Source organism: Mesocricetus auratus, unplaced genomic scaffold, assembly GCF_017639785.1.
Source record: "Mesocricetus auratus isolate SY011 unplaced genomic scaffold, BCM_Maur_2.0 Super-Scaffold_100045, whole genome shotgun sequence".
Taxonomy (NCBI): domain Eukaryota; kingdom Metazoa; phylum Chordata; class Mammalia; order Rodentia; family Cricetidae; genus Mesocricetus; species Mesocricetus auratus.
Genome location: NW_024429222.1, coordinates 819,083 through 953,425, shown reverse-complemented (window position 1 = coordinate 953,425; position 134,343 = coordinate 819,083). Strand labels below are relative to the sequence as shown.

The window sequence follows — 134,343 nt, the reverse complement described above, 5'->3', positions numbered from 1 at the left end:
TTCCTAGATGTTGCCGGAACCCTCAACACCTCCACCCAGGTTGAGCTGGGAGGGCATCCAGGCCAGATGGATCAGCATCTCTGGGGTTAGCTGGGGACATGTTAGTGATTTGTCATTTTCACTGTAACAAACAGTGTAATTCCAGGGTCTCTAAGATATCAAGCTTATTACAGGATAGTCAAAGACTGTAGATTTTTATGTTATCCTCAACCTGGAGCTCAGAAGGTCCCTACAGAAGTAGTCACTGAAAATTAGTCACACAGCACAACGGGAAGCCCATGGCGCCATTCCTCCATCGCCTTCACCACCCTGCCCTCGTCCCACGCCCATGACTCTAGCGCCTCTAACGTCTTCCTCTTCGCAGCAAGAAATCAGTATCCCAAACACGTGGGAGGCCATGCCTCTGAGAGTTCCTTTCCTAGAACATGTCTCTTTTCAGACACCTTAATGAACTGACCCAGCCACGTCCTCCCTCCCTCTCCTTTCTACATGACCTCTGAGCCTGGGGAAACATCTCTGACCCCCAATGATTTGTGAAGAGTCATCCAGTGGGTTTTTCTTGTCTGGGTTCTAAAGGACCATCTGTCTAGAGGGACGCGCTGGTGATGGGGGTGGGGGATCATTTCACAAGCCAGCCTGCCCTCTGCTGACCAGAGTTGAAAACTACAGTTAGTTCATCTGGGAAGCCCTTCACCCCAAACACCACCACCTTGAAGCCCAGGAACACAGCTCCCCCGAGTCTTTTCTGACACCATCTTTCCACCCTTGTTCTCCTTAGCCATGGGGCCAACACCCGCCATAAGGTCCCCCCCAAGACCACTGTTTCTTGGAGCCTTCCCCCAGCTTCCATCAATCAGGTTGGTTGGCAGTACACAGCATCTCGTCACAGTCTTGGGGTGGGGTGGGTGTGCCCTATCTGACCAGGAGGTAAGTGCTTCTAGGATTCAAGCCCCTTAGGAAGAATGTTCAGATGGTTTTCTGAGAAGCCAGAAAAGCTGTGTGGTGGCTGAGAGCTGAATCACCCCCAGCCCACCATGGACTCAGTCTTAAATGACTTTAGGGTCTCAGCTCTTAATGGGGATGTTGGGCAGCTACACCAATACTAGCTTGTGGGGGGAGACCACTGAGGAAGAGCCCCTCCCTCACAGCATCCTCCTTGAACATTTATCAGATCAGTTTCCTAGCCGCTGCGGCCCTGCAGGACTGCTGGGATGATTGTCTCCCAGTGGCAGCTACCCATCAGGGATCTGTGCGCTTCTGGATGAACAGTGATGCATCTTTACCAAGAAGTCATCTCTGGACAGAGAAGAAACACAAAGATGGAAAGGTAGAGCCATTGTCCTCAGCGGGTCCCCAATTCATGGTCAGCCCTGCAGCTTCCCTGTCCCTTCTCTCCATCCCTGTCATACTGGGGCTCCTCTTTCTCCCTTAAATTTTTTTGTAGATTTACTTATCATTTATTTGTGTGTATAAGTATTTTGTTATCTTGTGCACAGTATGTGTCTGGTACCCACTGAGATCAGAAGACGGCCCTGAATCCTCTAGAACTGGAATAAGGGGTGCTGTGAACCACCATGTGGACACTGGGACTCGAACCCCAGTCTTCTGCAAAAGCAGTAGACTGCTCTTAACTGCTGACCCGTCTCTCTGGCTCCTCCTCTTCCTCTCTTGTTTAACCTCTTCCAGAAAATTGCCCAGTGATCTCCATTGTCGCGTCTGCTGCACGGCCTGTGTCCGAGAACGTGCGGAGGGTGTCGGGGATTGACAACACAGAGACTTGTTCAACGATGTAAAGAAAACTTTAAACAGGCTCCAAAAAGGTTCAAGAAAACTTCCTAAGAAAGGCTCCCACCAGAGAAGCTTCTGCTCTCTCCTCTCCCCTGCCTGGTTCTGCCCTGACACCAAAAAACTGATCTGGGCGTGGCAGAAGAGGCGGTTAGTCTTTGGACAAGGTCGAGGGTGGTTTCTGTGGGCAGGCCTTTTCCAGGAACTTATTGCCCCCGGGCATTGTATTGTTTTTAGTAAACATGTTTAGTAAACATTGTCTTACAGCTGCCTACTCCCAGGCAGAAGGGGAAGTGGGTCTGGTGTTCCCACACTCCATGAATCCAGCAGAGCCATCTTCCTCCTTCGGGCCCTTCATTCCCCAAACCAAAGTGGTATAAGGGACAGCATTGCCCCATCTTCTAACTATAGAAGGGACAAGGACACCACACAGGGGCAGCCCCATTGCAGCCTGATAGCTGCCCCTTCTTCCTGTGACTGTAGGCCCCCACTCCCACCCTGTAACTGCATTCCAGCTGGGACAGCGCCCTCTGACCTGTGACTTCCCCTCTTCCCCTTTCAGTTTCCCAAAGTCAGTTTCCTGATGCCATTCCTGCTGGTTCTTTTTGTTTGTTTGTTTGTTTTGTTTTGTTTTTGTTTTTTGAGACAGGGTTTCTCTGTGGCTTTGGAGGCTGTCCTGGAACTAGCTCTTGTAGACCAGGCTGGCCTCGAACTCACAGAGATCCGCCTGCCTCTGCCTCCCAAGTGCTGGGATTAAAGGCGTGTGCCACCAACGCCCGGCTCCTGCTGGTTCTAATTTAACCATTAACATTACCCATGAACTGGAACTCAGCCCCTTACAAACAATTCTCTTCCCTAACCCCAGCCTGAAGGAGAAGTTCAGTCTTCTGCCTTCTCTGGTGAGTGTACTTCTCAGGTTTACTCTGAAATAAAAACTGTCCCAGCTGCTACAGTGGCATACACCTAAAATCCCAGTGCTCCAGAGTCTGAGGCAGGAGGATGGCTACAAAGCAAGACTTTCTTGTAAAGTAAGTAGATAGATAAATAGATAGATAGATAGAAGATAGATGGATGGATGGATGGATGGATGGATAGATAGATAGATAGATAGATAGATAGATAGATAGATAGATAGATAGATAGATAGAAGGATTGGACAAATACCACAATCCCAGAGCCCACCCTGGATTGTAGGCAATTTACAAGTATGGTCTCTGATAAAGTGGGCTTGGTTATTTCATGCTGCTGAGGTGGAGACTGGAATTTTAGGAGGTTGCAGAGCTATCACATAGCCTGAAAATGCACAGGCTTCACTTGAGATTTTCCTTTTATTTGTTTATTATTTTTACTTTTTGTCACGCTGGAATTGAATCCAGCGGCACTTACATGTCTTATTGCTCGCACATGGCTTCCTGGGTTTTGACCTGGAGCGGCATTGCGTTCTGCCCAGTGTGTTTGGTTTGTTTTCTTTTGCTTTGGTGCTGAAGATGGAATTAGAGGCAAGGGCTCTGCCATTAAGCCACACTCACAAAACTTAGGAAAGAGACCGCCTTCCGCCTGAGCCAATGGCGAGGCAACATGACTTCTCTTGGTGCGATGATCTCTTGATACTGTTTCCTGTGGCTTCCATTCATTATGATTATGGCGACTTTGCACTGGACAGGACTCTAATGACCATTGGAAAGTCTTTTGCTGAAAAACATTTGAAACATGAGCTGTGTGAGACAATCAGTGCCATCGCCGTTCTGAAATATGTTTACATCTAGAAACAGTCTGGGCTGTCACTTTTGATTACATGGATTATCTATCTGGGCATTCAAGGCCTGGATATCTGTTCTCCTGCTCCAGTATCCGGAGGATGAGCAGTGGCGGCATGCCTGCTCCGGATTAGGAATCAGCCATCAACCCTTGGCCTTTTCACAGGCTCAGTTCACAAATGGGCAAGCCATTTACAAGTTCTGCCTCAGTGTCCCTCTCCTCCTGGGCCTGAAGAGAACAGGACAACTGGGGCTGTCATCCGGCCACTACTACATATCAGCTGCTTTAGCTGGCAATTATGCCATATCTGATACTTAATGTTAAATTATCACTAGTGACTTAAAAGAACCTTGAAATTGCCTGGTGTGTTGATGCACTCAGGAGGGAGTCAGAGGTAGTCATATCTCTGTGAGTTCAAGGCCAACCTAGTATATATAGTGAGTTCCGAGCCAACCAGAGCTATCCAATGAGACCCTGACTAAAAAAAAAAAAAAAAAACAAAACAGCCATGAGATTATCAAAATTGAAAAATAGTTAAGAATAATGTCTGGGGCTGGTGAGATGGCTCAGTGGCTCAGTGGGTAAAGGCCCTCACTGCGTGTAAGAAATATCAGGCATGAGTCTTTTCTGTCAACTACTGTAAGCTGGTGTCTACGGCAGGAATCCAGATCTTCTCATCTCTCCCAACTTGTAGTCTTTTCTGAAGGCTGGTCAATCAGACAAGACTGTGAGGTCTGACCCAGCCCATGAGAAAAAGGCATAGCTACCACCTGAGTTAGAAAAAAACCAAGTGTGTGCAAATTCCTGCTTCTGTGTGTTCGCTCTCCTGAGCACACCCTCAGGTCAAGGGGAAAGCTTGCCTTGTTCAGACACCTCAGCTGGGGTGGCGCTCTCTTTCTTTGCAACCCTGGTGACTTGAATTGATCCTCAGAACTCATGAAGAGGTGGAAGGAAAGAACCAATTCACATCATAGCCATCATAGCATGTGCCCCAGGATCACACACACACACACACACACACATACATACACATACTCATACACACATACACACGAGACACACACACATACACAATACATACACATACTCATACACACATACACACACATACACTCACACACACATACACACATACATACACATACTCATACACACATACACACATACACACACAGACATACACACAGGCACACACACATACACAATACATACACATACTCATACATACATACACTCACACACACAGACACACACATACACACATACATACACATACTCATACACACACACATACACACAGGCACACACACATACACAATACATACACATACTCATACACACATACACTCACACACACACACAGACACACACACACAGACACTGATGATGGCGACAATGATAAATATATGAGAAAGAAGCTCTCACACTGTACTTTTGCTGTGTGCAAATAGCTGGATTAGAAAGAAAATAATTGACAGGTCAGATGTTTACATTTCCAAAATAACAAATACAACACAGTCTTCCAGTTTTAATGTAGCTGAGCTGTTCCAGAATAACGTAGGCATAGGCTTGGATTCAGCCTAGAGCCTGTGAGACTGGTTCATGCATGTACATTCTTTATAAGCACAAGGAAGCAGAAAGAGGCAGGCATGGCTGTACATACCTGTAATCTTAGCACTTGAGAGGTGGAACCAGGAGAATCAGAAGTTTAAGGTCATCCTAAACTAAAAGCAAGCTCAAGGCTATATGTGATGCTGTCTCAAAGAGAGAGGGAGGGAGGGAAGGAGAGAGGAAGGGAGGGACGGAGGGAGGGAGGGACCGAGGGACGGAGGATGTGAATATGCATAGCTAACCAAGGACCCAAGGCTGACCCAGGCACTCTGCAGTGACTCATGATCTCTCCATAGTCTCCAGGACTCCCTAGGGGATTTCTGTCTCTAAAATCAAGACGTCATCTGATTCTATTGACCTTCATTTTAATGATAGAAAGAAAAATAGGGAAGCAATTACTGGGTTAAATAAGGAAGCAAGGGCTGCTTAGGCCTGACAGGTCCAATTCACTTATCTTTTTCCTTAGAAATTCAGTTTGACTTTAATGATGAAAAAAAATTTACTGGCTTTCAAACACACCTTGCAATGCTAATAGAATCAGACACCTTTGTTTAAATGGACAGTGACATATGCAGGAACACACAGGTTAGCCACTCACTATTTCTAGCTATTTTTCTAGCTCCTAGTAAATTGACTCTGTGAAACCCCCAGCACGTTCATTGTCTTCATAGGGAGATCATTGTTTTTATATCCAAATAAAACAGAGAATCTTATTTGCATTGAGAAAACTCGTACACTAGAAACTGGAGATAAGAACTAAAATCTAGGCCACCTATAACTGGCCTGGCAAGGATAGAGATATTGTAGACACTGTGTCTCTCCTATTGCCATCAGACTGTAAATGAGGCACCCCAGGGAGTTAGACCTTCCCTCATGCTGGGAAAAGGAAAAGAGGCAGCCTGGTGCCAGCCACAGAGGAGATTGTCTCCTGGGATTAGTTCAGATAGTAGCCTCGCCTCATCAGACGATGGCAGGTGGGACCACACCTTGACGACATTGCTTGCTCGTGTGTAGCTTTGACCTTCTTCATAAACGTACACCCGGATCTGGAATGTCCATAGCCATTTATGCTGGGCATCCTAACTTGCATCTTTCCCAGCTGAGATAGCACAGGTCTCTTGGCGTTATGCTTTTGTCTATACTTGGGTTTCTGCCTCTCCAAGCCTGGAAAGGCCTGCTTGTATCTTTTTTTTAAGATTTATTTATTTATCACGTATACAGTGCATGCCAGAAGAGGGCACCAGATCCCATTACAGATGGTTGTAAGCCACCATGTGGTTGCTGGGAATTGAACTCAGGTCCTTTGGAAGAACAGTTAGTGTTCTTAACCCCTGAACCTCTTGTGTCTTTAACAGCTAGTAGATAAAAAAAAGTCCATATTATCTCCTTCCAGTTGCACATACACACCAACTGGTTCTTTTTATTGTGATTTTATAAAATACTAGTTTTTTATTTGAGTCAGTTTCACCAAATAGCTGAAGCTAAACAAAGATAGCAAAAAAAATCACAGTTTTTATATGACCCAGTTTTAAAACCATTTGGGAGCCTGGTGTTGTCACCTTAGTCTAAAAATGGATACAGTGATACAAACACTGGGATAGCATGTGGTTACCTTACCAAGATGGGAAAGTCATATGGCATGATTCCTGCGTCTCCTGTAGTCTTCTCTACATGTTGTCAAAGCTAAACCTGGGACATGCTAAGCAAACTTGGTTTGTTTAATGTAGAACAGTATTCAAAATTAGGCATATAAAATTGTTTTCAAAAATGAACACTTGAATAAAGTGGGCAAATTACAATAGACTTGCCTAGCAGCAAGTCCACAGGCTTAAGTTGTCCTCTTGCATGGAGCACAATAAAAGGTTGTGTGCTGGCCTCGTTATAGGACAAGGATGCATGGGATATAAGACATGCCAAAAGTCTGCTGGCGTGTCTCATTTCCCACACACCCACACAGCATTTCATGGTTCAACTACCTCTCTCTTCCTCCATGGGCTCAGATTTTATTACAACAGCTTGGTCTCAGTACAAACCAATGGGGAGGAAGAGGGTGAACTTGATTTCCAAATTTTCATAAATCATAACAACAGCTACTGCCACAAACAAATGCTCTCCAAATCTCCCTTATCTAAACTAGCTCTGCTCTACACTTCCAAGTCTCTTACCTTTTGGGCTCTACTTCCTGCTCTTAAAAATCTTCAATCTCAGCCGGGCGTTGGTGGCACACGCCTTTAATCCCAGCACTCGGGAGGCAGAGGCAGGCGGATCTCTGTGAGTTCGAGGCCAGCCTGGTCTACAGAGTGAGTTCCAGGACAGCCTCCAAAGCCACAGAGAAACCTTGTCTCGAAAAACCAAAAAAAAAAAAATCTTCAATCTCTATGATTTCTTTGCTCTGCTCTCAAAAGAAAAATTTAAGAATATGTTGTAAACTCTTAGGATTTATAAAAGTTGCTCATTGGGTATGGTTTAAAATCTATAATCTGTAATAAAATCTGTCTTTAAACTTGTAACAAAAGGCTTATAATTGAAAATCTATACTTGTGTGTGTGTGTGTTTCACTGAATTAAACAGGAAGTACAGACCAATTGACACTAGAGGAGTTTCAATTCAAAAATTGTTCTTTTTAAGGCTAAGCCTAACAGGGATAGAATGCAAAGCCTTTGTCATATAAAAACTACTGTAAGTTGTTAAAGGTGATTCAGACATGCAAGTCAATAGTCAGTCACCTTATAAATGCTCAAATTCTTCGGTGTGTCCAGAACTATACTTGTAGTCATGCTAAGTACTAATATATTAATTACGGAACAAGCCTTATTTAGCCTCCTGTGTATGTTTTCAAAGTTAAGCTTAAAGCAAGTAACTAAATCAGTCATGTTTAATAGATAGGTGGTCCTCAGACTCTTCAGAGATCTGCTGAATATGGCATTTAAAGTATTTAATTTTAAAAAAAGCTTTTAGTGATAAGAGAGACAAGCCAACTCCTGGTAGCACCCCTATCTCTTCCAAAAAAGATGATGGACATAGAAGAACTCCATCAGGGTTGCTTTAAATGTGGCAAAGCTGGCCACTGGGTGAAAAACTGCCCTTCACATCACCTGCTACCAGGACCCTGCTCAAACTGTGGACAAGCAGGATACTGGGGAGGTGATTGCCCTGCTTTGCCTAGACAGGGTAGTCCAGTCCCCCTCAAGTTCCTCCTCCGCAGGAAAGTCTGTTGGGTCTTCTGAGCCTGGTGGCCAAACACTGATGCTACTTTGGGACCTCTGCCCAAAAAGACCACAGAAGAGCCTAGGGTGATTGTCCAAGTAGCTTGTAAGTCTCGTCATTTTTAATGGATTGGGAAGCTATGTGGTCTGGACTTCCTGTTTACTCCAGTGAAATGTATACTTTTAGGTCTCTGATGGTTGATGACAACTAGGCTAGTGATAGCCTTGCAGGTTTAACAGCAGAAACCAAGGATTCAGCTGCCTTCTCAGTTCTTTTCAATTTCCTAGAGCTATTGCTAGATCTAGACACAGTTTACCATGGTACTGAACACCAAAAAAGAGATAAATTCACAGAACAGATTTCAAAGTAAGTTTTTGCTATTTCTTTATTGAAAGGAACTTGCTTTACAATGACTTCCCTCAATGATCAGCGGCCTGTGTCTTGTGGTGAATGAGTGGATAGAAAATGTGTGAAGTGTATGTAAGGAGTGAGGATATGAAGCTTAAGTAGTGAAAAGAAAGTGACTTAATGTATATGAAAAAGAAGAATGTTTCAGATCTCTTTCCCTCACCATGCTATTGCAATACTAAGACTTCAAAAGTGCTGGGCAGTGGTGGCGCACGCCTTTAATCCCAGCACTCGGGAGGCAGAGGCAGGCGGATCTCTGTGAGTTCGAGGCCAGCCTGGTCAACAGAGTGATTTCCAGAATGGGTTCCAAAGCTGCAGAAAAACCTTCTCTTGGGAAAAAAAAGAAAGAAAGAAAAAGACTTCAGAGTCCTAACATTAATCAATGGAGTTCCGATAAACTATTAATCTAATTCCGGTAAGCACTGACTACTATTATCATAGTTACAAGCTCAAGATTTCAAATTTCCTTCCATTGCCTTCTAAATATAGTCTTTTTTTTTTTTTTTTTTTTCGAGACAGGGTTTCTCTGTGGCTTTGGAGGCTGTCCTGGAACTCACTTTGTAGACCAGGCTGGCCTCGAACTCACAGAGATCCGCCTGCCTCTGCCTCCCGAGTGCTGGGATTAAAGGCGTGCACCACCAACGCCCGGCCTAAATATAGTCTTAAAAATGCTTCTCATTGTGCTAAAAATGTCTGTCTAATTCATATACACCCAGTCTTCTGGATGGAAGAAAGAGGCCCCACTTTCACGGCCTATATTCACACTGGAAATCAAGATAAGTGAGCTTTTGCTCTTCTGCTGGGTGGGAGGTTTTGTCCTCCCTGAGTTCATCTTGAAGAGTGTTCATGCTTTTAATCCAGTCTTCCCGAGCTCCTGCTGTGACACAAAGGTGTGAGTCTTTTCTACACCACAGTTTCAGTACAGATGACAGTGAGAACACTAACATATCTAAAACATATCTCTTTTTATAAACTTAAAAAATGTTTTTATAAACTTAAAAAAGGTGTGAGCCAGGCGATGGTGGCTCACACCTTTAATCCTGCACTTTTACTCTGTGAGTTCAAGGCCTGCCTGAGATACAGAGCGTTCCAGGACAGCCAGGGCTACACAGAGAAACCCTGTCTTGAAAAACCAAAACCAAAAACAAACAAAAATATTCTTATAAGCTTCAGGAAATCGTCTTGAATCTGCCTCTTATGGGTCAAATGCACACAAGACAAGCACTCCTGTCAATCAGCAGCCCAAGTTTCCCCACCTAGTGCCTTTCTCTGGGCCCGAGAATCCCCTCCCTCAACTACCAGGACCATGGGCCTAAAAGTTTCCAATGTACACCTACAGAAAAATTTCCACCTAAACTCCTTAAATTTATCTTCTGCCCATAATATACTGTCCCAGCATCCTGCCAGGCCCAGATGTTCCCTCAAAAATCTGCATCCTGGGCAGCTGCAACACAGCTAGTCCCAGATGGTCCAGCCTCACGAACTGCCTCAACTATGCCTGTACTTCCCTAGCCGCAGATGGTCCCACAGATCCGGGCAGTGAGTGAAGCAGCCTGCTTTTCCAGGCCTCGGCCAGCATCCCCGTTGTCTTAGGTCCCCAAAGATGTCACAGCATTCCTGCATCGCCATCGTCCCTTCCTACCTCCTCACCTTTTATAGTAAACAAAAGGGAGGAATGCTGGAGACCAGGCTTTCCACCAGCATGCACTCAGGGAAGCAATGCCTCGAGAAAGGGGGTCGCTACCTGGAGGTCGAGAACCACCGCACTAACGGAACCTGGAATGTTAGGCACACAGGGTTGCTCCTTCAAGAGAAAGAATGGAAAATCTGTCTTCTGCCCAAAAGGCTGAAGGGATGTGCTTTCTAGCCTGGTGACCTTTGCGGAACCCGTATGACCGGGGCTTCCCAGCACCAGCCCTTCTCGTAAGCTTGTTTTTCTCAGTCAATCTATAGAACTATCTTTATGGAAGGCGTCGTGTGTACTTTAGAGTTTCTGTCTAGTTGCATCTGATCTAGCTTCCTTTGCCCCTCGAAGCGATTTAGGTGTGCTCTGTTATGCTTGAGGGACTGAGACAGTCATCACAAAAGTCATTATCACCACATCGTGCGGTGCTTGAATATGCTAAAACAAAGGATTGGGGGCCAGACTCCCAGAGTTTGAACTAACACAGGCTATTGAGTTGTGCTGTACCTAAGTGTCTCCTTGCTTCCTGTAGTTCTTCACTTTGCTGCCGTTTCCAGAGACCCGTGGAAGCTGTGGCTTTGAGACTATAATCTAGTGTCTACCCAGACATAGCATACAGGCTTTGGCAATGGTGCTTGTGGATGTTTTCTGAGAAATTCCAAAGACCAATATTTGTTAAAGCTCATTTAATGTGGTTATCTTGCTTTACAAATAGTGCCTCTAAACAACCAATGTATTTTTAAATAGAATAGTGTTAAGAAATATACTTATTGTCAGTATGTGGTAACCTGGAGATCTATCCATTACAAAAGGCATAAAGAGTTGGTGTCTTAGCAATTTTATTGCTGCAACTGTTATAATTTAAGAAAAGCAGTGCTCAAGAGAAAGACACCTTGTGACAGGATTTAAGCAGAGGGTTTTCTTCCCCCCCCCCCCTTTTTCCAATGTTTTTAATTAAATTAGAAACACAAATGCTTCACATGTCAGTCCCAACTCCCTCTCCCACCCCTCCTCCCTTGTCCCTCCACCAACCCCCAGTCCCCCACCCAGTCCCGGCATCATTCTCCAGGGAGGGTGAGGCCCTCCTAGGGGGGGAATCTCTAAAGTCTGTCATTTCATCCTGGGCAGGTCCTGGGCCCAACCCCATGTGTCCAGGCTGAGAGAGCATCCCTTTATTTGGAATGGGCTTCCAAAGCTCATTCATAAACTATGGTAAATACTGATCTACTACCCAAGGCCCCAGAGATTTCTGTGGCCTCCTCACTGAGACTACATTCATGGAGTCTGAATCAGTCCCCTGTTGGCCTCTCAACCATCAGTCTGGGATTCAAGAGCTCCCCCTTGTCCGGTCAGCTGTCTTTGTGGGTTTCACCATCATGGTCTTAACCCCTTTGCTCATCATTCCTCCGTCTCTGCCACTAAGTTCCAGGAGTTCAGCTCAGTGTTTAGCTGTGGGCATCTGTCTCTGCTTTCATCAGTCACTGGATGAAGGTTCTAGGATGGCATATAAGGTAGTCATCAACCCTACCATCAAGGAGGGACATTTAATGTAGTCTCTCCACTATTGCTTAGTTTGCCAGTTGGTGTTATCCTTGTAGATCTCTGGAGATCTCACTAGTGTCAGCTCTCTCCTCAAGCCTATAATGACTCAATCATCCTGCTCTCCTCTATTCTTACATCAACTCAACCTTCTTGCTCCCCCATACCTTCTTCTACACTCCTCTTATCCCCCTCTCTTTTTCCTGGCTCCCTCTCCCCTCCCCCCATGTTCCCAATTTGCTCAGGAGATCTTGCCTCATTCCACTTCTCTGGGGTATTGTCACAGCTACACAAAACCAACTAAGACAATTCTCTGTATAAACCATTGCTCAGGTACTGAAAGTTTCAGTGGGCAAGCTCTGATTTCAGTTCTTCACCTACACTGTTCCTAAGCATTTTAATGTTTGTAATGTGACGCTAACTGTAGACAGACATGTAAGAGAACACAATGCATCCAGTTGAGGGTAAAACACATGGTTCTTGCCTTTCCCTTTTAAGTTATTGCCATGGATGCAGAAAAACCAAGAGCCATGATATTATAGGGTAGATTGGAAGGAATTAGGTCACTGGAAGATTGTAGGAAGAATGTAAATTCTTCAGATGACACCCCATATTTCAAGAAGACAGAAGCAGCAAGAGTAAGTTCTGGTCATGGAAATTCAAGCAAAAAACCCAGATAGAACATGAAAAAAGGAAAGAGGACACAGTGACCAGCTACCAAGCTACACAGCCATGGAGTAAGAAGAAAAGATACACAGAAATGGAGGAAGGTAAAAACCCAGAGGCAAAAGGTAGATGGGATGATTGAAGTCAAGAAAAAAAGCTGATTGGAGATGAGATAAGAGAGATGAGATAAGACCAGCCATTCATATGAATAAGTCTACTTGTGGTTATTTGGGAACTGGGTGACAGGCTTCCCAAAGAGTAAAACAAAGAAACAAACAAACAAAAATCCACCTACATTTGAGCTCTTTATAAACCCAATCATAAGGTGCCTTAGGCAGTCAAGGAAGGACAGAGATACATCTTCAAAGTGTACGATCACATATCTGGAAATCAGGGACAGAGACAGAGACCATATGGAATGCTGTTACCAGCTTGGTCCCAATGGCTTATTCAGATTCCTTTGTTTCACCTATTGTAATGATTCCTTTAATTTTGTCTTATTTTCCCTACACAACTTAATTGGGTGAAAGCTGTACAATTAAATGGCATGTACCTACACTGCCTTTTATAAAAGATTATTTTATGCTAATGGGTTTAGTAGAAATATATTACATTTTACCATGGTATCTTCCCTAAAGTTTCTTCCAGCTACCCTTATAAAACTCCTCCAATAAAAAGTGTCAAACTCCTCCATGCTCTTTTTCTTTGATTGATTGATACATATGTGTATTCATATGTGTATTCACAAAAACATAATTACAAAGATCTGGGTCCATTTTTATTATTTGTGTACAGTAATTTCAAGTTTGGCCACACATCAGGAGAAAACCGATAAGTGGATTACCCAGCAGGAGAGGCTAATTGTGCTTTTCCCCATAATCATTACCTAACTATAGTTCCTGGTGAAAGTGACCCCATGACAATTTCCCTCTTACACATTAACATGTTCATGGACATTGCCATTGTTCTGGTCTTCGTTGTGTAGCTGTTTCTGACAGATGTTCACAACAAAATTCATGTCAGTCTAACTTTTACAATATCTTCCCCCATTCTTTCATGAAGTTCCCTTGGCAGTGTTCCCTGTGCATAGAAGCAGCAGCTGTGAGTGTGATGTGTCCATTGAGATCCACACCACATGACTTGTGGATCTCTGTGTTCAGTTGTGGTTCTATGTGGTAGTCTACATTTGGTGTAAAGAAAACCTATTTAGGAGAGATTGAAGGCACACAAATACAGGAAAGTTGGCGGTCATAAAAACCACAAATCACTTATATTCTTTATTCCATATTTCATTATTAAATTCATAATTTACTTTCAATGACAATAAAATATCAGTCTCATAAATTCCCCCAATTATGCCATGTTATTTCTATCCTGTCCTTGTGCACATGGCAAGAAGTGATCTCGTGACATTAGAGTTTGTCCTCATCGGCCCCTGAAATATGGCTGCTACCCAGCTACAGGAGCCTGCAACTCAAGGAGAAACCCCTTGGAGGGACACCTGGTCGCCTGACCTCTAAGCACATGACCCTGGCCGTCAGGACCCCAGCCAATGACAGCCAGCCACAGCTATACGGACAGGTAGCACCACTCCCAGGCATTCCGCTGGCCTCTGTCAAGGCCGGGGCTTTTATCTCCCTTTCTCCAGGAAGGTCTGTCTCCACGTAGCCTCTCCCACGTAGCCGTTCCCCTAGGCCCAGTACATGCATGCAGAGTGGACGTCATATCCACGATTCAGACAATGAAACACAAACAAGAGCAATTTATTCAAACCAATCCTCGGACTAAACTAACACAACATTGATCAGAGTCAAAAGGCTGCTAGCCAGGGCAGGGTGAGTCTGGCTGTGGGGCAGGCAAGGCTGCTGGGTTGCAATCGGGGAGTCGTTCTGTGGGGAAACACCAGAAGCTGTGCCGTCTGCAGGGCAGAAACATGCAGACGACCAGAGGAGGAGGAAGGGGTGGCCGGGCCGTTCCCTGGGGAGGCAGACCACTGCGGCCCAAGCAAGATGTTGAATGTGGTACCGCGTCTGCCCTCACGGCCAACAGCGACAGCTTCAGTGGGTGGCGATGAGCCCGCTGCTGCTGCCACATGTGGCTCCAGCTGCACACGGGTCACAGAACCTTGTGTCGGTTGTGTGCTCTCCGGCTCCAGTGCACAGGCTGCTTCTGGCTCCAGAGTAGCCGTCGCCATTGCTGGTCAACACACTTGGAGCACTGGATCTGCGGAGGCGCTGCTGCTCTGGTCTAAGATTGCACACAGGTGTGTTGCTCAAGCCGGCGTCTCTAGGAGGGGACGTGGTCGTGGACCTACAGGAGGAGATGACGTGCCTAGAATGAGCCATTCCCGACAGAGAGGAGACCATGTCTGCCCGGTGTCCCAGACAGAATCTATCCTCAGAAAGGACATGTGCCCGGCTTAGAATCCATCGGTAGCTCCTGCACAGAGGAAGCTCTCAGAGGATCCCCACAGCACTCCAGGTCCTGAACCCTGCTCCCAGGCTCTCAAGCACCTACCCCGAGGCTTCCTCATCGCTGGCCCCTGAATCGCTGGCCACTTGTGACAGCAAGTATTCCTGGATATACTGGACAAGGACCAGAAGGTCAGAGGAGGGCATGTTCACGCTCAAGTAATCCTTCACCCGCTTCAGAATGGGCAGGTGTTCGATCCTGCAAAACTCCTCAGGGAACTTGTTGATCCAGTAGTCCAGGAGGGAATAGATGGTGCTGGCAGAGAGGGACAGACAGCACAGTCGGTGGCCTGCTCTTTCCTTTGCCAGCCCTCCGAGGGAGGGCTCTGCGGGTGTGAGACCCACCGCAAGGTGGAAGAGATCCTGCCCTTGCGAGGTCTGTGTGAGCTGGGAGCTCCAACCAACTCCATCTCGGGCTCTGATGCAGCACAGCTGACCCAGCCCGCACACCAAGGACTGAGACGAGGGTAGAGTCTCCCAGGGGCACTGGAGGCCCTAGGCTTCCCCATATCCCCACTTTCGAGGACCCTGCCCGGAAGGTTCTCCTCAGCCTCCAGGCAAGGCTTAGACCTCCATATGGTAGTAGACCCGAAGATGCTGAGACCCAAGCATCGGCCATCCCTTGCCTTTAGAACCCAATTGAGCCGGCTCTGGAGAGCCTAGGCGGCACTTGTCTCGTTCCAGAGCCCACTTACTACTTTACTCGTTCATCCTCTTCAGAGTCGGGCCGGAAGGAAGTGTATCTAGAGGAGACCAGGAAGGGTGATGTCACCAGGAGAGCCACCGAAAAAGACACCTGGGGGGGGGGGGCTGCGCATTCCTGCAGAGGAATCAAACTCCAGAGCCTAGAAGTTCTGTCTGCTCTGAGAATAACTAGCTCCCCTGCATACGAGGAGCTGCTTCTCATATGTTTGTGCAGTGGGTGGGTGATCACAAACATCTCTATCCAGACACCTCAGCGGACACAGGGTGCCTCCCTCACATTACCGTCCACGGCTCTCCACTCTGGACACAGCAGCGCTCTTTGCTACTCCAAAATGGAGTCTAGCCCCCTTCACAATGGGAGAAGTGCTTTGACCAAGGCCTCAGGTAAAACTGGGCCAAGGGTACAGAGCTTCCTCAGGGTTCAGAGGACACCCACACTGGTTAGGTTCTCAGCTGCGGACAGGCCAGTCCCTAGGGCAAAGCCTGGAGGAAGCATTTTCTGACTGCATGCTGTTGGGTCCTGAGGAGACCCAGGACAATCAGTAGGCACTGAGAAAGGCAGAGCGATTCCCACAGCCAACAAGAGGATCTGAGGCCTCTGAGCTCGGAGGTGGGCACTCACCGCTTGAACAGCAGGTCCAGCACATGCTGAGTGGTGAGAAACTTTTGGTGTATGCAGTAGAAGAGAAACACAAAGAAGGAGTCTCCACCCTGCAGGGACGTCACCAGGAGGGCCGACATCTGTTCCAGGGGCCCGAAATGGGGCATTCTAGGGGACTCGTTCAGCTCCTCAGGGGCAGACTCCACCCCGACCTGAGGAGAGAGCAAGGTGGATGGTTCAGACAGGCACAGGACTGCTACCTTCTGATTGGTTGTCATCGTTCCAGCTGTTCCTGAACCTCCTCACTGCCAAAGACCCAGAATGAACCTGGGTGAAACTCTGAGATCAGACAGTGCTCACCTGGTCCGTGTCGCCCTGGACCTGGATCGCCTGGCTGCCATGGCTGCCATGGCTGCTCTGGCTTCCCTGGCTGCCCTGGTTTCCCTGGATTCCCAGGCTACCCTGGCTGCCCTGGCTTCCCTGGTTTCCCTGGATTCCCAGGCTACCCTGGCTGCCCTGGCTGCCCTGGCTCAAGTTTCTTTCTTTCCGGCCAAATGGCCAGAGGACTTGGAGCCAAGAGCGTGCCCGTTGTCTCCAGGCACCACTACGGCCTCCACCATGGCCTCCACTTTCATCTTTATTGAGGTCTGAGCCTCTTTCTCGAGTATTCCCGAGACAGGACGAAAACATTGTGCTTTCTCTACTGTCTCAAGACAAGTGAGCCTGCCAAACTGTCTCTCAGCAGTTGGCTAGCTGGTTGCAGGGTTCTGCATTGTTGAGTCATCACTAAGGAAGTGAGGTCACACCTGGGGTCTCCTCACATGGGGCTTATCTTAGAGTCCCCCAGGGCCCCTCCCTCCTCCCAGCTGCTCTAATCGACACCCTTACACACGTGCTCCCCGTTCCACAGCTCCCAGGGATGTCTGGGAACAGGCAGCACCTCAGCTTTGCCATCTGAGTCCCTAGTGCTGACCAGCATCTGTTACCCTAATCCTCAACTCACCCCTAATTGCCCTAGCACATCATAACCCTAGCCATGTCCTTGAGTCCTTGCTACTGTGCGTGTGTTTTGTGTTAAATATGAGCACCAATCATCTCTGTGTGTTGGGACTTCACAGGGAACGACACGTTGGCGCTTTTTTCTGTTTAAATCTGTACCACATTTTTTTAATTGGAGTATTTGGTACTTTGATGTCTAGCTTCTTGAGATTTTTATATATTTTGGAAACCAGCTCTCTGTCATGTGTGTAGTTGGTGAAGATCTTTTCCCATTCTCTAAGACATTTTTTGTTATTGATGTTGTCCTTAGCCTTACATAAGCTTTTCAGTTTCCAGGGGTTGCATTAATTAACTGTCGATCTCAGTGATTGTGTTGCTGGTGCTATATTCAGGATGTAGTCTTCTGTGCCAATGTGATCAAGGCTACTTCACACTTTCTCTTTCATCAGGTTCAATGAAATGGATTCATGTTGGGGTCTTTCATCCACTTGGAGTTGTTTTTGTGCATGGTGGTAGACATGGATCTATTTACAATTGTCTACATGGCACGATCCAGCAATGCCAGCACTTTTTGTTGAAGATCCTTCCTTTGTTCCATTGTGTATTTTTTGGTTCTTTGTCAAAAATCAGGTGTTCATATACAATACGTAACATAAAAAACAAAAACAATTAGACTTCTAGAAAGGGGTTGGGTATAGTGCTACATACCTTTAATCCTAGTGCTCAGGGAGGTAGAGGCAGGTGGATCTCTGTGAGTTTGAGGCCAGCCAGGTCTATAGAGCTAGGGCTACACAGAGAAAACCTGCCCACCCCCCCAAAAAAGAAGACAAAAAAGAAGATAGAAGGTGAGAGGTGGGGGTGGGTTGGATAAAATTTAAAGAACAATCATTTTAAAATCTCCCAACCACAAAAAAAAAGCCGAAGCCTAGATGGAGTCACTGTGGAATTTAAGCAGTCAATTAAAGATGAACTACCACCAATCCTTAACAGATTATTCCATGTCTATTCCATAGAGGAATAAAACTCCCAAATTATTTTTACACACCTAGCATTACCCTGATACCAACACCATATAAAGACACAATAAAAAAAATAGACCAAGCTCCCTGATAAACATAAGTGCAAAAATTCTCAATAAAATACTTGCAAATCAAATTCAAAAATACATTTAAAAAAATCAGTCAACCTGACCAAGTTGTCTTTATCCCAGTGAAGCAGGGATTATTCAACATATGCAAATCAAGGACAAGAACCAAAGGATCTTTTCAATGGCTATGGAAATGGCCGTGACAGCTTCTAATGTCCTTGCATAGTAAGCCCCTCTCCAAGAGACTAGGAATAGAGGGGGCATATCAACATAATAAGGGCAGCATATGAGAAACCTACACCTAACATCTTGTAAAGGGAGAAAAACTAAATGCATTTCCACTAAAATCAGGAACAAGTCAACATCATCTCCCTTCTTCACCCCCATTAAATACAGTGCTTAATGACGTAGCCAGCACAGTAAGTCAAGAGAAGGAAAAAAGGGTACACACAGAAAGAAAGAAGTCCAAGTGTCCTAATGGCAGGTTATATGGTTATATTATACATTAGAGACCCTAAAGACTTCAAAGAAAACTCTTAGGCTTGATAAACACTTTCAGCAAACTAGCAGGGTACTTCATTAAAAAAAATAGCTTTTCTATATGACAAGCATACTAAGAGAACACTCAGGGAAGCAATTCTATTCACCATAGCTTCAAAACAAAGAAACAAACAAAAGAACAACAAACCAACCCGCCCGAGACATGTCCCCTTGGAGCAAAGCTAGGCCAAGGAAGTGAAATTTCTCTTAAATATAAACTTAAAACATCAAAGAGGAAATTGAGGAAGGCACTAGGAGATGGAAAGATGTATACTCATGGGTTAGAAGAATTAATATCCTTAAAATAGCAGCCAGGCAGTGGTGGCAAACACCTTTAATCCCAGCACTCAGGAGGCAGAGACAGGCAGGTCTCTGTGAGTTCAAGAGCTAGTTCCAGGACAGCCTCCAAAGCCACAGAGAAACCCTGTCTGGAATAACCAAAAAGAAAAAAGAAAAAGATAAACAAAAAGAAGGAGGAGGAGGAGGAGGAAAGAAAGAAAGGAGAAAAGAAAGGAAGAGGGAAAGAAAGAAAGAAAGAAAGAAAGAAAGAAAGAAAGAAAGAAAGAAAGAAAGAAAGAAAGAAAGAAGCTTTCCTACCAAAAGCAATCTACAGATTTGATGTAATTACCATCAAACTTCCAACACCAGTCACAGAACTAGAAAAAAAATCATAAAATACATATGAAAGTACAAGACCTCAGATAGTCAAAGCAGTAAGAAAAACTCTTGAAAACTGTGTGTTCATTTATTTGTTGATTGGGTCATTTGATTTCTGGTTTAGCTTTTTAGTTCTCTGTATGCTTTAGATCTTTTTAATATAGTTTCTTCCATTCTGTCAGCTAGTCCAAATGATTTCCACATCTCAAACATGTAGACAAAGATTAAATCTAAAGGCCAATAGCAAATCAGGCTGCTTCTGTGAAATGAAATGCTGAACCCTGCTGTCACATTACCAAGCAACATTCAGCGAATGACTCAGCTGGGTCTTCAGAGTGACAGGCATTTCAAGGGTAACTTCTTTACAAATTGGTACCAAAAGCACAAGCCAAACCATGGTGTAGAACACACAGAGTTGCCAGGAACTCCCTAAATCATAAAACTGAAAAACTACAACACTTCCTCGAAAGTATGACTGGGTCAAAACAAAAACTCCTTTCCTTCAGCAATTAATCCATATGGGTTTATATGCAACCAACTTTAATAGTTGAGAATGTAGGGAAAGCTACCAGTGGGAAGTTTCCCTGTGATCCAACTGTAGGAAACAACTTTTGCTCCTGGTTGACATCACCAAAACTGTGTCAGGTCATGGGTGACTTTCTTTCCTTCTCTCTCTCTCTCTCTCTCTCTCTCTCTCTCTCTCTCTCTCTCTCTCTCTCTCTCTCTCTCTCTCTCTCTCTCTCTCTTTTTCTCTCTTTCTTCCTTTCTTTCTTTTTCTTTCTTTAAGGTTTATTAACACAAGATTATTCTGCAGTCTAGGCTCCCCTCAAACTTTTAGCAATCCTGCTTCAGCCTCCTGTGTGTGGGATTCCATATATTAGCCGTCACATATGGTTTTCCTGTATTCCTAGAGATGTGAAGAAACAAAAATTGGTATAGAAAAATTAACTTGTTGTCTGTCCAAACCAGGGAAGGTTTCCTACAGTCTGTCCACCTCTCTTATAGTAGGGTACCAATATCACAGAAAAGATAGAACGGGGCTGGAGAAATGGCTCAGCTCCTAAGATCACTGGCTGTTCTTCCAGAGGCCCTGGGTTTGATTCCCAGTGCTCACACTGCAGCTCACCACCTTCCGTAACTACAGTAGTTCCAGGGACCCACACTCTCCTCAGGTATCAGGCATGGAACTTCAGTAGTTCCAGGGACCCACACTCTCCTCAGGTATCAGGCATGGAACTTCAGTAGTTTCAGGGACCCACACTCTCCTCAGGTATCAGGCATGGAACTTCAGTAGTTTCAGGGACACACACTCTCCTCAGATGTCAGGCATGCATGTGGTGCTTAGACTTAACATAGACAAAATCTGTATTTTTGCCCATATACATAAATCTGTATTTTTAAAAAAATTACAAATAAAAAAGGAAGAAGGAATGAAGCAAAAGCCAGGAAATAGGCATACACTAATTTATGATAAGTCTGTCAGAACTGGGAGAAATCTTTTCATGGCAGGCAAAATTCCTGGGAGAAAATAAAATTTTGAGAGACTCTGCTGTTTTAATGTAACTGGAATGGCACAAATGAGTGTATTCTGGAGACACCTGTGCCCCTCACTTTGACTACTAGACTACTGAAACTGCAGAGCCCAAGAAACTGGGATTCCCCCCAGGAATCGAGTGGTGAAAGAAATAAAAGGATGAGGCCTGGGTTCAGCCGGAGGGAGACTTGTCTCCAGGAAAGAGATTTTGCTCAGTTCTTCTATCTTGCCAGACCATCTTATGAGATGAGAGAGGAGCCCAGGCAGTGATAGGTCAGTGGCAGGCTGGACCACTTCTTGACCTGGATTGCTTAGATGGGCGTATCTTCGGCCCTCTCTATCTTGTTTGTTTGTTTTTGTTTTTTGAGACAGGGTTTCTCTGTTTAGCCCTGGCTATCTTAAAACTCGCTCTGTAGCCCATGCTGGCCTCAAATTTGTGATCCTCCTGCCTCTGTCTCCTTCAGTAAATCCTACCAATATCCACCACCACAACTAGCCTTTGGACCTCATTTAATTTTAATCTCACCTCGAGACCCTGAAGATGGAGTTGAGGGGATCATTGGATCTCTGTCTCTCTTCCCAAAGTGGCCATGTGGAGAGAAGCCTCTTTGGTCTGATTTTTCCTGCTGGTTTGGCTCACTTTTTGCTAATAACTGATTTCTCAATAGTGGGTGAACAAACTTGGCTTCTTGGGATACAGTATAACACCAAGTATGGTAACAATAGCATCCATGTTTCAATATAGTAAGTAAACAAGACACCAGAAGAAAAATTGAAAAGAACCTATCTATAATAACAACTTGGGGGCTGATGAGACAGGGGGGTTGATGTGGATTTGAGTCACTCTGGACTACAAAGTAAGAGGCTGCTTCAAACAAAATGTAGTGGTAGGAACAATGGGCATAATAATGAGGTGCACCAGACAAGAACTGGCACGGAAACCCTAACACAGAACAGACTGTGGGCAGAAACAGGAGGCAAATTCACGGGGGCGGGATGTACCTCCACTGGGGAACGGGAGTCCCTTTGTATAAGTTGGAAGGATTACCCAGGCTTGCCTCCTTGGCCACTTCTCAGGGCTCTCATCTAACTGAGTTCAGATAGCAGATCACTATTTCATATGATATAAGGGTACTTGTCCTCCCTGTGATTGGCCATTTACGGTCACATTACTAAGATTAGGATAACAGTATACACTTCAAAAAATCAACTTCAGTCATGTGTCCTTGGGAAATAAATAGCCAATTAAAACAGCTCTTGAATCCCAGACTGATGGCTGGGAATCCAGCATGGGACTGATCAAGCCCCCCTGAATGTGGGTGTCAGTGAGGAGGCCTAGGGAATCTATTGGGCCTTGGGTAGTAGATCAGTATTTATCCCAGGTATACAAATGACTTTGGGACCCCATCCAACAATGAGAGATGCACTCTCACCCTGGACTCTTGGGGGAGGGTCTAGGCCCTGCCCTGGATGAAATGACAGACTATGGACACCCCCATGGAGGGCCTTATGCTCCCTAGGGAAATGAGGGGATATTGGAGGGGTTGGTGGGAGGGTGTGGGAGGAAGGGAGGAAAAGGGAGAGGGACCTGGAATTGATATGTGAAGCAACCTTGTTTCTAATTTAAATTTAAAATTAAAATAAAACAGTCAAATTATTAGTAAAAGGCAGAAAATATGGTCACATTGGGAAGAGATACAAAAAGGTCCAGTGACCCCTGAGAATAAAGGTGAAATAGAAGGCCAGGGCAGGTATGCTCCTGCACATTAATGACTCATCATTGTCTGGGCTTTACTCTTATTCTATAAGGGGATGGGACTGTGTGAAATCTCTTTTCCAGGACACAAGTTTCCTCCCTGACTGGTGCCTGAAATTTCCATTTTCTTTGGGGTCCATTGTTTCAATAGTCTGATAGTTAGGTTGAGAGGCACAAGTGTCTTTTTAGACTATCTTCATTTCTACCAGGGGCCATTAGGAGTTAAGCTCCACTTGTTTATAAGAGCTAACACTGTGTAAATTCCAAGTTGTAAAGGACTGTCTGCCAGAGAGTGGGATTTTTTTTTTTCTTGAGACAAGCTCTCACTATGTAGACCTGGCTGGCATGGAAATAGCTATGTCTATATAGATCAAGCTGGAGACAAAACAATAGATAGACACTGTCTGCCTTTTGAGTATTGTGATTAAATGCATATATAACCATGTCTAGAGTTGTGATGCTCTCAATAAAAATACCCCCATGGGCCAATAGGGAGTGGCACTATTAGGAGGTGTGGCCTTGTTGGAGTAGCTGTGATTTTGTTGGAAGAAGTGTGTCACTGGGAAGGGCTTTGAGATCTCAGATGCTCAAGTCATGGCCAGTGTGATGTTCTCTTCCATGCTACCTGAGGATCCAGATGTAGAATGCTCAGCTACCTTTCCAGAACCATGTCCACCTATACACCACCATGTTTCCTGCCATGATGATACTGGACTAAACCTCTAAACTGTGAGCCAGCCCCAGTTAAATGTTTTCCTTAATAAGAATTGCCATAGTGGGGCTGGAGAGATGGCTCAGAGCTTAAGAGTACTGGCTGTTTTTCTAGAGGACCTGGGTTCAATTCCCAGCAACCACATGGCAGCTCACAAATGTCTGTAAATATCATTGGAGGGAACCTGACACTCTCACATAGACATTCATGCATGAAAAACACCAATGCACATAAATAAAAATAGATTTAAAAAAAGAGTTGCCATAGTATGGCAGTTTGAAAGAAAATGCCCCCTTAGGGAGTGGCCTTGTTGAAGGCCACTTTTTGGGGAAAGTTTGTCACTACTGGGGTGGATTTTGAGGTGTCCTTTGCTCAAGCTACACTCAGTATAGCACACAGTTGCTTCTGCTGCCCAGAGATCAAGATGTAGAACTCCTTCTCCAGCACCATGCCTGCCTGCGTGCCACTTGTGATGATGATACTGGACTAGACATCTGAAACTGTAAGCCAGCCCCAATTAAATGTTTTCCTTTGTAAGAGTTGCCCTGGTCATAGTGTCTCTTCACAACAATAGAAACCCTAAGACAGAAGTTGGTATACCAGGGACTGGGGTACTATTGTGGTAGGTTTGACTATGCTTTTGTTTAGAGGACTGTGGACTTTGGATTAAAAAAGCAGTTGAACATTTTCTTTTTTCTTTTTTCTTTTTTTTTTTTTTTTTGGTTTTTCGAGACTGGGTTTCTCTGTGGCTTTGGAGGCTGTCCTGGAACTCACTTGGTAGTCCAGGCTGGTCTCAAACTCACAGAGATCTGCCTGCCTCTGCCTCCCACGTGTTGGGATTAAAGGCATGCACCACCAATGCCCGGCTCGCAGTTGAACATTTTCAATGGAGCATAATGGGCCATGCTAGTGGGAGCATGGAAGACAGTGGTGCTGAGGATGATTTGAACTGTGGGAACCTGGCTCAAAAGGTTTCAGAGGAGAAAACTATTAGTATGTGGTCTAGAGAATATTCTTGTGATATTTCGGTGAAGAATGTGGCTGCTTTCTGCCCTTGTCCAAAAAATCTGCCTGAGGCTAGATTGAGGAATTATGGATTGAGGACATTTCAAAACAATCTTGCATTGACTATGTTGTATGGCTATTAATGTTCACTTTTACACAGATCTATAATGAAAAGGAACAACTTGAGCAAAAATACAAAATGTACAGAAAGGGGGTACTAGGAAATAAAATGGAGCTAAGTCCTGTGGTCCTGTGTTTAAGGATACAAACAGTTTAAAGAAAATCTTGATAAGAAGAATAAAGGGAGTATTAACCTCAGGACAAGATCCCATGCAGATGAGCTTCAAACTGGTGAAAAGGAATTAAAGAAAAGCTTAGAGCTGGGTGAAGTGCACACCTTTAATCGCAGCACCCCAGAGACAGAGGCAGGCAGATCTCTGAGTTTGAGATCTACCTGGACTATAAATTGAGTTTCAGGACAGTGAAGGAAACCATCAAAAACAGAAAGCTGGTGAAGATGTAATTAAATGAGGGGGCCATTTCTGCCTTCATGCCACCTAACATGATACAAACTTCAGAACTTGGAAGGTTTGGCCATGTGGTCCTTACTTTAGAGCCAAGGACAGAAGAAAGGGATTATGGAACCCCCCCCAGGCTAAGGGAAGTCACCAAGGACAGACTTGTGTCAGGGATGTCTCAGAATAGAGGCCTAGAGAGGCTATTATGTGAAGCTATAAAGATAAAGCTGGGATTGCCTTGGAGATACAAAATGTTGGAGATACTGGAGCAGTAATGCCTGTCAAGGAATGTTGCTAACAGGAGTGGAACCAACCTGAGAGAAAGAAGTGTGTTGTGGTCAACGAAGATGAAAGGAGTTGGAGACCTGAAGAGGGCTCTGATATCAGACATGGAGATTCAGAATTGGGAGTTTGCCCAGCTGGTTTTCAGTCTTGCTCTGGTCCAGTATTTTCTCATTATATTCCCTTTTGGAATGGTAATGTATACTCTGTGCCATTATATGTTGGAAGTATGTTATCTGATTTTTCATTTTGATTTTACAGAGGATTACAGTTAAACAATTTCTATAAGTCTCAGATGAGACTTGGGACATTTAAATAAGTTTGAGACTGTTGTAGACTGTGAAGACTTTTGAAGTTGGACTAAATATATTTTCCATTATGATATGGCTACAAGCCTATGGAGGTCAGGGAGTAGAAGGTGGTAGTTTGAATAAAAATGGCCCCCATAGGCCAATAGGGAGTAGCACTATTAGGAGCACTATTAGGCCTTGTTGAAAGAAGTGTATTGCTGGGGATGGGCTTTGAGGTTTCAGAAGCTCAAGTCAGGCCTAGTGTCACTCTCTTCCTGCTACCTGGGGATTCAGATATAGAACTCTAATCTACTTCTGCCTGCATGCCACCTTGCATGCCATCATGACAATAATGGACTAAACCTCTGAAACTATAAGCCAGCCCCAATTAAGTGTTTTCCTTTATAAGAATTGCTGTGATCATGGTATCTTTTCACAGCAATAGAAACCCTTAACTGAGACAAGCCTCAAATTTTATTTTTGGCTTTTTTGTCTCTACAAAACACATATACACACAAAGGAAAAGAAGAACTATTTGACTACAAAAAATTTTTAATATAGAAAAAGGCTCGCCGGGTGTTGGTGGCACACGCCTTTAATCCCAGCACTCGGGAGGCAGAGGCAGGCAGATCTCTGTGAGTTTGAGACCAGCCTGGTCTACAGAGCGAGTTCCAGGACAGCCTCCAAAGCCACAGAGAAACCCTGTCTCGAAAAACCAAAAAAAAAAAAAAAAAAAAAAGAAAAAAGAAAAAAGAAAAAGGCTCAGTGGTCAAGCACTTGTCTAGCATGCATAATACCCTTAATTTGCTCCCGTATCACATACACACACACAAAAATAAATAAATAAATAAATAAAATGAAGCAAGATGAAAAGGACATCCGCAATAAACTAAGAAAAGGAAGCAATGCATGGCAATTATTCTTTAATTGTATGTAAATATTTAAGATCTTTAGAAACAAGGGCTGGTAAGTTGCTTACCTAGCATGTATGTGGCACTGGGTCCAATCTCCATTACTGGGTTGTGGATAATACGTATATTCATTGTAGGGTAAAAAGGCCAAGCAAAGAAACCCAGAGCCAGTGAAAGAAACACTTTACCCCAGAACCCAGAACCTAAGAAACACACCCTGACTCTGAAACCTGAGCCAAAGAAACACACTTTGGCCTAGAACAATAGCCAGTGAAAGAAAACACCCTGGCCTTGAAAAGAGAGCCAAAAGGCTAAAAAAGAGCCAGTGAAAGAAATGCAGTTTGGCCCTGACACCAGAGCCCACTCTGCCCCTGACCATCCCTGAGCAGAAAAATCTTCTCCCTGGGAAAACTCTACCCCTTATTATAAGCCCCTCTGCCTGTTTAGTTGTTGGCCGTCCTTTTCCACCCTGGCAGAGGCAGCCACTCTCCTGGACTCCTCCTTCCCAAATAAACCTCTTTCTTGAAAGGGTTTTGGGTGGAGACCTTCTTTCACTAGCACAGAGCAGAACCTTAGCTGAGACTTCCCTTGGGGGGGCGAGCAGAGAAGCAACAGCTTGTCCCAGAGCCAGAGGAGATTTCTACATCTCTGCACTGGTGTCCCCTTTATCAGAGTGAAGGAGAAGAAGCATCTTCTGAAGAAGCTGAGAAGAAACAGATAACCTGTGCTGGGAAGCCCCTCTTTAACGGGGGGTGGGGGGGGTGGGGGGGGGGCAGGGCAGAGCTCAGCTATAATGGATCTCTCTCAGAGATGAGTAGGATTGCTCTATCCTGCAGGGAGACCATCCCCCACTGCACACCAGCTTCAGGTATAGCCTGACTTCCTGACAAGTCAGGATACCTATCTCTCCAGAGCTGATCATCCACAGCTTCAGGTATTGCCTGACTTCCGGACAAGTCGGGATATCTTTCCCTCCAGAGCTGTAACCCTTGCATTCATTGCTTTACCAAGTGTAGTGGCAAAGGCCTGTAATCCCACAATCTAGGAAACCAAGGCAGAAAGGAGTTCCAGACCATCTTGGGTTACAAGAAACAAAACATCTGTAAGAAAAGACTAATAGCTGAAGATGAGGGCTGACCACCCAGCAACTGGAGGCAGAGTCAGGAGGGCCACTGGAGATTGGAGGTCAGCCTGATCTATATAGAGTTCCAGGCAAGCAGGAACCCAATTGGGGGGGGGGAGGGATGGAAGAGAGAGAGACCAATTAAAACTATTAAATGTTATTTACAGTTATTGAGTTCATAAATTTTTAAAAACTATTCGTGTTACCAATGGTTCCTATGAATATGAATGATGGCTAGTGGTGGCATAAATCCAACTGAAGGATGCTATAGAACAATCCTTTTCTACACTATGAATATGTATTACTCTCATTGGTTAATAAAAAGCTGGCAGGTCTGTAGCTTGGCAGGAAGTTGGGCGGGAAAGCCAAACTCAGAATGATGAGAAGGAGGGTAGAATCAGAGGAGATGCCAGCCAACCACCCAGTAAGCAGGATGTGTAAAAAAAAAAAAAAAAAAAGGTAATAAGTCATGAGCCACATGGCAAAGCATAAATAGAAATATGGGTTAATGTCTATTTATGCTCATATATTTTCAAGATTCGCCCCCAGTTGGTGAATTGTTTGGAAAGATTAGGAAGTGTGGCCTTATTATAGTGTGTTCTTGATGGAAGAGGTAGCCTCTGAGGGTAGGCTCTGAAGTTTCAAAAACCCACACGAGGCCTAAGTCTGTGGTGATACATTATTTATGATTTAATAAAGAGTGCCTGAAGTATTAGAATATACACAAAGCCAGCCACACTAGTTAGCTATAAAAGCTAGGCAGTGGCACATACATTTATTTATTTATTTTTTTTGGTTTTTCGAGACAGGGTTTCTCTGTGGCTTTGGAGGTTGTCCTGGAACTCGCTCGGTAGACCAGGCTGGTCTCGAACTCACAGTGATCCGCCTGCCTCTGCCTCCCGAGTGCTGGGATTAAAGGCGTGCGCCACCAACGCCCGGCTGGTGGCACATACATTTAATCCCAGCACTCTGGAGACAGAGGTAGATGGATCCCTCTGTGGGTCCAAGGCCACCCAGATCTACACAAGAGTGAATCAGTCTTTTTTGTTGTTGTTGTTGTTGTTTTGGTTTGGTTTTTTTCGAAACAGGGTTTCTCTGTATTGTTTTGGAGCCTGTCCTGGAACTCGCTTGGTAGACCAGGCTTGGTCTCGAACTCACAGAGATCCACCTGCCTCTGCCTCCCGAGTGCTGGGATTAAAATCATGCGCCACCACCGCCCGGCTGAGTGAATCAGTCTTAAAGAGAATTAGAGCTCATGCCTTTAATCCCAGCCCTAGAGAGGAATATAAAAGACAGTAGCCCAGTGTCTCAGGCTACATTCTGAGATTTAGTCTCCTGCCACATTGAGGACAGGCAGCTATCTGAGGCTTGGAGGACCATTCGTGGAGACAGGATCAACCCTTTCAGTCTGAGGTAGAGGTGAGAGCTAGTGGCTAGCTGCTTTGTTTCTTTGATCTTTAGCTTGAAGTTCAAACCCTCTGGGTTTTAATTTTTTATATGAGTCTCTCTGTCTCGCTCTGCTTGCTGCCTATGAATCAGGATGTAGCTCTCAGCAACTTCTCCAGCAACATTCCTGCCTTTGTGCCAGGCTCCCTGACATAATGGACTAACCTCTAAAACTGTAAGTAAGCCCCCAATTAAATACTTGTGTGAGAGTTGCTTAGGTCATGGTCTCTCTTCATAGCATAGAACAGTGGCCAAGACAACCCTACACTCATGCACAGACAGACAACACTACACTCATGCACAGACAGACAACCCTACACTCATCACAGACAGACAACACTACACTCATGCACAGACAGACAACACTACACTCATGCACAGACAGACAACACTACACTCATGCACAGACAACCCTACACTCATCACAGACAGACAACCCTACACTCATCACAGACAGACAACCCTACACTCATCACAGACAGACAACCCTACACTCATGCACAGACAGACAACCCTACACTCATGCACAGACAGACAACCCTACACTCATGCACAGACAGACAACCCTACACTCATGCACAGACAGACAACACTACACTCATGCACAGACAGACAACACTACACTCATGCACAGACAGACAACCCTACACTCATGCACAGACAGACAACACTACACTCATGCACAGACAGACAACCCTACACTCATGCACAGACAGACAACCCTACACTCATGCACAGACAACCCTACACTCATCACAGACAGACAACACTACACTCATGCACAGACAGACAACACTACACTCATGCACAGACAGACAACACTACACTCATGCACAGACAGACAACCCTACACTCATGCACAGACAGACAACACTACACTCATGCACAGACAGACAACCCTACACTCATGCACAGACAGACAACCCTACACTCATGCACAGACAACCCTACACTCATCACAGACAGACAACACTACACTCATGCACAGACAGACAACACTACACTCATGCACAGACAACACTACACTCATGCACAGACAGACAACACTACACTCATGCACAGACAGACAACACTACACTCATGCACAGACAGACAACCCTACACTCATGCACAGACAGACAACCCTACACTCATGCACAGACAGACGACACTAGGTGGACTCGGTGAATGTTCAAAAAGAGCACAAAGAAGTTGGAGGGAAAGTAATAGAAAGATACAGAAGGAATTGGAGTGGAAGGAATAAAGGGAGGGTGACATGGATAATGCTCTTGTTCACTGTAAAGGTTTGTCACTCATATTGGGTTGATAAAACACTGATTGGCCAGTAGCCAGGCAGGAAGTATAGGCAGGGCTACCAGGCAGGGAGAATTCTAGGAGAGAAAAGTCAGAGACGGGGTCGACAGCCAGACTCAGAGGAAACAAGATGAGAATGACTTAACTGAGAAAAGGTACCAAGTCACATGGCTAAACATAGATAAGAATTATGGGTTAAAACCGGGCAGTGGTGGTGCATGCCTTTAGTCCCAGAACTTGGGAGGCAGAGGAATGTGGATCTCTGTGAGTTCAAGGCCAGCATGGTCTACAGAGTGAGTTACAAGACAACCTCCAAAGCAATACAGAGAAACCCTGTCAGAAAAGAAGAAGAAGAAGAAGGGGAGGAGGAGGAGGAGGAGGAGGAGGAGGAGGAGGAGGAGGAGGAGGAGTTAACTTAAGTTGTAAGAACTTAAGAGCTAAAGCATTTTCTCCGGTGGGCTCTGTTTGCTAGAGGTAAACAGAGGCTTGGCTTCTTTAAGAGAGGCTTCCTGACTTCACTGAGTGGCTCTCTTAAGAGGCCCTGCTACCAAACAATTAAATGGTGTTTATGAGCAGACAGCAGCATGCTTCTTGGTGGTGACATGGACCTAGAAGTTCCAAAGAGTTGTGGCAATAAACATGGCTCCCACCAGTACCTCTGCCATGAAGCTTGACTCTCAGGAAGCCAGGGAATGGGATGGAGCCAGTGGCTGCTTGAATCCTAGCCATGCTGCTTTGCTGAGTAATGACTCATGTGGTCATAAAAAGATAGAGATGTGGGTTTCACCCACCCAGTTTTGACCCCTTTGCTCATCGTTGCTCTCTGCAACTGGTTTCCAGGAATTCAGTTCAGTGTTTAGTTTTGGGTGTCTGCCTCTGCTTCCTTCAGTCACTGGATGAAGGTACTAGGATGGCATACAAGGAAATCGTCAATCACATTATTGGGGAAGGGCTTTTAAGGTAGCCTCTCCACTATTGGTTAGATTGTGAGTTGGTGTCATCCTTGTAGGTCTTTGGACTGACCTGAACAAGGAAGAGCTCATGGACCCCAGACTAATAGCTGAGAGGCCAGCATGGGACTGATCCAGACCTCCTGAATGTGGGTGTCAGTGAGGAGGCCTCGGCATTCTTTGGGGCCTCAGGCAATAAGATCCGCATTTTCGATCTCTGTGAGTTCGAGGCCAGCCTGGTCTACAGAGCGAGTTCCAGGACAGCCTCCAAAGCCACAGAGAAACCCTGTCTCGAAAAACCAAAAAAAAAAAAAAAAAAAAAAAAAAGAGATCCGCATTTTTCCTTGGCATCCAGATGGACTTTGGGAGCCTATTCCATGTAGAGGGATACTGTCTCAGCCTGGACACATGGGGAAGGGCCTAGGCCCTGCCCAGGATGATGTGACAGACTTTGGGGGTCCCCGGAGAGTGGAGTCAGGATTGGATGGGGGGTTGGGTAGGGATTGAAGTGGGTAGGGGAGGAGGGGAGGGAGAGGGAGCTGGGATTGTCATGTGAAGCAAGCTTGTTTTTAATTTAAATTTTAAAAAAAGATAGATATGTATTGTAAAGACTGATTCAGAGGGGAAAAAAACTAAACAGTTTATGGTATGTTTAAAAATATACATGGGCTGGGCGGTGGTGGCAGACGCCTTTAATCCCAGCACTCGGGAGGCCGAGGCAGGCAGATCTCTGTGAGTTCGAGGCCGGGCTGGACTGACAGCCTTCAAAACAATAAAGAGAAACCCTGTCTCATAAAACCAAAAAAAAGAAGAAAAAAAAAGAAAAAATATATATACATGGGCTTGGGGGAGAAAATAAAAAGATAAAGCCCTTAAAAATACAGTAGCTGGGCGCTCAGGAAGAGAAGCAGATGGATCTCTATGAGTTCAAGGTCAGCCTGGTGGTCTACAGAGTGAGTGCTAGGACAGCCAAAGACACACAAAACCCGTCTCAAAGTGCAAAATAGACAAATAACAAGAAAAATAAAATAGACCAATTTTTAAGAAGCCTCAGAAAGATGAGAAATACACAGAGAGTCTGGATTCTGTATATTATTGTATTGTCTTTCAATTGTTTGACTCCTGAGGAAGGAGCAACAGCTGCTAAAAGACATTTGATTATAAATGCTGCTGGATTAATGCAACCCATTTTTTGAAAAGACCTTGACTTCAAAATTTAAGTAAAAAATATGTCACTTTGGAAAAGAGGTTTTGTTTTTGTTTCCACAGGATATGACAGGCTGTGGATTCTATTTTGGTTAAGAAAAATAAGGTTTCATTGAGGAAGAGCCCCTGAAAAATCCCCAGATGATCCAATGATTCAAAGCACTTCTGTTGCAGTTTCTTCTAAGTTCTGCACCCAGAACAGGTTCAAGGCTGCTGCCTCACAGACTACTCCCAGTCAGGACTTGACCATAATCCTAAATTTTCTTTGGGTCCCAATAAGATTATCAGTGCTCCCAATCAGCAGGAACCTAGAAAACTACACCCACATTCCCCAAAACTGGATGATGGGTGTTTGTCTTTGTTTAGCATATTGGCTACAAGTTGTTATGGATAATTGTCAAGAAAAAAACCAAACAAAGGAGATTAGATTGAGGGTTTCTTGATTTGAAAAGAAAAAAGGGGGAAATGATGTGGGATAATGCTCTTGTTCACTGTAAAGATTTGCCACTCGTATTGGTTTAATAAAATACTGATTGTCCAGAAGCCAAGGCAGGAAGTATAGGTGGGGCTGCCAGAGTAGGAGAATTCTGGGAAAAGGAAAGGCAGAGATGGAGTTACCAGCCAAACACAGTGGAAGCAAGATGAGAATGCTTCACTGAGAAAAGGTACCAAGCCACGTGGCTAAACATAGATAAGAATTGTGAATCAATTTAAGTTGTAAGAGCTTGTTAGTAGTAAGACTGAGCAATCGGCCAAATAGTTTATAATTAATATAAACCTGCATGTGTTTATTTGGGACTAAAGAGCTATGGAACTGGGCAAGACAGAAACTTCTGTCTACAGGAGGGGCATTGATCAAAACACATCTTATGCATGTATGAAATTTTCAAACAATAAAAAGTATTTTAAAAAGAGTGAGGGGGCATCCGTTGTTTGCATGAGAACGGTGCCATTGGTTCATCTACACAAATGAGGTAGAGAGTGAGCTGACAATAGTGTGGGTCTTGAGGTAAGTTGATCCCTAGTCTTCTGAGAAATTGCCATACTGATTTCCACAGTGGCTGTACAAGTTTGCACTTCGACCAGCAATGAAGGAGTGTTCCCCTTTCTCCACATCCTCTCCAACTTAAGCTATCATTGGTGTTTTTTTTTTTTATTTTAGCCATTCTGATCGGTGTAAGATGGAATCTCAGAGTGGTTTTGATTTGTATTTCCCTGATGTCTAAGGATGTTGGGCATTTCCTTAACTGTCTTTCTGCCATTTGAGATTGTTCTGTTGAGAATTCTTTTTTTTTTTTGAGAATTCTTTATTTAGATTTGTACCCCATTTTTATTGTATTATTTGTAGTTTGATGTCTAGTTTCTTAAGTTCTTTGTATATTTGGAGATCAGCCCTCTGTCAGATGTGGGGTTGGTGAAGATCTTTTCCCATTCTGTAGGGAGCCCTCTTGTCTTGTTGACTGTGTTCTTTGCTTTACAGAACCTTCTCAGTTTCAGGAGGTTCCATTTATTAATTGTTGCTCTCAGACTCTGTGCTACTGGTGTTTTATTTAGGAAGCGGTCTCCTGTGACTATGTGTTCAAATGTATTTCTCACTTTCTCTTCTATGAGGTTCAGTTGAATGAATTTACATTGAGGTCTTTGATCCATTTGGACTTGAGTTTTGTGTATGGTGATAGATATGGATCTATTTGGATTGTTCTATATGTTGAGAGCCAGTTATACCAGCACCATTTGTTGAATATATTTTCTTTTTTCCATTTTATATTTTTAGCTTCTTTTTCAAAAAATAAGTATTCATAGGTGTGTGGGTTGATGTTGGGATCTTCAATTCCATTCCATTGGTCCACCTGTTTGTTTTTATGCCAATACCAAGCTGTTTTCATTACTATAGCTCTATAGCAGAGCTTGAAGTCATGGATGGTGTTGCCCCCAGATGATCCTTTATTGTACAGGGCTATTTGGGCTATCCTGGGTTTTTTGTTTTTCCATATGAAGTTGAGTATTGTTCTTTCAAGGTCTGTGAAGAATTGTTCTGGGATTTTGATGGGGATTGCATTGAATCTGTTGATTACTTTTGGTAGGATTGCCATTTTTACTATGTTGATCCTACCTATCCAAGAGGATGGGAGATCTTCCCATTTTCTGATATCTTCTTTCATTTCTTTCCTTAAAGACTTCAAGTTCTTGTCATATGGGTGTTTTGTTTGTTTGGTTAGAGTTACCCCAAGATATTTTATGCTATTTGTGGCTATTGTGAAGGGTGATGTTCTCTGATTTCTTTCTTAGCCCATTTGTCATCTGTATATAGGAGGGATACTATGGTTTTTTTTTGTTTTGTTTTGTTTTTTGTTTTTAGTTAATCTTGTATCCTGCCACTTTGCTAAAGGTGTTAATCAGCTGTAGGAATTCTCTGGTAGAATTTTTAGGGTCACTTATATATACTATCATATCATCAGCAAATAGTGACAGTTTGAATTCTTTCCCAATTTGTATCCCTTTCAACTCCTTTTGTTCTCTTATTGCTATAGCTAAAATTTCAAGTACAATGTTTCATAGATAGGGAGACAGTGGACAGCCTTCTCTTGTTCTGGATTTCAGTAGGATTGCGTTGAGTTTCTCTCCATTTAGTTTGATGTTGGCTGTTGAGTTATTATATATTGCCTTTTTTATGTTTAGGTATGTTCCTTGTATGCCTATTCTCTCCAAGACCTTTATCATGAAGGGGTGTTGAATTTTGTCGAAGGCTTTTTCAGCATCTTGTGAGATGATCATGTGGTGTTTTTCTTTCAGTTTGTTTATATAGTGGATTACATTGACAGATTTTCGTGTGTTGAACCATCCCTGCATCTTTGGGACGAATCCTACTTGGTCATGGTAAATAATTTTTCTGATGTCTTCTTGGATTCGGTGTGTGAGTTTTTTGTTTTTTTGTTTTGGTTTGCTTTGTTTTGGCTTGGTTTTTCGAGACAAGGTTTCTCTGTATTGTTTTGGAGGCTCTCCTGGAACTTGCTCTGTAGACCAGACTGGCCTTGAACTCACAGAGATCTGCCTGCCTCTGCCTCTGCCTCCCTACTGCTGGGATTAAAGGCTGTGTGCCACCAACGCCCGGCTGGTTTGTTAGTATTTTATTGAGTATTTTTGTATCTATGCTCATGAGGGAAATTGGTCTGTATTTCTTTTTCTTAGTTGTATCCTTGTGTGACTTGGGTATCAGAGTAATTGAAGCCTCGTAAAAAGAGCTTGGCAATATTCCTTCTGTTTCTATTGTGTGGAATAATTTGAGGAGTATTGGTATTAGCTCTTCTTTTAATTTCTGGTAGATTTCTACACCAAATACATCTAGGCCTGGGCTTTTTTGTTTGGGAGGTTATTGATAACTGTTTCTATTTCCTTAAGGATTACAGGTGTATTTAAGCTGTTTATCTGTTTTTAATTTTGGTATGTGGTACTTACCTATAAAATTGTCCACTTCCTTAAAGTTTTCCAATTATAGGAGTACAGGTTTTTGAAGTATGACCTGATGATTCTCTGGATTTCCTCATTGCCTGTTGTTATGTCTCCCTTTTCATTTCTGATTTTGTTAATTTGGATATTCTCTCTTTGACTTTTGATTAGTTTGGATAAAGGTTTGTCTACTTTGTTGAATTTCTCAAAGAACCAACTCTTTGTCTCATTGATTCTTTGCATTGTTTTCTTTGTTTCTATTTTATTGATTTCAGCCCTGAATTTGACTATTTCTTGCCATATATTCCTTCTGGATGAGTATGTTTTCTTGTTTTTGTTTTTGTTTTTTTTTTTTGTTTTGTTTTTTTTGTTTTTGTTTTTTTCGAGACAGGGTTTCTCTGTAGCTTTGGAGGCTGTCCTGGAACTAGCTCTTTTAGACCAGGCTGGCCTCGAACTCACAGAGATCCGCCTGCCTCTGTCTCCTGAGTACTTGAATTAAAGGCGCACACCACCAACGCCTGGCCTCATCTCTGCTTCTTGACTGTGGGTGCAGTGTGTCATCAAGCCCCGGTTGCATTGAATTCTCTGTCTCAATGAATGGTGGTCTCAAATTGTGAGCCAAAATAAACCCTTTCTCCCGTAAGTTGCCTTTGTATTGTATTTTATCACATTCACACAATTTATTCATTTGTTGATAATGTTTTATTTTTGTTTTTGCTTTTTGAGATAGGATCACCTTAAACTAATAGCAATCCTCCTGCCTCATTACTGGAATTAGAGGCCTGAGCCACCACATGGGCTCTATTAGTAGTTTAAGTGAATGTTTATTTTTGCTTCATCCTCATTTCCACCTTAATTTCAAAATATATCTAGAATCTAACCATTGTTCACCAACTCCATCATTTCTGCATTAATCCAAATAATTTCTAACCTGGATCTTTTTATTATTTGGGGTTAAAAAAGAGTTTACCACATTTATTTATGTGTATGCACACCTATATAGCTACATACCATAGCCTGCATATGGAGGTCAGAGGACAGCTTTCAAAAATCAGTTTTCTGGGGCTGGAGAGATGGCTCATTGGTTAAGAGCACTGCTGCTCTTCTAGGAGATCTGAGTTTAATTCCCAGCACCTACATGATAGATCATAATCATCTGTTACACTAGTTTTGGGGGATCTGATGGTTTCTTCTGGCATCCAAGGGCACCAGGCCCACAAAACACCCATACACAATAAAGCTGAGTGCTAGTTTCAAGATGCAACTTGTGGGTTCAAGATTTAGCTCAGAGGCAATACAATTGCCTAATATGGGCAAAGGTCCTGGGTCTAATCCCCAGCACTGAGAAAGGAAAAACCAACAACCTTGTGACTTTTCTCTTTAGTTAGAACCTTTAAATGACCTTCCCATCTCACTCAGACTTAGTCATATTTTAATGGATCCAAATCCCACAACTTTTCTGACACTAGCTCTTCCAAGACCTTCTTAAATTGTTTCCTAACTATGCTGGCCTCTTCCCTGTAATAAATAAACCAGGCCTGTTCTGCCTTTAGGAATTTCTTTTCTCAAATGTCTTCACAGCTAACTGCCTTACTTTGTTCAGATCAGTTTAAATTTCAAGTTATCACCTTTGTTTTTCTCTAGAAGGCACATTACCAATAAATACCTTGTGGGTTTACTTATTTTCTATCTGCCTTCCCCACTAGGATGTAATTTTTTTTTGTTTTTATGAGACAGGGTTCCTCTGTATTGTTTCGGAGGCTGTCAGTCCAGCCCAGCCTGGAACTCACAGAGATCCGCCTGCCTCTGCCTCACGAGTGCTGGGATTAAAGGCGTGTGCCACCACCGCCTGGCGAGGATGTAATTTTTGAAAAGAAGATGATTTTTATTTTATGGTGGTATGTCTAGCACTGCACAGTACCTGGCACACAGTAGGATATATATATATATGTATGTATATATATGTATATATGTATATATATGTATATATGTATATATATATATATATATCTGAATGATTACAGACATACCTTCTCTATTACTTTGTGTGTATATGTTTGTGTGCACACATGTGAGTGCACTCAGAGACTGGAGGTTAACTTTGGATGTCATTCTTCAGGAACAGCCCAGTTTATTAAAAAGATTTATTTATTTATTGTGTATAGTGTTTTGCAGGCATTTGTGCCGGAGCAGCCAGTGCTCTGTCTGAATTTATAACCCATCTCTCCAGCCCATGGAGCAGCCCACTTTTTGTTGTTTACTTGTTTTGAGACAGGCTCTCACTGCATAGCCTCAGCTGGCCTGGAATGCTCCATGAAGACCAGGCTTGTTTGTGTGTTTCCCCCTTGGGGTTCTTACTCCTTCTCACTACCTCCCCAACAAACACCTTGGTTTTTGAGACAGGATCTTTCACTAGCCTGAAGCTCACTGATTGTGCTAGACAGGCTGACTAACCATTCCCTGAGTCCTCAGCACCACCACAAGTGAGTACTGGGATCAAACTTGGATCTTCAGATTTTACTCTTTGCTATCATTTTCCCAACTCACGTGTTTAGATAGCTAAACTTACCAATCAATTTCTCTGCTTCCTATACCACTGCAATAACATAAAATATCTAAGGGTCAGCAAGATGGCTTGGTGGGTAAAGGGGCTTGCTGCACAAGCCTGGTGCCTTAAAGAAGAGAACTGACTCCACGAAGTTATTCTCTGACCTCCACATGTTTCCATGCCCATATACCACACAGAGAATAATGAATGAATCTAATTAAAATATTTCTGTCAAGTGTGATGGCATACACTTATGAGATTGAGGCAGGAGGCTGTGTGAGTTAGACGTCAACCTGAGACCCTGTCTTGAAAGGAAAAATGAAGGACAGGAAATAAATTGCAAAACTAGGCATGCTCTGGAGGTGCAGTCAGAGGAATCGGAAGCTCAAGGCCATCCTCGTCAGGGTTTGAAAAGTAGGGCTCCAGTACAATACACTATCTTGCTATCTGCCTTAATGAATAATCTTAGTTAAGCACTGCAAGGTGTTTATAGACTATGCAAAGATGCAAATCTCATATGTATTTCTGTGGGGACACCAGACCTTGAGCAGAGACCCACTTCCCATCAGCCTGGGAGTAGGCAGCTGTAAGACTAAAAACAATACAATGCCCAGGGCAATAAGTTCCTGAAAAGGGCTGGCCCATGGGAACTGCCTTGACCTCGACCTTGTCCAAAGACTAACCGCCTCTTCAGACCCACCCACCTCCACCTCTGGTGTCAGGGTATATAATAACGAGCCAGAGTAGGAATAAAGGAGAGCTGTCTTGAGGAGCCTTTGGTGTTGTCAATCCCCGACACCCTCGCCACATTCTCGGACTCAGGCTACGCAGTGGGCGTGGCATATTTCTTCAAAGAACCCAGCAAATCTTAACACAGTCTGACATCCTCATAACAAGAACCACTAACACCCGTCTTCTATATCCCTGAAAAATAGTTTAACTTTTCATCTTTTGAATATTAAAAGCTAAAGGGGTTGGGATTTAGTTCAATTTGTACAACTAAATACTGGTACACAGGAAGCCCTGGGTTCAATCTCCAACACGAAATAATCAAGCATGGTAGCACATGCCTGTAATTCCAGCACTCAGAAGGTGAAAGCAGAAGACTTAGGGTCATCCTTAGCAACATAGCAAGATTGAGACCAACCTGAACTACAAGATCCTGCCTTGCACGGGGAAATGAAGCTGGTACCAGTCTAAAAGCTTTATCTATACTGGCTAGCTTTCATAATATTGGAGGATGCTATGCATGGTACCTGGGGAATGGAGGAGAGAATAGTCAACAGTCTTACTCAGCTGTGAGCCCTGCAAAGTTTAACAATTGTCCTGGTAAGATATGCCACTGGTGCAATAGTGGCATGAATGTTATGGGAGCAACCAACCATTTTTTTTTAATTGGGTATAAGATCCGCTCCACAAAATGGAACTCATGCCTGATACCTTTAACTGAGCCAAAAGTTAGCGGCTGGCTAAATCATGTGCCCTAAGGAAGAACCTAACGCTATTATTCTGCTAAGTGGACATAGTAATAAACTGCTCACTAAGTTTTTATCTTTATGCCCATAGATGATAACATCTCTCAGTCTCTAACAGAGAAACTTCTTTTCCCAGTAAATGGCAACAAATACAAAGACTCACAATTGGCCGGGCGTTGGTGGCGCACGCCTTTAATCCCAGCACTTGGGAGGCAGAGGCAGGTGGATCTCTGTGAGTTCGAGGCCAGCCTGGTCTACACAGCGAGTTCTAGGACAGCCTCCAAAGCCACAGAGAAACCCTGTCTCGAAAAACCAAAAAAAAAAAAAAGACTCACAATTGGTGGACATGCAGAGAGTAAGAGAACATGAAGAGCTCAACCTTTTAACATCTCTACCCACCCCCACCAAGGCTCAAGGATCAGCACAGGAGAGAGAATGCCGAAAGATTGTAAGAACCAAAGGTTGTAGATAACTTCTATAAAACAGTATTTGCTGTATGATGAGGCCATTGAACACATGAACCCATAGCTAGCAGCTGGGAAGAGAGAGGAGATCAAGAAATCCCACGCCACCTGTAAGTATAGAATTGGCACCTGATGACTACTGGGGGAGGGAGTGTTGGTTTTCTTCAGAAGTGTAGTCTCTTAGAGGTTACCCATGCACATACAGACAGCACTGGAAGAACTTAGTGTATTTTTTAAAAGAGCATGAAGGGCTGAAGAGATGGCTCAGCGATTAAGATCACAAGTTATTCTTGCAGAGGAGCAGGTTTGGTTGCCAGCACATATATGGCAGCTCATGATCTTTTGTAACTCTTTTGTATTCTAGAGAACCAGAAATACTTTATAGGCCTTTATGGGCACAAGGCACATAAGTGGTACATACACTTACATGCAGGTAAAACACCCATATACATATAAAACAAATTCCTTCTTTAAAAAAGTACATGAAATTAGGAGGGAAAAGTGGTAGGGAGGATAAAGGAGAAATTGGAAGGGAAGAAATGGGAATGGATTTGATCAAAACATATAGACTTAGGAAACTCTCAAACAATTAAAAAAGAAGACTATTTTTAAAAAAAGAAAGCAATCCAGGCTTCCGCCTCCCCTGGGGCGTGGTGAAACATGGCGCAGGGACAGTGCAAGTTCCAGGCGCAGAAACCTAAAAGCAAGGCAGCGGCAGTGGCTGGGTGGACAGGAGCCGAGGGCTGAGGAAAGGTGGTCAAGCCATTGCTCCCAAGAAGGTGCGTGTCCTGCAGCAGCAAAAGCTGAAGAAGACCCTGGAAGTGGGGATCCGGAAGAAGATTGAGCATGACGTGGTGATGAAAGCCAACTCCAGCCTGCCTAAGAAGCTCGCACTGCTGAAGGGCCCATCAAAGAAGACAGGGGCCGCCACACTCAACAAGACACCATCCTAAAGGCACTGGGACTTTGCAGGTGACCCCACAGGCTGGCCGGACTTGAACAGGACCCCCCTCCACTCCTAATGGCACCTGGGACAGCAATGGGCAGGTGATGATAAAGCCTGAGGCCAGCTCCGCAGGGTACTGAAGAGGCACTCAGCTTCCTGTAGGCTCAGAGTCTGTCTTTACTGTGGTGACACCGTGTGATGAACCTGGCTCTGATGTCCCTCTGGCTCTCAAGCAGCTCAGTGGGGAGGCTGTTTGAGGGTAGGTGAGCCTCACTGTTCTCCACAAGAAACTTCCCCCACCCCCTCAGTGCCCTTGACAGCCACAGACCCAAGAAAGGGCAATGGCATCAATAGCGGAAGCTGGCGGGTACAGGTAATCTCTTCCCCAGGTCCTGGGTGGCCCTGGCCCCAAAAGCCATCCCCTCTAGTCATCTAGTGTCAGTTGTCACTGTCCTATACATGAAGAAGGGTTCCATATCTTCAGTGAGGCACGATCTTATCCTGTCACACTAGTGATCCAAAGCCACTTAGGGATGGCCAGTGTTACCCAATAAAGCTGTGCTCACAGAGGCAAAAAAAAAAAAAAAAAGCAATCCTCCCTGAGGACTAGAAGACTGGCATGCAAGCTTCCAAAGGAGGGAAGCAACCAAGAAAGCGTCCTACCCAGCTATGACAACTATGAACTACAACAACAACCAGCATGGCACAATAGCCCTAAGGGTACAGCAGTAGCACACATACCTTGGTGCTAACCAACAGCTCTCTAATTAGATTCAAGGTCTGCTCAACAGCAGAGATGCCACACCTGGTACTGCAAACATAGCCTCCGTAGTCCGAGCGATGTTGGAGGAGAACCTACAGCCATCACTTTACTAAGCCAGCATAATCCCTAAGCACATTCTAAACATTTGTCCTTATACCCACAGATAAGTGTGATCCTCATTCCATCAAGAAAACCTCTCTTTGCAACAGACAGGGACCATTAAGAAAATCACAACCAATCAAAGCACAGTGTTGTGAAGCCCAGTCCCAATGCATACAAAACAACTTTTGAACCTAAGGCTCCAGGAACATGGAGAAAGAGTGTATGGAAAGATTGTAAAAGCCGGAAGATTAAGGGGTTTTCTGGGAGACTGTCTCCTAGTTAGTAAGGTCAGAAGCTACACTCATCAAGTCTCACCAACATGATTGCCTAAACATGGGCTGAACAAGGACAACAATAGACATGCTGAAATGGACAGGGGAATTCATACAGCCTCAACCCTACACAAAGAACTACAGGCAACTAAGGAAGGCTGAGGGTGGGAGAAACAGTCTTCCTTAAGGAAGAGAAAATCAATTGGTTATCCAATACCTAATGGTCAGCATTGAAAAAAAGAAAATTATAATAGAGCACTACTTAAAGGTGTGGGGACAACAGACCTTGGCCCATTTCCTCATCAGCCTGGGAGTAGGCAGCTGTATGACAATGTTTACTAAAACCATGTTTACTAAAAACAATACAATGCCCGAGGCAATAAGTTCCTGAAAAGGGCTGGCCCAAGCCCTGACCTCGACCTTTTCCAAAGACTAAATGCCTCTTTCTAGCCCACCCACCGCTGCCTCTGGTGTCAGGGTATATATAGGAATAAGGGAGAGCCTCCTTGAGGAGAGCCTTCTTGAGGAGCCTTCTGGTCTCTGTGTCATCAATCCTGATACCCTCGCCACATTCTCGGATACAGGCTGCGCACTCAATCACATGCATACTGAACCAAAACAAAGGAATGGAACAATGGTAGATGCTTGGCAGAAACCAGAAATCACCTTAGCCTCAAACTAACTATTTGCCTAATGAGAACAGTCCTTGTGTCCACTGTGAGTCAGCATTTTATGATTGTGAAACATGAAGGTATTTCCTCCTTCCTGGCATCAGCTAATAGAGATAAAATAAATGAAGCATCTCGAAGACTCAGAGAATGTCTGAAGTGTTACAGTGCTCCCACAGGTTTAACTCTCAGGTTCATGAATGTCAGGGATGACAGCATGTATCAGGTGACCACAGAGCTACTCTGAAATAACTTGTGGCTCTACAAAAGTAGCAGATAAAATGCTGACTACAACTACACCTCGGAAATGAACAAACATTGGAAATAAGTGAAAACAACAACAAAAACAGTTTAGAGGCAAGTAATAAATAGACAAACAAGAAAATGGAGCTGAGGGAATTTGCAGACACTGGCCACCAGAATATCATATACTAAAGCTGAATCAAGTGAAGATTTTTCCCCTTACAACAAAGCAAAGAGAAAAAAGGTAAACTAAACTAAAAGTGAAACCAAGGGGAAAATCCTGCTCTTTTCAACTGCTCATGAACAGAAATAAGATAAAAACAGTAATTACACAAAGGTACTTCCTTGTGTGTGCAACCAAAACTGACTGAAAGGGGGAAAGAAATGTAACTTTTTTTTTTGGTTTTTCGAGACAAGGTTTCTCTGTGGCTTTGGAGGCTGTCCTGGAATTCGCTCTGTAGCCCAGGCTGGTCTCGAACTCACAGAGATCCGCCTGGCTCTGCCTCCCCAGTGCTGGGATTAAAGGCATGCGCCACCACCGCCCGGCGAAATGTAACTCTTAAGCAAGCTGGAGACCTGGGAGTGAGAACCTATGAGAAGAGACTGAAGAGCATTAAACACATAATGGAAGGGCTAAGGAAGCACAGGGAAGCCAGGTATCTCAATGAATAAAGACAGCTGTAACAACCTGTAGGAAAGTGAGCCAAAAATAAAGCTAATACCTCATTGCTCTTACTGCACAGTCCCCACACCCCAAGCGTTAGGACTACAGGTGTGAGCTACCACACTGCATTTATGTGATTCTGGGGACAGACACTGGACCTCTGCAAGCCATTTTATTCACTGATTTATTACAAAGCCACAGGGCAGCCTAAATGAGAAAATTAGAGCAGTCGCATCAAAAGTTGCCTTTTGTTTTTCTGCCTTTTCCTTTTCCTTTAGAGACTGAACCCAGGGCCGCTGTGCATTCTACCCAAGCACTCTACCAACTAAGCCACACCCTCAGACAGTAAATGCCATAGATAAATACCATCTTATACTAAGCCACATCCCCAAACCATAAATACCGTGGATAAATACCATCTTCCACTGAGCCACACCACCAGACCGTAAGCACTACAAATGCCACCTTACACTGAGGAAATAGCCTCAGAAAAGTAAAATGCTACAGCTCACTGTTAAAAGAAGGCAGGGCCAGGCTGCCAGCTTATACAGTCTAATCTTACACTTTATACAGTCTCCTAGGAACCTCTCTACTTGGTGAAAAATGGAGAAAGGCATTTCATAGTATTACATGAGAGAAATATCCCTGGTCAATCTTTAAGTGGCAATAGGACTTATGCTCTTGAATTATTGGGGGTTTAGTAACATCCAAAGCCATAGTGAATCTGGCTTTGACATCTGCCAGCAGGGTTGATTTGGCTGATCCGGGTGTCTAGGTGGGTGTTCCCTTTCCTCTTCGTTGCTCTAGATATGTCTCCTCCTGAAACTGGAGTTTTTGGTCAAAAAGGATGACCATCCCCAATAGAGGGGAGCAGTAGTCTTTGGTCAAGGGAATATAACTGTGATCTCCTGCTAGAGCCTCCAAATGAGTTCTCAAAGCCAGATACACAATCTATAGCCTACTAAAGAATTTAGATTCATGTTTGAGAACAGCACACATGTTATACCTACCTGTCTACAAAACAGGCAGGGGCCTCAGATATGAGAGGAAGGTTCCCCAGGTTATGAATCAAGGGAAATGTCACAGGCAAACGATCATTTTGAATGGTAGAAGGAGCATCTTAATTTCTCATCAGACTCCTGAGAGTTTTCAGGTTAAATTTCAGAAGTCCTTCGCATGGCCCTCCAAAACTCGGCCAGGAAAAATGACACAAGACAGGCTTATTACCTCTATTGACAGACTTATGGACAAGCATTTGTTTACCAGATCAGGTTTCAACAGACGAGAAGTGTTTCACTATCGGAAAGCCAGTCAGAAGGCAAGCTGCGCGTCTTGGCACGTGGTGAAAGCCCAGCAATCTTTTAAGCTAAAGCAAATGAAAATCGGCTGACAACCACTAAGTGACGCACGCAGCCACACTGCCTTACGCCAACCAAACCTTTGTTGTTAGCTAATTTTAAAGCTGTCAAGTGAGACACTTTAACACATGATCCCGGTGGAACAGGGTGACCTTGGTTTACCTGGATGCCCCAAACCAACTGCAAAAGGGCGCTACTGGCAATGTGTAAAGAATTGTCCTTTCCTTCGACGTGACAGGGCGGCTATGACTTTAAAAATTCGTCCGCTACATATATGTATATATGAATGTTTATGAATGAAATTGTTTCCCGTGCTTCCCGTACGAGGGGGTGCTAAGGGGGGAAGCTGAAATGAACTGGCGAATGTATAGACAAAAATCACATTAGGGGTGTCACACGCTACTTGGGAGCCTCACACACTCACACCCACGTGCCGTTTTTCACCAAGGCCCCGGGAGTACCACCCCAGGGCGGCCCCCTTCCCTCAGGCCTCAGCAGCACCGAGGGTTCCTGAGGAACCCTCCTCCTCCACCGAGCCGTAGCTCGCGCCTCGCCCGCCGGCCGGAGTCAGGAAAGGGACCCACCTGCGGCTCACCGGCGCCCACCGCCCCGCCGCCCCGCCCGGCCCCGGGGGCGGGCCGTGCGGCTACGTCATGGCGCTGCGCCGGGTCAAAGTTCAGCCCCGCCCGCGTCCCCGCGCCGTCTCCTCGGCCTGCGCCGCCGCCGCTCGTGGTCCGGGTCGCGCTCCTTCCGCTCCGCCGCCTGCTCGCGAGTGCTGCCCGGCAGGCCGCCATGGCGAACGTGGCCGACACGAAGCTGTACGACATCCTGGGCGTCCCTCCCGGCGCCAGCGAGAACGAGCTGAAGAAGGTACTGGAGCGAGCCGGCGGGCGGGCGGGCGGGCGGGCGGGCGGGCGGGCGGGCGGGCGGGGCGAGAGCGCGGGGCCTGCGCGGTCGGGGCGGCCTGAGCCGGGTTGAGGCGCGGCGGCGGCGGCGGGGGCGCAGTCGGCTCGGCTGACCTTGGGCCTCCGCCCGCCCGCCCTCCCGTCCGCCCTCCCCGCGCAGACGCGGCCCGCCGGGCCGGCGCCCCGGGCCACCCGGAAAAACAGGTCGGACCGCGGCGCCCGCGCCGCCCGGCCGGGGAAGAGCTGACCGCCGGCGCCGGTGTGGGGCTGAGGGCCGCAGGCTCCGGCGCTGAAGCTCCTCCCTCTGCCTCGCTCGCCCCGCAGCCGGAGCGGCGTGGATCTGTTTGGAAGCTTTGTTCCGTGGGCAGGTGATCTAAATACCCCATGGCGGCTTCTGGGATGACTCGTGTGTCCCAGCCAAACACCTGAGTGTGCACTCACTAACAATCTCATTGTTGTCCTTTGTGGCCGCATCAGATCATCTCGGGACTTGAAAGCACGTAGCATATTAATAAAGTCCCGCAACATCTTCTTTGGCTGTCGGCCTAGAGTCTGAATTTGTAAGCCTAGAGAAATGAGACTGTCCCGTAAGCAGTGGGACCGGTAAAGTCCAAAGTAAAATAGACTTCCTGTTACTCTACCGGAAATGGTAGGCTGAGTTATATAATTCATGAGTGTGTGAAGACTTAAATGGTGCATGCCCATATCGCTTAATTGAGAGTGTGTAGTTTCATTACCGCCTAGGACCCCAGTCAAACCACCGTGTGCTAGTAAAACATCACCTAGGACCACCTGGGTTTTTTCCTGTGAGAGAGCAGGGGTACTTTTTCTACCTTTGCTTCATTTGTATAAGTGTTTGGGTTTCTGTAAAATAAAGTCACTTAACCTGGAATTTGTTAGGTTATTGTGTTCTTAGTCTGGTTACTGGCCATCAAAGACATTTGATAATAGTATCTATCGTTGTATTTTTTATTTGTATTTTCCTCAGTATACTCTTTTTTCAACGAAACTTTGTTTTGGTACATTATTAGCAAGTAAGTAATATTGAGATGGAAAATGTCAAATAGTTCTGACAGTGTACGTGGCATTTTGGGAAGACTGTAACTTTTTAGAACATTGCATCTCAGAAAAATGAGTTTTTGCCAGGCATTGGTGGCTCACGACTATAATCCTAGCGCTCAGGAGGCAGGGGCAAGCGTATCTCAGTGAGTTTGAGGCCAGCCTGCTCTACAGATCAAGTGCCAGTACAGGCTCCAAAGCTACACAGAGAACTACAGAAACCAAAAAGAAAAATGAACTTCTTAAATTGTTTGTGTATAACTCTTTTTCAAAATCTTTTTTTTTTGAAGGCATACAGAAAGTTAGCCAAAGAATACCATCCTGATAAGAATCCGAATGCTGGAGACAAAGTAAGTTAAACTGAAATTTAAAATAAATCACCCTCCCAGAAACGAGGAATGTGGTAGGAGGAAAAAATCATGTATGCCTACAGATCAAAACTTTATTATTTTAACTGACTTGAAAATGCCATAATGACCAGCACTTGGGAGGCAGAGGAGGCGGATCTCTGTGAGTGAGGCCAGCCTGGTCTACAGAGCTAGTTCCAGGACAGTCTCCAAAAGCAATACAGAGAAACCCTGTCTCAAAAAAACAAAAAAAAAGAAAAAGAAAAAGAAAGAAAGAAAATGCCATAATGAAACTTAGTGCTTGTAATATTCTTTAAAAATATGAAAAATTAGCCAGTCAGTGATAGTGTTAGCACATGCTTTAATCTCAGCACTCCACATGCAGAGGCAGGCTGATCTCTGAGTTCCAGGCCATTTGGTCAGAGCAAGTTCCAGGATAGCTAGCAGCTGAACAGAGAAACCTGTCTCAAAAAGAGAGACAGAAGGAGAAACTATAGCCATTGAGTTAGCTGGACGTTACAAGTCCATGCCATGTGACCAACAGCCTGAGTTTGGTCCACAGTGAAGGAAAGTTGTCCTCCCTCCTCCACAAGTGCTCCCACACTCAATCACTCATATAAGTACAATGATAACTCCACACTCAGTCACTTATATACAGTATAATAATAACCCCACACTCAGTCACTCATATACAGTAATAAATGACAACTTTTAGAGAACTATTCTAGTTTTGCGATGAGAATACTAAGCTTTGAGCAGTAAGTGAAAAGAGGACCAAAATGAAACCAAAGGTAACTTGAAGCTTGTTAATAGAATTAAATGGATTCTAGGTTTCTGAAGTCTCTTATGTTCTTGCACTTAAAACCCCAATTTTCATTTTCTTTTTCCTTATAGTTTAAAGAAATAAGTTTTGCATATGAAGTATTGTCAAATCCAGAGAAGCGGGAGCTATATGACAGATATGGAGAACAAGGTCTACGGGAAGGTAGCGGCGGAGGCGGTGGCATGGATGATATTTTCTCACATATTTTTGGTGGAGGATTGTTTGGCTTCATGGGCAATCAAAGTAGAAGTCGAAATGGCAGAAGAAGGGGCGAGGACATGATGCATCCCCTGAAGTGAGTCTTTTTTAATTAAGTGCTTTTCTAAGTGGTATGCTTACAGCACAGTTGCTATAGAATATTCCATTTGTTTAGTCAGGAGGTGGTGGCACACACCTTTAATCTCAGCACTTGGGAAGCAGAGGCAGGGGGATGTCTTAAGTTCAAGGCCAGCCTGGTCTGCAGATAGAGTTCCAGGACAACCCGGGAAACCTGTTTCGAGAAAGAAAAAAAAAAGAATATTTCATTTATTTAAATTTTTTCTGTGTTCTCATTAAGTGAGTAAATAAATTAGTTAATAGATTTGTTTTTGTTTTGTTTTTCCGAGACAGGTTTCTCTGTATCTCGTTAGAGGTTGTCCTGGACTTACTCTGTAGACCGGGCTGACCTTGAACTCAGATCCCCCTGCCTCTGCCTCCGAGTGCTGGGATTAAAGGTGTGTGCCACCAATGCCCTGCTAGTTAATAGATTTGTTAATTGACTATATTTTGCTTCAGAGCTTAAAGGATGGTGGGGGTGCTCTAGAAATGTAGGTCAGTTGGTAAAGTGCTTAACTCACAGAAAATTCTGGATTTTACTCTGGGCACTGTAATAAACCAACTTTGGTTTTTACCTATAATTACAGCACTGGGGAGGTGGAGACGAGCCTTAGGAGTTCAAGGTCATATATACTCACCTGAATTCTAGTTTGGGACCAACCTGAGATACATGTAACCCTGTTTCAACAAAGCAACCAAGATCTTAAAGAACAGTTGATATTTACCGAGATTTGTTTTTCATGTTGTTGAGGTTGTTTGTTATTGTATGATTTAAAATTTCAAATGTGAAGATTATATTCTTTGAAGTATTTAAATCCAAGTTTTAAAAAGAATGGTAGTTTGCTTAGATTATTTACATGGTGTAGTCCCCGTTACTTGATCCTTAATGCTAACTCTTCTAAATTGGTTTCCATGGAGCTTACTGGCTTCCAGCCTGGCATTAACCTGCCAACATACAAATGGTGTAGACCTTGATTTTGGACTAAGACTTCACAATCCCTCTACAGTCTGAAAATAGCCATTTCACTTTGCACTTTTACTGTATTTTGTAAATTTTTTCATGAATAATGGTTTTAGTAGCAAGAAGGAGGGAGAGGAGAGAGACGCTCCTGCTTGAACTTGAAACAAGGCTCCTGTAGCCCAGGCTGATTATGGTTTCTGGTATCCTGCCTCCACCTCAGAAGTGCAGGGGTTGCTGGGGTGTATGATCGTGCTTGGCTGGGAGGTTGTTTATTTAAGATACTTCAGTTATGGTTTTTGCTGTTATTATGGGGGCATGTGCTTGCTACAGTCCACAGATGAAGGTCAGGACAAACTGGGAGGTAGAGTTGGTTCTTTGCTTCAAGGTGAGTCTCAGGGATTGAACTCAGGGAGCAGGCGTGGTAATAAGTGCTCTTATCCACAGGCATCTCACCAGTCTGACGTATTTTGTTGTTGTTTGTTTGCATTTATCTATTTGATTTTGAAGTGTTTTTGCTTCCTGTATGTTCGTGCACCACACAGTGCCTGGTGCCCAAGGAGGTCAGAAAAGAGTGTCAGGCCTCCTAGAGCTAGAGTTACAGGTGGTTGTGAGCTGCTGGGTGGGTGCTAGGAATCAAACCAAGTCCTCAGCAAGAATAAGCTCTCCAGCTCCATGTGTCTGTTTTTACACATGTACTGGGGATTGAACCCAAATCTAATGCTTGTGCTGCAGGCATATTACCAACTGACCTGTCTTCAGATATACGTGAGCCCCCCCTCCCCCCAGTGTGTGTGTGTGTGTGTGTGTGTGTGTGTGTGTGTGTGTGTGTGGTTTTTTCAAGACAGGGTTTCTCTGTATTGTTTTGGAGGCTGTCCTGGAACTCTGTACATCAGGCTGGCCTCGAACTCACAGAGATCCGCCTGCCTCTGTCTCCTGAGTGCTGGGATCAAAGTTGAGCGCCACCAATGCCTGCCCCCCACCCCACCCCCCTTTTTAACTGGAGCTTGTTAAGTAATCCAAGCTGGCCTCCAACACTCTGATCCATCTCTTCTCTAGAATGCTAGGATTACAGGTGTGTTACCACCATACCTGCCACTAAGATACTCTTTTAATTTCATCTTTTATGGGCAGGAGGCCTATAATAGATATTGTTGCTGTGCATTTCTTTGTATGCAGTTTTATCTCTTTCTAGCAAATTTCCAGCCAAGCGTTATTCTTTTTGAGGTAGAGTATCACACTGGCAGTACAGGTGGGAGGCACCATTCCTGACTTGACATCTATGTTTTGAAGCTGATTTAAAAAAAACAAAAACAGGCCGGGCGTTGGTGGCGCACGCCTTTAATCCCAGCACTCGGGAGGCAGAGGCAGGCGGATCTCTGTGAGTTCGAGGCCAGCCTGGTCTACCGAGCAGGTTCCAGGACAGCCTCCAAAGCCACAGGGAAACCCTGTCTCAGGAAAAAAACAAAACAAAAAAAACAAAAACAAAAACAGCTAATTGGCTTTATAGAGGAATTTTGCCACCTTGAGCCTCACTGGAGAGTGCCATTGTTAGTTCATTACTTACAGTTTTCCTATTGTAAGACTCAAGAAGTACATCAATATATCATTAAATTGGGTGTGGTGGTGTGTTGTTGATAATTTTTCATCCGTAAGTAGTCTAAAATTTTTACTCTTTGAGCACAGACACAAGAACTAGGGAGGGGGTATGAAGGTCAGAGCACAACTTGTGGGAGTTGATTCTCTTCCACCATGATGGAACTTAGGTCACCAGCAAGTGCTGAGCCATCTTGAGCACCTGTAAATTATGCTTTTATACTTCCTGCAATATAGGAGAGCTTAAGCTTAAAGTAACAATTTTGTGAAATGTTGAACACCACAAAATAGTGTAGGTGCCTTGGAGAAGGACTTTGAACTATTTCTTTGTTCCTTTTACCTAAAGTCAAGGGATTTAAAGTAGAGAAGGCTTAAAGACTGGGTGTACTTAGCTCAGTGGCAGAGCACCTGCTGAGCATGTGTGAGGTCTTGAGTTCACTTTCAGTACCTAATAGGGAGAAAAAGATTTCAAAACACAATAGCCAGGCATGATGGTTGGCACCTTTAATCTCAGCACTAGGGACAAAGGGACAAAGAAACAATCAGATCTCTTGAGTGAGGCCTGTTTAGTTTACACAGCCAGAGCTACATAGTGAAACCCTGTAAAAAAATTAACAAACCAATAAAAAAACCAAACACAAGAGTATTATTAAATCTATAATACAAATAGATGGTTGGTGAGTAGTTTTTGGAATTTAATTCTTTCACAATTTCATATACAAATGATTTTCTTTACCTTTTCTTATGCTTTTCCTTCTACCTGGACCTCTCTTTCTTCCCAACAAGCCCCTCCTACTACTTTCTTCTTGTCTGTTCCTCTTGGTCCTTTGTATTTAATTATAGCTTCCTGCATGAACAGGGATAGTAGGGTTATTTGCTTGAACAAGGGCAACTTAACCATTGGCAACATCACTGAGAATGAGTTCCCTCCCTCAGCAACCATTAACTACAGATCCTCAGGGAGGGGTGGGGCTGTTTTGTTTTTTGAGATTAGTTTGGAAATTAATCCTATAATTGAAATATGCTATATATGAATTGAGTTTGGTTTATGAGTTATATGTGTACACACACATACACAGTTTGTTTGCTTAAGACTGAGTCTTCCTATTTAACCTTGTCTGGCCTAGAACTTGTAGAAAGGGCTGGCTTTGGACATTAGCAGTCTTCCTGTCTCAGTATTGAGATAATAGGTGTATACTGCCAACCTAACAAATACTTTTTAAGGAACATTGCTTTTTTTTGTAACTCTAAGTTTATTTAACTTTATATGCATTGATGTGAAGGTGTCCGATCCCCTGAAACTGAACTTAAGTTGCGAGCTGCCATGTGAGTACTCAGAATTGAACCCAGGTCTTCTTGAAGAGTGGCCAGTGCTCTTAACTGCCAAGCCACCTCTCCAGCCCCCATTTAATACTTTTTTTAAAAATGTGTTGTGTATGTCTGTGTACTGGGTGCAGTGAGTGCCCATGGAGGCCAGAAGAAGGTGTTGAATCCTCTGGGATTGGAGTTAGTCTCTATGTGGGTGCTTGATACTGAATCCAGGCCCTCTGCAAGAACAGCAAGTAACTGCTAAGTCTTCTCTCCAGCTTCCATGTTTATTTTTATTTTTTTTTTTGGTTTTTACGAGAGAGGGTTTCTCTGTATTGTTTCGGAGGCTGTCGGTCCAGCCTGGACTCGAACTCACAGAGATCCGCCTGCCTCTGCCTCCCGAGTGCTGGGATTAAAGGTGCGCCACCACCGCCCGGCTTCCATTTTTAAATAGTCCTTTTTTTTTTCTCTACCACTTTTGAGGTATGCTGAATATATAAAATATTATATACTTTTGATATACAAAGGACTGATACTTTTTTTTTTTTTTTTTTTTTTTTTGGTTTTTCGAGACAGGGTTTCTCTGTGGCTTTGGAGGCTGTCCTGGAACTAGCTCTTGTAGACCAGGCTGGCCTCGAATTCACAGAGATCCGCCTGCCTCTGCCTCCCAAGTGCTGGGATTAAAGGCGTGCGCCACCACCGCCCGGCGATACTCTTTTTTTTTTTTTTAAAGATTTATTTATTATGTTCAGTGTTCTTCCTGCATGTCTGCAGGCCAGAAGAGGGCACCAGATCTCATTACAGATGGTTGTGAGCCACCATGTTGCTGGGAATTGAACTCAGGACCTTTGGAAGAGTAACCAGTGTTCTTAACTTCTGAGCCATCTCTCAAGCCCCACAACTGGTACTCTTTATTGGAGTTAGATACTTGAAAATATGTTAAAACCTTTGGGGCCACTATGCCAGTGTTGATCATGAACACCAAGGTGCACATGCCTCCATGTCAGAGGGCCTCCTCTCCTAGCTCACCTAGCAACTGGTACAGGCCACCTGCAAGCTAACCCAGTGCCTCACAGTGCTTTTGGCCACTCCTACAGCAAGCTGCTTATATGACCTAGTGGCCTGATTGCCTGTGCATCAGCCCAGACCGGATCTACATCAACTCTGACTTGAGCTTGCCCAACCAGGTCTAGAATGCTTCCATCTTCACTTAAGTACTGGCCTGACTTATCTGCACTGCCATTCTTGGAGCCTTGCTGCATGCAGGGTTCTGTGCTCCTATGCCCATAGTGATACCCACCTCCCAACCAGGAGAAATAAATGGTTTAGAGACCAAAAAAAGTTTATACAGTATTCTGATTTGGTGGGGATCTTTAGAAATTGAAAAGATTGAAATTTTCTTTCCTGAAACTTAGTTCTTCCCCTCTAATACAAGAGTATGTAACTTTTTAAACATATACAGCTAAGTGTCTTTCAATTTTTAGAAATTATATGTATGAGTGTTTGTCCACATATGTGTCTGTGTACCACATGTGGAGGCAAGCAGAGTCAGGTCTCCTGGAACTAGAGTCACAGACAGTTGTGAGCCTCACTGGTTGCTGGGAATTGAACTCAGGTCCTCTGGATGAGTAGCAGTGGTCTTACCCACTGAGCCATTTCTCCAGCTCCCTAAGTGCCTATCTGAAACTATAATATACATTTGTAATTAATCATCTAGGGCTTGCCTCCCCAACAGTAAAGATGTGACCTTGGTTAAGTTAGTTAACTTCTCTTTGCTTCAATTTAATCACATAAAATTGGATAATAATTACTATTAGTAGCTAGGGATGTAGCTTAGTTGCTATAGTACTTGTCTGGTACAAAGGAGTCCCTGGGTTCTCTCTGTACCATATTAAATTGGACACGACGGTATATACCTGTAATCCTAGCACTTGGGAAGTAGAGGCACGGATATCCATAAGTTCAAGTTAATTTTTGGCTGCATTTTGAGTTTGAAGCCAGCGTGAACCATAAAATTCTGTCTTTAGAGTCCTGGCTCAACACTGTAAATTCAAGAATTTATTATTTTTGCTAGGTGGCAGCGGCGGCACATACCTTTAATCCCAGCACTTTGGAGACAGGGACAGTCGAATCTCTGAATTTGAGGCCAGCCTAGTCTATGGAGCAAGTTCTAGGGCAGCTACACATTTAGTCCCTGTCTTGGGGGAGGGGTGGTGTGAGTGTGTGTGTGTACACGCGTGTGCGTCCCTGTTTACCTATGTGTATGTGCATGTGTGTTCAAGTGCCTGAAAAAACCAGAAGCATTGGGTCCCCTAGAGATATAGTTACAGGTGGTTCTAGTATGGGGTTGGGAAGGTCTTGTCCTCTGAAGAGCAGTATTACCACATATGTTGTCCATATTCATAGTTTTTCTTGGTTTTTTTGTTATAAAGTCAAGTGAATTTGCTCTGTAAGTATAGTATTGGCAAAATTTGGTTGAACCTTGTTCTTTTTTCTGCAGAGTATCTTTAGAAGATCTGTATAATGGCAAGACAACCAAACTACAACTTAGCAAGAATGTGCTTTGTAGTGCATGCAGTGGGTAAGTGTGCTGTTGCATAGGCAGTATCTCTGTCTGCCTTTTGAGTGGCATGCTCACTACATCTATACCAGGTAAAACATCTTCTTGGTTTAAAGCTTAATAAGCAGTCAGGTATTTTCTGATATCTCTAAAGACCAATTTAAGTAGTTATACTGGGGAGGGAAAAGCACAGTTGTTATTTTTTAATGACTGGTTTGCAAACAAAAGTGTAATTTTTACTTTTGCTTTAGCCAAGGTGGGAAGTCTGGAGCTGTTCAGAAATGTAGTGCTTGTCGGGGTCGAGGTGTGCGCATTATGATCAGGCAGCTGGCTCCAGGAATGGTGCAGCAGATGCAGTCTGTGTGCTCTGATTGCAACGGAGAAGGTAAATGCACCAATATTTTTATTGCTTTTTATATTAGAATATGTTGGTAACATAGAGGTTGGAAACATTTACAATTTTTCTAAATATACTTATTCTATAAATGAGATCTAACACAAGATTGGAAATTATCATACCATTACTGTTTGGGTGTAGTGTCTCTAACCTAGGCTGACCTTGAACTGTATATTCAAGGATGATCTTGAATTCTTAATCTGCCTCTACCCTAAGTGTTGAGATATTATACCAATCCAGCTAGCCATTAATCTTTATAGTTTAGTTGCTAAATGAAGTAGCTTTAATCAAGAAAAGGAGTGATGTGTCTAGTATAACCAAGAAATTAAAGTTTTGTTGTTGTTGTTTTTTTTTTAAATACTCTGTATACACAGTGTTCTGGCTGCATGTATACCTACAGGCCAGAAGAAGGTACCAGATCTTATTACAGATGATTGTGAGCCATCATGTGGTTGCTGGGAATTGAACTCAGGACCTCTGGAAGAGCAGCTAGTGTTTTTACCCACTAAGCCATCTCTTCAGCCCCCAGAATTTAAGTTTTTAATTAGATTAATTTATGTGCTAGAATTGCTTCTCAGCAGCATAGGAATGAGGTCCATGGACCCAAGTCCATGAGTGTGCTTGGCCAGTATTGAACTATACCCACCAGTCCTTATTCTGACTAATTACATTACCTGCGTCTATGCTGGCCTTGGTATAAGGAATTAAATCTAAGGTTCTTACCATTGCACACTTCCAGCCTTCCCTTTGACTAGTGATTGTTAGTATAGTTGTAGAACTCCCTTTCCAAATTGTTCTTAAAAGTGATAGTTTTAAGAAAGTATATATTGGGCTGAGGTGATTACTTAGTTGATAAAGTGCCTGCCTAGCTAGCATGGGGCCTAGCCATGAGTAGAGAGTCCCAGAGCCCATATTAAGAAGAGCCAGGCCAGGCGGTGGTGGCGCACGCCTTTAATCCCAGCACTCGGGAGGCAGAGGCAGGAGGATCTCTGTGAGTTTGAGACCAGCCTGGTCTACAAGAGCTAGTTCCAGGACAGCCTCCAAAGCCACAGAGAAACCCTGTCTTGAACCCCCCCCCCAAAAAAAAGAAAAGCCAGTAGTGCACCTGTAAAATCCCCGTGCTCAGGAGAGAAGTTGATCCTAAGTGTGAGCAGCCAGCCTAACCTACTAAACCTAGGTCAGTGAGATTCTTTTGTAAAAAATGGAAGTTCAGCTGAGGAATAACACCAGTGTTGCCCTCCGCAGCTGCATACTATATACCCCTGAGGCATCTCTGCTTTTTTTTTTTTTTTTTTTTTGGTTTTTCGAGACAGGGTTTCTCCGTGGCTTTGGAGGCTGTCCTGGAACTCGCTCTGTAGACCAGGCTGGCCTCGAACTCACAGAGATCCGCCTGCCTCTGCCTCCCAAGTGCTGGGATTAAAGGCGTGCGCCACCAACGCCTGGCCTGCATCTCTGCATTTTATCTTGTTAAAATTGTTAGCTTCACAGTTTGGGGGGGCTGGAGAGATGGCTTAGAGGTTAAGAGCACTGACTGCTCTTCCAAAGGTCCCGAGTTCAGTTCCCAGAAACCACATGGTGGCTCACAACCATCTGTAATGAAATCTGGTGCCCTCTTCTGGCATGCTATAAACATAATAAATAAATAAATCTTTAAAAAAAAAAAAAAGAAAGAAACCAGAGTCAACTGAAGTCTCACATCGGGAAACAGAGCAAGAGGAGACTGAGTTTCAGGCCTACTGTGTAATATAAAGACCCTTTGTAAAAGCAAGTGCACTGGTGCTCAGTGATTAGAAAACCTTGCCTTTTCCCCACACTTAGATACATCTGGAGTTTTCATTCACTGCACCATAAGCACATATTAGAGGAGAATACCTGCAAAAGAAAATCTGTTATCCTAAACTTGGTACAACGGCGTTCAGTGCCAGACATCGCTGATTGGTTTTGAGAGTTTTCAGTAATAGTCAAACTACATAAAGACAGGATTGGGTGTGGGAGGACAGCCCAGTGATAGAGCCTGTGCAAAAACCTGGGGCTAGCCCCCAGCTAATATCTGAGCAAGATTTAGTCTTCTAAATAAATTGCAGTGCCAGCTATACATTTCAGTAATGGGCCATGAAGGATATTTAAGGATTGAATATAGATCAATAGTGACTATCAGATTCAGCAACCCCTATTGGAAAGAAAAAATACGTTTGACTTGGACTGTCTGTGTCCGACAATCACCTACTTGGAGTTAGAACTGAAAACTTGCAGAAGGCTTTGTAGAAAGAAGCTCTAGCATCTGACTGCTCAAACATTCCTTGTTCATTAGTTTTAGGAGTAGAGCCAGGAACTGAGGAAATGTCAAAGTGTTTTACTCTGTGATGTTGGGTAACTGGACCCTTTGGGTGACCTCTAGTAAGATAGAAGTTTTGTCATTCACAGTAACTGTAACTGTTGGCATCCAAAATGTATCTTTGAATCGGGGGGCACTGTCAAGACTCACCTTAAGACTGAGGTATTTTTTTTCTTACTGGAAGCTTGAATGACCTCTCTTTGCAGGAGAGGTCATTAATGAAAAGGACCGCTGTAAAAAATGTGAAGGGAAGAAGGTGATTAAAGAAGTCAAGATTCTTGAAGTTCATGTAGACAAGGGCATGAAACATGGACAGAGAATCACATTCACTGGGGAAGCAGACCAGGCCCCGGGAGTGGAGCCTGGAGATATTGTTCTTTTGCTACAGGAAAAAGAACATGAGGTAATTTCCTTTTGATTTATTCACTCCCCCCCCCTTTTTTTTTTTGTTTTATTCAAAATTGATCTTGCTTGTGAGAAATAGGATAGATGCCTTGAAGTGAAACTGGAAACAAATGAAGTTGTTAGGGGGAGCATGGCTGAGTTAATTTTTAGTTAACCCTCCTTAATTTTACTGTACTTACTGGCTAGGCAGCTAAGTTTTCTGAGGTTGGGAGTGTGTTTCTTAAAGTAATCTGTTTTATTGGTGTGATGGTAGCAGGAGCGCTTATTCATGTTACAGTATGTATCAGCACAGCTTTCTGGAATCAGTTCTTCCACAGTGGGCTCTGGGTGTCAAGCACAATTTAAACATTTTTATTATTAGTTTTTGGTTGAATGTGTGTTAGCTATATCTATTATGTTTGAGGCTTGTCTAGCAATTAGGTTCATTGTGTGCTATTTTTATTTTGATCATACCTCCATGTGCTCCACAACCTCAGTACTGGATACCAAGAGAGGGATGAATCCTCTGGTACCGACTGTGGCCTCCCAAGCCTTGGTTCATTCACCATTTGTTTTTGTTATGTTTTTTTTCTGGGGAAGAAGCTGCAATTTTAAAAGTAAAATCACTTAGATATTTCAGTAGAGAACAAGACCAAATTGAAAAGCACGTTGTAGAATTTGATTTCTCACAAAATTTTTACTTGCTCCCGTACTGCCATTTATGATCCCATGAAGAGTGGTATGTTACTGGTTGTTTTTTACTTTTCTTCAATATTGTATATTTGAGATGGCAAGGATCTTTTAGCTGGCTGGAAAATAACAACAGTTTCCAGAATTCTTCTTTAAGGTCATAAACAATAAGATACTCATATCTGCAAGCCCTAAATTTTGTTACTCAAGATTCTTATTTGATGGCATTTTAGCTGCTTCCTCATTTATTCAGTATTAGTATCCACAATACCTATAAGACTCTAAGAGGTAGAAAACTGAATAGCCACATCATTGAAAGTTGGTAGTGTAGATTAAACAGTTTTATGGAACAGATACCACTAGAGTATTATGAGTGTTCCACATAACTTTAATCCCAGTGCTTGGGATTAGAATCACCAACAGTGGTAGGAAGTAGTGTAGTAGCCTACACTAGAAAGTAATAAGGGCAGAAATTTGGAGTGTCAGTTCTGGTTTATTGTGACCAAGGCAGTCAGTGGGAGTCAAGGGTGGGTTTAGACAGTTTAATTCATCTCACTTGGAAGAAAAAAACAAGCAAACGTACTATAGTTTGAACTAGAACATATGGCTTGCTACATGGTCAAGAACATGATTCGTTGTTTTGGGCCTTTCTGCCCTCATTTGAAATAGCTTTCTGAAGAAATTGAGACCATAATTAGGTTGGGTGGGTACAGTGGCTGAAACTACACAAGTGTGGTAATGTTGTGCTGTATGCATTCATCCTGCTCTTCTGTGAGTGCTGGCGTCCGTTTGTACAGCCTAGCACAGGGCTCTGGTTGTGTGTTAGTTCCTCAATAATAAATAACTCCTTCAGAAATTATGCAACTTCTGGGTGTTTTACTCTGTGGTGCTTGGTCGAATGTTCTGTGACAACAGAAAAGGGGGGGGAGTTAAACATTTATCAGTTTAAATGTTCACATCAAATTATCAAGTCATCCATCCCCCCCAAAAGACAGCAACTGCCCTGGTATTTTTGTTGTTTCTTTGAATGCTTCTATACAAGAACATGCTGTTACTTCTTACTTCTTCTGTGGGTATTTGGTAAAAATTATTCTTGGACTGTTGGTATCCTGTAAACAGGCATTTTATGGGCTTGTTTGTTTTAAGACAGGGTTTCTGTGAATTCACAGAAATCTGCCTGTCTTTTTTTGTTTGTTTGTTTCTTTTTGTTTTTCGAGACAGGGTTTCTCTGTGGCTTTGGAGGCTGTCCTGGAACTCACTTGGTAGTCCAGGCTGGTCTTGAACTCACAGAGATCCGCCTGCCTCTGCCTCCCGAGTGCTGGGATTAAAGGCGTGCGCCACCAACGCCCGGCGAAATCTGCCTGTCTTTAAAGTCTGATGACCCTGTTGTGAGGGTTCCTGAGTAAATGTGCATAACTAACTAATCTACATTCTTTGGTTCTCAAATTTGAGCTGTGATTGGAATCTCTTGGAGGGCTTACTAAATCTGCTGGGTTGCTGGGCCAAAATGTTATTTCTAACATGCTTCCAGTAGTGTTGAAGCTCATGTTCTAAAACTGTTCATGCTTAGGATAGTTTATTTCATGGGCAGACTTAGGAGAATCGTTTAGGAAAAGAACACATTTTTCAGGTATCTTATGAAAAGCCACGGTTCTTCAGAGATATTACTGGGGCTTGCACCTCAGATTTGGGGAGCCAGTCAGAGAGCACCAATTGACTGATGGAGGTAATGAAATGAACTTGTATATCACCCTCTTAAACCCTTAGGGAGCTAGAGGTTAGTAACGACATGGGAGAGCATGCTAGAGGGCTGACTCAGCAGATAAGGGCACTGGCTGAGCTAACTTGAGGACCTGAGTTTGGATTCCAGCACCCACATAAAGTGCATGACCTCATGTGCTCTCTGACACATGGATGGCATAGACAGGAGGATTGCTGGGTCTTAGTATGGCCACCAGCCTAGCTCTAGGTTCAGTGATAGAGCAGACACCTCTCCATGACTCTATGCATGTACATTCATTCGCATCTAATCCCATTCACAGAAGAGAGGGCCCATCTGAAGTAAACGGGGAGGCTAATAAATGGAAGAAATACTCATGTGTTTTCTAGGACTGAGAAGAGATGTCCCAGAAATTTGGATGTTGATTCTCTTCGTGGTTCTTTCTAATGGTTGCCTTGTCTCTTCTTTTGACATTACAGGGTCAGCTAGCATACAAATGGTATTAACATGAAATAAAAAATGGTTTGGCAGTCATTTTGGTGGCTGTCTTTGGTCCAGCCAATTTCTTTTAACATTATTATTACTGTTTAGTCTATTTTATTGCCTATAGACATCAGAGAGTAGCTTGGATAGAAATTAAGCTGACTCACATACTTGGGATAACCAAGACTTTGTTGTTGTTCTTGTTGTTGTTTTGTTTTTGGGAGAGGGTCTCTGTAGCCCTGCATGTTCTGGAACTCACTGTGTGGACCAGGCTGGCCTTGAGCTCAGAGGTCATCTGGTCTCCCAAGTGCTGCGATTAAAGATAAGTGCTACCACTCCTAGGTTCTAGTAAATAAATCTAGGTGACCTTTTCATTACAGATAATTTTATTTCAACTTAAATTTCAAAGTTAAGTGTATATTTGGCAAGTTTAAGTAAAAATTACAAGTTGAATAATTTGATTTTTTTTTTTCTCTAAGCATCCAAGCTTAGGACATTCTCAGCACTTAGTAACCTTTGTGACATTGGTGCAGAAGCAGCTCTCACCTCCAAGGGGACAAGAGAGTTTATTGTGAAGCTCAATGAATGACCGTAACCTGTAACATGGATTCAGGTTATAAAAATTCATGTTCCAGCATGGGAGCAGTAATAGAACAAAGAAAGTCACAAACGAAGGCACTATGCAAATGCGCTAGAGGAAAGTAGGAAAAGTACAGCAGCTCAGCCAGAAGCCTTGGAGGCTTACCTGGCAGCTCCTAGCCTTGGCTTGGCGGAAACCATAGTTTTGTTGTTAATACATTCCAAAATGTTTTCTCTGTTAAGTCACAGGATGTTAGGTCTGACACAGCAGTGGGCAAATAGCTAATTTGGGGGACTAAAGATAGCCCAAGATAAATTGTCATTAGAAATTTTGGCTTTATATAGCTTCTTTCTGGAAACGGAGTCACAACAGTATGCAGTCTAACTATACATTTGCTGTATAATTTACATTAGGCAAATCTGAATTTTTTTAAGGTGTTTGTTTTGTTTTGTTTTTCCCTAGACTGGGTTTCTCTGTGTAACTCACTGTTCTGGAACTTGATCTATAGACCAGACTGGCCTCAAACCTGTCTGTCTGTCTGTCTGTCTGTCTGTCTGTCTGTCTGTCTGTCTCTCTCTCTCTCTCTCTCTCTGTCTCTGTCTCTGTCTCTCTGTCTCTCTCCGTGTGTGCCTGGTGCCCACTGGAGGTCAGAAGAGGCCCTTGACTCCTAGAACTGGTGTTATGGACGGTGGTGAGCCACCATGGGGGTGCTGGGAACCAAGCCTCTGCAAGAGCTGCAAGCTGTCTTAACACTGACTATTTCTTCATCCCCAAGTTTGACTTTTAAATGAGATAAAATTTCATTGTACATGTATGAAGTACAGAATTGAACATATAACTTCCATGGCTGGGCCTTTTTGGTTGAGCTTTTTTTAACATTGAACTTGGACTCCCTTCTTGCATCATTGGGATCATGTCTGGGGGATATTGCAGGTTGTATCTGTTCTTATGAAGCCATATGACCTATTTGGTGTTAGATTTAGGACATGGAATGCAATTGCAGCAATACTGACTTTTGGAGTTTCGGCTGTGTCTTACATACTTTTCCTAATAGCCAGGCCTTCCTAATAGAAGTTTCTGGCATACTTCTTGAGAATATCTAGTTTTGCGAATAGACATTTTGGAAATTAGGGACAGCTATGGGTGGTAGAATTAAGATTCTGAAATTGACTTAAGGAATATGCAACAGGATGGTGTGGGTTCATAATCTTATAAACTATGCTTTGTGTGTGCTTTGTCTATAGGTATTCCAGAGAGATGGGAATGATTTGCATATGACATATAAGATAGGACTTGTTGAAGCTTTATGTGGATTTCAGTTCACATTTAAGCATCTTGATACTCGTCAGATTGTGGTGAAATACCCCCCTGGCAAAGTAATTGAACCAGGTAAATGACTTCATCTGATCTAGGTTGTCTTTATATTGTTAAAATTTTAATATAGTGAGTAACAAGGGAATATTATTGAATACCTTTCTTAGGTAAGATTCTTATCTAATTTAATGTTTTTAACTAATAGGATGTGTCCGTGTTGTCCGAGGTGAAGGAATGCCGCAGTATCGTAACCCCTTTGAAAAGGGGGATCTTTATATAAAGTTTGATGTGCAGTTTCCTGAAAACAACTGGATCAACCCAGACAAGCTTTCTGTAAGCTGGTTTACAGTTCTCATCATGCAGATAATGTGGCTGTCCCTTCTGCTCCCCCTCACTCCTCCTTGCTTCCTGTGTGTGTTTTCTCTTTCTCTGCTTTGTTTTATTGTAGGGTCTCTGCCTGCCCCCTGGGCTGGTCTAGTACTTATGGCAATTCCTCTGTCTCAGTCTTTTGATAACTGGGACTATAGATGTGATCGGCCACTCCCAGCTCTTTTGAGACTGACTTCATGCTAGCTTTTTAAAATGTTTGCATGGTTGATGGGTTTTGTTTTGTTTTTTGTTTTCCTGGTAATTCTAAAGATGAGGTTGGCTGATATAACTTTATGGGGCAAAGCAGGCTGGGTGTGAGGTGCTGATGAGAGTCTTTGAATGGAGCACATCCCTCAACTGGCATTCAGAAGTGCCTGAAACATTCCTGCGGGGCAGTTTTCTAGTGTTTGAATAAGGGTGTTTGTTTTGTGTGAATGTCAGCTACATGATGAGACACATCTCCTGTTCTTTGTTTCATGAAGGAATTAGAAGATCTCCTGCCATGTAGACCAGAAGTTCCTAATGTAATTGGAGAGACAGAAGAAGTAGAGCTTCAGGAATTTGATAGTACTCGAGGCTCTGGAGGTGGTCAGAGGCGTGAGGCCTATAATGATAGCTCTGATGAAGAAAGCAGCAGCCATCATGGACCTGGAGTGCAGTGTGCCCATCAGTAAACTGCAGGCGGCTGCACAGGTGGATTTTCTTTCCACAAAATTTGCCGGATTTGCCAGCTGCTGGAGTACCTGAGTCCAGATGAACTGATGGACATCTGTTGATCTGTGTAACTTCTAAAATTGGTATAGTATCCACAGAGTGTATAATTTAAACTAACCACAAAGCTTTACATCTTCATTTCGACTGTTCTGTAGCAGAGTAAAGCACTTGAAATAAGACTCCCTTTCACATGTGGGTTATAAGTTTCAGTCCTGGTATCTGCTTGATTTTTATCAGTTTGTGTAGACTTTATGTTTCATATTTTAAACTCAAATCCAGCATTGTAAAGTTTGTACAATTTGTCCTAAAGCTTTGTGTTTGGCTGCACCTGCATAAGCTGCTACAAATAGATAAAGAATTCATAGCCTGTATCTATCATTTAGATGCATGGAAAAATGGGCTTTGCACACAATGGGTTTGAAGCTGACTGGGAACAGTAGAAAAAATTACATTAGCCATGGTTGTAAAGTTTTTTGGCTTTTTTTTTTTTTAAACCATTTTGTGAAAGGTTTCTGAAACTTGATAATAAAAAGCAGTTGGTGTAAATTATTCTGTGTCACATTTTTAGAAAGAAGAACATATTTTAAACTGTAAAAAGTATCCTTACACTGAGAAGTGAATCTTTGGTTCTGATTTTTAAACAGCCCTTAAAAATCCCATTGGCTTGAAGCTTATTTATGCTTCAGGTACCTGCCGGTTTTATAGTTTACAAACATTTAATGTTGGTTGAAACAGGCTGTATTGACTTCAGTTGGTACTCTGTAGCATCGAGAAAACATCCAAGTTATCTAACTTCCAGGTTACCCTGAAAATGGGGACACGCCCAGGCTTCTGTTTCCTTTGAAAATAGGTGGTAGCAGCTGAATAGTAGAACCATGTTTACACAGGCCTGTTAACCCTGTTTTAATTAAATATTATGAAAACTTGCTCTGTCTCATTAAGTTGAATATCTGACTTGGGGGAAGCATTGACTAATATTCACAAAGTGGCTGAGCCAGTGGTGAGGAGGGTTCAGTTTGATCCGTGTCCTGGTCCACACCTAGCTTTAATTACAGCCATCCTAATGGAATGAAAGGGTGTGTTTCCATCCTCTGGGGATTACTTTTTTCACTCTGTAGTGGTTTTTTTTTAAACATGCTAATTTAAGGTCCAAATGACACCAGGTATATACACATTTTATGTTTGTCAAAGGAACAACAGGACAAAAATGGAAATTTAGATTTTTTTTCAGTGTATTATACCATCTCTGAGTCTAACAGCACATTTCTAGAGATTAGAACCTGGATGAAAAAAGGTCCCCAAGCTAATCAAGACCTGTGAGGGTTAAATTACTGCCCTATTCACTCTACCTCCATTGTACATTGGGCAAGATGCAGCAGCATAATAGTTTTGTATTTGAGGTTATTTCCCCACAACACTTTTAAGCCTAAGTAACCGCAGTGATAATATAAACTTTGTAGCCTTTCCAATAAAGGTTTATAAAACAGTTACTCAGCAGTCTTCAGTTCTTCTGCTTAGGGTGTGGGTGTGTGTATCTGTGTGTGTGGTGCTGGGGACTGAACTCAGGCGCATATATATATGCTAAGCAGCTGCTTCCCCAGCTGAGCAATCCCCAGCTACCCACGTTATTTACTAGAACAAAGAAAATTTGCAAGTAAGGAAGCTGTGTTTGACCTTTAAGTGCCTCTAACTGCTTCACTTTCTGGTTTCCATACCATAAACTGCAACTATGGATACATGAAAGTTTTGTGTGGGGTACATTCTTTTAGATGCATACCTGGCGTGGACTTGGGTTATGGTAACTAACCATCTGTACCTTGCCCTACCAGCAGTGCAGGGAGGGTGTGCAGTGGGACCTACATCCCCACAACCTTGGCCGCAGGTAACTTTGGTTACTGCCTTCCTATGGATGTAAAGCAGCTTTGACTTTTATTTCCCTGATGACTAATGTTCATGCATTCTTCATGTGCTTAGTTGGCTGTTGATGAAGTATTTTGTCTCTGCCCCAGAAGTTTCAGAATACTGTGTAGTCACCTGCATAGGCTCCTGTTGGCTCTTGACTGTTGTAACATACCTTGTTTTTGAGGGCTGTAGATACTTTTGAGGAGTATTTGTTTTGAGACAGGGTTTTGATATTGTATCCTAAGCTGCCCTTGAAGAGTTCAGGCCAGTTCTCTTCAACAATTCCTTTTGAAGTGTCTCCTTGGGCCAGCACTTACCCTACTCCCTTCAGTTTGACTGTTGCATATGTGTGTACTATAGCTAGGTCTGTAGATGGCTTCAGCTCACGAGGGTGGGCCTTGTGCATAGCTGCTCCCTGGCTGTGAAGGACCAGGAAGCCCTTTCTCCACTATCTTTGTCCTGCAGACTGGGCAGCTCATGTCTCAACAGGTAAGAATTTTGTTGCAAACAGCAAATAACCAAAACACAGCAAAGAAAATTTAAATGCACAATAAGATGCCAGTTACTTAGATTCTTGGTAAGAAACGTAGACTAGAGCCGGGCGTTGGTGGTGCACGCCTTTAATCCCAGCACTCGGGAGGCAGAGGCAGGCGGATCTCTGTGAGTTCGAGGCCAGCCTGGTCTACCGAGCGAGTTCCAGGACAGCCTCCAAAGCCACAGAGAAACCCTGTCTCGAAAAACCAAAAAAAAAAAAAAAAAAAAAAAAAAAAAGAAACGTAGACTAATTTGTGAAGGTAAGTACATTTGTTAGAGCCTGAGGGATCCCATGTAGCCCTGGAATTAAACAGATTAGATTTTGGATAAAATCTTGAGTCCCTGACCTGATTAATCTTGTATTGCTGTATCTTTGTGTCCCCCCACCCCCTTCTGGGAAAGAGCTCACCTTCCTGTCATGGTTTCTACAGCCACTTTAGGAATCAATGTATCTAGAGATTTGTGATGGTGATAAAATTCTGGTGCATTCTACAAAGAAGAACTTTGTAAAGGAATGAGGGCCATGCACTGGTAGCAAGCTGCTGCTCAGCTGCTTCAGAAAACTGCTCTCTTGGTTCTCTGGTTGTCTGGGGATGGTGCTGTAACCCATTTGGTCTCTTGATCTGACAGAACAATAGACTCCCAAAAGAATGGGAATCCCCCAGGAGTTTCATGTTGTGGGGAAGAAAGGGTTGCCAGGCAGACCAGGAACTTGTTTGTTTCCAGGAAAGGGATTTTCACAGTTCTAGCAACCTGTCAGTCTCCCTGACAGGGTGGGACTGAATGAAGCCAGACAACCTTGGGTCAGTGGTGGGCAGGACCACACCTTGAACTACTTAATGGTGCAGTATCCTTGGTGCTCTATTTAAACTTTGATTTCACTTGAGGACCCTTGAGGGGTTTGCCGAATCTCTTGTCCTGTGATAGAGCCAAAAAAATCCGTTTTAAGTTTTAATTACTAAGCCTGAGAGGTCTATGAAACATGCCCAAGGACAGATAATTCCTGAAATGCTGTGTATTTTCACTCCTAAACAAGTTAATATGGCCCATCTGCACTGGATGAGGACTTGATCACATGTGGGCAGGAAATACGTACACTAGTCCCTGATTGGATGTAGGAAGGAGGTATGCAGGCAGGTAGAACCCCCGTAAGATCCAATCAGGAGCAAGCAGTCAGCCTGATGCACTTTCTGCCAGCCTGTGGGAGTGGTCTTATCTCAACTGGTGGGGTTCAACAGTCCCGCTTCCCAATGTGGCCACATTGAATAAATAGATCTTTTTCTGCTTTGCACTATTAATTTGGCTCTTTTTTATTGGCTAATAGAGAACAAGTAGTCAGACCTGACTTGGGACAAGTTGTAACCACCAAGTGCGTAACAATGCTACGGTACAGCTTCTTCACACTGACTAAAGGGATTTTTGCCATAGCTCAACCCTTCCTCAGTGCATCTTAGGATAATAGTTTGCAAGACTTCACCCTATCCACCACCAACTGGTTAACAGCTAAGTACTCTAGTGCAGGGCCTCTCAAAAGCATGGCAGATGGGGAGTATCTGCCCGTTCTATTCATGTAACTAAGAAGTAGGTGAGGGGGCCGGCATGCCCGTGTGGGCATTTCTGGAAGGGATTTGGGGAAGAAACACTTTCCCCGGAGTAGGCAGCGCCCTCCGGCAGCTGGCCCACATGGAAAGTGGCTAGAAGAAAACCAGTGTTGCTTGCTTGTCTACCTGCACTTACTTAATAAGTGGGCGTGTCTATCCCATTGCTGACCTGGCTGCCACAATCCTTAGGTGACATCCAAATCCAGCTTCAGTCTGAACTCAGACGTGCAGGGTAATCCTGCAGGCCCTCAGTGCCAGACTAGGTCGGCTGTAGTAGCCATCTTTCTGGACTGAGGAGCTACTGTGTTCCTGGCCCTCTTCAGTATGTCGTTGGCCCTCGTTGACCTCTTCCGTTCCTGTCATGCCAGCCAACCTAACACAGCCATGCTCGTGCTGTCCGTTCTTTTCCTGTAGAGGATGCTGATGGACGCTGCTCTTTGACTTCTCCACAGAAGGGTTACTCTGTAACCACACTATGTGTGCCAGCTGTGGCTCCCAGTTCCCAGTCCCTAGGGGGTAGCTTCCCAGCTTTCTCACTTGCCATCTTACAAGATGGGAAAGATAACTAGCTCTTCCTCATTTTTCTTGAACCATAGTTTTATTTTGTGTGTTTGGGGTGGGTGTGTTTCTACTGCAGTTGCTGTGTTCTCTGTCTGCGCCTGGTGCCTGTGCAGAGGCCAGAAGAGGATGTCAGTCCCCGGAATCGGGGTTACAGAGGGTTGTGAGCCAGACTGTAGAGTTTCAGGGACTGGGCATGGAACTCAGTGACAGAGCAGCTGGCCTTGTGTGGGTAAGGCACTGAATTGGATCTGCAGCACCAAACAAAAGTTTCTAGTGCACGAAACATTGGTGCAAAGTAGAATCTAAATGAATATTTACTGATGGAAGTACTCCATGCTCTTTTTAAACTAAATCTTAGATATACAGGATCTGAAATAATCTGAGAACAAATTCTAGAAGAACAATCCAGCCCTTTACTATAGGAGGATTGTAGACTGAAACAACCATGTTTCTTCTTTTTCTGTTCTGTAGCTGCCTTGGAACTATAGAGGTAACTCACGCTGGTTTTGTTTATTGTTTTGTTTTGTTTGTTTTTCGAGACAGGGTTTCTCTGTGAAACAGTCCTGGCTGTCCTGGAACTCACTCTGTGGACCAGGCTGGCCTCGGACCCAGAGAGTCTCCTGCCTCTTTGTCCTTAGTTCTGGGATTAAAGGTGTGTGCCACCACTGCCCAGGTCCCATCCATGCCTTTGCTTTCTTAGTGCTGGGATTATGGATTTTAGGTTTGGATTTTTTTTCCCCAGATGGTGTTTTGCTGTGTTGCCCAGGCTTACAGATCCCCCAATGCCCGACTTGAAGTGATTCCTCCCCTTCCCCCTGGGACTAGTCTCCTGTCATCACGATTGGCTCTCAAATACATTTAAATGAATGTAATGCAGTGTAGGACTACAGCAATTGTTTCGTAAATTTTCTTTTCTTAAGCATCAAGGCTCTCATGCTGAAATACTTAGCTTCTCAAACAGTAATGATTATTTGCATTGGTACTTAAGTATAATTTTAAATATAGAAAACTGATACCATTCATAATAGAACCAAACCCATACAATGGGGGTCTGTAGTGAAATCTACTTAAGAGGACCGTGAGGATGGATACTGCAGGATTTATTTGTTTGTTTGTTTGTTTGTTTATTTATTTATTTATTTATTTTTTGGTTTTCCGAGACAGGGTTTCTCTGTGGCTTTGGAGGCTGTCCTGGAACTCACTCGGTAGTCCAGGCTGGTCTCGAACTCACAGAGATCCGCCTGCCTCTGCCTCCCGAGTGCTGGGATTAAAGGCGTGCGCCACCAACGCCCGGCTACTGCAGGATTTATGACTTGGACAAAGACTGAAAAAAAGTCATAGAAGGTCCAGAACCTAATGGCCAATTCCAGATCTCTGGCACTAAAAAAATATTTAAACTTTTTTAAAATTTATTTTTCATTTTTCATACCAACCCTAGTTCCTCCTCCCTCCTCTTTGACTCTTACTCTTTCTTGTGGGTAGTGTGAATTGTGTAATGGCCACACAGAGATGCTACTTTGTTGGTTCTAGACTCTGAGCTAAGACCTAGAAAAGCTCCGTGAAAGCAACATAATTCTAAAATATCAGACCTCATCTGTTGTCACACTCCTGAAGAAGCTAGTGTCAAGTCATTATGTAAATCTCAATTAGTACACTAAAGTATGAGCCTAGGCAGTGCGGGGAATCTACAGGGCTCATCCAGTCAAGTAGGATGCAGTGTAGATAGCTGAACAGAGACAGGTACTTACTCAGTGAGACAGACACCTAAAAGCCCAGTACCAACCTCGTGTGCCAATCCTGATACCACCAGGAGGTGAGCTCCTCTGCGGGCTGCTGATTGTAGCTGGACTGGGATCTTTAAGGACTTTTCATGGCCATCTAAAGATTAATTCTACAGAGTTCATCAGGAAAACGACTATTCCTTCTAAACGGAGACCTTGCCCCTGGCCTCAAATCTTGATTCCTGGGGTCTCCAAACAACTGTTTGGGTGATAGTGGCATGTTAGGACAATATAGTAATATTTCCATCCCATTCTTTTCTCACCCGTTGGTCCAGAAAGATCCAGACTTCTAGCTGAAGCTTCAGATTCTAGGTCCTCAGGTGTAGTTGAATGAGATCTCTCCCATAAGTCTTGGAGATTTTAATACTTGGCTGCAGGTTGGTAGCTAATTGGGGAGGGTTAGGAGGTGTGGCCTTGTTGGAGGAAGTGTTATCACCGGGAGTGGACTCTGAGGTCCAAAGGACTCTTCCCTATTTCGCCTTAGCTCTATCTGCTTCCTGTTTGTGGTTAGAGATGTGTGTTTTCAGCTGCTGCCCCAGCCACGATGCCTGCCAGTTGCTGCTATGTTGCCTGGACATCGTGGAACCATAAGCCCCAAATAAACCCTCCCTTCTACCACTTTTTATCACAGCAACAGAAAAGTGACTAAGACAGTTGGCTCTGCTGGACACCAGTCAGAATCTGGGTCATCATCCAGGAAGAAGAATGTCTGAAACAATCCACTGTGAGAGCCCCTGCAGAAACTTGAAGACTTCACTTTTTCCATAGAAGAAAGGCAACTCCAAGGCTTTCCCAGACAGAGAAGCAAACTCTATTGGTCAGCACTCCTGCCATTTCTTCATAGGCCCTTGATTCCTTATCTTTAGAAGAACTGTCTCAAACACATTCACAGTTTCCTTATTTTTTATATTCACTAATGGAAGACCACTAACTACATTTGTTGAATACAGCATTCCTCAAACTAATATGGGTCAGCGGGATCTCAGAATGCCTTTGCTAATGTCACCTGTTTCTTTTTTTATTTTTAATAATTTACTAATTTGTATGTATATTTGGTTTTTGTCTGTATGTACGTGTACCATATACCTACCTGCCCAGTACCCTGAAAGGTCAGGAGAAGGAAGGTATCCGATGGCATGGATTATGGACGGTTGTGAGCTACCATGTAGGTGTTGGTAACCGAACCTGGGTCCTCTGCTAGAGCAGACTCTTAACTGCTGAACCGTCTCTCCAGTTCCCTGTTGTGGCTGGCATTTAAGTTGCTTGTATTACTTTTTTTTGTTTGTTTTAGAGACAGGATTTCTCAGTATAGCCCTGGCTGTCCTCGAACTTGCTTTGTAGACCAGGCTGGCCTCAAATTTAGAGAGCTGCTTGCCTCTGTTTCCCAAGTGCTAGGATTAAAGGTGTCCACCATCACCAACCAGTTACTGTTATTTTTAAAACAGGGTTTCACTCTATAGCATTGACTGGCCTGGAACTCACATGTAGACCAGATTGGCTTCAGATTCAGAGATCTGCCTGCCTCTGCCTCCTGAGCACTGAGATTAAAGGTGTACACCACCACATGACCCTATATTTGTGTGTGTGTGTGTGTGTGTGTGTGTGTGTGTGTGTGTGTGTGTGTGTGTGTGTGTGTGTGTGTATGCGTGCATGCTGTGGTGTGCATGTGAAACTCGGAAGTCAATCTGTAGAAGTCGGTTTCTCTTTCCACCATGTAGGCTCAAGGAACCAAACCCACACGTCAGGCTTGACAGCAATAACCTTCACTGGCTAAGTCACCTGGACAGCTCCCAATGTTACGTATTTTTTATCTGACCAAGACATTCTAAAGCATGAATAGATCATGCACAGGCAATTAATATTTTGTTAACATTAATCCATACGCACTTACATCTCAGACATCTTATAAGCCCAGTGACTAAAAACGCATCATACATAACAACACTGCAGAACCCATCTGAAGACCAAGTAATCCATGCACATTATCTTGAGTCATTGCAAAATCCAAGGGTCTGGAGCTGGGTATGGTGGTGCACCCTGTCACCCCAGCATCAGGGAGGGAGAGGCAGAAGACTCAGGAGGACAAGCTCATACTCCTCACACTCAGTTAATCTCGACTGACAATTTGGTGGGATTTAGAATCACCATGGAAACAAGTATCTAGTCATATCTGTGACTGTTTATCTGTATTAGGCTAATTGAAGGGGAAAGGCCCACCCTAAATATGGGGAATACATTTCCATGGTTTGTGCCCCATAATGAATACAAAGGAGAAAGCAGGCTCAACACAGACATTCACCAGTATGGCCAGCTGCTTCAAGAGCTTGCTCCCACGACCCCCTACTCCCATGGGCCCAAATAAATTCCTTCTTCCTTAAGATTCCTTTTTTGGGCTGGGCATTGGTGGCGCACGCCTTTAATCCCAGCACTTGGGAGGCAGAGGCAGGCGGATCTCTGTGAGTTCGAGGCCAGCCTGGTCTACAAGAGCTAGTTCCAGGACAGCCTCCAAAGCCACAGAGAAACCCTGTCTCGAAAAACAAACAAAAAAACAGAAACAAGATTCCTTTTTTGGGGTGCTTTATCATAGGAATCAGGAAAACAGTACCAAAAAAGGTTGAGAAGTGTAGTTCTTGGCTCCTTGGAACTGGTTTGTTAGAGAAATATGGAAGAATTTGTAACTTGGGGCTAGAAAAGCCTTTGAAATCAAGCAGAGTTTAATGGGCCATGCCTGTGGAAGCCTGGAGAATAACACTGAGAGAAATGAGGACATCAGAGGCCTGGTTCATGAGGTCGCAGGGGGTGGGGGGGCGCAGGCAGAATCCAATGAGGCTGAAGGATGAGCCATTCATGTCATACTCTGATAAATATTCTGCTCGTGTCCTGCCCGCCCGTGTCTGTAGAGCTGGGATCTGGTGGGATTTAAAGGCTTGCTGTCTCGTTCTGGAACTCTGCTGATGCCGGACACAGTGGTGGGGAGAGGGATTGGGGGGCTGAGAGCTCTCTCAAGGGTGCCCCATACACACCTCTCTCTCCCATTGGATGTACCTCCCAAAAGTTCCACTATCTCTTAAAGTGCCATAGGCTGGTGACCAAGCTTGAATGCATGACATTTGGTGGGGGGACATTTAAGATCCAAGTCATCTGTCACCCTGTGTTCTATGAAGACTATTTACTATCTTGACCACAGCCTTACTAATATCCAGTCTGGAGAATTAGGGCTATCCTGTAATTGACTGGCTACGTTTTCCATCCCTTGACAAACAGCCTTGTCCTTTCTCTTCGCAAGGCCTCATATACATAGCTGCACAATAGCTCAGGTCCATCTGCACCACAGATAGGAGGATTGTAGCCTTTGGCCAGAGTGGCAGTGTATGTTCTGCCCATAGGATCAAATGTCTGAAAGTTTTCCTCATAAAACCCCAGGCTACGCCCCCCCAACCCGCCCGACGCCTCACTTGTACATGCACTGACCAGCAAAAGGTAAATACATAAGAGCATCATAGTGCTGTGGGCTATTAGGCTGGTGTGGACCATGTCTAACAGTAGTGTTAAAGGTGTTATCTCATCTAAAACCGACAACAACCTAAAGGCAAGGATTTTGATTGTCCCAGTTCATAAGCAAAGAAGCCACATCCCAGAGATTTAGAAATTTCCAAAAGGGGGCTGGAGAGATGGCTCAGCAGTTAATATGACTGGCTGCTCTTGTAGAGGACCCGGGTTCAGTTCCCAGCACCCACATGGTGGCTCACCAACATCTGTAACTCCAGTTCCAGGAGATCTAATGCCCTCTTCTGGGCACTATAGGCACTGCATACATCTGATACACGATGTACACATAGGTAAGCACATGCAAAATATAAAATAAATAGATGTTTAAAAAGGAAAGGTAGGTCCAAAAGGTCGCTTTGTCAATGGTGAAGAGGAAATTCCAGCTGGAGTCCAAATTCCAAAGGCCCCGTATTTCAACATGATCCAAAGGGCCGCATCAGCAATTCTAGGAGAACAGCAACTCTCTGTACTTCCAAGATAAATCTTGACTGGGGCTCTCACTGATCAGGTGTGGGTTAGATGTCATCCTGAGCTAATCACTGTGGTCAGTGTGCCAGGGTGTGTTGATTAGCCAGACCTGATCACATGTCCAACTGGGAACCACAAGTAGAGCCATTTTCTCCTGAACGGCAGGCCTCGACAGTAGCGCTGCCAGCAAGCATGTAGACATAGCAAGGGCTTAGGACGCATACTCAAGGCCGGATTCAGGGCTCAGCACACAGCAGGGCAGCTCTTTAACTGGAAAGGTGTGGGATGTGAAGGAGAAGTAATTTCCATAGTAAAGAATGTGTGTAGGGCAGGGGTTCAAAGACTAGGGCACCTGCTTAGCATTCCTGGGTGCCAGGCAGCGATAAGAAGCCATTGTGAGTGCTTTGCATTTCAGTCATACGAAGTGGGAACTACTAAGTCAGGAAAAAGGAGTTTGCTCTGACATATCTACCCCTACCCCTGCCTGTGAGTACTGTGTGTGTGGCAAACACCCCCAGTGCCTAGACAGTTTTCCCACCTAGGAATTCTTTTTTTTTTATCTTAGAGAAATTATGGTAGTGTAAATAATTTGAAGACTGTAGAAATACTGCTTAAAATAGAATGAAACTGAAAGTAACCTGAGCACCCGCCACGACAGTTTTTGTCATACCCATCAGTACATAGTATATTACTAGAGAATGTGTTTTATGACATGATGTTAGTCATGTAATAATCTGTCAGTGCATTCAATATGACTTCTTTATGTGAATGTGTGTGTGTATAGGTATGTACAGATGAATGCAGAAGATGTGTATATGTGGGTATGTGCACGAGAAGAGATCGTGTGTGTGTGTGTGTGTGTGTGTGTGTGTGTGTGTGTATGTGTGTGTGTGTGTGTGTGTGTGTTTCCTCAAGATGGTAGCTCTGGCTGTCCTGGAACTCACTAGGTAGATCAGACTGGCCTCAAACTCACAGAAATCACTTGCTTCTTGGATCAAAGGTGTGCACCACTAACCCATAACTTGATCTCTGAGTTCAAAGCCAGCCTGATCTACAGGAAGTTCCAGGCCAGCCAGGACTACTTAGTGAGACCCTGTCTCAACACTACCCTCGGCCACACATCTAGAATGAGAACTGCGGTTTCTGATCTGTATTTAATATACTCACTGTACAGTAAACTAGTTTGTCCCTAGACGGCTGGTGTGTGTTCCTGTGTGGCTTCCTGTGATGAGCGGAAACACAGATCGTTTTCCTGTCCACTTAACTATCAACTAGCTGTGACTGCCACCTCTCGAACACACGCCTCCATCCCCACACTTAAAGTGGCCTTGTGGCAAATGAGGTTTATTGTCATAGCACTATCCCAACCCCTTTTTTACGGGGGAACAGCCTCGAACTAACAGAAATCTGGCTGCCTGTGCTTAAAGTGCTGGAATTAAAGGTGCCACTGCCCCCAGGCATCAGCCTGGGAATTAAAAAAAAAAATTTCTTTAAAAAAAAAAAAGGTGCCACTGCCCAGCTGGGACAATGAGACTTTTATATGTGCAATGGGGAAGGTGGTCTCTACAGTTACCAGTAAACAGTAGAAATGGAACCAGTTTCCCCACAGGATAGTCAACTTCTCTGCTTAAACTATGGGAAGTGGGTTCCTAATGATTCCAAGTAAGAGCCCTAAATTTGTATGTGTGTATACTTTCTGGATTTTAATAAAGATATAGAAAGCTTAGTTTGGGAGAATTTTTAAAATTGAAAGCCATTCCAAAGTTGATGTGGAGTGGGAAACCTGGGCAAAACCAACACAATGTCTTGATTTCTTTTTTCTTTCCTCCCTTCCCCTTTCTTTCTTTCTTTTTTTTTTTTTTTTTTTTGCTGCTTTTGTTTTTTGAGACAGGATTTCTCTGTGTGGCCCTGGATGTTCTGCTGTCCTGGAACTTGCTCTGTAGACCAGACTGGTCTTGAACTCACAGAGATCTGCCTGCCTCTGCCTCCCAAGTGCTGGGATTAAAGGCGTGCGCCACCACTGCCAGGCTCTATCACTTCTCATTTCAGGGCCAGCAGAAATCAAAGTCCATATTTGTTTTAATGTCTCGTTAGAGCCGGGAATGGTGGTACACGCCTATGACCCCAGCACTTAGAAAGTGAAGGGAGGAGCATCAGTTCAAGGTCACCATCCTTAGCCTACAGTAAGTTTGAAGTCAGCCTCGAGGACACAGCAAGCAGTAGTATGCTAGGCAGCCAGAGAGCAAGACACTGACTCAAAGCAAGACCACGAGGAAGGTGCTCGAAGCAACTCCCTGGCTTAAGGGTCAAACCCTAACCCGAGCTGTTGGGTAGAGTTTGGGTTATTTAGACAGAGTTGCTTTTGAGGACAAATATCAGTGACATCCACTCACCTATTCATTGACTATTTGCTTGCTTGTTTTGATTTTGTTTTGAGACAGGGTCTTACTATGCAGATGAGGTCAGACTCAGACAACCAGCCTGCCTCTCCTCTGCCTCCCCCGTGCTGGGGTTAAAGTGTATGCACCACACTCATGCCCACTCACCCTTTAGATTTAATGCAAACGGCTGAACAGTCACGACTCCGGGCACAGGTTTTATTGTTCAGATCTCCTCAGCACAGCTATGACAAGGACCTCTGTCAAGGAGCCCTGAAGAGCTGATGATGGAGAACAGCAGAGAACAGGCAGGTCTGCACCTGCTTTTACAGCCAACGGAAACGACGTCTTTGGGGTGTGACTGTCCCAGGTCCAGCCTGGCCCAGGCTTCCACAGCACCACCCACATGCAGCTCTGGAGGGACAGAAACCTCACAGGCGTAGACTCTTAGGGGAAACCCCAAATGACAAAACAACAGAAAAGCATGGGGATAGAATCTGTAGAAAATCCGAACTACCATAACCAGTATTCCTATTTGAAGTCGTTAATCTCTTAGTACACCTAAGCTTTTATTTAAAAAGCAAACCTAGCATAATTATCATCTTTAAAAAAACATGTAAACATTGCAAAATTTGGAGGATTATTTATAATCTGAAGAGACTTATAAAAATTATTTGACTTGTTAGGACTATAAATACTAACCCTTCCACCCCCCATGAAAAAGCAATTGTTACAAAAATATAAAAAATATACTAGCTTCTAGTTTACCTTTCATTGAGGAATCTCAGAACACTGGAGCACATCTGGTTTATATGCCTAGCAAGCACACATGCTACCTTTTCAACTTTTTAAAGTTCCAGAAAATTCCATTTTGTTAAGAATGTAGCTGCTTCCTTCACAGTAATGTAATGCTCTTGAGTATCAAAACTGCACCCCCTCCATAGGCCCGGTATGGAATCACGGTGCAGGAGATAGGTTCCCGGCCCATCACATTGTTCTCTCTAGCTCCTTGTGCTCCCCCTGACTCACTGGGTCCCCAGGCTCCTGAGCTGGTCACGGCTTCCCTCGCTTCCGTTGGCAAGGAAACCCTGGCCTGGTGCTCCCTGTAGCACCCGCCTCCTGGGCATGCACCTGGCTCCACCCGGATGCGCTAATTCAGGAAATATACTTGCTTGATGGCTGCTACTCTGGTACATGGAGGATGGCTGACGACACAGGGATGACGTAGACGGATCAGGGAGCGGGGCTGGGAACTCAAATGGAGAGAAATACACTGACTCACACTGTACGCTCCTTCATGGCAGTCAGTGTACCAGGCACTTGACCAACTAAAGTTACTGAGTGAATCAAATGTAGTTTGAAACAATCAAAACACCTGCAGGGGCTTGACAGATTTTTTAAAGGATCATCATCTCCTCTTCGTAATTTAGGGCATTTTCAGCCTTTGCTTATCTCTGCTGCCACCAGCAGAGGGCAGTAAGTGCAAAGGCTCAGACAAGCCCCCGGGAGAAAACTGTCCCTAGGTAACCAGTGGGATGGATTCACCTACAGGCAGAGAATCCTCAGTCACCTAGATATTTCCGGGCTCATCCTGGTGTCCCTGAAGCCTGGGGAGACCTTTTATACCAAGGTATCCCTAGGGAAGACCTTTTATAGCAAGGTCTCAGCAAAAGCGCGAGCAAAGCTCGATGTGCTGAGTCAGCACTGCTGGGCGGCTCAGAAGACCCAGTTCAACTCGCAGCACTTTCCAGCCACTTCCCCTCAGGCCTAGGCCACGCCCCCTGCCAACCCCGGGTTCGGTACACTCTAGCCCGGCGTCTGATGTGACCACTGTGCCACTACTGACTTCAGTATTCTAGTCTGTGACCAGAATGACAAGCTTTCTCTGGGTTCTTGCTGGATTTGTAGATTTACCACGCTGCAAGGGATCTATCTCACTGCTGATTCTGGGTTTCCGGTTCTCACCTCTTTAAGTCACACATTTCCAAACACCCGCTTGTTTCTGTAGATCCCAACGATCTCATCTCAATGCACCCTGGCTGTTCAAAACCTTTAAGGAACTTTCCGAACACAACAACAATAGGTGATTCGGAGAATTCCAGCTACATCTACTGAGCAAAGCTGACTCTACTTTGGTTGCATTTCAAAACAAAAATAAAAAACCGGGGCCTTCGAGACATTGCAAAATCACTGTTTGCTCAGAAGAGAACTCTCAACATCAAGGCACAAAGAGAGAAGTCTCCTGGGAAAAATTATGATGAACTGGGTTGGCCACCTGCGTGAGGTCTGAGGCAGAGTCCGTGAGGCAGAGTCCGTGAGGAAGGCCTGGGCATTGGGACCGAGACCCTCTGGCGCTTGAGGCATCCTCACGCATATCTCTCCAGGAACTTGAGGTGAAAATCTTTCACCTTACGGAGCACTGTCTTCAGTTTCTCCACGGGAGGGAGGATTGTCATCCTGTCAGGAGAGAGAAACATCAGCCTGGCTGCTCACAGGATAAACCCAACAACACTCCTTGCACTGCGGAGCAGACACAAGGTGGGAGGGTGACTCGGTCCCATGTGGACACATGTGGGACACGTGTATCGCTTGTGGGACTACCGTCTCCCCTAGTCCTTCCTGCGGTTCTCACATGTTGCCCGGACAAGCCATGAAGCCCTGAGCCTGAGCAACCCTCTTACCTCAGCCTCCAGAGAGCTGGGAGCAGACACAAACCACCAGAGTGCTTTATACACAGGCATTCCTACACAGCCAGACCAGTACTAGAGCAATAAACTGGATTGACTCACCAAAATGTATGTTTCATTACTGCAGATGGCCGCACCGTGGCTTTGTTTGTTGGGTTTTGTTGTTATTTGTTTATTTGTTTTAAGACAGGTTCTCCCTATTGTTTGTGTATTTGTTTTAAGACAGGTTCTCCCGGCTGTCCAGAGAACATGCCATGTCGACCAGACTGGCTTTGAACTCACAGAGATCTATTTGCCTTTGCCTCTTTTTTTTTTTTTCTTTACTCCTCATCTTTTCTTCCTCTTTTATAAAACATGGTTTCATGTGTCAATTGGATATTCTGGAATTCACCCTGTTGTTCAGGCTGGCCTGAGGTTGCAGTAATCCTCCTGCCTCAGTGTCTTAAAGTGCTTGCATTATAGGCACGCACCACCACATCTGGCACCACATTCTGGCTAGTATAGAGAACTTTCTAGAAATAACCTTTTCCCCATTTTGTGGAGCTAGGGATTGGATTCAGGGTTTCACAGATGCTAGGTGAACGGCTGACTACATTCTAGCCCTAGAGCATGACTCTGATTCTTTTTTTTTTTTTACTCTTTGGCTGCTCGCGCGCGCGCGCGCGCGTGTGTGTGTGTGTGTGTGTGTGTGTGTGTGTGTGTGTGTGTGTGTGTGTGTGTGTGTGTGTGTGTGTCCGTCCCAAGATTCAGCTTCTGACCGGAAACCAACCTCAAATCACAGCTCTTACTTTATAGACATTTCCATTTGCCACAATAACCTAACCTCTCCCTCCCAACTCAACAGCACTTTGGGTGGCAGGGAGCCCAGGACTCATACTTGTCTCATGATCTACCACTGAGCTCCACTGCAAACCTGGCTCCACATTTTGGATGGTGGATTATAAACTTGGAGCAGAGAACCTAACCAAAGGTAAAAGGGCCAGGTAGGCAGTGTAGTGTGTCCCTCTTAGGACACAACCTGTATCTTTGACTAAGCAAAGGCTTGGATCCAGAAGCATAACATCTCTTCATCTGCTACGAGAGACATTGCCACAGGAGCTATGAAGAAATGACCACGTTCTGAAGAGAATTGGCCTTGGTGAGGAACACTTTCGGAACAGCTCTGGGAATCCGTGTTCACATCTATACAGAGTTAGCTCCGTGCCGGTGTAGTGTCATGGTCCACACTGCAGCCGAGAGGCTACAGGGCACCTATCCTGCGCCAAGCTGTCCTGGTTGGTTTTTCTGTCAATTTCATACACGCTAACGTTATTTGGGAAGAGCTTCCCTTGAGAAAATAACCCTATTCCATTGGCCTGCAGGCAAGCCTGTGGGGACCTTTCTTGACCGATGATTGATGCGGAAGGGCCCAGCTGGTCATGGGTGGCGCCATCCCTGGGCAGAGGTCCTAGATTATTACATAAGGAAGCAGGCTGAGCAAGCCATGGAGAACAAGCCTGTGAGCAGCATCCTCTGTAGTCCCAGTTTCAGGTCCTACTGTTTGTCATGGTGCTCATGGTAGTAACATTAATGTAACTCAGGCACCGGAAGCATGGCGCATGAAATGGGCGGGAGGCCGTCGAAGGACAGAGCAGTCCAGGAGTACTTGGAGGAGACGCCTGTGAGGTGTCCCAGCTTTCCTCTTTTTCTGACAGGGACTGAGCTTGCCATGGTGCGATCTCCCCAAGGAAAACAGAGGCTTACACCCTTCAGTCTCTAAAGCAGGAACCCAAGTTTCCTCAGACAAGCCAGGGAGCAACACCCCCTCCCCGCACAGAAAATATTTTACCTGAAGTGGTAGGTGCCTTCGCGCTGCCCAAAGCCACTGCCCGGGACGACACAGATGCCAGTCTCCTCCAGGAGCTTCATGCAGTAGAACATGTCTGGGGCCATCTTATGGGACTGTGAGGGAACAGAACCTGAGATTCACGGCTGGCTTTACTCTGGACCGGCACACATTAACACCAAACACAAAGCCAGGCCTGGTTTTGGTTCACACCTATAATCCCAGCACTTGAGAAGCTTAGACAAGAACACCTTGAATTCAGGGCCAGCCTGAGCTACACAGCAGGGCCCTGCCTGGGCCATAGAGACCCCATGGAGGGGGGAATCAAAGCCAGATAGAACCAGACTGCAGAATGCCAGGCCCTCTCTTCTGTGACAGAGTCCTTTCTTCTGTTCCTGCCTGCTGCAAAATAAGGCAGGTCAGTCAGGAAGCTGGTTCTGGGGCCTGGTCATCTAAGGACACTCCTGATCTTCATGCATGGGTTCCAGTGTTTCCTGTCCCCATCCCAGTAACTGCTAAATAGTCACTGATTACAGACACCTGTGTGCCAAGTCACAGAAAATAAAAAGATAAAAAATAAATCTGAAAACAAGGCAAGGGATAAACCCTGGAGCTACCGCTGACAGAAAGAGAATTCCAGGGCTTGCCCTGACTGTGGACAACTTGCCCATGGGCTGCGATACAAGGAGAAAGACAGACAGACAACAGACAGACAGACAGACAGACAGACAGACAGACACACACACACACACACACACACACACACACCGGCTTCTCCTTCCTCTGCTTCCTGATCCCCACCCAGGTGTGAGCAAGCGGCCTGTGCTTCCGCCCCAGCCTCACGCGACCCCCTGCCTTCCCCACAGTAGGAGGCCGTGGCATAAACCAGAAGTCACAGTAAACCCATTCTCCTTACACTGCACCTTGTCAGGTATCTAGTCACAGCAATGAAGCCACAGCACAGTGGGTTATATAACAATCCTCGGGATCCCCGGGTTCTGACACTGGGCATCTGGTTCTGTGTATCTGGGACTTGCCAGTGTCTAACAAGGTAGTCAGGTATTCCGGGGTGGCATGAGGACACTGCTTTCAGACATAGTCCTTTGCCCTTGAGCCTCAAAGTGGTGTCTGCACCATCATCTGAGGACTTGGAAGTGCAGGCTCTCAACTCCTTGACTCAGAAAACCGGAAGTGGCTCTTTCCCAGAACCCAAGGTGTCTACTATGAAGCCCGAGGCTTGGGAATCACTGATGCAGGGTGCAATGGCTGGGGGAGGTGGGGACTCTCATTTCGTCTCCACATCACTGTCACACCCCACTGGGATCCTACCCTTCAGAGACAGCACGTCTTGCTTTCTTAATACTTTAAAAATGTATTTATTTTATGTGTATGAGTGCTTTATGTGAACATATGACTGTGCACTATGCACAGCATACCTGGTATCCTCAGACATCAGAAGGGGGTGTCGGCTGCCCTAGAAACCGGAGTTATGGATGGCTATGAGCCACCGGGGAAGTGCTGGAAGCCAGAACCAGATCTTCTGCAAGCAGCAAGTGTCTGAACAGCTGAGCCATGTTCCACCCACAGAACAGCAAGCACCGTGAGGTCCACACTGGACTCTCACTTGGGGTTGGCTTTATGCTGACCCTGTTCCCACCATACTCTGCTGCAGCTGGAACTCTTAAGTGTTCAGAGCCCCTAAGGCCAGCACCACTGCTCACCAAAGCAAAACGCCAACCACCACCCAGACAGCTTGAGTGGATCCAGGAAGACAGCCAACCCTCTGCTGACCTGCGCCGCCTCCGCAGCCTTGGCGGGAATGAGAATCCGGGGAAAGGCGTACATGGCTCCTTGCAAGGGGTTGCACTGAATCCCAGGGACTTGGTTAAACAGGTCTTCGGTCAGCTTTGCTTTTTGGGCCAGATTACCAAGCACGAATTCTTTCTCCTGATGACAGACAGAATGCACAGGTATCAATAATCCTAGAAAAGGCTACAGAAGGCTGTTCTTTGAACACATAGGTAATAGAACTCATAGACAGAAGATGAACTGTGTGTGCACAGCACTGTAAACAGGGCAGGGGAAGGACACGGACAGACAGACAGGTCTTTCTGCAGGGATTTTTTTTTTTATTCTTCGATCTGAATGGCCCAGACCCTGGAACACCCTAGAAACACTTCCATGAGAGACCAGCCCCATCCTGTAATCTAGGGACCATCCCTTTACAGTCTGTCAGTGTGGAGTGCATGGTCACAGACCCAGACAGAGCAGAGTCAGCAGAGCTGGGAAAGCGGCTGAAGCTGGAACAGAACCGGTCAGGCTTTCCGCAAGTGCTACTGTTCAAGACGGACGACAAGGTGGGGCCTGAGGGTGAGCAGGTCACGAAGGACGGCATGCCCACGCAGTGACAGAGTACCAGAGAGACCTCTGCTCTTCTGGGACGCTGTGCCAAGTGGAATAAGTCAGGCACAGAACAGCAAACACTGTTCAGTTCCACCTCTGCATATGCACGTTAGGGGAATTAATGCTGGCTTCCAGGAACTGGGAAAACGGGAGCGTGGGAAGCTACGTACTTACTGGGTCTGACATTTCAATTGTGAATGAGGGAAAAGTTCTTGAGGTGGATGGGAGAGACGGTTGCACAACAGTCTTTCTTTAATGAAACGGAACTGTTTGTTTGTTTGTTTGTTTGGACAGGGTCTCACTGTGTAGCTCTGGTTGTCCTGGAACTCACTATGCAGACCAGGCTGGCCTCACAGAGAACCTCCTGCTTCTGTCTCCCAAGTGATGGGATCAAAGGCATTCACTACAGCAGGATAGAATCATGTACTTAAAAAGAGCAAAAGTTTAGTTATTTGTATTTTACTATAAAAAAGAAAGAGGGGGGGGCTGGAGAGGTGGTTCAGCAGTTAAGGGCACTGACTGCTTTTCCAGAGGTCCTGAGTTCAATTCCCAGCAACCACATGGTGGCTCACAACCATCTGTAAGGAGATCTGGTGCCCTCTTTTGTTATGCAGGGATATATGCAGACAGAATACTGTATGCATAATAAATAATCTTTTTTTTTCTTAAAACTTATTTATTTATCTATCACATATACAGTGTTCTGCCTCCATGCCAGAATTGTAGGTGGTTGTGAGCCACCATGTGGTTGCTGGAAATTGAACTCAGGACCCCTGGAAGAGCAGTCAGTGCTCTTAACCTCTGAGCCATCTCTCCAGCCCCTAATCCCTAGCCTTTAGAAGGTTGAAGCAATAGGATCTTGAATTCAAAAACAGTTAGGGCTATTAAACCCTGTGTCTAAAAACAAACAAGTAAATCTTTCCCCCATAATTTCCCGAGAGAGAGAAAGAGAGTGAGAGAGACAGAGACAGAGACAGAGACAGACAGAGAGAGACAGAGAGAGATGATTGCACATCATCTGGAACTGACTTTTAGACTCTACAACCTAAAACGGTTTTGTTGTTGTTGTTAAACTGATGCTGCTATGCCTATCTTTCTTTCCCTCCTTTTCAGGTAATAAAAAATGTCTGCCAGACGTGGTGCTCTTCTCCTTCTGGGATCCTACCCACGTATGATGCCCACAGATGAAAAAGAAGAGTCCATTCATTCATAGAGTCCTCCCACTTCCAAACATGCTCTCTGTTGCATCTTTGGACTTAACTCACGAGGATGGTTCAGCCACCAAGAGACATCATGGGTGCCCCCTGAAGGAAGGACACAGACAACCACAGACACACACACCGGAGTGGTGCCTCTCACCTACCACAACCCTGGCGATGAGGCGGCTAGGTCAAGCGGACTCACTCACCCTGCTGAACTGCTCAAAAGACTCCTCGCCCGGGACAGGGGGATTCACAACAATGTCCATAGCGGCTTGTCCAGATACTGGTGGGCAGAGGCGAACTGAGAGTAGCTTTACCAGCTGGCCTTTGATCTCAGGGTGCAAATTGATCACCTCCATGTAGCCCCCTCTGTAGCCACACCTGGAGAGTTGAGCAGAAGGAACACACCCAGCAGTTATAGGAAGATCTCACAAATGCACTTTGGACACCGGATTCTGTGATACCACCATACCCCGAGTACCAAGCAGGCAGCTATGGCCAAGTTCTTGCCAGGGGCAGGCAAACAGATGACAGGACAAAGACACTTTCCTACAAGGAAAAGCAAGCTCTTGCCTTCTCTCCCCTTCCTGCTGCTGGGGAGGTGGAGACAGTCCTCATCCTAGAGACAGTCCTCATCCTAGAGACAGTCCTCATCCTAGAGACAGTCCTCATCCTAGAGACAGTCCTCATCCTAGAGACGGTCCTCATCCTAGAGACGGACCTCATCCTAGAGACAGTCCTCATCCTAGAGACAGTCCTCATCCTAGAGGCGGACCTCATCCTAGAGACGGTCCTCATCCTAGAGACGGTCCTCATCCTAGAGACGGACCTCATCCTAGAGACGGTCCTCATCCTAGAGACGGACCTCATCCTAGAGACGGTCCTCATCCTAGAGACGGTCCTCATCCTAGAGACGGTCCTCATCCTAGAGACGGTCCTCATCCTAGAGACGGACCTCATCCTAGAGACAGTCCTCATCCTAGAGACGGACCTCATCCTAGAGACGGTCCTCATCCTAGAGACAGTCCTCATCCTAGAGACAGTCCTCATCCTAGAGACAGTCCTCATCCTAGAGACAGTCCTCATCCTAGAGACGGAGACTACACATGGAGAAAACAGACCTTAAGGAGTGCAGCCTCCTTTTCCCGGTGTCTTTGAAGCATCATGTCCAAAGCAGATTTATTTTCACCTTTCTGGAGTCTCTATATTTTAGGCCATTCTGTTGCAGCTGCTTACCCTGAAACCTAATTCATATACCAGTCTACATCAAATTAAGCCAAGAACAATCTAAGGAGACAGCTCCCTTGACCAAAGCAACATGTTTATTCAAACTTCATATGTCATTTCTTCCGCCTAGAATGTTCTTCGCCCAAAAGTCTCCCTTCTTCCAACTCCGGCCGCACCTTCCGGCATTTCTACCTCCTGTGATCCCCGTTTTCCCTGCCACATGGCTCTGCTACTTGCCTGGCTCTTCACTCCTTGGCCACACAGAGGCTATGTATGGCACGGCACCTCCGTGCTACAAACTCAGTAACTACTGGCCCCAGGCTGGCCCTTTGGCCTCATAATCCCTCCGCGCAAAGGCAGCCTTGGCCATAGAGCCTGGTACCCATCCACCCAACTCCTCTCTTCACGGGCCCTCAGACGTCAATCAATGTTGAAAGCGGGAAAATTCCAGGCTTAGAGCTGCTATGGGAACCTGTTTTCATTCCCATCACTTATCCACGGTCTGGTTTCTTTTGATCATGCCGCGTTTCACTTGAGCCCCTGCGCAAGGATATCTCTTGTACTTAGATTTTCCAGGGAGATGCAGCCTGGCTCCTGGTTCTTAGAGCAGCGGCAAAGGATGGGGGCTACTTTCCCACCCTGTGGACCACAGGGTCAAGTGGAGGAGCAGGCAGAAGGGGGGAGCAGTGCTGGGGAAGCAGACCCGCCCGGGGCACCAGAGGAGCGGAGGTCAACATACTCGCCCATGTAGCCCTTGGAGGTGGAGTGGAAGGACGCAAGCTCCACGTTGCTGGAGTACTCGGGCCCCATCTGGTAAAGCACTTTCTTAAAGGAGTGGAATCTGCAGTCAGGAGAGTACACATTGTCCTGGTATACCTGCATGGGGACAGCACGGTTGCAGTGAGTCCTCCTGGAAGGCCCAACAAACACAGGTCGTGGCTGAGAGTAGCCAAGGGTCCACACCCAAGAGGGGTGCACAGGTACAGCGTGAACCTGTCATCAGGTGCAGGTCACAAAGTCCAGCCTTGAACGAAACAGCCAGCCCAGTTTCCAATGCTATTTCCACAGAGAAGCCAGAATGTACAAGAAGGAACCTTCCAGAACAAGCAAGGGGACAGCCTCAGACTGGATGCTTCAGCTTACGACAGTTTAGGAGCTTTCCTGACATCTCCTACATTCCCCTACCCACTCAGTCTCCAGGCCGCCTGTCTAACACATCGAGCCAGTGGTGACACCAGGGACGCCAATCTTCCAAAGCAAATTTTTCTCCTAAAGCACTGTTCACTCTTCTAGTGACAGAAACAGTGTCACTCCTGTCCTCCGCTTCCCCTGTTTAAGGGTGAGCTCCGTCAGGTGTCCTTTATGCCACTTACCAGGTTTGGAACCATCTGTCTTTGCCTCTGCTCTTTCTGCCAGAGCAGAACCCACACGCGTTTGTTCCTCTGTCTCTAGATCTAGCACTCACAGCCTACGAGCACCACCCTGCGCATTCCGCAATCAGGGAAATTGGCTTTCTGGACCAGTGGGAAAGTCAGACAAGCTCCACCTTCAACGGCAATGGTGGAGTTCCTGCCCTCCTCCCAGATCAGTGAGGTAGTTAGTACGCTGTCATAAGGAATCCCAGGTCTCTCTGCTGCCTTTTCTTTTTTCTTTTAGAAATGAAGGTTTTTATATCCATGATTAGTTATAGCAATTTAAATGTGGTAACAGAGCAGAGTGCTTAAGGAGAAAAGAAAGTAGTGTTCTAGAAACTGTGGCCAACCGGAAAACACTCAGCAATGAAGGGAAAGTGACAGTGTGATATGATGGACGTTCAGTTTCTTCCAAAGCAGACAAAGTGTGGGCAAGGCCTCATGACTGGGGTTCAAGAAGTCAGAGACACACCCGAGACCCTCTCAGGCTCGCAGACAGCTGGAGAGGAAATGAGACAGAAGACGAGAACTCTAAGAGGCACAGGAGTGACATCGGCCATTTCTGCCACAGGGCGGCTATACCCCACTCTTAGTAGGAGCCCATGGATTTCCCTCAGGGATGGCCCTCCGTGGCTTTCCAGGTGGAAGTTGGGGAAGGGCAGGGCAGACATCTTGTACCTTGTGTGGGCCTGGCCAATCTGCATATTACAACCCCAGGCTACAGTGGTTGATTCAATAACCGTGGCTCAAGTTGAACCAATCAGGCATAAACTTGTTGGAACTACAAGGCTGAGAAGCTGCTTTCTAGAGGCCGACACGCAGAGATGAAAGGAGAAGGGTTTAGAAGACATAGTTTGAGTGCAGGGTCCAGCCATATACCCGTGACCCCATCATCATCACCATCATCATTATCTCCAAATTTAAAGCAGATGTAAAGTGGACACCTGTGACCTCAACCCTTCGAGAGGAAGAGGGAGAGTTGCTGTGAGTTTAAAGACAGCCTGGGCTGATACAGTGAGCTCTAGGGTAGCCTGGGATCCATAGGAAGCTCCTCTCAGTCTCCCTCTCCCTTTCTCCATACATATGGAGATGTATGAATGTGTGTGTGTGTGTGTGTGTGTACACTAGTACTAGAGTCCAAGCAAACAGAGAGATCATCTGTGTCCCAAATTCATAGGTTAAGAATGAACATCCTCACCTTTGCTTGCCCAGAATCACTCTGCCTAGAAAGTTCTCTTTGACTATAGAGTAGTCAGACCTGGATCCCTCCCCTATAAGAGAAGGCTTGCCCCCTCCCTCGCTGAACTTGCCCACCCGTCTCTGGGACTGCTCTTACCTCATCAGCCAGGAGGAAAAGCTTCTCTTCCCAGGCAAAGTGAATCACATCTTCTATGCACTTTCTGCTTTGTACCTGGCCTACAAAATCCCCAAAAAAACCAAAATGTAGGTTGTAATGCTACTGAAGTTGTCCCCAAGTAATACTCCCATCCAAATCACTTGGGTGTCCTAAGTTCCTGAAGATCCCAGGAGACCACCCTCCTAGTTGCTCCTCACAGCAGTGAAACCGGGTCATGTCTAGAGGCTCCATCCACTCCTGCCTACGTCAATGACGTCAGGCGTGGGCAAGGAATAGTATTCCACACCTAACTTCTCTGTTATTCTTATGACTGGGGTGTGCACATGTGTGCATGGTGTTTGTCTCTTCTGGAGGACAGACAGGCACAAACATACCATAGTGAGCAAGAAAATAAAACTGAAGGAGTTAATTTCATCAGCTCCTCCCCAACTCCTCTGCTATGCACCAGCAGCAAGCAGTGCAGCAAACTGCCCTGGTTGATATGGTAACTGAGCTGGAGTTACCGAAGAACTGTGGGTGTCTTCCCAGAAAGGCAGGTGCACACGCCCACAAGGAAGCAGTGACAGGCTTGTCCCAGCTCATCATCTACCCTCAGAGCTGGCAAGTGTTCAAATCAATACTTGCAGAATACCGAATGAACGAGCTGGGCTGGTGTGCCCTGTCAGCTGCTACTGCAGAGAACTGGCACCAGTAGGGACTCTAAGAGAGCACACTGCCGTTCTCCCTGGCTCCCTTCAGGACCGGCCTGAAGGCCAGCAGCCTGCAGGTGCACCACAGGAGCAGAGAGCAGAGGCGAAGTGGATTTCCCAATACACTCTCTCTGCTTTGAGGGTGACACCAGGGATTTCTGGTGTGCTCAATCAGGCTTGCTGATTTCTTTACTGCAAAGCCTATCTACGTTGTGTTATACATATATGCACAAATATAAACATGTGTCTATGTTTTATTTCTGCATGTATAGGCATCCTAATGCAGAAAGCATGTAGATTGTTATCTTTTCGCTAAAAAGAAAAGAAATGTCTATAGATATCTATAAAATCAGAAATGTGACTCAGCCAGGATTTCTACCTTCCTCTACTTAAGCAATGAGCTAATTTCTTTAGTAAGGGACTGACTTTTCTTTGGCCACCGAGTGCCAGCCAGGCTTCCTAAGAAGGAAGCTGAGGGCTCTGGGACTCCTGCAGAGTGGCAGGTCCTAGTTTCTATAAGGAAGCAGCTTTGCTCTCCCAGACAAAGGCTGTGGCCTCTTTGTGGGTAGAGCCTGCCTGCAAACCCTTTGTGGGTCTTGTGATGTCCTAACTACATCCTATTGGAATAGAAGCAGAGATGTGAGCACCAGAATACACAAAAACATGTTCACTGAATGCTGAGGAGAACACAAAGGAACACTGAGGGGCCTTGAAAGGGCTTCAGCCTGGTGAAGGAAATGAGATCGAATGGACACAAAAATTCCACTGATAACACACAATGCACACTTGAAGATACAGACAAGCTTGTGTTTACCCTGGGCCTGGGGTTCAACAGTCATTTAGGGCCTAGCCATGAAAACACTGAAGAGACAAGAGTTGTGGAGAATGAGAGTCACATATGGTTTTATAGGGGCCAGGCTATGCCCAGCTTGGGGAGACACAAGACACAGCTTTGATACAAGTCCAAAAAGCTGGTCCCTAATTGCACCACACCAGAAGATGGGCCTAAAGAATCTCTTACAAACCAATAGGAACATCTGTGATTTTATCTCCTCGCTCCTGCAGTACACCACAGCTGTCTAGTGAAGAAACCCCAGCAGGAAATAAGAGAAATGGCCCTGGCCTATACATACACCACTAATCCAACCACTTGGTATGCTGAAGCAGGAGGGTTGTGAGTTCAAGGCTGGCCTATCAAGGACTTCTGAGTGAATAAATAAAAGAGCTGCTTATCAAAGTCCAAGTGATCTGACGTGTTCTGAGAAGGGTCAGTAAGCACCTGCCCTAGAACTCTCAGTGAAATCACAGGAAAAGATGTGCTCCTGGGTTTATCTGCTGCACAGGGGATGGAGGTGCTGAAGGCCCTTCCAGGACAGAGTCTAAGGAGGAATCCAACCCAGAAGCCAGCAGAGCTGAGACGTGAACTGAGGTCCTTCCCACAACAATGCTGACGCGGGTTACTGCTTCATGAGGCAGACATCAGGTTCCACCAGGAAGCCTTTTGTTTTGAGCTGGGTTTCGCCTGCAACCGGAAGCATCCTGGCTTAACCCCCCCAAACTGCATTGTCGTCTTTTAGCCAACTGGTTATGGATCGTGGTTGGGAAGTCTCCATTTCCTACCACTCCTCTTCTAACAGCTGACTGATTCCCAGACATTAAGACCCCAGAAAACGAGGGTGGATGGTGCTTACTGGCTGTGGTGGCACACACCGTTAATCCCAGAATTTGGGAGCCAGAGGCGGGCTGATTTCTGTGAGATTGAAGCCAGCCTGGCCTACAAAACAAGTTCTAGGACAGGCTACATAGTGAGACCCAGTCTCAAACAAACAAACAAACAAACAAACAAACAAACGAGAGAGGAGAGAGAGAGAGAGAGAGAGAATTATTTATAATAATACGCATTGACAGGGTCCCTTACTTACAACAGGCATGTCTTTGATCTGTTATTCCAGACAGGGAGGTAAAAAGATTTATATAAATACCCAAGCAGAAAATCCTGACTCAAAAGACAGGCCATGGCATATGCCTGTAATCCCAGCACTAAAAGGCTCAAGAAGGAGGCCAGCTATGACTCTGAAGTCTGCCTGGATGACATAGCAAGTACTCCGCCAGATAGGAATACACTGTCTCCAAAGACACAGACAAAAAAGGGCTGACTCAACAGCCGACTCAGCACACAATGCTGCAGGACTCGCTGTTCCAAGTGTGGCCCTGGGATCAGCAGAAGTGTCATCTTGGACTGGGGAAGCCTGCCAGGTCTCCAGCCCTACCCAGTCATTAAAACACTGGTGGGCGGAGTCCACATCCTGTACTTTAACAAGCTAAGAGGTTAGGAACCAGTGTCCTAAAGAAGTTCTCCTCAGCGCTATGAACACTGACCTCCGGACCAGCCTGGGAGGTTTCGAAGCTGCCTTTGTGATACTGATCTACAGCCCGACAGAGCAGAGTTCTCTGTCATTTCCCTTAACTGCGTCATGGGCACAAGAGCATCTTCATCCTCCTACAAGGCACGGGAGCACACACACTAATGTTTGCATCAGGTGTGTCTCTGCGCCATCCAAGAATTAAAGTGGTTGTTTTGAGCTGATTGAAGCATCATTTCATGTTTCAGAGAAGCAGATTCCACAATCAACTCTGATGTATTCTGGCTCCAATTCAATTTAGCTCAACTCAGGAGAAGGGAGTTCCTGTTGCCTCATCCAAATAGCCCTGGAGACACAGGAAGCAGCGGCCTGGGGGGTCAAAACAGGCAGGGCTGTATCCTTTTTTTTTCTAAGAAAAACATGCAAAATTTGGAGTGCTTTTCAACTTCTAGAAACAGGCTTTTTTTTCTTCTTTTGTTTGTTTTTAATATGGCGTTTTCTTCTCAAAGAAACAGCCAAACTCCACACACCAGCACTCTGAAAGCAGCTGAGAAAAACAAGAGGAAGGGAATGTAATGATCCAGGCTGGATGGTGGCAGTTTGTGTGAATAGCTTCAAGGAGATGAGTCTTTGCAAATGGAAGTAAAATATGAAAAAGAACAGGTCCTGTCTGCAATACAACTAAAAAACAACCGCCTGTTTCTCATCTCCCGAGGTGGCCTGAGGCGAGTTTCACAGCTGTTAGCAAATGTGGAATGAACTGGGAAACTGGAACAGAGGGGACCTTGTGACACTTAACTCTTTAGAGGTCAAGCGTCCTCACACTTGCCCCTCCTAGCCCCTGGGGAAGTGCTAAGAGCAAACTGCAGACCTGTGGGATTCCCAGGGTTGATAATGCAGAGCACTTTGGGGTCACAGTGGTCTTTGGCTTGCCGCACCGCCCGCCGGAGCTCGTCGACATCCAAGGCCCAGCAGTTGTCCTCATCTAGGTAGTAGTTCACCTGGATGGCACCGAGCTCGGAGATGACCGCGGAGTAGAGAGGATACTGTGGGATGGGGATCATCACTCCTGTCCGTGACTTGCCACCCCCGGAGACCAGTAGCTTCAGGATCGTCTGCAACAGAAAGCAACATCTACAGGGGCCCTGCCGCTTGTCATCCTTCAAGAAGCCCAGCCCCAGCTCTCCGCCAGAGGCCCTGCTGCCTGCTTCTGGTGTAACCCCATCAAGTTTGCTTCACTTCCCTGTTTCCTTAGCTGGAACCTAAGGGGTGCTGTAGGCAGTACAAAACACTAAATGGCTTAAAGTTCTTGACATATTGCGTAGTAAAGGCTGGACCCTTGACAGATGTGGAGCAACACATGCATAATCTCAGCACTTTGGTGGCTGAGGCATGACCATCACGAGTTTGAGGCCAGCCTGGGCTACACCCCAGACCAACCAACCAACCAACCAATCACTTTCTAAACAGTATCTGGGCTGGTCCTGCCTTGACCTTCCTTACTGTGATAATCCCTTTTAAACTCTACTTTGTCAGTCATCATCAGTTGTCCACACACGACTGGATGGACTTGTAAATAGGAGGCCGTTGAAATGGTATCACCAGCTACCAAGCGGTGCTTTCGCCTGTTTGCGAGCTAAGCGGAGTGCATATTTATAGGTTTCCAGGGAAAACTCGGGAATCTGGTGAGGCGCTGGTGAAAGTAGCAATAATTCCCTGGATTAGTACACCAAGGAAGCAGAGAGACCTCCCCCCTCACACATGGGCACAGGGTCCACCTCAGGTTCAATTCCTTGCTGCAAGAATCCCACCAGACTGCGTGATGACCACTTACTGCCTCATGGGCCCAGGAGGAGACCGGTGGATCTATTTGAAAGGCCTTGGGAAACAAACACTCAACACCAAAGCAAGAGCCTCAGTAAGATGGAAAGGATAATAACAACTGCTCAGTTAGGAAGAGCACGCGACTTAATTAACGGCACTTAGCAGAGCCAGAGAGACACATGCCGAAAGTGAACAGAGGGCCAGGGTATGTGCAGCTAAGGAAGTGGTAACGCACACAGAGGGCCAGGTTTGACCCTCAGCTCTGAAGATTAAACAAAACAAGTCAACAAACAAAGCCCAGGAGGCCACGAGCCCTTTCCCCAAGCCTGGGATTTCAGACTTCAGCCATGTAACTCCACATAAGCCATGCCGTTGCTTACTGATGCCCAGCCTGAGCCCTCTTCTCTCACTCTGAGTCAAGTGTCCCTTCACTCTTTCTGGCCAGGCCCATGTTGAACCGAATACTGACTGACATGTGGCCTCCCTCCCATCACTGAAGTGACAGTGGTTCTCTGTTTTTAGGATGACGTAAATGCTCAGCATGGCTTCTAAGGCCCTATGGAACTTAGCCATTACCTGCTTCCCTAGCCCTGTTTCTGGTAACTATCCCTCACTGTGTGAGCTCACCCACCTTGAATCCATTTCTGAAACTCTAAGCCTCTTCCCAGATCAAGACCTTTTCCACTTAGAAAACACCTCCTCTCCCACGTTCCCCAACCCATTCCCCAATCTTTTAGTCTTTCTCAGAGGAACCTTCTATAGCTCCTGCTGCGACCATTACAGCACTTGGTCTTTTTCTTCACAACAGAACAGAAACTGAAAAACTCGTGAGGTGACCTCTGTGTATGTGGTGTTAACGCTAGACTGTCATAACATTGGCATGTAGGCAGACGCCAAGCGGCCCACCTGGTTCCCTAAGGTCTCCTCAGCACCGAGCACAATGCCCGGCAGAGGAGGAGCACCAGCGTGTGCTGACAACAGAGGCCCAGGGGCAACCTCAAGCATCCTATAGCTTCCCACCAGTTAGATCTGCTGGTGGATCCTGTGCAGGGAAATTGAAGCTGCGATTATATCCAGGGTCATGACACTATCAGGGACTAGAAGCCACTGTTAGTTCAGGCATCTGTACTGGCCTGCCCTTGGGGTCCTGACAGGATACGTCCTCAGCTGCAGCCACTAAGAGCACCGCCTGTGCACATTCACTATGTTCCCTGCCAACCTCCAAGTTTTCTCTCCTTCTGCTTCTCTGCCTGTCTCTCTGCCCCCCCTTCTCTTCTGCTACTCCTGTCCCCAGAGGTCTCCCCCTCTTTTCCCATTCATTTTTTTCCCAATAAAAAGCCCTCCCATCCAAGTTCTGCTGCATGACATCAGAGCTCGGGCAGCCCACTCTGCTCACTGAGCCTGTCTCCTGGCCAGCTAGTTCAAACACCTAGCCCTAACTTGCAAGGCTGTTCTTCACAAGAGTGAACCCTGGGTAAGAACGGGCCATCTCTGCACATACAGAAATACCGTCGCTAGCTCCAGTGGTCAGGTAAATGTTGTCTGGGTCTGCAGGCACACCATCTCTCCTGGTGATAAAGGCTGCCACATCCTCACGGATACAGTTAACACCCTGGCTGGCACTGTAAGATCCTGTGAGACAACAAGCAAGACAGTGATTAGAGGCGAGATGTCTGGTTCAACAAAATGAGTGTGACATCCACAGATTAACTGGGGGTAAAGACAGCTACAGACACTAAAGTAGGGCCTCCCTCCCACTGCTCTGGGCTCTGGAACTATGGCAAGCTGCTTACCTACTTATTTGGGCCCACACACGCACCCAGTGCTTACTGAGTACCTATTATACATTAAGCCCTGGTTTCTAATGTGTCTAGTGGTGCCCATACCTGAGATACAGACGTGTTTTATGACAACTGTATCCATTAGATCTGGGGTTTCTATGTTTTAGGTAGGTGCTTACGCATGGTTCTACAGAACTTGAGAGAATGGGTTGACACTAGTACTCCAGAATCGCACAGGGCTCTAAGTGGCACCAACACAGATCCTGGAGACTGACCCTGGAGCACCTAACCACCACTGCTCCCTCCACACTACACCTCTGCTTAGAAGTCACTTCTCGTGTGAGTGTTCATCTGCTTCCCAGTTTACAAACTGGCCCATCACCATCTCCAAATGCCCTCTCCACCCTGGGTACCCCAGCCCCTTTCACCGGATCACACCACCCTACACCTCAAGGGTTTTGCTCACACTGCTCCCTCTATCTGGAATGCATCTGTGAGCTCTCTTTTGCTCAGCCTCCTCTTTTGTTTTTTTGTTTTTGTTTTTTTTTTTTTGCTTTGTTTTTTGAGACAGGGTCTCTACATACAATCCAGTCACTACATAAGCCACGCTGGCCTCAAACTTGCAGAGGTCTGTCTGCCTCTGCCTTCTGAGCATTGGGGTTAAAGGTGTGGATCACCACACCAGCTCCAATCTGTTTTCTTGAACTCTCCCTCTACATTAGGACCCCTTGATGTAATCCTATAGCTTTCTGCCCCTTATCCAATTAAGTCATGAAAGCTGGGAATGGCACACATATATAAAATTCATAGTAATTATTTATATACGTATGTATCTATGTGTGGTCATATGCACATGAGTGCAGATGCCTTCAGAAGTCAAAAGCATTGGACACCCCACCACCACCACTACCACCACCCAGAGCAAGAGTTAAAGGCAGTTAGTTGTGAGCAGCCTGGCCTGACATGGTTGCTGGGAACTGAACTCCAGTCCTCTGCAAAAGCAACACATGCAGCCAGGCAGAGGCGGCGCACGCCTTTAATCCCAGCACCCGGGAGGCAGAGGTAGGCGGATCTCTGTGAGTTCAAGGCTAGCCTGGTCTACAGAGCGAGTTCCAGGACAGCCTCCAAAGCCACAGAGAAACCCTGTCTCGAAAAACAAAACAACAAACAGCAGCAAATGCTCTTAACGGCTAAGCCATCTCTCCAGCCCCTGAGTAGTCAGTGTCTACTCCTCTCAAAATGGGCCGTACATTCCACGAGCACAGAGACTATTCACCTCAATCACTCAGTCAGCGTGCGGAATAGCACCTGGAGCACAATACGTGCCTTGAGTCAGGTCAGACAAAGCTCACAGCTCCCAACTCCTCCTGGATACTTAGTATCCAGGACACAACCTAAGCACTAAACTGCTAGTCAGACCGACAAGAAAGAAAGCACTAGTAAGAAACATTTTTTTTAAAGACAGAGTCTCTATGTAGCTCTGGCTAGGCTCAAATTAATAAGATCTGTTTGACTTTGCCTTAGGACTACTGGAATTAAAGGGCATGTCACCACACCCTATCAATTAAAAACTGATTTTAAGAGTCATGAGAAAACCGTGTGGACTTTAAGACTTCATGCACAGGGCCTAGAAAGACAGCTCAGCAGTGAAGAGGGCAGGCTGTCCTTGCAGAGGACCCAGATTCAATCCTCAGCACCATCTGAAGGCTCACTGACACCTGGGGCTGCAGTTCCAGAAGATTAACACCTTCTTCTGGCCCCTGGGCACGACACACACCTGGGACACATAGAGACTGCTCTTCCAGAGGACCTGGGCTCAACCAACACCCAGCACCCACATGTGGCTCACAGCCTTCTATAATTCCAAGTTCCAGGAGATCCAAGGCCCTTTCCTCGCCTCCACAGACAGAAGGCTCTCAAGTGGTGTAGAGATACACATGCAGGCAAAAATGCCTATATACATAAAATAAAAATGTTTAAAGTTTAAAAAACACCCTTCATATACACATTCAGTAATCCATACCCTGGTCAATATGGTCCTAGAGAACACCAACACATCCCACTTCCTTTTCCTTTCACTGCAGAAAACAGTTGGGGCTGCCAAGGGCTCAGCTGACAGTGGCATCTCAACACCACCATTACAAGGACCACACGAACTGTTCCTTGCAGTGGGCAGGGCCCGGCTGCATCCCTGCATCTAACAGGAGGCTCTGGCAGATACACCAGCCTTTCTTACAAATCCAGAAGGGAGAGACAAGATACTCCCTAGTTTAAAGATGAGAAGGAAGGCCCAGAATGCATTTCCCTTATCTGTATTCATGAGCTCCTGGGACAAAGCCTAGTGTAGACCCTTATGGTCTACTGGCCTCCTCCTGTGATGCCCCAAGACAACCCTTCCATAGATACAGCCTCTCACCTACCCCCTAGCTCAAGCTGACAAAGAGGGGCAAAAATCAATAGATGAGGGTTAGTGGGCGGAACAAAGATTCACTCCCCATCCCCTCACATAAGATGCACATAAAGCAAACTCCCCTCCCCTTCTCCTGCCTCTCCCGTAGAACGTCTGGAGGCCATCGGGGCTTTGAGAAATACATTTGTCCTCTGTGCTAGGCAGAGGGTACAGGAAAAGAAATGCCTCCCCCACGATTTAGAGCTCAGGCTGACAGGCAGGGAAGCAGGGGCACTGGCCTGTTCCTAAGAGTGTTGACAGGGTCACCATGGCCAGGTAAGCACAGAGCCCACAAGAGAGAGTGCAGAAAAGGGGGGGAGGGTAGCATGGAGGAGGCAGGGGGACAGGGACTGTTCCCTAACTGAGCAATTCAGAGAAACTCTGTCTCACTCTTGGCTCTAGGTCTCAGAACACTAGGGCGCATATCCTAAGAAATCTTTTGAGAACAACTGGCTTTTTGATTGAGATGCGCTGTGCAGGCGCTGGGGAAGGAAGGGGGAATAAACAAGAAGATGAGAACAGAGAGCTAGAGGCCAAGAGTTGGACTCTAAGTGGGGGAGGGAGGGGAGTATCATTTTCACATCCACAGAGGTCAAATTCAGGAGCTCCATGCATGGAGCCAGAGGGGACCTGCCTCTATCAGGAGACAGACTGCTGGGCCTGGGCTCTCCACAAAGAGGGACAGAGGGAGGGCAGAAGGGATGGAGCACAGTGGGGGGCTGGGGGGGGATGGGGTAATGGGGACAATTCAACTGAAGTAAGCCAAACAAAGCCTGGCAGAGGTGACCTGCGTGCTTCCTGTCCTCGGCAAGCAGTAGCCGTTTCTCAGACAACACCACAGATACAAGGGGCTTGAGCAAGGCTGGGAACTATCCTCTTACTCAGACTCCAGCTGGTTACTGAACCAAACCTTCGTCAGCCTAACGCGCCCAGACCCAGAAGAATGGAGGTGCCTGTACTTGAGTTTCCGACCCACCCAAAGACGGCGCGGATACCACTGACTCAGATTAGAGGGAGAAAGAGTGTGTATGCGTCTGCGCACACCCTGCACGTCAGCCACCTTCCTAGCACAGCCACCTCCCATCCCTTTGCTTGGTGACGGGCCCAGACCCATCCTGGAACCCGCGTTCACTTCACATCCTTGAGGACTTGCAAGCTGGGCCTCACCCAAGCTGTTTCCGCCACAAGCCTGCAGGATCCGCCGGGCCCGCTTCTTAGCATCTTCTGGGAAGCTGGGGCTGCTTAGCAGATTTGGGTAGGTGCAGAGTGCCATTACCTAAAAAAAGAGGGTACAGCTGAGCTTACAAGGTGGTACCGAAGCCGGGCAAGGTGCAGAGAGAAGGTGGCAACTCCACACCATGCCGCATGCAGCATGCCCCTCCACGAGAGCTGAGGCTGTGGGAGCTCAGGGGAGCAAACAGGAAGACGCTGGCTCTCTGCAGGAAGAGAGATTCCGACGGCCAAGGCTTGGCCCAAGAATGGGGTGCCACAGGAGGAGCCATGGCAGATTGTGAGATGTTACTTGGCCCTGGACTCTACTCATCTGTGAGGAACACTGGACCCAAACATCTAGGATCACAAGAGCCAGAGGGTCTCCTGGGTAAGGGGTTGGGCCTCAGTGGGGAGCAAGAATTTGCTGACAAGAAAGCTATAAGACCCCCTGCAGGCCCACAGCCTGAAGCCCTCCTCACCCTGCTCTTCCTCTAGACTAATCTTCAGATCTGAAAGCCGGAAAGGCTTTCCCTCCCTGTAACATAAAATCACCTAAACACACAAACTGAGAGGATTAACCAAGGCCATGGGTGATAAGGTGTCAGTAAAACCCAGTGCACCTGTCTAAAGCTGGCGACTGAGGAAACAAGCCAGGCTCACTATAGGGGTGTGGGGAGCGGAGAACAGGTCATAGCTCTGATAGCAGTCTGACCAGTTCTGTGGCTTTTCTTTCTCTGGGTAAAGAGCAATACCCTAGCTGACCCTTTGTCCCGGGGGCATTACGAAGACCAGAGGAGACTGATGAAGGCTACAAGCAGCTGATACCACGCAAGACAAGTTAAGACAATTGGGGTCCAGGGCTCAGTTGACTTTGGGGATGAGTTTGACAGCCTGTAACCTACTCACGGCTTGAGACCAGGTCTGTATCTGGAACCTGACACTCAAGGGCCTTGGCCCTCCTCTTGCCTCTGCTCCTCTCACAGAGGTACCGTTTGGTACCCCAACTTCTGCATCCTGAGCCCAATCCACTCATCTCCACAGCCCTCCAAAGGTCAACGGTTTCGGGGCGTTCCTCAGACCAGGACCGGCTGTACCCTTCTTCCGTCACACAGGGGCTGCAGCTGGGGCTTCCTAGCAGCAACAGCCCTCTGCCCCAAAGGAAAGGCAAGGGCACCCCACTGTGTGCCACTTCTGAAGGTGGTGACACGGGTAGAGAAAAGAGAACGGGGCTGCCATTTTGAAAGGTGGTCACCCGCCTTGCCTGTGAACCTTGACCACCCACGGTACCTAAGCAGGCCCATTCCTCCTCCAGGGAAGAGCTCTCCATAGTTAGGTCTCCTACCCCTCCCTGGTCGGGTTGCCCAGAGGCATCTTCCTTCCCCGCTTTCCCTCTTTCTGGCCTGCTGGTCCTGCACCATTTTGTCACCGATGTTCAGACATAAACACTGAAACTCGACATCATCTAGAGCCCTTATGAGGGGATGAGGGAGGCAGGGACTGCTGTAACCTGGACTTCCTGCTGGGCTGGAGGAAGACCTCATCTACCCTCCAAGGCACCCTGATGACTTCCACAAAGGCAGCCAGCACTCAAACCCAGGGGCTCCCTCCACCCTGGGTACCCCCTCCCGCCAGCTGGGCTTGTACTTCTCTGTCCCATTACACACACGTGATCACCCTAACAGAAGTTCTGTGTCAGGACCCCAGACCTAGCACGGACAAAAACCTCCCTGGAAGCGTCCTACCCCAGACCACCCCAAATGGGCTATGGCATTTTTGATGCCCTCGGGAGGGACTGCTAAAAGAGGGGACTGCAGGAGCCTGAAATGGCTGCCATTGGCGGCACATCCCTCGGGGACTGGCCCCTCCCGGGTTCCAGCTTAGGGCTCGAGGCCTGTTCCTGAGGGCGGGCTCACCTGACGGAGGAAGGTGATTGGCTGCTGGCCCATAGCATGGGCATCCCCGATGTTGGCTCGGATTACCTCTGTGAATGGTTTTTTGATACCCTGCAGAGAAAAGGTGGCAGGTGGTTATTTAACGACTCTTAGACCCTACATTCCTGAGGCCAAGCTGTAGAATAGAATTACCACAAGATATTAATAAACAATCCTATTTTGAGCCTCACCAAATGTCAAGCAGTGCTAACCAAGCCTGTGACATGCCTGACCCCATTTAATCTTCACAGCCATTTCCGTGAGGAAGAACCAGGAGCAACCCCATTTCACACACGAGGAAGCTGGGGTTCCAAAAGACTAACAGACTTGCTCGGTGTCACACAATTGATAACACAGCTTTAGGATTAGAAGTTTGGAAGCCAGGCCTCAGTGCACTCTGCTCTATTGCCCCCTACTTACCGGACGAACTGTGGGGTGGCTGGAGCGCCCTAAGGCAGCCCCAAAGGTGTCACTTCACCAGGATTTATAAAAGAAAACACTGGGACCAAAGTAGCGTGGAGAAACAGTGAGGCCAGCAGCAAATATGCCAAGTGTCGGGGAGGGAGAGCCTAGATGTCCCTATCCCCTGGGCCCAAGCAGACTTTCACTTTGAGAGCATAAGAAAGAGACGCTAAGTTCATGTTCCCCTCCCGAGGACATCCACCCCCGGCAGTTAGGTCCTGCCTTGTTCTCTTGCAACCCTGGTTTTGCAGAAAGGCTAGTTTCCTTTTCTTTCTTTTTTTAGCAGAAAGGGACAATGAAGTGAGCACTAAACAGGAATCACAGAGGGACTAACTCAGAGAGATCTGAGCCAGGCGGTGGCAGCACACGCCTTTAATCCCAGCACTCGGGAGGCAGAGGCAGGTGGATCTCTGTGAGTTCGAGGCCAGCCTGGTCTACAGAGTGAGTTCTAGGACAGCCAAGGCTACACAAAGAAACCCTATCTTATCGAGAGAGACAGACAGAAACAGAGACAGACAGACAGACACACACACACACACACAGAGACAGGCAGACACACACACACACACACACACACACAGAGACAGACAGACAGACAGACATTTGGATGTCATTAGGGAGTGAGTGAAAGACACTTCAGCTGCTACAAAGGTAAAATGGATGGAGATATGGAAACAGAGGAGTCTACACAGCTCCCTGATAAATCCAGAATTAGCTACTGGAGGAAGAGACTAGACAAGTTTAAAGACCTCCCCAGGTGACTGAGAAGACCATCGGGAACAGACGCCACCTTACACAGCTAGTCCAGGAAGGAGGCTCTGAGTGTCACTGTGGAGGAAGAAGGGATAAGGGTGGGAAGGCCTTGCCACCTGTGCTTTCCCAAATACAATAAAGATACAATTCTGCCGGGCAGTGGTGGCGCACGCCTTTAATCCCAGCACTCCGGAGGCAGAGGCAGGTGGATCTCTGTGAGTTCGAGGCCAGCCTGGTCTACAGAGTGAGTTCCAGGACAGCCTCCAAAACAATACAGAGAAACCCTGACTCGAAAAACCAAAAAAAGATACAATTCTATGGTTTTGACACTGGTGAAGTTTGTCCTCCTGAGTGTGTGTATGTACATGCACACACAGACATGTACAAGTATATGTGTGTGTCTGCACATGTGTGCATGCGTGCATACCATGCTCAGGTGTGTGTTTGAGCATGGGCAAACATGTACAGGCCAGAGGAGGATTCTGGCTGGTCTCCATAGCTCTCCATCTTGTTGCTCCAAGATGGGATGTCTCATTGCCCCTGACACTGCTGTTTTTTGGCCGGGCCGACAGCTAGCCAGCCTTGGCACTGTTTCCATCTCCGCTGTCACCAGCACTGGGGTTTCAATGCAGGTGGGACCAGGTCTGGCTTTGTGCATGGGCACTGGGGATTTGAACTCAGGCTCACGCTCACACAATGAGCACTCTTTGGTCCTTCTCCACCATGCCTCTTTTCTTTCTTTTTTAATAATCAGTAATGTACCCTTCAACAAAAGAAGACAACGACTACGATGACGATGACAGTGTCTCCAGGAACAAAAGCAGCTGCCACTTAAGTTTTCTTCTGAGCCTCGTTTACAGCCCTAAGTCACAACGCATAGTAGGCTGAGAAAAGAAGCCTAGAACGGGCCTCAGAGCTTCACAGAGCCCGAGTCTCTGAGAGGTGTGTCTGGGAGACAGGGGACCCTGCAAGTGCCCGTGTCCCATCTGTTGAGCTAGTCAGAGGTGGCCAATTTATGGAGCTTTTCCCTGGTGCTCAGACATCTCTAGAACAAGGCAGGTGGTGGCAGCCCTTGCTGCACCAGGCTGGGTCAGGGGTGAGAGCAGGAGAGATAGGAATGTAGTCTGCCAAGGCTCACCCCACAAGTGGGAGCCAAGAAGGCTGGTTATGAGGCAGCTACCTAAGTCACAGCATACAAAAGGCAGGCCCACACCCCCTGGCACTGGCCTGGGTTCCTGCTGAGGAACCCTCCGTCAGCCTTTAAATCACTGTAGCTCTAAGTCTACAGCTACTGAACGTAGGTGACTTCTGTGGTATGGAGAGCCTATGCTAACAGTAAGAAATAAATCTGTCACAGCCAAGAAGACCAAGACTCAGCACAGTTATAGGCCTGGGCCCTGGGCCAACCCAATACAGAAGAAAATAATGCCTGGAAAACAGCCCCTGGATGTCCCTTCCCTGTGCCCTCCCCCTGGCACTGGTAAGCAATTCAGGGCTTGTAGACATGAAGCCTGGGAACACCGAGCACCCCCTTTTCTTGGGTCTTTGTGCCTACAGACCATGGACACTTTGCACGATGGATGAGCTTGGGCCAGGAAAGCGGTTCCCTTGAATAGACAAGTAGACCACTCTATACAGCCAAGAGCAACCACTCAGAAGGGTGTTCTGGGCAGACAAGCTCCACATGGGCTTGGAAAGACCAAGGTACCCCAGAAAGATTCTGACCCAAAGTGCTTATCCAGGCCTGGTATGTGCACTCAGAGGGGCCACTGCCCCAGCTCAGCACCTTGGCAGGGGAACTAACAAGCATGCCGTGTTCCGGCCGTCTCTCATGGCATTCTAGAGTTCAGTTGTCTAACGCACTTGTACACATCCAGCCCACAACTGCATCCCAGGCGGCACTGAGGGTGGGTCCAGGGGAGGCAGGGCATGCTCTCTTCCTATCAGGGGACAGTAGTGGTGAAACACTTCTTCAGAGGAAAACAGAAAAAGATTTATATTCCCTCTCCACAGCCCAGCACCACTAAAGGACACCAAGTCAAACGGGGACAAGGCAAAACAAAAGAAGTAATCAAAGAACAGGGAAGGCTGAGGAGGTGGCTCAGGCGGGTACAGTGACCTGAGTTAGAGCCCCAGAATCACATTAAAAAAGCAAAAACAAAAACCCCTCAAATGCAATGGTGTATGTTTATAATCTCAGTGCTGGGAAGTGCAAACAAGTGAATTCCCAGGGTTCACCAGCCTAGATGAATCCATGAGTTCCAGGCAAATGGGAGCCCCTGTCTCCAAATCTAAGGTGTACAGCATCCAAGAATGACCAATGTTGTCCTGTGGCTTCTACATGCTCCCTACATGTATGTGTGTGCACCTGTATACACACACACACACACACACACACACACACACACACACGTGAGAAAAATGCTGTTTTATTAAAAAAAAAAAAAGCGCTAGTCAGGTATGGTGGCACATGCCTTTAATCCCAGGGCTTGGAAGGCATGTGCAGGTATTCCCAGAGGGAATAATTTTATTCTCTATTACTCAATTTTTGTTTTCTTTTGAGACAGGGTCTTACTTTGTAGCCTTGGCTGCTTGGCTGGCCTGGAACTCGCTATGTAGACCAGTCTGGCCTGGAATCCTCAGATGATATCCACCTGCCCAGGCCTCCCCAGTGCTGGGATCAAAGGTGTGTGCCATCGCACCTGGTAATTCTCCATATTTTAAAGTAAAATCTAAACTCTGAAAATGACCGGTGAGATTCAACCACTTGAGCTTAGCATATCCAGGGCTATGAATTTTATCCAGCTAACGACGACAGCCAGGTGTTAGGAGACTATGTTTACATGCAACACACCCTGATGGTAACACAAATCAATCTTTTCTAATTCTGAACCTTCTGCTCTTCGTGAGCTTTTTTGTTTTATTTACTTTGTGTTCCTGTAGGTGCATACGTGTGCAAGTAGAGGTCACAGGTCAACCTTGGGCGTGGTTCCTCAGGAGTCATCCACCTCATGTTTTAAGACGGTGTCTCTCATCGGCTTGAGTAGGCTGCTCCTGGTCAGGAAACCCCAGGGATCCTGTGTGCTTCCCCAGCACTGGGGATACAAGTGCGTGCCACCATGCCTGCCCTTTTCATATGAGTTCTGAGGATCAAACTCAAGCCCCTGTGCTTATATGGCAAGCACTTTTATATTTCCGATTTTTGAAACAGAGGTTTCCTACATCACTCAGGCTGACCCTAAGTCCTGGACTCAAGTCCGCCCCCCCCACTCCCAAGTAGCTAGATTTACAGCCACCCCACCACCACCCCACCCTGCTGGTGTTTACTTTTACAATTGGAAAAGTAAAGCCATTCCGTCACTTTGCTGTGCCAAGTCCTGATCCCGGCCCTTGAACAAACAAGAGAAAAAAGAAGCTTGAGAAACTGTCAGATCCTCTCAACCCCCTAACTGCAAGTTTATTAAAATTGCTGATCTCAATGACCGATGGGATCTCCCTTGGGGCTGCTCCCCGGGGAGAAATAGACCCCTGGTCTGGCTATTACCCCTAGCCTCTTCCCCTCTTCCTTCATGCTACCTTATCAGAGCCCTGCCAGCCACCCTGGAGACAAACACCAGGGCCACATGTCCAGCTGGTACTACCTAGCAGTAAAGAACTCACAGAAACAGTTCCGTAAGCATCATAAGGTGCCGGGAACTACCAAGGGTGTCACCTCAGGTCCCCCAGGACAAGGCTCAGAGAAAGGAGCAAGTGGGCCAGCTAAGCTCTTTGCCTCCTTTATAGACTAGGGAAACTGATGCCCAGAGAACACATGGAATTTGCCCCGAGTCTTGGTACAAACCTCTTGACCAGATAAAACCCCTTAGAATATTCGTGCAATTTGTGTTGCTATAATTCAAACCAGGCAGAGGAAAAAAAAAAAAAACAACAAATCTTCCAAAGGCAACACAAACAAAAGATAAATAAAAGCAAACAGGACTCAGAATACAGCTGTAGGTCCATGGCGGAATGCTTGCCTAGCATTAGTAAAGCCCTAAATTCAAGTCTCCAGCACCAACCTGCATCCTCCCAAAAGGGAAAGAAACAACTGACAAGTATGGCTGACATAGCTGAATGATAGGACCAGAGAGTGGCGGTGCACACCTTCTGTGAGTCCCAGGACAGCCTGATCAATGTAGAACGATTGAGGTCTGTTAAGACTACATAGTCAGAACCTGTCTTAAAACAAAAACACCAGAGAAGAGTGTAGGTGGACAGAGAACTTCTCAGCTAACTTGGGGAGCTCAAACTTGGGTGTGTGGAATGTCTGCCTAGGAAGTCAGGATGCTTCTGGCTCAATGACCAAGACATGTATCTACCTGAGCTATACCACTGCTGGAAACCCTTCCTAGATACATGGAGTTGCATAGTAAAGTCCCGAGTCATCCGCCCTGCCTCCCTCTGCCACGAAAACTTTTACTAAGGGCATCTACCCCTCCCCGTAAACCTAGAACTTCCCAACTTCCCTGCCGTTGATCACAGCGCTGACTGCTCTCGGAACGTTCGCACATACTCTCTACAAGACCGGAATAGCAGTATGCAGCCTGGACCTAAGCTCAGTGACCTTTTGGTTCTCACCATCCTCTATTTTATGGAGCTGACACGGAAGCTGCTGTTTCGCAAAAAGGTAGAGGTAATTCCTGGAACCTCTCCCATCTCTGGAACCAGAGAAATCAGCTGTGATGTGATAAAACAGGGAACACATTAACCCTAGCTTTGTTTTAGCAGGGAGACTGTTGCCTCAAGGAGGGACAGCTGCAGCCTCCCAGATACCAAAGATCGGAAAAGAAGAACACATGCTCTATGCCCACCAGTATGTCAGGCAGGCAGAGAATGGGGCCAGCCTTCTCTGGGACACCCTGGGCTGGAGAGACGGGGCAGGGGCTAACAGCGCACTCTGCTCTCTCAGAAGACTCCAGTTCAGTTCCCACATCGGGTGGCTCACAAGCACCTGTGAGCTTGGAAGCACTTCAGCTTCCAAGAAGATTCAACTCTTGTTTTGCTTTGTTTTCTAGACAGGGTTTCTCTGTGTAGCCCTGGCTGTCCTGGAACTACACCTCTGTAGACCAGGCTGGCCTCCAGCTCAGATATCTGCTGCCTCTGCCTCCTGAGTGCTGGGATTAAAGGGCCACCACCACTCAGCACAGACCCAACTCTTCCTGTACTCACATGCACACAACTACACAAATACACATATTTAAAAATAATAAAAATAGCCAGGTGTTGATGGTGCATGCCTTTAATCCCAGCACTGCAGAGGCAGGCGGATCTCTGTGAGTTCGAGGCCAGCCTGGTCTACAGAGTGAGTTCCAGGACAGCCTCCAAAACTACACAGAGAAACCCTGTCTCGAAAAACCAAATAATAATAATAATAATAATAATAATAATAATAATAATAAATCTTTTTCAACACTTATTTCTATTTCATTTGCATTGGTATTTGCCTGAATGTATGTCTGTGTGAGGGTGTCTTATCTTGTAGTTACAGACAGGTATGAGCTGCCATATGGGTGCTGGGAATTGAACCCTGGTCCTCTGGAAGAGCAGCCAGTGTTCTTAACACTGAGCCATTTCTCTCCAGCCCATAAAAATAAATCTTAAAAAACAAAAACAGACAAAAAAAAACCCCTTAATCCTGCAAAGGGTTAGCAACAGACACTGAACTCCTTTTGTCTAACTCACAATACTGAGTAGAACTGAGTGTCTAAGGAGATATCAGCAGACCCATCAAATTCCCCATGGAAAGAGAAGACCCCGAGAGCTCCCCTCACTTATTCAAAGATACTGAGTGACCACACTATCTTAGAAACACTGGGATCTAGTGACCCTGGGAACAAAATCAAGAAACTTTCCCATCCATCCACATCCTGGGTCAGAACTATCTGGTAACATTTTATTTTGTTTTCTTAGACCAAGCTGACCTTGAACTCACAGAGATTCTCTTGCCTCTGCCTCCTGAGGGATAGGACTAAAGGTGTATGCTATCATCCCCCCTTCTCCCCGCTAACATTTTCTTATTAATCTTAGGAGTGTTTTCCTTTTGACATTCCCTCTTGACTCTGCCTTCTAAATTCCACTCAGTATCCTAACACCAGGCGTTGGTGGCGCACGCCTTTAATCCCAGCACTCCGGAGGCAGAGGCAGGCAGACCTCTGTGAGTTCGAGGCCAGCCTGGTCTATAAGAGCTAGTTCCAGGACAGCCTCCAAAGCCACAGAGAAACCCTGTCTCGAAAAACCAAAAAAAAAAAAAACCAACAACAACAACAACAAAAAAAACAACAAAAAACCAGTATCCTAGCAGGGCGCTGTGGTGTGTGCCTGTAAGCTCCAACACATGGAGTTAGAGGCAGTAGGACACAGAGTCCCAGGCCAACCTGGGCTACCCTGCCAAACCTTGTCCCCAGAACAAAGAACTTGTTTTCATCCAAGGGCATGTCCTACATACATACAGCCAAACCACCCTGGTTGGGGCAGGGAGAAATCACCTCACAGTTTTTTACAACAGCTATGAATTCAAGCCAACATCCCTGGCACCACCAAGATGAAGTCCCAGGGTTGCCTCATTAAGGCCAAAAGACCCCAACTCTCTGACTGTAGCAGTCACGGTTCTCGAGGTACAAGTGAAGGAATTCAGCCAGTCTCTTCTACAGAGTCCTATTCTTGTCAATTGTGGCTGGCAAACGCCCAACAGGCCTCAGCCCCCCCGGGGGGCGGGGGCGGGAGGGGGAAGGTTCGGGAACAAACTGGCCGACAACCTCCCATTCCTCCTTCTGCTCCTAACTCACCACCCCCTCACCACCCCCACAGACCCCTTCATCTCCCTGTCTTCAATCAGAGCCCCTACTTATTCACTATCTGAAAATCCCACTTGTATATTCACTGGTTTTCCTCCTTCCCAGGGATCTTGGTTCCACGAGGACACTTAGGGAACACGCAGTGCCTGGCAGCATAGACCACTCACTCAATCATTGGGTGCAATTCAACAAGTGAACCGTCGGAAAGCCTCACTTCGTGCCAGATGCGGGGCACTGGTGAGTGACCGGCGAGAGAGGGGGCGTTCTCTCGCTCCAGCCAAAATTGGCACAATGAAAAAGCTGGAAGCTGTGGGTGGAGGTCCTGCTGGAGGACCCCAGAGGGGTTTTTGCCAAGGTCCTTCCCGCCATGAGCGCCCCCTGGCCTCACGCCCCGCAGGCCCCGCGCTCACCCGCTGCAGCTCCATCTCGATCTCACCGGCCTTGAGCACGATGGGTCCGCGCACGGCGTACTCCACCGCCTTCACCTGAGGGTTCATGGACTCCAGAGTGAGGATACGGTCTCGAGGGCTGCGCTCCGGTCGCACCTTGAGCGCCGCCGAGGCTTCGGCTGCAGCGCTGCTGTGACTACGGCCCCAGGGGCCCGAGGCGCGGGGGCAGGAGCCCCGCCGCACCAGCACCGCCGCCCGCTGCATCGCGAACCTGCCGGGGATAACCCTGGCCCAGAAAGAACAAGAGCAAGTCATCGCGCACAGCCCCAGGTGGACACCAGTCCCCCAAGACCCCAAGGCTCTCCGCCAGCAGCGCCAGCCTAGCTCCTGGGCTGGATTCCCACCCTCCGGTTACCAGGACCCCGCACCGCGCCACTGCAGCACCAAGACGCTGTGCAGCTGGGTGGCCCGGGCTGCACCTAATGTGCGAATGCAACGTGCCTGTGGCCGCGGGGCCGCCCGCACCGCTCCGGTTAATAAGCGCCTGGGCTGCTCCCAAGCTGAGTGGCCGGCCACCGCATCCTGGCGCCTGGCACCCGCACCTCCTGGCCCTCTGCGTTCGCACACCCACCGCCGCCGACTCCGCCCCGGGCCGGCGCGCTGGCTTCTGGGTTTTGTAGTTGTCTGGGCCGTAGCAACGCTGCTGTGATGTGCCAGATAAACTACAAGTCCTCTAGGGCCTGGCGCAGGCCGGACCGGGCTGGTCAGGGGGGCGGGGAGCTGTCGTCTGGGCGGGTTCTGGGAGGACAGAAAATCCCGACTGTATGGAGGCAGCTGTCCTTTCCAGAGGCTTTTGGAATTTAGTTATTTGCTGCTTGGCTGCTTCTTCCTAGACGCAGACCCCGCCTTCCTCCACCCTCACCTCGTGACACCTTACGGGGACGTGGACCGCGAGGTGATGCAGTCTTCGCCTTGAGTTTCATCATCCAGGCCATATGGTTCTACTGGCCGCTCAGGGGCAGCTGGTTAGGGAGTAGGGCCGCTGCGACTTGATATGCCACCCTGGCTCCTTCTCTCTTGTCAGCAAAGAGCTGGGGGAAGGGGTGGGGGTGGGGGGGCATTGTCGGGAAGGACCACACACCGAGTGGTAAGGTTTTTCAATACCACTTTATCTGAAGCCTCACCTATATTAATTCCATTTTGTTTTCTTTGTACCCTTCCCAGCATCTAAAATTACTCGTTTAGATATTTCTCACGTGCTCAGGACAGGAACAGTGTCTTTCTTGCCTGTTTTCACGACATCTCTAGCACACAGGCACTTAGTAAATATTCGTTGCACAATGAATGCACAGGACATGGAAGCAATTACTTTGGGCAAAAGTATCCAGCCAATAGGCACCTCCACATGCACACTTTGGACGTGCGGAGCAAGCTTGGGATGAGGCTAGTTTGAGTGTGTCATTGGTGCAAAGGTAGGTCGCGCAGGCTGAGCCACAAACATCTACAAAGAGGACATGGTTGAGTCACTTTCCTTCTCTCTGCCTCAGACTCCCTCCCCATCTGTGAAATAAATGGGTTAAATGGCTTTTCTTTTCCCTTGTTGCCTTGAAAATTGTCTGATTCTGGGAGTTTTCAGGCAGAACAGCCTACGGCTTGCACAGCCCCAACAAACAAACAGATAAAGCTTGAGAAACAGTGGTGGGAAATCAGGGGCTGAGAATAATTGCATACAACCACTTCTTTTTTTAATGTAATTTTATTTATTTGTTTATTTATTGGGTGCATTGGTGTTTTTCCTACAAGTATGTCAGTGTAAGGGTGTCAGATGCCTTGGAACTGGAGTTACAGACAGACGCGAGCTGCCATGTGGGTGCTGGGAATTGAACCAGGGTCCTCTGGAAGGAGAGTCAGTCCTCTCAACCCCTGAGCCATCTCTCCAGCCCCTACAATCACTTCCGAGTCTACTGGCTTTAAGCATGTCACCATCCCCATGTATGAAAGGGGGTGACAGGTACATACCGTGTGCAACTGAGAAAGTTCCCAGGGAACTGGGCGGAACTTGAATCCTGAAGTTGCACACCACTCTTGTTGATCGCTCCTCAAGGGAAAGCCAAATGCTCTGATCAAACAAAACGATTACTCATGAGAGAGGAACGTGCCGGGAGCTGAGTGTTCCTGCCTTAGCAAACTGGCCTGACTCCTCGCGTCCCGGCAAAGAAGCTGTTTGGGTGGCGCAGGAGGCTGCTGGCGTCTCTCCCCTCCTGCTCTGCCGTCATTGTCTTCTTTCTTTTTTCACGAGAAAAGAGGCAGTCTATTAAGGCAAAGCAGCACAGAGGTGAGCCAGCCCCTCCCTGTGGCCTGGCTCCCGGAAGGCAAGAAGAAGAGGTGCCGTTGGGGCTCTTTCTTTTTAATCGTATTTTATGTGTGCAAGTGTTTTTGTCTGTGCACCGTGTAGGTGCAGTGCCCAAGGAGGCCAAAAGAGGGCATTGGATCCCCTGAAATTGGAGTTACAGACCGCTGTGAGTGGCCCAGTCTGTGTTGGTACCCAAACCTGAGTCCTCTAGGACAGCAATCAGTGCTCCTAACCACTGATTTATCTCTCCAGGCCCATGTTCGGGTTGTTAATTGACCACCACCTCTGTCCACAGGTCCCCTTCCTGGCTTTTGTCTCAGTGCCCATGCCTTCAGTCTCCAGGTTGAAGAGTCTCCCAGCGGCGTCGGACCTCTGAGTACTTCACTGCCTTCCATGTCCTGTTATTACTCACTCTGCCCCGTTGAAGAGCCACACAAACACACTCCTCCATCCCCAAAGCACACTTAACTTTGCCCTACTCATTGTCCTTTGAGTCACTGTACTGTCATCCCAGCTATCTTTACCATAATCAGTCGGCATAAGGGGGAGGGGAGGTCTCTCAGAAGTGAGCACAAGGCCATTTGTATGCTGCTGAGAGAACTCCCAGCAGGCTGTGCACTGAGCACTGACTCCCGCATCATCATTGCAAAACGCCAGTAGTCCGTGTTCCTAACATGTCCGGTGCCACTGTGTCTCTGAGATTGCATAAGAAGGCACCCAGGCTTGGGGGTGTGACTCAGTGGTAGATGGCCTGTCTAGAGTTCAGTTCTGAGGTGGGGAGGGGAGGACATTGTCAAAAAAACAAAATGCCTCTCTTGTGAACCACCCTTAGCTGTGAACAAGGCACAAAGGGGCAAGCAGTATTATTTCTACTTTGTGGTCTCAGGTTAAGCAACTTGTTCAGCCAGCCAGGAAAATGGAAAACAGGCAGTATGCTTCAAAACCAGGCCCTGTTTCATGGCCCCCCTCATTCCAATGCACCCTTGCCCCTCCAATTTACTCTAGGATCAGCCTTGTGTAACTCTGAATTTGGAAATTTGAGCTGTTGATTGCAATGCTGCACTAAGTAAGCTTTGAGAAGTTTCTTCACGGCACTTGTCACAGGGGGTGACAATTCCATGAACTTTGCTTTCCTTTTGCTCCCTCTACCAGCTGGGGACCAGTATGAACAAGAGCCTAAATACTGAAAATAAAACCTGACTGAGATGATCATAAACGTCCTTCCCCAAAGCAAGATGAATGTCCCAAACATACAGCACATGCGGTCTACTCACACGGTTGGTGATGCGTTTGGAAGCCCTGGTGCTTTTCTTCATTCCTTAATTCAACAAAGTCTTTTTGAAGATCCATCAGGCCACCGTGCTGGGTTCCAAGACATGAATAACTCAAACAGACTGTCTCTGCAGAGAACCATTTCATAACAAAAGCAGATGCCATCCAACTCATCACACACCCAAATAGGATCTCAAACGGTAAAAACTGCTGGGGAGAAAGGGATGGCATTCCGTGAGAGCAGAGAAGCCTGAGTGAGCGTTAGCCAGATTAAGTGACCTGTGAGCTTTGAGAATGATGAAGGACAGCATTGATAGTGTGGTCTTTGGCAAGGGTGGGGGCGGGGGTTCTTCAGGTTTTTTGTTTGGTTTGGTTTTGGTTTTTTGAGACAGGGTTTCTCTGTGTACAGTCCTGGAACTCACTTTGTAGACCAGGCTTTTCTCAAACTCAAAGAGATCCATCTGCCTCTGCCTCGAAAGTGCTGGGATTAAAGGTGTGCACTGCCACCACCTGGTTTGAGGGGGGGTGCTTCTTGAGGCAGAAAGCAGACATTTATTTTACAAATTTTTCATTTTTCATTTTACCAACCCCAGTTCCACCTCCCTCCCCTTCTCCCCTATCCTCCCCCTGCCTCCCTCCCTTCCCAACCACATCCACTCCTCATAGGGGTAAGGACTTTCTTGGGGAGTCAACAAAGTCTGGCATACCAAGTTGAAGCAGGACCAACCCCTTATCAAGACTGAGCAAGGTATCCCACCACAGGGAATGGTCTCCAAAAAGTCAGTTCATGCACCTGGGATAGGTCCTTGTGCCACTGCCAAGGACACACCCCACACACATACTCCCCCCCCCAACAGATCAAGTCACACAACTGTCACCCACATTCAGAGGATCTAGTTCGGTTCCATGAAGGTTCCCCAGCTGTCAGTTCATAGTCCATGAACTCCCACTAGCTCAGGTCAGCTGTCTCTGTGGTTTTTCCCATCATGCTCTTGACACCCCCCCTTGTTCATATGAACTCCAGGAGCTCAGCCTAGTGCTTGGTTGTCCAAAGGATGCAGAATCATACCACAAGGACATTTGCTCAACTATGTTCATAGCAGCATTATTTGTAATAACCAGAACCTGGAAGCAACCTAGATGCCCCTCAACTGAAGAATGGATAGAGAAAATGTGGTACATTTACACAATGGAGTACTATTCAGTGTTAAAAAACAGTGAAACCTTGAAATTTGCAGGCAAATGGATGGAACCAGGAAAAAAAATCCTGAGTGAGGTAACCCAGACCTAGAAAGACAAACACAGTATGTATTCACTCATGAGCGAATATTAGATACAAAGTAATCCACAACCCCAGAGAAGCAAACTTTTTTTAACCTCCCCCATCCCTCAAAGAAATAAAGTAAAACAACAAAAAGTCCAGGTTTTCTGGAAAAGTGCCTCCTGTGTTTAATCCAGAGACAGAGCCTGTAGATCTCTTGAGATTGAGGCTAGCCTTGTCCACAGATTGATGTGAGCTCTACCACAGCCAGAGCTGCTTAATGAGATCCTGTCTCTAAGAAGGGAGGTCAGTAACCTAGGAAGTTTGAGGCCAGCCTGGGCTGCTTGAAATCTTGTCTCCAAAATAAAACAAGAAACGGCAACAAGGTGTCTGGGGCAGGCAGGGGTGGGGGGAGGTAAAGGTGCCTACCATGCAAACCTGACCGGAGAGAGGGGTTAAAGGTGCCTATGTGCAAGCCTGGCAGCCCGTGTAGACTGACGAGGAGAGCTGATGTCATAAACTTTCCCTCTGACCTCCACATGTGACTGAGGCACATGCGCCCCTCCATATACATCATGAGCACGTATACACACATAGGTAATTTAAAAACAAATAAATCTCAATAAATGAATAGATCTTCCTCTCCCCCAAAAAACAACATACAGAATTCAAATCTGATAAAGGCTTAATACCTAGATATTCAATAAACTGAGGGACAAAAAAAATCTGATTCGAAAAGGGGGCAAGCTACCTTGTTGGACTATGTCAGCCAACTTTGGGGTCAACTGAGAGTCCCTTTCTCAGTGAGGAAGGTCAAGAGTGATCAAGACTCCTGTCTTCAACTTGGGATCTCCAAACACATGTGCACATGTGCCCACATACATGCCTATGGCATATACACATGAGAAAAAGGGACAAGTGAGCTAAAAAGACACCCAAGGGAAGATAGCAACCAAAAGACACAGAGAAAGTTGCTCAGTATCACTAACTGCCGTCAGAGAAATGCAAATCAAAGTCATGGTGGGCTGTCCTTTCACCCACACGCGTGCGCACACACGCACTCTCACCCTGGGTAAGATGTGAGGACAGGGGGCTCCTCTGTGCTGTTCCTGGGATATGAATTAGTGAAGCTATCATAGCTGTGAGCCAGAATTCCTGGAAAGAAGCCTATACGGCGAGCCTGTTTCCCCACAGGTCACTAAGGGTGACAACACCTGCCTCACAGGGACGCCTAAAGGGCTTAGAGCGACAGCGGAGGTTTTTCTCTTCTCTGTGGCTACCTGGATAGACAAGAATGTCTGAAATGTACATCATCTAGTATGAATAGTGCGTATCTTTAAGCAATGAAGTCGCTGATGACTTGCTCCCCCCTTTTAATGCATTCTAGGTTTTCAGAAATGGCTGAGCATGCACTTCTAATTCCAGCACTTGGGGTGCTTGTTGGGAGCGATCATTGTTACTTAAAACCTCTTGTAAATATTGTCAGTCTTTTTAAGGAATAGTCCATCCCCTCACCAGCTTCCTAATGAATAGAGCCTGGGCTCACAGGAATAGCTGATAGACAGGAATATTCATCATATGATGTCATCTCCAATGACAGGGAGAGGCTCGTAAACACCCCTGGTCCATGAGACCCCCTGACCTAAGACAGACACGGAGATATCTCATGGATCTCTCCACCCATGGCCTTTTTATTTCATACCTGTAAGGGCCCTAATATAAGGGCGGCATCATAAAAAGCCATCTTAATACTCCCACTAAGAACCTAATAACTGACACCTACTGCCTATTCCTCTACCAACTCTCAGACCTACTTCCAGACCCTTCTCCTTCATTAATAAAAAGTAAGGGAGGAGATGTTGGGGACCAGGTCACCGAATCGACTTCTTACCCCAGGGCAGGTGCTGATGCAGGAAGATGGCTGCAAGTGTGAGACCAGTCATGACACACGACAAGACCCTATCTCAGAAGGCAGAAGCTAAAAGTCAAATGCCGTCACCCAGTCACACATGAAATAACTGTGCAATAGGAGCTGTGTAAATTATTTGACTGGTAATCATTTCACAATTATACATATTTCAAATCATGTTTTGCATCTTTTAAAAGGCGTGTTCGTGTGTGTGTGTGTGTGTGTGTGTGTGTGTGTGTGTGTGTGTGTGTAGGTACCCTCAGGGTTTAGAACAAGGCTTTGGATCCTGCAGTAGTCACTTCTCTTTTGCTGTGATAAAAACCATGACCAAGGCAACTTATAGATGGAAGGGTTTATTTGGGCTCAAGGTCCCAGAGGGATGGAGATCATGGCTGTTGTGAGGAGGCGGCAGGCACGGCTGCAAGTAGGGCAGCTCAGGCAGCAAACTGGGAGCTCCCAGCCTGCAGAGCAAACAGACAGGGAACCCAAAAGCCACTCTCCAGTGACACACCTCCTCCCAAGAAGGCCACATCTCCTAAGACCCCCAGAACCATCAGCTGGGGACCAAGTGTTCAAATGACTGAGAATATGTAGGACCTCTAATTCTGACCAGCACAGGTCCCCTGCAACTGGAATTACAGGCAATTGTGAATGCCCAGTGTGGGTCCTGGGAGCCAGACTTGGATCCTGACAAGAACAGCATGTGCTCTTACCTGCTACTGAGTCATCTCAGCATTGACAGCTATTTTTCGAAGCCTGAACTGACTTTGCCCTGTGTTCAATAGACTCTGGTCCCTGACCATTGTCCTGCTGAGACAGCATTTCGGGGACTTTTAACATCAACAGAAGATAACCATGATGATGAAAATGAACAGTATTGAAGGATTTTCTATGCTTTTGCTGTCCTTTGTTTGGATAACATTAAAGAATGGTTGAAATTTTAGAGCCCTGTCCCTGGCACATAATACAAAATCAATATATATTGGCCAGGTGTGATGGTACATGCCTCTGGTCCTAGCTACGGGAGAGGCTGACAAGCATACTGAGCCAATCTGAGCATACTGGGGAGATGTTGTCTCAAAATAAAAGGCAAACAGATCTGGGCCTGTCAGCTCAGTGGTAGAACACTTGCCTAATATAAATAAAGACCCTGGGTTCAATTGGTGATACTGCAAAAACAAAGCAAGCTCGGAAACAAAAACAAAATGTAAAATGTTCACTGTACAGTGCTTAACAGACCCAAACTTCGTGGAGGCACTTGACACTTAAGGAGCAGCTTCGTTACAGAAGTGTGATACTGTGGGCTTATCCACAGATAGACTTGGCTCTGGGCAAAAATTGAGAAAGTCAATGACACTAAACTGTCAAAAGAATAAATACTTTTTTTATTTTATGAGTACAAGTGAGCCACCTGCATATATGTATGTGTACCACATTATGTGCCTGGTACTCCTAAAAGTCATCCTGTGGCATTGGCTCATAAACTGCCACATGGGTACTGAAAATAAAACCCAGGTCACCTGAAAGAGCAGCCAAGTTCTTAGCTGATGAGCCATCTCTGCAGGTCATGGATTAGAAAGATAAAGTGGCCACAGTTAGCAGGATAGGGATGGCTGTGGCAACACAGTCTCAGTTCCCAGCAATGGCGACACATGGGCAGGTGGCTCTCTTACAAAGTAAGTTGCAGGCCAGCTAGGGATACACAGTTTTATGCATCTCAAAGAACCAAGTAAATTAATTAAATAATAGAGGAATAATAACGGTAATTATATTATTAAATAAAAATAAATCAAATTAAAAAAAAAAGGATTGCCTTGGGCAACCCCAGGGGCCCTGTGCTCTTGAAACTGAGTGCTGTAGGCCTGGTACAGAACCTAAGTTCTTCTCCATTTTGTCTTCTCAGCGTTTTTTGTTCCCCTGAATAACACTACTGCACAGTAGCAAAGGGCTGAAGCGAGTGTTCCTCATAGGCTGGAACCTGGAGAAGAGAAAGGCTTTCTTCTTGGAAGTCTAGGAAGCAGCTCCTTCACAACTTGGCTCTCACTGGGCCAGAGCTCCAGCCTGAGACAATGACAGGGTCAGGGGACAGCTGATGGGCTGATAAGAGCTGGTACCAGTCCACGCTGCTCAATTAGCAACGGAGAGTACAGCTTCTTCAGAAGGTCTTGAATGAAGAGATAGGTAGAAAACCAGGCATACTTATCAGAGGGGACCGAGAGGAGAGAGGGACAATGGCATCCTTTCTTAAGAAGCGCATATCACGTGGTTGAGAGTGTGAACCGTAGCAAAGACCATTTGGTTCTAATGCCAGCTTGCCCAATTAAAAATGAATGACCTTGACAAATTATCAAAGTTCTCTGTGTAAATGAGAGCTATCAGCCTTTCCCCTCTTAAGATCCTTGTGACACAAAACTGATTTAATATGCTTAGAACATTGATTGGCACAGGACAAGGTATGTCCTTGACATTACTGTGACCCTCATATTTGGTAACAGTGCCTGAGAGGGTAATCATTATACAGCAAGTCCTCAGTAAATACGTGACTGCCTGGATAAAGACCAACTCTAGCCAGGCAGGCAGAACACTGGGAATCCAAGCAGATTCTAGAGTGTCTGGGGTAGACAGACTGGAGATGGCTCTTTTCATCGTCTTCCTCACCACCCCCACCCACCCCAGTCAGCTTCCAAGTTCCAGCCATTTGTAGGATGGAGTTTGGTTTGTTTTGAAGTTGGTTTAGAGCTTTGAGGACAGCTGATGAATAACTACGTTTATGGACTATCCAATATGAAGTTTGATCCACACATACTGATCTGGAGCTTAGGACTCTGAGTCACAGTTTTGTTCCCGGTCTGTGTTGTATGACACATTGATTAATAAGCAGTTCATCATTTGTCACTGTCCTTACCTCCCTGCACAGCTGTTTCACAAATACAGCTCCCAACTGGATGGAAATTGTGGACTTCAACTGAATGTTTGCTTTAATGAAGTGTAAATTCTCCTTCTGAATAGGACCTTTTAAACCTCAGGCCTCAAACATGCTAGTTAGGCCTGAGACACAAAAGATGATTGTGTTCCTGGTCTTCGTTTCAGAACTCAAATGCTGAATTCTCTGCGCCTGTGTCCTGACTGGCTTGGCATCCTATTTCCTTCAAAGCTCCTCCCATCCCTTTCTTAGATGTTAGCGAGTGCTGCTAGTCACATTTTTGTTATATAAGGGTAACATAAATTTTCCTTTTTGAAGTGATTTCTTTTGCTTTTATTTCTTTTGTGTGTTCTGTGGCTGGCAGGACTGTGTGCAGGTGAGAAGTCAACATTGGGTGTTGGTAACAAGTCTTTGTCTGACAGCCAGCTCCCAAACAGGGACATGGAGACTGCTTGTTAATTAAGAAAGCTCAGTCTTAGCTTAGACTTGTCCCACTAGTTCTTATAACTTAACACATTTATATTAATCTATGTTTGCCTCGTGACATTTACCTCCCTTTCATTCTGTATGTCCAAATCCCTCCATGTCTCATTGGAGTCTCATCCACACCTAGAGCCATCCGCTTCCTCTCTCTCTCTGCCTAAAAGTGCCTCCCATACCTCCTGCCTACATTTTCACACAGTGTACAAATATCCCACAACAAGTGTGTCCCCTCAGGACTTGTCTATATTGCTTTAATTTTAGATAGTCTCACAGAGGACTCAATAATTAGGCTAGGCTATCTGGGCAGCAAGACCCGGGGATCCTCCTGTCTCCATCTTCCAAGTGCTACGATTGTAAGAGCACGCTATCATACCCAGCTTGATTTTTTTATTGTATGTGTTTGCATCTTTTGCCTGCACGTATATCTGTGTACCATGTATATGCCTGGTGCCTTTGGAGGCCGGAAGATGGTACTGGATCCCCTGCAACTGGAGTTACTAATGGTTGTGAGTCTCCATGTGGGTGCTGGGGATTGAACCTTGGGTCATATGGAATAGCAACCTTTGCTCTTAACTACTGAAACATTTCTCCATTCCCCCAGCTTTTTTATATGGATGCTGAAGATTAAACTCTGACCCTCATGCTTGCATGGGAAAACACTGTTGCAGAATATTATTTTAACTAGTCAAAGATGTGGTGCATTTGTTCAACAACGTAAAGATGTGTTGCTGTTTTACCTTGCCTGCCTAAGGCATCTGATTAGTCTAATAAAAAGCTAAACCACCAATAGCTAGGCAGTAGAGGGATAGGTGGGGCTTATGGGCAAGGAGAATACATAGGAAAAGGAATCTAGACTAGGGAGAGAAAAGGAGACAAAGAGAGAATGAAGGAGAAAGAGAGGGAGTCACCGAGGACCAGCCAGACACCAGTCAGCAGACACGGAACAGGACATAAAGAATGAAAGAAGGGTAAAAAGCCCCGAGGCATATGTAGACGAAGAGAAACAGGTTAATTCAAGTTATGAGATCTGGTGGGACAGACATAAGATAAGGCTGAGCATCCATAACTCACAATAAGTAAGTCTCTGTGTCATCATTTGTTTGTTACAAAACACCTTCCTAGCTGTGCCATCTCCCGAGCATCTTCTGCACGTGTTTGAGAATCTGCTTGGATCCTAATTTGTGGTCTACCTGGCTAGAGTTGGTCTTTGTTTTAAGCAGCACAAACTTTTTTTAATACAGACATTAATGTATTTACTAAGGACTTACTATATAATGGTTAGTCTATCAGGCAATGTTAACAAATTTAAAGGTCATACATTGTGCCACAAGCCAAGTGTCCTCAACAAGCCAACTAAAATAGCCAAATTGATAGTGAAAAGCAGAAAATGGCCACATTTTGAAGAGGAACAAAGAGATCCAGCAAACCCCTCAAGTCTATCTTCGGGGTCCTGAAATCATTTCATAGTTTAAATAGAGGGTCAAGGGTATGCACCGCCAAACAGTTCCAGTCAAGTCCCACCCACCACTGAACCAAGGTTGTTTGGCTTCATTCAGTCCCACCCTGTCAGGAGACTGACAGGTTGTTAAAACTGTGTGAAATCCCTTCATGGAGGTTTCCCACTGGCCGTCACATTTTCCATCGCCATGGTTAGATGTCCAGGGAAATTCTCATTTCTTTGGGGTTCACTGGTTCAATAGTCAAATTGAGAGACACAAGTGTCTCTAGAATATCTTCATTTCTGCAAAACTTGTTACAACACTGATAAAAACCAGAGGCCTTCTCCATGTCCCTTTAAGAGAGCTCTTTTTGATTCATCTCCCTTCTGCCCTCTTCCCTTCAAAGGCATTGGCTTATGTGAATGTCCTAGTTTCTGCATAGCTACTTCCTGTTCAGGAGAGTGAATATCCTGAAATTGAGGCCAGCGCACAACCCCCACCACATGCCAGGTTTTGCAACATTTCCTTGTCTTCAAACATCCTTTAAAGGGCATCAAAAACATGAGTGACAGTTCACACTGGTGAGGATGTGGAGCAAGAGGAACACTCATCCATTCATTGCTGATGGAAGTGCAAACTTGTACAGCCACTTTATGGCCACAATATGGCAGTTCATCAGAAAACTGGGGATCTATCTACCTCAAGATGTAGCTATAATACTCCTGGGCATATAGCCAAAGGATGCTTCATACTACCACAAGAACACTTGCTCAACTATGTTCATTGCAGCTTTATTCAGAATAGCTGGAAACTGGAAACAAAGTAGATGTTCCTCAACTGAAGACTGGGTAAAGAAAACGTGGCATGTTTACATGATAGAGGTATTAATCGGCTATTAAAAGCAATGATATCATGAAGTCTGCAGGCAAATGGATGGAACTTGACAAGATCATCTTGAGTGAGGTAACCCAGACTCAGAAAGACAAGTATGGTATGCATGCACTTATAAGTGGATAGTAACTGTTAAAGTAAAGGACAATCATGCTTCAATACACAGACCCAGAAAGGCTAAGTAACAAGGAGTGCTCAAGCTGGGGGCAGGGGGCATGCATGGATCTCCCTGGTAAGAGGAAATAGAATAGACTTTGTGGGTGAACTGGGGATGAGTGAGGGTGAGAACAGAGGGATCGGGCAGTGGGTAGGAGAGATGAGCCAGAGAGTGCTGGGAAAGATTACTGGAGCTGAGGGTATTTGGGAGGCAACGTAGAAACCTAGTGCAGTGGAAACCCCCTAGAATCTAAGAGAGTGACTCCAATGAGGTCTCCTAGTAACAGGGACATGGAACCTGAACTGGCCACCTTCTATAACCAGGCAAGGCTCCTAGCAGTAGGACTGGGACATCAACCCAGCCACAAAACCTTGACCTGCAATCTGCCCTGCCTGCAAGATGTGCTGGGGTAAAGGTAGCACAGAACTTGTGGGAGTGGCCAACCAATGACTAGTCCAACTTGTGGCCCACATCATAGAGGGAACCGGTACCTGGCAGTGCCTGGATGTCCAGGAACCAGATACTGGATAGCCCAGAGACACAGGATTGGATCAAATATGACTGGCAAAGAAGTCAGTGAAATAATTCCTAATGATATTCTGCTATGCTCGTAAATCAGTGCCTAGCCCGATTGTCTGATGGGAGCAGATAAAGAGCCCCTCACCCAAACACTAGACCAAGCCAGGAAGCCCCCAGAAGAGAGAGAGGAAGGACTGTAGGAGCCAGAGCAGTTAAGGACACCATAAGAATCACCACAGCCCACAGAATCAACTAAGCAGGACTCATAGGGGCTCACCGAGACTGAAGTGATAATCAGGGAGCCTGTATGGGTCTAAGCTAGGTCCTCTACATATACCTTTTAGCCTTGTGAGACTCCCAACAATGACAGTGGGAGGTGTCTCTGACTCTTTTGCCTGTTCTTGGGACCCTTTTCCTCCTACTGGGTTTGTATAACTATCCCTGGGCAGCCTGCTCTCATTACTTGTTCCAACTTCTCTATCCTAGATCTTTGTTCAAATACTTACATTTCTTCGGTGAATTGAAACTTGTTTGTTGGAAAACTTTGTTGAGGACCAGGTCACTGTAACTATTTCTCGCCTCAAGGCACTTCCCAAAACTCAGGTGCCTTCCCACATATGGCCTGGTGCCATAGAGATAACCATGGCTTAACAATGCTTCATTAACACCTGCACTCCCTGGTGAGATCTCCTGCTCATCAAACACTCCCTGCTCCTAACAGCCCCCTGCCTCACTTCTCAGCATCTAATAACTTCTGCCCCATGGCCAATGCCGCATTCCTCTATACAAGCCTGTACAAGACCCTCAATAAATGCAGCTCGATTGGAAAGTCGGTCTTGCTGCCCGTTCTTTGTATCTCTTGTTCCACCATTCTAGGTTCCCGTGGGCTCGACCCCCATTGTGCCCTGCTGGCCAGGGCAAAACTTGGTCTCTGTCTGGTGCTGACCACTTTGTATATTTGCAACTGTGATGCTATGCCCTGTCTCCAGGTGATGCACGAGCTACAATTATGCTCTTAAGAGGTGGAGATGCCTGCTTTTAAAGGACAAACACCTCTAAACGGAGTGTTTATCTTTGTTATTCTGTGCCCCTTCCATTTAAGTTAAATTCAAAATGGAGCAATGGGAAGACCTAAAAATATCGTTAAGCTTGTCTTCTTGTCTGCCCTAGTTTCTCTGAAAATAATTTTCTTCTGAGAACTGAAGATGACACTTTGTGTGAGTATGAGACATCTTAGTACAAGATGGTTGTTATGGGAAAAAAATGGCTTTAAAATTTTGAGGGATGTTGGGGTTGGAGAGATGGCTCAGCAGTTAAGAGTACTGACTGCTCTTCCAGAGGACCCACGTTCAATTCCAGGCACCTACATGGCAGCTCACAACTGTCTGTAACTCTGATTCTGGGATCTGGCACCCCTGCACAGACACACAAAACACCAATGCACATAAAATAAAAAATAAAAAAAATGGAGGGGACATTTGTTTTCTTTTTAAAATTTAGTTTTTGCCGTTTTCAATTGCATGTATGTGTTTGTATGTGTTCATGAGTACAGGCCCCTGCAGAGGCCAACAGTGTTAGATCCCCTAGATCTGGAGTTGCAGGTAGACACTGAGAATCAAACTTGGGTCCTCTGGAAGGGCTGTACATGCTGTTAACTAGTGAGCCATCTCTCCACCCCACCTTTTGGTTTCTGTAGAAGAATACAAGCACAGGAGACATACCTTGCTATGCTAAGAGGCAGAGACATCCCCTAGAGTTTGAGACCCCAACTTAAATCCAATCAGGATTTGCAGCTTTGCTGCTGAAAGGCATTTCAGGACCAGCCGGTACAGTAAAGCCCAGCTGCAGAAAGATTTTTTTTTGGTATTGTTTTGGAGCTGTCCTGGAACTCGCTCGGTAGACCAGGCTGGCCTCAAACTCACAGAGATCCACCTAAGTGCTGGGATTAAAGGCATGTGTGCCACCAATGCCCAGCCTGCAAAGAGGTTTTCAACACAAGCTTACTCCTATTTGAGGGTATCAGACCATGCCAGGGGCAGATGGAGTGGATTGAGGCCTTCAGTTGAGTCAAGACATTTTAGCATTAAGTAACCTACAAGTAAAAGGAGTCTTCAGCTTTCTCAATGCTAAAACACAACTCTAGACTCAAAGCCAGCCTATGAACACAGGGTTAGGTTACCCCAAATTCCGTGTTTCAACATAAAAGCAGTTTCGTGAAGTTCCTATGGTAACAGAACAAAGAAAATCATAAAATCAAGACACTTTTAATTCACACCGATGGAAACATCGGAGAGGAGGGTAACAGCAAGTCAGAGTAGACTCACCAAATGCCATCTGATCACATTCTTAGCCTTTTGGGTTGGGGAAAGCTAAGTTAACATATCCCCAAAGGGTTTTATCTGTTTATCACAGGTTGTTAGGTCTGACACAGAGGTGGGCCATAAGTGGCTATTTAGGGGGCTAAAGACAATGCCAAAGAAATTATAATTTTATGTAACAGACTCCCATACTCCTGAAGGCCTCCGGGCCCCAGCACTCTGACACCATGATGGAAGTACTATTTCGGCCATGGAACACAGCAGGTAGACTGCACCACCTCTAAGACTAAAACAAAGCCCAAATCCATCAAATGCCACAGTCCTAGGAAAGTCCCCATCTGTACTAACCTTGCTCTTTGACCTCTGAAATTCTGCTTCTGGCTAAATGTTCTTGCTAACTGAGGTGTCAACCCAGATGTGGTTTTGTGTTTGAAGCCCACCCTGAGAAAGGCTCAGGACTGCATCTGGGTCCCAAATGCCCAGCATAGTCACAGGCCAGCTAATAAAGACTTACCATTGCCTTGGACCTGTATGTGAGCGAGCTTCCCTGGTGGATACTTCACAATAATTTGGCACTGGACCTGCAACATTCCGACCCCTCCACATCACTGTCATTCAAGCCAATCAGCCTTTGCAGACTCAGTTTCTCTCCAGGGGCTCCTGTTCACAGCCTTTCTGGAAAACGTTAATTGTACTGACATTCTTGCTTATATGTTGGCAAGAGGTTGATCTTTCTGAGACTCTAAGTTAGAGGATTTCTTTCTGTCTCATAATCCCCAAATTCCCCATCTTTCTATCCTACCTCAATTCAACTTTTCAAAAATTCAAAATGTAATGATATTAATGGGAGGAGTGGCATCTGGAGTGCGAGACTGACTGCTGCTCTTGCAGAGGACTGGAGCCCAGTGCCTAATAGCCACACCAGTCGGCTCACAACCCACTGCAAGCTCCTGTCCCTTGGAATCCAGCACCCTCCTCTGGCCTTGTGGACACCTCCACTCACATGCATATAATCTAACATAAATAAAAATAGCACAATTAAATCTTTTTAAAACTTCAATCTGGCCGGCGTTGGTGGCACACTCCTTTAATCCCAGCACTCGGGAGGCAGAGGCAGGTGGATCTCTGTGAGTTCAAAACCAGCCTGGTTTACAGAGCCAATTCCAGGATAGCCTCCAAAACAATACAGAGAAACCCTGTCTTGTAAAACCAAAAAAAAAAAAAATGTAGATTTACTGGTGTAATGACACCAGTGTAAAAATTGAATCTACTTCATATCTAAAGAAACAAGACATCCTTAAGGATATTATTCTCCCCACAACATCCTGTAATTGACTAAAAAGTTAATATTTCAAATTTTGTTAAAAACTTGTGTTTCTACTTTTGACTTTCCGCATCTTTGGAAACTGTCTTTACCAAGTCAAGGTTCATTAAGTATTAGTTTGCACTGATGTCTTTTAAGTGACTTGGTAAACAACTGTTTGAGTTGTTTGGTGTCTTGTGCATCAGAGCCAGCCTTGAGCATTGGACACATTAGGCCAGAGGGCATGCCTGCTTTCCTCCCGCCCTGGACCAGGCTCAGTAGCTCTGTTAAACCCACTGAAGATGGAAAGATGCAGGGCAGCCCCAGGGCCTGGAGGAGAAAGAGGGACACTCACAGAGACTGTGAGTTTTCCAGGGCTTATCTTTTTAAAACTTCTGCTGTTGTGATTAAACACCATACCCAAGACAACTTAAAGGAAGGAGGGTTTATTGGCTTCCAGTTCCAGAGGCACAAGAATCCATCATGGCAGAGATTCACGGCAGAGGTGACACTCATGGTGACAGGCACGGGAGGAGGGGCTCACACCTTGAAGCACAAGCAGAAACAGAAAGAAGGCAGAAACGGCTTTGCTTTCTTTTTAGTCTTTAAACTCCCAAGCCCACCTCCTAGATACTTCCTCCAAGGCCACGCCTCCCAAGCCTCCTCAAAGAGAGGACCAACTGAGGCCAGAGTGTTTAAATGGTCAAAGCTCTGGGAGCCAAGTCACTCAAACCTACACAGCTGTGCCCAGCTTTTCTCCTTTAAAAGAGTGTTGATGCAAATAACGGAACCTTTTCACACTGCGTTGGAGAAACTGCTAATGTTTTCTTTTGTTCCTTTAGCTAACCAACTCCAGAAACCAGCTAGCCACTGTTTAGAAACGGGTAGTTGTGAGTTTCAGGCAATCCCTCTGTAAAAAGTTTTCATCATCATCACTTATAAACTTTAAAAACTGTATGCATGTGGGTGTGTGTCTGTGCACCACATGGATGCAGCGCCCTTGTCAGGAGCCTGGACCTGGAGTTACAGATAATTGCAAATCTCCATGTGGGTCCTCTGGAAGAGAAGCCATTACTCCTAACTGCTGAGTCATCTCTCCAGCCTTAAAAGGTTTTATTGTAAGTGTAGTATAATGCTGACCTCTCAGTGGCTTACATACTTAAAGGAACATTTGAGAAAAATCTGACATCCAGACAACCTTGCTATTTGAAACCCTGGTGTATATCTGCTTGCTCTGACAAAATAAGCATTTTGTCATTGTCTATGTGAAAACCACTTGCACATAATCCATAACCTACTTGTTCATCTAACACTGCTCCTGAACCTGCAAGAAATTTAAATTTTTGTCAGTGCTATAGATTTACCCTACTAAATGCTTTATTTATTTACAGATTTATGATACTAATGTTATATTTATTTACAGATTTATCCTACTAATGCTATATGTATTTACAGATTTATCCTAAATGCTATATTTATATTATGTTGATACTATAGATTTATCTTACTAAAGGCTATAGATTTATCCTACTAAAAGCTATAGATTTATCCTACTAAACTAAAGATTTGAAGGTTTCCTTCAAAAGTAGAAGTTAAATTAATATTTATATTAATAAATTAATATAATGGGCTCTGGGGCTGGAGAGATGGCTCAGAAGTTAAGAGCACTGGCTGCTCTTCCAGAGGTCCTGGGTTCAATTCCCAGCAACCACATGGTGGCTCACAGCCATCTATAATGAGATCTGGTGTCCTCTTCTGGCGTGCAGACAGATGTGGAGGCAGGCTGTTGTATTCACAATAAATAAATCTATATCTGTATCTATCTATATGTTTAATGATGTTAATTGTTGTTGTTTTTTATAAGCAAATCTGTACACAATTACTAAGTTTCCAAATAAGCTGTGGGTTTTTTTTTGGTATTTTTTGTTGTTGTTGCTGCTGTTTTTTAGTCTTTAGACAGGACCTCATTATGCAGTTTTAGCTAACTCACAGAGATCAACTTGCCTCTTCCTCCCACTGGAATTAAAGGCTTGTGCAACCTGAAAAGTTTCTACATGCTGATAAGCCTCCCCTGATGCAGCAATCCAAATCAGACCAAATCAAACCGAATTAGAAAAAGCCCATGTTTAACGGATACAACACTCCCAGGTGGCCTTCCAGACCCCTAGAGAGGAGACCAGAAAGAGAGACCAGAAACCCCCAAGTCTGTTTTCTGGGGAGCAGTTTAAATACCCTGTGGGAGTGGTCTTGAGCATCTCTGGCAGAGGGATCATCATTTGGTGGGCTTTCTGAGATGCAGCAGGGTTTGGGGGGAAACAAGGGAGGGGTTCTTGGGTAGAACTCCCACCATAACACCACCTAGCCTGTGGAATAGTGCAGCCCAAATTTAGCATGAGTTAACTCAATCTAGAAGCTCCCTCATAGACACACCTATAGGTTTGTGTCTTGGGTAGGTTTTCTAGAGCCTGTCAAAGTGACAATATTAATGATCATGGTGTCTAACAGACAATTACCAATTGTGTGAATTAAAGTTATTTAGTTAGTTCCTACTATGTGTCAGTTGTTATAAATGGGTTCTGAAGATGTTTACTCCTTGTCCCTTGAACACTAAGTATACTAGGGAGGTAGACAGTAGAAAGACACACATTCGGTTAATAAGCACACATGCTAGTATATAGCTTCGAACTTACGAACGCTTTAACACATGTGCCAGAAAGCTCTGTGGTGGGAGGCCCCAGAGGAAGAGCTTCCAGGCAAGACACTGAGGTGCACTGGACGAGTAAACAGATGAAGGGATGGCTAGCTGCCCAGCCATCGCGGTGTCTTGTGACTCATGTGGCGCCTCCTCTCTAACAGTGGGCACATGGTCTACCTGAACTGAGTGTGACAATGTGACCCTTCTCAAGCCTCCTTCCACGAAGTTAATTTAGTGATGGGTTTGGACCCCAGGCAAGTCTGGGATTTTGCTCAAGACCGTAAAGAAAGGCATTTTTTCTTTGGGAGACTGTACTTGAGAGAAAGGGGAGAAATGGATGGAGGCAATGCCTGGATCCAGGGATGCCTGAAACTCATGTGTAAACAGTTGGGTTTGAGTTCACATAGCCTGTAAAACTGTTAAACTGACTGGGTGTGGTGGTGCATGGCTGTGATCCCTTTACTTGAGAAACTGGCAGAAGAGAACAGAGTGTTGAGGTCAGCCTAGGCTACTAAGTCCCTGTCTAAAATAACGAAAATGGTCAGATTGACCAAATACTTTCCCTATCTTTTCATTAGGTGTAAGCTAGTTTACACAGGCTTCAGTCATTTGTAACAAGTTATCTTTATTAACCTAATAACCTTGACTAATGTCATACCTTTGCTAAGTCCAAAAAAATTGGAGGCCAGTGAGTACACTTACATAGTGCCATTTAACAGAAGGAGGGACAGACCAAACACTATTTCCTATAGCAGAGAGTTCATATTCCCCCACGTCCTCCTCTATCCCTCCATGTCTCTTCCCTTCCTTTTTCTTCCTTCCTTCCTTCCTTCTTCTAGTTATCCTTCCTTCCTTTCTTTTGAGACAGAATCTCACTTTGTAGCTCAGGCTGATCAAAAACTCCATATGTAGCACAGGATGGCCTCAGATTTGCAGTGACCTGCCTCAGCCTCCGAATTGCAAGGATTCCCAAATATGAGCCTCTGCATCCTGTTAAGAGAAGCTTTATCCTTTGCTAGCCACTTTGGTATATCCCCCGCCAGCCGCCTGGGCTCTGCCACATTCTAGTCCCCAAATAATCACACAAGACGCTGTATTAATTATGAAGCTGTTGGCCTTGCTTGTCTCTTACTGGCTAGCTCTGCCTTAAGTAATTACCCCATAATTGTTAATCTAAGTATGTCTCTTACCGGAGAATAGTTCCCGGCTTCCTACCCCATGGCGTCACATGTCGACTCTCCTGTGTTTCTCCTTCCCAGAATCCTCCTGGACTCCTAGCCCCACCTATCTAGATTCCTATTGGCCAGCAGTAATTTATTGACATATACACAGGACTTCCCCAACAGCATCCTGTTCTGAAGGGTGTACAAACTACAGCCTTTTCTCTAGACACCCAGGCTCTTTAGCAGCATGGTTGGTTGTGTGCCTAGCAATGGGTATACTGAAGGAAGGCAGGTGATGGGAGATAAGAGCCAGAGCCTTCCCAGGTCCTAGGAGGGCAGGGAGGATGGAAGACACAGGGTGCTGGAAAAGCACCCACTGCTTCTGCATTGAAACAATGCGTAGAAACTCAGATTTGAGAGTGGAGAGCTGGCTTCTGCTGGACTACGAACTGTACACATGCAGAGCCAGGTGACCCGACGGGCTTTCCCAATGGGAGTCTCTGAGTAACCACACTAGCAGGCCACAGTTGCCATCTAGTGCCAGACATCAGCTTTCGCAAGTTATTTACTGGCTGTTTCCAACGGGAAAGGCTTCTCGGGGCCAATTCAGGGGAAAAAGGGTTGGGTCATTATTTCTACATTTCACATTCAGGAAGACATTGAATATCACACTTGCAGTATGTTTCTCAAACTAGCTTAGCATGCATTAGACCTCGAGTCAAGGTGACTGCATGGAGGGCAGAGAAATCACTCTATAGCATTACACTTGTGTCTTTCTCTAATCCTCTAGAATGATATAGTTTTAGAGACTAATTAGGCAGGCCTTTCCCTCCCCAAGACACCGTTTCTCTGTGTAGCCCTGTCTGTCCTGGAACTTGCTCTATAAACTAGTCCGGATTTCAACTCACAGAGACCCACCTGCTTCTGCCTCCTGAGTGCCGGGATTAAATTTATTTTTACAGGCTGGAGCAATGGCTCAGTAGTTGACATCACTTGATCCTTTAGAAGTGAACCCAGCTACAACTATATAACTCCAGCTCCATGAGATCCTACACCCTCTTCAGGCCTCCTTGGGCACCTGCATGCACTTGTGCACTTATATGCATACACTCAAGCACAAGTTAATAAAATTTAAAAATTTCTAAATTATCTTAAATATTTAAAAATCTGAAGCCAGGCTGTGGTGACGCACACCTTTAATCCCAGCACTCGAGAGGCAGAGGCAGGCGGATCTCTGTGAGTTCGAGACCAGCCTGGTCTACAAGAGCTAGTTCCAGGACAGCCTCCAAAGCCACAGAGAAACCCTGTTTCGAAAAATCAAAAAAGAAAGAAAGAAAAAGAAAAAAATCTGTGTGTATAGATGATGTTTCGCCTCTTTGTATGTCATTGTGCCTGGTGCCTATGGAGGTCAGAAGAGAGCACTGGATCTTCTGGACTGGAGTTATAGGCAGCTGTGAGCTGCCACAATGGGCTTTTGAAGCCAGGTCCTTTGGAAGAGCAGCCAGTGCTCTTAACCACTGATCCATCTCTCCAGCCCTTCAGTTTTTACTTTTGAGTGTGTGTGTGTGTGTGTGTGTGTGTGTGTGTGTGTGAGTGCAAGTGCCCATGGAGGCCCAAAGAGTGTATCAAGATCCTCTGGAGCTCTTAACCACTGAGCCTTATTTCCAGTGCTTACCTACACACTTAAAAGATAAATTCTGGGGCTGGAGAAATGATTCAGTGGTTGAGAGCACTGGCTGCTCTCACAGAGGACCTGAGTTCAGTTCCCAGCACGACATGGCAGCAAGAGCCAAATAACCCCGGAGATCCCATACCTTATCTGATCTCCTTGGACATCAGACATGCACCTGTGGTGCACAGACATACGTGCAGGCAAAACACGCACATAAAATAAAAATAAATCTTTAAAGAAAGAGATAAACCCCATAATAGTCAAGTTTGTCGTGACCATTCAGCATGCTCTGGAAGGATGACTACTGAGAGTTTAATGGGAACCTACTGACAGAATTGTGAAAAGGGACAAGAGAAGCAACCAAAGACCAAGATGGTGACAGAAGGAAATGGTTACCACCGACAGTGCCGTTAGAAATGAGTCTGATGTTCCAAAAGTGACCACACACTCCAACATTTTTGCTTCTTTTAGGCATGTCATGGTGGCTCACACATTTAATCCCAGCACTTGGGAGGCAGAGGCAAGAGGATATTTATTAATTTGAGGCCAGTCTAGTCCACATAATGAATTCCAGGACAAAAACAAAACCCAAACCTAAAAAAACAAAACAAAACCAAACAAATCAAAACCAAACAAAGCAAACTTCTGCTGTGAAGAACCGTCAAGAAAGCACATCCAACAGGAAGTCCAGAGTTTTTATTCCTACCTCTGTGTCTCATTTTGATTGGTCAGTGCCCAGCCTCACATTCTTATGTGATTGCCTAATAATACAGAATGGAACAGCTTCTAGGGAGAAATGAAATTTGAGCACATATTTGATTCCAGAAATTGCTGCCTTTGGTGGAATTTTCACCAAATGAGCCTTTTTTCCTTCCTTCCTTCCTTCCTTCCTTCCTTCCTTCCTTCCTTCCTCCTCTTCCTCCTTCCTCTTGTCCTCCTTCTTCCTTTTAACTCACTCTTGTAGACCAGGCTGGTCTTGAACTCAGAGACCCACCTGCCTCTGCCTTCCGAGTGCTAGGATTAACTGGCTCTTTCTTTTGTGACAAGATCTACTTCACTATGTAGCCCTGGATGGCTTGGCACTCACTGTGTAGGCCAAGCAAATGCACAGAGATCTGCCTGCCTCTGCCTCCTAAGGAAGCAAAGGAGTGTGTCCCATCACACGAGTCATACCCAATGGGCCAATCACACTTCCCCCTCACCCAGGCTGTAGATGGAAGTTTCTGTCTATTAATTGTAAACTGTCTGGCCTATTGCTAAAGCTTATTACTAACCAGCTATTACACTCAAATTAACCCATAATTCTTAGCTATGTTCAACCATGTGGCTTGGTACCTTTTCTCAGTGAGGCATTCTCATCTTGCTTCCTCTGCGCCTGGCTGGCGACCCTGTCTCTGCCTTTCTTCTTCCCAGTAGTCTGGTAGCCTACCTATACTTTCTGGCTGGCTACTATATGTGTGACAAATCTTTAGAGTGAGCAAGAGCATTATCCCATATCACCCAGACACTCCCTTTCAGACAGCTCAGAACTATCCTCTGGGAAAATGACCTCTTTCTTCATGAAGGGGCTAGCAGAGATCGAGGTACCCTTGTCTGACTGATCCCAAGTACAATCCAATTAAGGTTATTTAGTTAGGGTCCCTCCACCTCCATTAGATTTGCCTACAAGCTATATGATGCAGGCATTCTCTGGACCCCAGGGGCCTCTTTCCAGACAACCCAAGTTGGCACAGCATGTTATAGAAGCAGTTGTTAGAAGGCATGACAAAGCCACTCACCCGTGGCTGGAGGGGTGAGAAAGGAGATCTTTCCTGATGGAAAATAGGCTGAAAGGAAGAGGTATCACCCAGCCAGTGGTGCT

At 45.8% G+C, this 134,343-nt stretch overlaps 4 protein-coding genes and 1 long non-coding RNA gene across 6 annotated transcripts; 2 read left to right on the top strand and 3 right to left on the bottom strand.

The window, feature by feature from the left end:
- Window positions 1-14,400: 14,400 nt before the first annotated feature.
- Window positions 14,401-17,202, bottom strand: LOC121135953. The gene is made up of 5 exons (XM_040735361.1): window positions 16,796-17,202; window positions 16,457-16,647; window positions 15,825-15,872; window positions 15,176-15,385; window positions 14,401-14,968 (listed from the first exon to the last, which is right to left on the bottom strand). The coding sequence occupies exons 1-5, from the start codon at window positions 17,123-17,125 to the stop codon at window positions 14,716-14,718; spliced, it is 1,032 nt and encodes a 343-aa protein (XP_040591295.1). The 5' UTR covers window positions 17,126-17,202; the 3' UTR covers window positions 14,401-14,715.
- A 24,136-nt stretch (window positions 17,203-41,338) lies between these two features.
- On the top strand, window positions 41,339-42,066 carry LOC106021870 (leydig cell tumor 10 kDa protein). The gene is given in 2 exon segments (XM_013119899.3): window positions 41,339-41,401; window positions 41,404-42,066. Coding segments are annotated over 2 exon segments (291 nt in total). The 3' UTR covers window positions 41,632-42,066.
- Window positions 42,067-46,380: 4,314 nt separating this feature from the next.
- On the top strand, window positions 46,381-66,041 carry Dnaja2 (DnaJ heat shock protein family (Hsp40) member A2). Its single transcript, XM_005079193.4, has 9 exons — window positions 46,381-46,564; window positions 47,949-48,008; window positions 48,900-49,123; window positions 55,506-55,586; window positions 55,817-55,950; window positions 58,504-58,700; window positions 63,399-63,543; window positions 63,674-63,801; window positions 64,320-66,041. Exons 1-9 carry the CDS (start codon window positions 46,487-46,489, stop codon window positions 64,509-64,511), a joined length of 1,239 nt encoding a protein of 412 aa, XP_005079250.1. The 5' UTR covers window positions 46,381-46,486; the 3' UTR covers window positions 64,512-66,041.
- An 11,489-nt stretch (window positions 66,042-77,530) lies between these two features.
- Gpt2 (glutamic--pyruvic transaminase 2) lies at window positions 77,531-110,749 on the bottom strand. Of its 2 annotated transcripts, none has more exons than XM_005079194.4 (12): window positions 110,626-110,749; window positions 110,146-110,410; window positions 101,670-101,759; window positions 99,712-99,820; window positions 95,816-95,946; window positions 93,362-93,605; window positions 89,418-89,497; window positions 87,409-87,545; window positions 85,649-85,823; window positions 83,629-83,784; window positions 81,841-81,953; window positions 77,531-79,782 (listed from the first exon to the last, which is right to left on the bottom strand). In XM_005079194.4, the coding sequence occupies exons 2-12, from the start codon at window positions 110,386-110,388 to the stop codon at window positions 79,692-79,694; spliced, it is 1,569 nt and encodes a 522-aa protein (XP_005079251.1). In that variant the 5' UTR covers window positions 110,389-110,410; window positions 110,626-110,749; the 3' UTR covers window positions 77,531-79,691. The 2 variants fall into 2 exon arrangements, with proteins under 2 accessions (XP_005079251.1, XP_040591236.1); XM_040735302.1 differs by lacking the exon at window positions 110,626-110,749 and adding an exon at window positions 110,553-110,573.
- Window positions 110,750-127,382: 16,633 nt separating this feature from the next.
- On the bottom strand, window positions 127,383-130,896 carry LOC110342649. Its single transcript, XR_002384777.2, has 2 exons — window positions 130,838-130,896; window positions 127,383-127,498 (listed from the first exon to the last, which is right to left on the bottom strand). It is a non-coding gene; the product is annotated as an uncharacterized LOC110342649 (long non-coding RNA).
- Window positions 130,897-134,343: the final 3,447 nt, after the last annotated feature.

What these genes read in the sequence shown, in the direction of transcription:
- Gpt2 (XM_005079194.4), bottom strand. Translation starts at nt 110,388, where the DNA reads ATGCAGCGGGCGGCGGTGCTGGTGCGGCGGGGCTCCTGCCCCCGCGCC. An exon ending in CAATCACCTTCCTCCGTCAG is followed by an intron (nt 99,821 to 101,669) that starts GTGAGCCCGCCC and finishes CTCTTTTTTTAG; the next exon opens with GTAATGGCACTCTGCACCTA. An exon ending in AGGCTGCGGAGGCGGCGCAG is followed by an intron (nt 81,954 to 83,628) that starts GTCAGCAGAGGG and finishes GTTCCCTCACAG; the next exon opens with TCCCATAAGATGGCCCCAGA.
- Dnaja2 (XM_005079193.4), top strand. Translation starts at nt 46,487, where the DNA reads ATGGCGAACGTGGCCGACACGAAGCTGTACGACATCCTGGGCGTCCCT. An exon ending in GACATGATGCATCCCCTGAA is followed by an intron (nt 49,124 to 55,505) that starts GTGAGTCTTTTT and finishes TTTTTTCTGCAG; the next exon opens with AGTATCTTTAGAAGATCTGT. An exon ending in TCAACCCAGACAAGCTTTCT is followed by an intron (nt 63,802 to 64,319) that starts GTAAGCTGGTTT and finishes TGTTTCATGAAG; the next exon opens with GAATTAGAAGATCTCCTGCC.
- LOC121135953 (XM_040735361.1), bottom strand. Translation starts at nt 17,125, where the DNA reads ATGTTTTCGTCCTGTCTCGGGAATACTCGAGAAAGAGGCTCAGACCTC. An exon ending in CTGGACCTGCTGTTCAAGCG is followed by an intron (nt 15,873 to 16,456) that starts GTGAGTGCCCAC and finishes GGTCTCCTCTAG; the next exon opens with ATACACTTCCTTCCGGCCCG. An exon ending in AGCGATGAGGAAGCCTCGGG is followed by an intron (nt 14,969 to 15,175) that starts GTAGGTGCTTGA and finishes CTCCTCCTGTAG; the next exon opens with GTCCACGACCACGTCCCCTC.